This window comes from Juglans regia, chromosome 7 (assembly GCF_001411555.2).
Source record: "Juglans regia cultivar Chandler chromosome 7, Walnut 2.0, whole genome shotgun sequence".
NCBI classification, from domain to species: Eukaryota; Viridiplantae; Streptophyta; class Magnoliopsida; order Fagales; family Juglandaceae; genus Juglans; species Juglans regia.
Window position 1 is genome coordinate 34,402,605 of NC_049907.1, and position 102,396 is coordinate 34,505,000.

Below are 102,396 nucleotides of genomic sequence, written 5' to 3' on the forward strand. Positions count from 1 at the left end.
ATATATGTTGGTAATCTGAATTTTTGGTTGGATTAGTTTGATATGGTGTTGGTTACATTTTTGATGGATTATTGTATTGAAAGAGGTTCAATACAGGCCTATTTGTGGGATAACTGTAGAAAGAGTTGATTTTTGGTTGGATTGTTTGTGGGATTGATTGGTAGAAAACCAATTTTTTTCCTAGTAGCAGACACTGGTGACAACAAACTTTTTAAGAATAGTTGTTTGGTCACAAAACAGTTTTTTTCCATAATCGTATTTCCCATGACTAATGTTCCTGGAAATCAATATTTTTCGACATATGGTTTTGATGGAAACTATTTAATCAAACTGAGAGATAAAGTAATTTCCACAGACAACTGTAATGACAAAACCTCTTTTGCCATGAATTAATCCCCGTGGGAAAAAGTAAAGATCATTTTTGCTACAAATGAGCTTCACCGGTAATAACTATTTACAATCATTACAGTTTCATAGAAAATGCTCTTTTTCTACCAATTGATTTTGGTGGAAATTGTAATTTCCACCAGAAGTCATCATCTGGAATAATTTTTTGCGATAAACGAATTGGTGGGTAAAACTTATAAGACACTATTTTTATCACGAAGGAAATACACGGATATAGAAGATTTTTTCTTCCATGGATAACGACATTATTACTGACCACGAGGTCATGTTAGTGAGGGTATTTGTCATAAAATTAAAATGTTTTATCTGCCATTCATGTCGTGGCAAAAAGATGATTTTTCCCATGAACTCAAAATTTGGAGGAAAAATGATTTTTAAACCACCAATTATATGCCACAAGTCTCCCACGACACAAATTTGTGGAAAAATATCGTTTTCCACTAAGTTTACACTTTTTCCAGCCACAGTCCATCCCAAAAAAAAGGTGATTTGTTGTAGTGATTATTTATTTAGGTTTGTGTCAGTTGAGCCTAAATTAGATAATATATTATTTATTTCTTTAAATTTTAAAATATTATGAAAAATGTTTTATTTTAACATATATTACTATTATGAATTTTATCAAATTCTATTAGTAGCATCTGTAATTGTCATTGAGGTTATTATTATTATTATTGTTGTTGTTGTTGTTGTTGTTTATCAATTATCCATTAATAGAATGAACTTAGTGGAATAAACCCGCCTCACATTCTTCTTCATGAATAATGGATATGCACGTTATGAGTTGATATGCATACAAGCCATTTTATATTTCTTCGCAACAAACCACCTCTGCTGGCATCAAAGCAAGCCCCCACATTGAAGTTGATATGCATTGCACCCACAAGTAGCACCGTCGACCTCGTTAGGCCAAAATAAAATAAAAAATAAAAAAATCACTGTCACATATACCGCCACCAGACAACCACCGCGAGATGTTGAACACCAACGATGCCCATGTTTTCTCTTCGTCAAAATAGAGCACCGTTGCAGTCAAGAGAAACTGACGAGTCTCCACCACGCCGCAAGTAGCTACAGACAGCCGAGAAACTGCCATTGGTCACTGCTGAAATACACCCAGAATACGTCGACGCCCTGGACAGCCACCGTAAGCCAATCTCTCCTCCGCTTTATCTTCTATGTTTCTCTCTCCCTTTAACTACACCGAAATCATCTTTTACGCTAGGAGCTTCGCCACCATGCACAAAAGTTGCTCACGTTGTCCCTTCTTTCTTCTATGGTGCCCTTTATCTCCTTTGGTAAGGTTCGTCACAGATCAATTTATTCATAAGTGGAAGTCGGCTGCTCTCAAAGTTAAGGATGCTTTTAAGTTTTCAGATTTTCAAAAAAATGCCTGCAATTACATATTATTACAAAATTTCCCTTTAATCCATTTCTATGTAGCTCCTAGTCCTCACGTAAAGCATATTTAAGACTTGTTTTTCTTAAAATGCTTTTACGTTTCTGCCCCTTGGTATGTAAGCATGACAAAATGTTTTTTTTTTTTTTTAACTAGTGTGTTTACAATGGGCATGATGACTCTTTTTATTGGGCTTGATATAATTATTAGGAAAATTTTTATTAAGTTGGATTTGCTTTATTTTGTTTAGCCCAACAATCCTATTTTTACAAAAATCTTATTTTTCCATATAGAAAATAATTAAGGACTTTAAACTATATTAGTTATTATTAATTTTACAATTTAATTTCAGTAATAAATAGTAAATGTTTAATCTTTAATTTTAAATACTTAAAATTTATTTTTTGAAATGAATCTTTAATGTTATTATTATAGATTTGGATATATTTATGCTATTAAAGTTTTAAATTTAAAATAAAGAAGTATGCTAAGAATATTTAAATAATATTAGTATTTATTAGATTTCTTTTAAAAAATTAATAATTATGTTAATTATAGGAAATAATAGCAATTTTAAGAATTGAAGTTTTCACGACTTATTTTATTAGAATTTAAAATAATGCAAGTATTTTACTAAATTATAGGGGTGTAACGGGTCCGATTTAGTCTGGTTTTAGATAAAATTTGAGACCGAACCAGTATGCACTGATTTTGCATTTTCAAGATCCGATTCCGCACCGGTTATCCCCTTAAACCGGTACTTCCGGTTTTACCGATTCTGGTCCGATTTGGTCCGATTTTTCGGTTTCAATATACTATATACTATATTATATAATAGTATATTATAGTATATAATACTATAGTGATATAATATTTGTATAACTATTAATACGCACTATATAGTATTAGTATAACTATTAATAAAATAGACTATAGTGATATAAGATTTTAAAATTTAATATTATAGTAATTAGTAATTTATCATATAATACAAAACTATTTTATATATAATTATATATTATATATAAAAATTATATACAATATAAAAAATTATAATATATATGAACCGATCCGATTCGGTCCAGTCCAATTTTAGAAAAAGAAAAACCAGAACCAGACCGATTTTGACCGGTTTTAAGAAAAATAAAACCGGCACCGGACCAAACCAAACTCGCTACCGCACCAAACCTACCGATTCGGTCTGGTCTGGTCCAGTCCGTTCCACTAGTTCTTTTTTTACACCCCTACTAAATTATACTATGTTATTGGTAATTAAGTAATTTAAAATATCAGGATTCATTGATTATTGTGTTAAACAGAATATTTATTTGACTATTTTCTAATTTATGAATTTAATTAAGTAGGATATTAGGACACATGTTTTCCTAGACAGATTTAGTGACGTTTACTACTTCATATAGGTGACAAGCTACGAAATGAGATTAAGGAAGTAGTATTGCGAAGTAAGTAGTTTGATCACAAATTAGGATCATCACGTGTTAGTTTAGATAAATTATTATTAAAGTCAATTCTTGATAGCCTCTTTTACGTACCATATATGTCATGATTATGCAAACATGATATCTAGTATAGCATACGATCATGTCATTCCACATCATGTTCAGATTCAAAAATTATAATTAGGTATATAGTATGTCATCATTGTCATGCATCTCACGTCGCATAAGACACATAAGATATCTTAACTTCAAGTGCAAGATAAGATCAAATCAGTTTAATCAGTTGGTCATTCAGATGCATGGTACCAATGCAGTTTATGGGCAGATGTGCAAGACACGGACTCAAGCGTGGTCCACCATAGTATGCTAGAATACTATCAGCGGCTCCCCTTGCGGCCGCGGGATGTGGGGCCGATGCATAACCTCGCACACAGGGTTAAGTGTGTTGGCCAGTCAGAACAGTCAATTAAATCAAATTAGTCAGTTAATTCATATAAATTAGTCATGCATAACATAAGCATCAGCATGAACAGTCATAATTAGTTGTCAGCATGAAGATTCTTATGAAAAATCTTATATTTATTATGGTTACGTTGTGATGGATTTTTTACTGAATTTTCGACTCATTTTAGTTTTATTTTATGTTTTTAACCACCTAGGTGAGGATGATGACCACGAACAGACGGGTCAAACTTAGATGGAGCAGTTGAATTTAATGTCAGGCATTAATGATTTAGTTAGTTTATTTATTAGATTATAAAATCTCTTGTCAGATAATATTTTATGAAAATTACATGACACTCATAACTCTTGGGAAGAGGGTGTTGCATGCGATGTGTCATGTTACACGGAAATTAACAAACAAGATTAATTGAGGTGAATAAGTTTCATCCATTTAAAGAAATAATTAATATATATAAAGAAATTACTAGACGTGTTCTATTAGGTATCCAACCTAACGGAACAAATTAAGGCCCCGTTTGGAACTTGTACTAAACTGAGATCAACTCAATTCAATCTAATTTTAAGTTGAATCTAACATTCAAACGCCTAACTCTTAAATCACTAAACTCATCTTAACTCAAACAATTTTACATGTAGGACCCATAACCTTTTTCAACTCAACATCTCTTTATATGTAAGACCCGTAACTTTTTTTTAACTTTCCATAAACACATCTAAACTCATCTTAGGTGGGTCAATAAAACTCACTTCAGCATCTCAACTTAGCCTCATTTGGTTACGCAGTTCAGATAACATATTTTGCTAAAAGTTGAATAAAATATTATTATAATATTATATTGTAATAGTATTTTTGTTTTTAGATTTAAAAAAGTTGAATTGTTTATTATACTTTGTATGAGAGTTTGAAAATGTTGTAATGATTATATGAGATGAGATAGTTTGGTTTTCTAAAACCAAACCAGCCCATACTACTATTCATAAAGAACTCAATTCATCTCAACTCAGCTCAACATCTAAACGGGGCTCTCCATTGTCATATTACAACCTATCATATTATTAAAATTATTTACATGATTGCGCGCACCAATTTTAAATTATTTAACACTACTCTAGAATAAAATGAGAGTATCATGCTCCCCTTATTTTTTTCGTTTTTCTCTGACATATCAAACAAAAGAAAAATAAAATATGCTTCTGCAAACAAATTGAGACATGTTGACTGTCATAATCATGTGATGCAATTGTGAATATGTTATAAGAAATGTCAACCATTGAGATCCTTACACATGTCAAATGGAGAAAAAAACTACAGCCAAGTGATCCTTGAGTTGCTGAGGTGATGGGCTGAAGCTATTCTGTTATGCATTTGAGAAACTATATAAGGCTTGATGTAGTTCATTTATATTGATCGTTGTGATACAAATTACATTGTGACTTGGTAAAAGATTAGGGAGAAACAGAGAGAGAACCCGAGAGAGACACTTAGAGAGAGAGTGAGGAAGAGGGTGATATCTTGTAATCTCAATACTGTAAATTTCATCTTGATCAATGAAAACAGAAGGCTCTTAGATGTTCCTGCCGTGGATGTAGATCATTAGGATCTAACCATATAAATCATTGGCATTCTTTATTGCTTTCTCATTTGTTTTCAATATTCTGTGAGCTTTCTTGGCAATCTTGGAGGCATAGTTTAATCTAAAATTCAAACACAGATTAGATTTAAGTTAAAAAATTGGCATCAAGAGCCAGGTTCGATGTGGACAACCAAATTTGATGTTGAGAAATTCATTGGAAAAATTGATTTTGGTCTATAGAGCAAGATGAAAGCATTACTGGTACAACAAGGGTTTCAAGATGCACTTCTTGGTGAAAAGAACTTGAGTTCTTTATCAGAAAATGAGAAAACAGAAGTCTTGCATAAGGCTCATAGTACCATAATCCTTTCTCTTGGTGACAAAGTCTTGAGGGAAGTTGCCAAAGAAGATACTGTAGCTGGAATTTGGTTAAAACTCGAGAATCTATATATGACAAAGTCTTTGGCAAACAGACTCCACAAGAAGACCAGGCTTTACACCTTCAAAATGACTCCAGGTATGGCTATGGAAGAACACCTTGATGAGTTTAATAAGATCATCTTGGATCTTGCAAACATAGACATAACAATAAAGGATGAGGATCAAGCAATTCTGCTATTGAGTTCCTTAGATTCCTCCTATGCAAACCTTAAAGAAACTATGATGTATGGTAGAGAAAATCTGTCACTTGAAGAAGTTCAATCTGCCTTGCATTCAAGAGAGTTACAAACCAAAAGTGATAACAAAACATAAACTAGAGAAGGGTTTTAACTGTAAGGGTTAGGCTAGATAAAAGAAATCAAAAAGGGAAGAACATTGAAACAAGATCAAAATCGAGAGGAAAATAATTGAAATGTTTTGCCTACCACAATCAATGACATTTTAAAAGAGATTGTCCAGAAAAGAAGCAAAGTGTGGGAAAAAAAGTATGAGGAGGAGGGAAATGTAGCTGTTTTCCTGGATGGATATGAAAGTGCTGAAGTTCTAAATGTTTCAAAAGTAGATTCAAGAAATGAATGGATTTTGTGTTCATTCCATATGTGTCCCTCTAGATCATGGTTTGAAGCCTTCACTGAACTCGATGAAGGACTTGTGATTCTTGGAAACAACAAATCCTGCAAGATTATGGGAATTATGTTAGTAATGTTGAAGATGTATGATGGTATGGAAATGTTACTCAAAGAAGTAAGATACATACCTGAGTTGAAGAGAAATTTAATTTCTCTAAAAATGCTAGATAAATCTAGTTGTACTTTTAAATCAGAATCTGGAATCTTAAACGTTGCAAATGGGTCACTTACTGTCATGAAGGGAGTAATAAAAAATGGTCTCTACACATTGGTTGGCAAGACAATTATTGGTGAGGCATCTCCAGTCCAAAAGGGGACAGAAGACAAGGTTCTTTTATGGCATAGAAGGCTGGGACATGTCAGTCAATAGGGTCTTCAAGAGCTTAAGAAACAAGGTTTATTGAAAGATGAGAATCTTGGAGAGTTACCCTTCTGTGAGGATTGCATACTTGGGAAATCAACAAGAGTCAGCTTCAAAACAACTACTCATCAAACCAAGTAGACCTTGGATTACATTCACTCAGACCTATGGGAACCTACAAAGGTAAATTCATATGGGGGTGCAAGATATTTTCTGACTATTATTGATGACTACTCAAAGAAGGTATGGTTATACATTCTGAAAAATAAAAGTGATACATTTGCTAAGTTCAAAGAATGGAAAACACTAGTAGAAAATTAGGTTGGCAAAAACGTTAAAGGGTTAAGGATAGATAATTGCTTAGAGTGTCTGTCCAATGAGTTTAATGAATTCTGTAAGAGGGAGGAGTTGGCTAGGCATAAAATTGTAAGGGAAACACCCCCAACAAAATGGTTTAGCTGATAGAATGAATAGAACCATTTTAGAAAGGGTGAGGTGCATGTTAGCCACATCAGGTTTATCAAAAACCTTTTGGGTTGAGGCTGATGTTACTGTTGTGCACTTAATTAACAGATGTTCATCCTCAGCCTTGAACTTCAAAACTCCACAAGAAATCTGGTTAGGAAAACCTTCAAGATATAACCACTTAAGAATTTTTGGATGTGTAGCCTATGCACACTAAAAAACAGGTAAGTTGGAACTACGTGCACTTAAGTGCATTTTTGGAGGAAGGATATCCAGAAGGAGTAAAAGGATACAAATTGTGGATAAATGAACTTGGAAAATAGAAGTGTATTATTAGTAGGGATGTAACTTTCAATGAGAGGCAAATGGCATTAAGAAAGAAAATTCAGAATGTCATGAAGAATTACCTGCCACTGTTGATATGCAACTTGAGGTGGAGCAGTCAATAGATTCACTTTGTAATCATGAAACTCAAGTTAGAAAAACTGAGGACTCAAGTTCAGAGGTTAGAAAGCAAGGTGGAGAGAATACTTACCAACTAGCTTGAAACTGGGAAAGAAGAGTAATAAAACCTCCACAGAGGTATGGGCAGGCTGAGCTTATTGCTTTTGCTCTTACTGTTGCTAAGGAAGTAATTGAAATGGAACCTAGAACCTTTAAGGTAGCCATGGTCAGTAAAGAGGCAGATAAATGGATGCTTGCAATGCAAGAGGAACTAGAATCTTTAAACAAAAATAAAACACGGGAAATGGGTTCCGAACCAGAAAATTATAAACTAATTAGTTCTAAGTGGATCTACAAAAGAAAAGAGGGCATATTAGGAGTTGAACTACCTAGGTACAAAGCTAGGTTAGTTGCTAAGGGATTTACACATAAAGAATGAGTGGATTATAATGAAATCTTCTCTCTTGTGGTTAAACACAACTCTATAAGACTTTTACTCTCTTATGTGGCTTATCAAGACATGTATTTGGAACAATTGGATGTTAAGACAACATTCGTGCATGGTAAACTTGAAAAAGTCATATACATGCAACCACTTGAAGGCTTCTCTACTGAAACCACGAGGAATCAAGTGTGCTTATTAAAGAAATCACTATATGGACTTAAACAGTCCCCAAGAAAGTGGTATAAAATATTTGATTACCACATGATTCACAATGGTTTCAATAGAAGCAATTATGACAGTTGTGTATACTACAAGCAAGTCGACAGAAATCCCATATACCTATTGTTATATGTGGATGACATGCTTGTTGCTTGTAAGGACAGAATTCAAATTAACTAAATCAAGTGCATGCTTAAGTCAAAATTTTAGATGAAGGAATTGAGTCCAGCTAAGAGAATTCTGGGAATGGAGATCATAAGGGAAATGAATAAAAAGCTTCTCTACTTATCTCAAAAACCATATATTTCCAAAGTACTCAACAGATTTGGTATGGATCAAGTAAAAACAGTTAGTACTCCTATTGGGTAGCATTCAAAATTGTCAGTCACCAAAAACTTATGAGGATAAAGAATTCATGAAGAATATTCCATATGCCAGCATTGTTGGGAGCATCATGTATGCTATGGTCTGCTTTATACCATATTTGACCTATTCTACAGTATTGTAAGCATATTCATAAGCAATCCAGGAAAATCACACTGGCATACTCTTAAGTGTGTATTCTAATACTTATCTAGTACAAAGTGTTTAGGACTAAATTTTGGTGAAAATAAGCAGTTAGGATCTGATCTACAAGGCTTTGTTGACTCAGATTATACTGAAATTTAGACACAAGGAAATCACTAACTGGTTTTGTGTTTACCATTTTTGGAGGAGCTGTCAGTTGGAAGGCAAACCTACAGTCAGTGGTAGCCTTATCAACAGCTGAGGTAGAATATATTGCAATGATGACAAAAATCCTTTGAACTTAGCAAATAGATTTTTAGTATTTCATGTGTACTCATATAGAGGGAGATTAAAAGAAATTACATACTTTTATATTTATGTTGGTTCGTCCCCAACAAAAAATTCTTGATTATGCTCCTGATTGCAATCGATAATGCATTTTTATTGTTTTGTTTATTAAAAAAATAACAAAAATGTACTATTTCATCGGTACAACCCATCAGTGCCTTTAGTATTTTCCTTTTTGGATAATGGTATAGATGTTATCATTTTATTTTTGGAAATAATTAGTCCCCAACAATTTATAGCTGAGGTAGTAGTAAGAGGAAAATAAAATTAATAAATAGAAAGATGTGACTCCGAGCTTGGGCTGTTATGATTAAGCCCATTAATGTTTGGGTCGACCCAAGTAATTCCTCGGAAATTAGGTTTCACGTCCCAGTTCTTTAAAAACCTCCTTTCAAGTTTCCTCCCTCCCAAAGTTTCTACTCGCCGCCGTTGTCTTCCAGCTCGTGTGATCCTTCTTCTTTACTGGTTTTTTCTCAATCCTGTCTCTATTTTTCTTATATGTATCGGTATTTGAAGGCAGTTGTTTCCCTTTGTAAATTTCTGTCTTGGGAATTAGGGTTTTGTTACTTTTAATCTGAGAATTAGGGTTTTGTTTCTCTTGACAAACTGGCTGAATTCTTTGTTTTATGTGCTCTTTAAAAACATGTTTTATTGCTGTGAAAAACTGAAGATGTATCTCTCAAAGATTATTAAATTTTGTATTAATATGAATCGGCTAAGAGTTCTTTTTTTGTGAATGAATGAATACTTTGAGATTCAAAGACTGTTTTTTCTTAGCAACCCTCTCTCTGTTTTTTTCCCAGTGTTAGTGCTCATTTGTTCTTGTTTTCATTCATATGGATGACCCTGATATTTCTATTATGCTATTCATCTGTTGCCCCTAGTTTTTTTCCCTTTAATTTTTCCTTTTTCTTAGTCCATTAAAAGTTTGGATACTTGGTCTTGTTTGTTCAGATTGGTAAGGGTTTGAAGAAGTAGTTTACACAGAAGCCAAGATGCAGAACGAAGAGGGGGTTATTACCGAGCTTTACATTCCCAGGAAATGGTATTTAATATGTTTCCATTTTTCATTATCATTGTTTTCAGTTTTTGTGTTTCTCGAATGCGTCTTGATTTTTTTTTGGCTAAATGCTTGTGAATCAGCTCGGCCACAAACAGGTTGATTACTTCGAAGGACCACGCTTCCGTTCAGATCAATGTTGGGCATTTGGATGAGAATGGCGTGTACAACGGCCATTTCTCCACCTTTGCTCTCTGTGGATTTGTTCGTTCTCAGGTTTTTGTTCTCTCCCCATTTCAGTTTTCTACTTCCACAGTTTTATTTGCATGAGTTGCTTGAGTTTTAGATTATGGTACTTGAAGTTTACTCTCAGTGAAGGACTGTTGAAATTGCTTTGCGTGTTTAATTTGAAGATTAGTGGTAGGCAATTACTTTTGGGGAGTAAATGGAATGTGTATTTAGATCTTATAGAAACGTAAGTGCCTTAGAAACTGATGTTTTGTCTTTTTTATGGGAAACGTTTGATATTAACATGCAAAGTATAGTCTTATCTTTTCAAGATTTTTTTTGGTTGAATGAACTGTCTGTGCCACGTGGTGTCGAACACTGACTGAAACTTGAAGCATTTACTTTTCCTTGTAGGAATTGTGTTCTGTATGTGTTAATCGTTTCTGCCATTGATTGTGGAAGTCTGTGAAAGTCTTTCTTTCTTTCTATCGTTTCTGCCTTTGATTGTGTTAATCGTTCTTGCCTTTGGTGGGTGCATTGCCATGTATTTTGTAGATGTATGAGACATTCCACATGGTCTGTGTTTTTACACTTCATTCTTGTTTATTTCGGTGCTTCTATTGCAATCTTTCATGAACAGATTTTCTTGTATAAAAGAAAAATCTTTCATGAACAGTTTTTGTTTAATTCATACAATTTACTCACATCTTGGTTAGACTTTTATTTTTGATTGTGTAGTTTTTTCTGATTTCTTTTACATTCTATACCAGGGAGATGCTGACAGTGCGCTTGATCGCCTTTGGCAGAAAAAGAAAGTGGAAGTTCGTCAACAGTAGAGTAAGGGAGAGAGAGAGAATCTAGTTCACTATCGTGTTTGAAATTCTGTTCTCGGGTCGATGCAATGTGGTCTAAGGATTTTGACTCCATTCATTAGTTTTTATGAAATATTGAAACTACTTCTTGATCTTTCACGTGTGGCTGTTTGAATTGTGGATATGACATAAAATCTCATGTACCTTTTACATATATGCTGACTGCTCTGCATAACATTTGCTTTTCACATATCTGAATAGCTAATTATCTTGACCATCACAGTTCAAGCAAGGTACGGGTGTATGCCAATGGGATCGGTGGCCGAAAGGAAAACAAAATAAAAGGATGCCTAGTTTTATGAAATTTGCTTTGAGGAAATAGTGGTATCGCAAGGGAAAAAAAATGTTTTAAACAATGTTTTTGCCTGAGTTTATCTTGAACCCATGACCTCCATTTATTCTGGGCTTTTCCCTTGAATGGTAATGAATGTTGTTGCAGTTGGTAGTGGGTACCGTCAAGTTTATATAGATATTTGGTTGCTTGAATTCTCAGTAAGTTTTACCTTGCTTATTAGCACCCGTGTTACCAGGTGTCCTCAAAGCTGATTTTCCTCGTATGTCTTCGAAGTCAAAGAGGACAGAATTTTTTTTTTTTTTTTTCTCTGGATTATGATTTTTTTTTAATATTTAAAAGTGTTCGCAATATTATTAAATAATATTTTCTTAATTATTTGTGAAAAAAAAAATTAAAAAATAAAAAAAGAATTGGAGCGGAATAAATGATCGGGATCCCCGACTAACACAATGTTATAATCGAAACTACTAATCGAGCAAGTGTGGTAACTGATTTGAGACGTGGCGGTTCGTGATCTAATTAAGATAATTTTCTGCAATTTCAGTATACTTAAAACGATGTTGGGATTTTTAAAAGGTAAGCTTTGAGATTTAACTAATTATGGTATTTGTTAAATACAATTTATTTAGTTAAAATACTTAACAGAAACGAGAATAAAGAACAAGTCGATCTATGTTCGAATCCAAGATCGCTTGCTATAATAAAAATAAATAATTGTCCCAAAAAACTCAAAATAATATAAAGTAAATTCAATTATTTTATTCTTCAAAATTTATTAAAAAAAAATAACACCTTCTAATGACATGAACTTCAAATGATGTGGTTATTTTTATTACGAGTTTTGTTACATACAGTCATTTTTACGTACTTCTTATACACTTTATTGATTTGATTGGTCACAATAATTATTTTATATTAAAAAAATGATACAACTAATCATGTTAGCGGAGTGTACAACCAAAATGACTGTACATAAAATTATCACATTGAATCTGCAGTCAGAATTTTGTCCTTGAGACATTAGCAGGGATAGATAATTAAAGACAAAATAAATGGCCCTACAATCTCACAGTCACAGCAACCTACCATTTTAAATCAATATAATCCTACTTGTTTCTCTTCTCCTATCTTTTTAGCTTCTTGGCCTCTTGAGTCTCTTGACAATGGAGCTGCATGCTGTTGACAATATACCCTGTTTGTTCTCTTTGTGCTTTTTGTTTCCGTCGTTTTCACAAGATTTCTTCACCATCAAAGTAGGTGCTTGATTGGGAATCTTTCTTTTCTTTTTTATTTTTTGGACATTGACCAAATAATTGTAATTTGAACTTCTTTTTTTTTTTTTTAATGATAAAAGTGCTCTTTCATATACTACTTCCCTAGACAATTTTATAGGTTTAATAGTTAAATCTATAATACATACACCAAAGAACAAACAAAATGGCCGTAAGGTTCGCTTTTGACCCGAGCCTCGGAATGTCAAATAGTGTGGATCTTTGGGGTTGACCATAGTGACGACAAATGGGAATCAAACTATCCTATTCAAAATTTCAAATAGCATGAACAGGAATACCATCTCTTCTGAGTATTCTATTTATTTTAATCTTTTTTATTTTTTTTTTCTTAATAAGTATGTGGTATAGAGATTATGAGTAAAAAATTTTAATTAATTTAAGGAATAAAAAAAATTAAAATATGTATGACGTGCGATGTAGGTAGCTGGACAATAAAGCTCATTCTATATATATCATATCAAAAGTAAAGAATATATAGTCCACATGTTGACTACTACATAAGGGATTAGAGCACTCTCAATGACTTTTATATTATACAAAAAATGTAAATTATTTGAAAAATTGTTCTAAAAAGGAGTTCCATCTGATTATATAAAAGGAATTGTAAAATACAATTACCTACAGTAACCCGTTACATGTAGCAGGTACTGTTCATCTCATAATTTTTTTTTTATTGATATTTCATTTATTCTCTCATTTTCTTTTATTTTGATTTTTATCATATAAGCAAATTCTTTCTATTTTTCATCATTTAAAACACATATATTTCATTTTCTTCTAAAAAATATCTTGGAAATATTTTTAAACTAATTTTTTTATATTTTGATTTTATTTTTAATTTTTATTTTGCTTATGTATATTTGTTTTACATGTATAGGACTGAATTATTTTACATTGTATATAAAAAATAAATTGCAAATATAAAAAAATATATAGATATTGTAAATTTATTGGTAGAAATGAAATATTTAAAAATAATAAAAAATCATATTTAAATGATAGTGAAAAAAAATAGATAAACTAATGAATGATATATTATAAAAGTCAATAAATAAAATAATAAAAAAAAGAATTTTAATGATGTATTTTAAATGATTGGACAAAAAATCCATTGTAGTGCTTTAACTATATTATACTCAGCTCTACGAAGGTACTGTTTTTAAAGCTTATATTCGCCTTTTGTAAACAAGAGAAACAAAACGATGATAGATAGAGAGCTCGTGCCACTGCAACTGCAACTGTACAGTCTGTACCATGCACTCATTTGTTTTAAGCTGCTAGAAGCTTGGACTAAAGTCTAATGGTAGGAAAGCCTACTCGTTTGCCACTATGAACCTTATAAATCGAATGTGTATGGTTCAATTACATCCTCGAAATGTGGCCAAATCCACCCAACAAATGGGTGGTTCAATCGTCACCATCTAGCCAACACCACCCCAAAAAGGATGGCTGACAAACCACTTTTGTGGGATTGCTCTAGCTTGCACCACCCACGCCGGGTGATCTAGCCATCCTAAAAGGGTGATTGGCCAGCCATCCTATAACATTATGAACGGCTCCAACAACTGCCTTTACAACAAATCTCTTTATGGACTTAATATTTTTATTTATTTAGAGTAATGTTATATAAAGTCGTAAAATTTACAAGTGCCGTTTAATCGTTTTGAAAAAAAATAGAGTCTACTATTAAGAAATTGTCATTATTTTTTTGTGAATCTCGTATTTACTTACTTTTTTCAAAAAGATTGCGCGACGTTTGCGTATTTTACAATTGTAAATATCATTTCTCATTTATTTTTCTTTGACATTTTGCCATATATATGTCTATTGCATTCTATCTACCCGTCCTTTTATACATCTTTGACCTTATTAATATGTCTTTTGCTTATAAAATAGAAATACTAGGAGCAAACAAGAATAATTACCTTATAGGTTTCAGCTTTCAATTCACAACCAACTTAGCCCAAACAAGTCACAATACTTAAGTCCCTAGAGCTGAATTCCATAAAAATTACATACCCATTTGAGCCCAAAATACAATTCTCCCCTGACAAACATTCTAACCAACTTTGCATATAGCAATATGAGTTCCAAAATGGTTGCTTTTGTTACCAATTCTATTTATCTGAACGCAAAGTCAAAGGACTATTCCAACACTACCCACCACCGTTCGATCCCACAACAAAGTCGATCACATGATGGAACACCCATTGGCGTTTTCATCACTGAAAATCCCAAACGAATCCAACGGTGCTGCTTGCACTGCATAAATCTCGTGGTTGGCACCTGCGTACGTGTACGGTACTGATGGAACACAATAAGAGGGACCGAAACTTTGGGCAGGATGTATCATGTTGTAACTTGCAATATACTCCGGCTGAGGGTAATTTGCTTGTAGGTACTGGCATGATTGTTGACGTGTAGGGCTGGGATTTAGCGGGGGCACACCACCATCATTCATACCCGGATCATGAATTTTAGATTTCGTGCCTGCAGGCGTACCGAAGAATAGTGCACCCTGACCACTGCTCTCATTATTACTTTCATGCCCTTTTTTCTTCTTCTTTTTACCACAACCTTTTGCAGCAAGCACAGCAGCGCCATCACTTTCACTGCCCTTGTGACCCGCAACGGGCGACTCCTCACCGGCTGTATGATTTACCTGCGACTTCTCTCCACTTTTGCTTCCACTTTTTTTAGCAGAGCTATGCTTCTCTTCAACTTTCTCGCATGGATTCTCAACTTTTTGAACATTGTAATTTATGCCACTTTGTGGGTCACCATCTTTGTACTTGTTCGTTGCTCTCCCGGACTTCTTCTCTTTCCCGACCTTATTTTCTGACCAAATCTCGGCGCGTTTTCCTGTTTTAACCAACTTCTTAATCAGGGTCTCAACTCTGACGTTTCCTGTCACCGTAACTTTGTACTGCTGTGAATCAAAGGTTGTGGAAAAAACACCTGCAAAATATTAAAGAAGGTACAATAAAGGCTGTGTAACAAAAGAGAATCCCGAAAATGAGTGTATAGAGATGTATCTCCCAGATTATATGTTGGTAATACTGTTTGGATGAGTATAAAATCGAACGAAAGAACAATAAAACTTAAAGGTAATGTTTTCTGTTCTGGGCTTCACAAAAGAGAAAAACATGCCTGCATTAAGTCGGACAGTTCTGTGTAGCTCAGTTATGCTATATGTTTTCGTTTCCGCAGGTTACTCAAAAAAAAGAAAAGGTGTGGGATTTAAACGTTTCGAGTGATATATTTTTCTATTACTTCATTTTCTCAACAGCGAAATGATAAAAGGGTTTTCATATTTCTCTGTTCAATACCATCAATGCTCTGCAGAACTTTCTTGACTTTCCTCTTACAACCTTCACAGTGGAGAGAAACCTTCAAGACCCATGTCTGAAAAAACAAAGCAAGCAAGCATTGAAATGCTAAAACATGTAGCGAGGAAAGAAAAATATAAGAAAGAATACGAAGGGGGTTTGTCTTCAAGGATATACCTGATACTTCAGTGCTTCTGATGGTTCTAGAGTAGAATTTGTAGCCATTAGAGGGAGGAAGGTAAAGGTTTGAGATTGAATGGAGAAGGTAAAAAAAGAGTACCCGGGAGTATGGGAGTTTTGAAGGAGTTCAGGAAGAGACAGGAATGAATGTGAGAGAAATTCAGGTCAAAGCTGTACTCGTGTGCTTTGAACTTTGAGTTTGAAGGACTTCAATTTATGCACTCAAATTCGGGGGGAGAGTGCAAAGATAACTTATTAACTATCAAAGTATACTTTGAAAATGACAAAGGAAAACTTACGGAAATTAACTATTGGAGTGGTACAGTACTCGAAGAAAATGACTGATTTGGATATAGAAATTATCTTATTTAATTTTTTTTTATTATTATAATTTTTTTTTAATTTTATATAAAATATAATAAATAATTTTATTTTTTTTAAATTTCAAATTTTAAATAATATTTTAATAATATTTTATTCAACTCATCTAAAAATATCTCATCTCATCACACTATACAAACAAGTCTAAAAATAAATAAAGTTACAAAATTTATTAAATGAATTTAAGAAAAATGTGTAGTCCTCTAAAACAAATTATGAAAAATTATTTTATAAATTAATGTCACTTATTGTATGTTAAATTATAATTTTTTTTTAAAACTATCACAATCAAGGCATATCTATTTATAAGTTTTATTTAGATAAATGATTTAATCACAAATAGATTTTATAAAAATAAATTTACAAATTTAATTATATGTCTTAATATGATACGTTAAATTATAAAATTATTTTTATTATAAAATAGATTTAACGTATTAATTTTTGAATTTCTTTTATAAAATTTCTTTATAATTATAACACTTCTGTTTTATAAATGTCTTTTATCATAATCACTGCTATTTTTGTTGTAGATTTTACAAATTTATGGTACTCACTAAATTTAATTGTAATCGGGAGGCTAGTTGAGTGACACATGGATATATTTTATTTTGCAAGAGAAACGATAGAAATGACTTCTATATAACAACTAATTGTTTATATCTACGTAATAAAATGATATTATTTTAAATTTTATTTTTATTTTTACTTTTAATTTGATGGGTTTAAATTAAATAAAAAAATATTATTATATTTAAAATTATATATAAATTGTCAATAGATTGTAATTTTGCAATACTCGTCAGCTGCATCTTAAACCCTATTCAAGTTTTCAGGTATCGAAACCTCAATTGGTCGGTCGAGCAATCAATATGGCTTTCAACATTTGCACACGCAAGTTTCTATTTTCGCGATGCCAATTAAAATTGTAAAAAATCTTCATAATCTTCTAATATTTCTCACTCCACATTTTTTTTTAATTTTTATTATTTTTTCTTTTATCAAATATTATTATATGAATAATAAATAAATAATTTTAAATAATTTTAAAAAAATAAACTTAAAAAAAAATTTAAAAAAATTTTAAAAATTTTAAAAATTAAAAAAAATATATAAAATATAAAGTGTGGTAGAAATTATGTGTAGCAAAACTCTTAAAATTAACGCTGTGCTCAGAAAATGGTGCAAAAAGTAAGAGATTGATAAGACGAGACTGGACGGACATCACATTAATCTTTCATCTTCCAGGCAATAAATAATCATCAATGGTAGATATGGGTAGATATATGGATTAAAAATAGGGCTGCAATTACCCACCAACAATAAATTAAATCACTGCCATACGATTAGTTGGCCCCAACCAATAAAAGAAGATCCTTATAGATTTTTTATTGGTACAATTTTTATAGAAAATAAAAATACTATGAAATTTAATTTAAGTTTTCTTTTAGAAAATAAAGTCCTAAATGACTCTGATTTTAGAAATTCTATTTTTAATTTTTTAGATACAATTATGAATTGTGCAAACACTGCAAATTCAAAAAGAGTAATGTTTCCTATTAAAAACTTATTTTTTTTAAAAAAAAAGTATGTTTGCTCACTATGTAAAATATTATTTATTTAAAAAAAATTAAATTAGTCTAAAAATATTTAATTTTTTGAATAATATTATATATAATCTTAAAAATTGTAATTTCCATGAACTCCCTTCGAAAAGAAGTAGGAGACGCATTAAAAAAATAAAATTTTCATACGAGTCATAAATTTATATACTAACACTACATAACTGCAAATATCATTTCCCTATTTAAATTTCTCTATAAACAACATTGGTACAGATTCACGGAATAATGCCCATCTCCTTTTGGTGCAAAACCCAAAAAAAGGCATGCACACTCGCGAATTAAGCCATCTAGCTTTCACTTTCTTTATCATTATCGTCTTCCTCCTTGGGCAAAATACGTCCTTCCTTGTCACTTCCCTCAACCCTGCAATCTTGAGCCTGAGCATTTTTAGCATCCGTTGTGACATCCTGCAGCTGCGTCAGTCCAGGTACTGGTGATTAGTTCTGAAAACATATAATTGTACCAGAAATCTATTTAACAGATAAGCCAAAAGGCATAGGAAAAATTAGTCTAGTGATAGCTTACCCCCAAGTTTCTTAGGCTAGAAGTAACATCCTCTTGTTGCTGCTGCTGGAGAGTGGTCCTCAGTTCTTGAAATTCCTAGTTCCAATTTGATTGAGAAAAAAATTATATACATATATCTGGAAAATAGAGCTTGGAAGGCTAAATCTGGAGCCACCCACCACTTACTGATCGAAGTTGCTCTACTTCAACATTTAGTGATTTCTTGAGATCTGAAAGCTCCTGTATGAAGTAAAAAACAATTGCATAAAAAGTTATTAGTTTAGAACAAAGGAATCTCTATGAAAACTAGAAAGCAGTGAGTTCTGGTATGCCAATTAGACATTCAACTTCTGCAGGTTGATGTATTTCTAATACTGAACTCCATTAGGCTGTACCAATCACCATGGATGATGATGTTACATTCAATCCATTTGAATTAAATCATGCATATCACAAATTCATATATGTCAACCATGTTAGATATGATGTATTAATGATCAATACCTATCCACTTTGAATATAGACCATCATTCTTTAAACATGGGCAATAACAATCGGAAGAGGAATTATTAAGCCACTTCCATCTTTCATCCCTGACAATATTCAAATTGGAAATCCCAATGTCAATTTATCACATGCAAGCATCATCGATTCAAAATATGTCGACGTTGTCTGCTAATATCCTTATATATCTATTTACAAGCATAGTTGTCTACTTAATTTCAAATGATTTGTTTTATTTACATAAAGCCTACCATTTTATCAAACATATGATGTTTCTATTGACAATCCCCAACCAGATGTGTGGGCAAACCCAGCATAAGATCCAAATATCAATTCCAACACTTGTTCAAAACAGCTCTGGGTGAGAATTAATCCAGTCATAAATAAGATCCAAGTATCAAACACAGGAATATAATTTCATAGCATGTCCCCAAAGAACAAGCACCCATGTGAGCGAGCAAGATACTTTATTCGAGCAAAAATGACTATATATAAAAAATTTAGAAGACAAAAATACACCCAGAATTTTCACATCTAGAAAACAGAACAAAATAAATATGCAACCACGTGTTGTGATACCCAGCAAACACTTACATCGCGATAGATCATAACTTGAGTGTCTAACTTTGATCTCCAATTTTGCAAATCCTAATTAGCTCAAAAAAAAAAAAAAATAAATAAATAAAAAGTGGTACGCAGTCAGAACTGAAATGTATGAAACCAAGTTGAAGAAATTAACAACCATTGTTCCCACTGAGAAAGCATTGCTTAAAGTCACCTGTTTCAAACCTTGAATTCTATTAAGCAGGTCAGCCCTTGATTCATTTAGTTCCTGAGAACCAAAAAACAACTTATATTAGCAAGCTACAGCTGTTTGAAGTCCCTGTTTGGCTGCAGAGAATATCGGGAACACAGATAATAGAAATGCCCCACCCCCAATTCTCTCTTTGTTACTGTTCAACAAAAATCTAAACCTCAATCAAGCAGCGTACTAAAAAACCCATTAAAAGCAAACAAACGAAACACTGGTTATGATGGACAGATATAGAAAAAAAGGTAGGTGCGGAGTTGAAATTACCGCGATCTTTGAGCCAAACGGAGTAATATTCTCCTTCTTCTGCAAATAAAAATCACAGATCATCAAATTCATAAACAAAATAATATATCAATACAAAAACGTGGAGAGAGAGAGAGAGAGAGAGAGAGAGTACGGAGGAGAGTGGATTGGCACGAGGGAGATGAGGAGATGCATCAGAATTGGCCATGGAATTGAGGACGCCGATGAGATTTATCTGGTTTGTTTGGGGAGGGTTCTGAATTCAGATTTGTGGTCGGAGGCCTTAAACAAAGTTATCTTCAATCCGGAGAGTTTCCACCATCTGCAAGAGGTTATATATACAAGGACCCAGACGGTGGAACAGTGTGACAGAACAAAACAGTACTTCGGATTTTGAAATTTGAGTTTAAGGATGTGTTTGGGCGGGCAGTTCATACAAGTTAATGGCAGCTGCACGTTAATCTGCAGATCTAATCACTCGACCCTCTGAATGTCACAAACTCAGTATTATTCGGGACAACTGACACTAAGCTGCGTTGTTTGAAAGTCAGAAATTTGAGTTAAGTTGAGCTGATAAAATATTATTAAAATATTATTTTTTAATATTATTATTTTTTAAAATTTAAAAAAATTGAATTATTAATTATATTTTGTATTAAAATTTAAAAAAAATATAATGATGAGTTAAGAAGAGTTGAAGATCCAAACGTACTCTTAGGATGTGTTTAAATATACAAAACATCTCATCTCATTTTATTATTACAATTTTTTTAAATTTTCATATAAAAATATAATAAACAATTCAACTTTTTCAAATTATAAAATAAAAATAATACTAAAAAATTATATTCTAATAATATTTTATTTAACTTTCAACAAAATATTTCATATCATATGTACTCTCTATCCAAACCCACCCTTAGGAGTTGTTTATTTTCACAAATTCTTTTAATTCATTTCATTTCATCATTACAATTTTTTTAAATTTTCATATAAAATAAAATAAATAATTCAACTTTTTCAAATTTCAAAATAAAAATAATATTAAAAAAATATATTCTATCAATATTTTATTTAACTTTTAACTTAATCTCAATTCATATCATCTCATCTGTAAAAACAAACGAGGCCTAATATGTTTTATATATTTATCTACTAATATATTAGAAAAACATTTATAATTTAAATTTTTTATAAATATAAGTATTAACATAGTAAGGGATATGTTTACACGAGGAATATTATGTATCAGTCATTATTCACTCTCACACTTCACATTTATAATTTTTTCATAGAGTGTAGGGATATTTTTTACAAAATGTGAGATGTAGAGTGATGAATAATGACTGAGAAGAAGAATTTTTCATGTTTACATATCTATATTTAAATAGTAGAACCTCTAGGAATATTTTTAACAAGATTTTAGAGAACTTTTTTTTAAGGTTCATGGAAATGGGTGATGTTTATGAAGAAATATATGTTGTTTGAGAATAGATATATTTTTATTAGAATTTGAAAAGGCATTTTGTAAACAAAGTTCACGACCCTATGAAATCCAAGGTTAGATCGCGACTTTAGATTTGAAATGTGTTAGATTTATACAAAAATATTATAAAAACAAATTTATAAAATAATATAATTATTTTTTATACATTTGGAGGGAGTGAGTTTCAAATTTAAGACTTTCATTTTAAAAATTGAGGATTATGTCAATCAGATCATAAATTTTTAACATAAAATAATATAATTTGATATAATACGTTAGATCTATTTTATAATATAAGTTAATGAGAATACTCATCTATCTTAACGTAATGGTTTGAATAGCTTTGCAAGTGATTTACCTACCACTTTTTCAGATCCACTTGATTTTCTAAAATGTTTTAATTATGTGTATATGTCTCTCATTCCTTGTAATTGGCAAATATAGAGTACTAAACATTCAATCATTAGCTTACTACTTTATTCTCTTTAACTTTAATCCTACCTTTAAATAGATGATTAAGGAAATGGACGAATAATTAACATTCACCTTGTTACCCACTACCAAAATCCTCATGATCATATCATAACTCATGCGTTGCATCCTCATTATTTCTATCTCTAATAATAAGGAAAAAAAAAAAAAAAACAGAGCTTTACTTGAATCTACGTTTCTTTTTTTTTTCTTTTTTTTATAATTTTCTAATCTATTTTTTTTTTTTATAACTTGAATATAGAGACCTCTCTATATTAAATATTATTCTTAAGTAGTATCAACCCTAATATTAAAAAAAAATATACTCATCATCTCCATACACCACATATAATTTTTTTTTTTACTAAATATGTGTAGTAAATGGATGATGAGTAGAAGAATTCAATTAATTTATAAAGAATAAAACAAAAAAAAAATAAAATTAATGTAGTATGTGGTGTGTGGGATGATGAGTAGCAAAACCCAATATTTAATACAACAAAACTCACATATTATATTTGAGAAATGATAGTTGCAGTCGTGAGTGCACAAGCGTCACGTAATTGTTTTGAAAAAAATAAAAAAAATACGAGATCTATATGAAAAAATAATAATTTTTTAATTGTGAAACCGATTCCATTTTAAAGCGACTGTACAACGTTTGTGTACTTTACGATTGTATGTAGTATTACTTATTATATTCATATCTCTCCAAATAATATTAAAGTTATAAAAGTTTTAATTCACTCTACTTACCTATCAAGGGTAGAAATAACAGGTTAAAGAAAATGACCCATGAAAGTGGATCCATCATTCATAGGAAGCATACCTACTTTGAAGATTTGACTCAAGATAAATTTGTACCAACAAACAAAACACGAATTAATTTAAAAAAAGAAAAAAGATTACTAAAAGGAAATCAACGGCATGAAGAATTTTTTTTTTATTTTCCAAAGTTTGGGAATAATGTGATTAGGCATGAAGGAGACATCAAACCACATTCACGCCTGCTTTTGACTTATGTTTAGTTTATTATTTTCATCAATTAATGAACAACTCATGTCAATGGACCCAATCAATGAATGCATGTTTCTCCAAACCTAATCAATGGTATTGGTTAGGTTACCTCAACTCGATGTATACATACATTGTGCTGAACACAAAACAAAACATGTATTGACTCTCTAGAATGTTATAAGATCGATAAAACGAAACAATTCCATTGATTATGTTTTTTTTTTTTTTTTTTTTATTTGACACCTTTTACGACAAGAACATAGTCACTTTTTTAAGACATGGTCACACAAGAACTTGTTATAGATATAAAGAAGTACCGAGGTGATCTGAAACTGTTGAACAACTTTTCCTGCATAGATGCTGTGTAGAGAATCATATTGGCCAATCAACTCCTGGGCGGGGAGGCTTGCAGCTTGCTCCATATCCAATCGATTATCGAATGTTGGATTCGGATTGTTCTTAACTCTAACTCGTAAAGAACAAAAGGGTCCACAACCAAGATATCCCAAACACTGTGACCAATTAAAGAGAATTACAGAAACCGTAAGGAAGCCTAGAAACCTCTCAAACGAAGTGGATGACATCCAGATGCAACGGAGATAGATCTTACAGACTTGAAACCAACAGAAGAGTAATGTTACGTATAGTAGAGTGCATAAATATTGTATAATTATTTTAAAAAAAATAATTTTTTTTTTTATTTGAGTCTCATATTTATTTATATTTTTTTAAAAAAATTGCACGAAAGTTATACTGTCTACTACAACTACAAATATCATTTTTATTTATCACACAAAGCGAGAAAATGATGAAATAATGAAAGAGTAGAAAATAGTTGTATTTATTTATGAATATCATCACTCCACTTCTAGAAGATGTTAGGTAATGAAAGGCCATCTAAGTCGATCATAAATGCTAATTTTACTGAGTACAACCTTACTGTTTACAGGTTATATCACTAAAAAGAAATAATATTTACAGTCGTGATTGTGTAAGTACCGTATAGTTATTTTAAAAAAAATAAATAAATACGAGATTTATATGAAAAAAAAATTTATTTTTTTAATAATAAATCTCTTTCTTTTTTAAAATGACTATACGATACTTACATATTCTACAATTATATATAATATTGCTCTTGACTAGATGCATTCCTTCTACGTCCCCACACAGATTCTGTAGGACTTGAATTTGGTCTCTTATTTCAATAGTTTGGTTTTTGTATTGCTGCTCCTATTTGCTCATTTAAAATAAAAAAAAGAAAAAGTAAAGAAACAGGCCAAAATATCCCAGAAATTGTGAACGTAGAAAAGAATCGGAACGAGCTCTGAACTCGCTCTCTCTCTCTCTCTCTCTCTCGATCACGTCTTGCTCCATCTCTATCCTGCTTCGGAGCTAAATCATTGCATAGAGAGAGAAAACAATGAGTCAGGAATCGTTCATATACACCTTTGTGGCCCGAGGCACCGTGGTCTTGGCCGAGTACACCGAGTTTACCGGCAACTTCCCAGCGATTGCGGCTCAGTGCCTGCAGAAACTCCCTTCCTCCAACAACAAGTTCACCTACACCTGCGACCACCACACCTTCAATTTTCTCGTCGAAGATGGTTATGGTAAAATTTCCCTTTTCATTTTACTCTTTTTCTTTGAGGTGGAAGTTGAATTGCGAGAGGAAGTACTTGGATCTGGCCCCAAACACTCGCATGTATATTTTGATTTCTGGGTTCTAACTGAGGAAAATACTAAATAGTTGAAAATCTAACTTTTTGCATTCGGGGTTCCCATGTCGTTTTGTTTTCCAAGGAATTAAAGAGTCTCTTAACGTGAGCAAAGTAGTTATATTCCGGAAAACTCAATGAGCGGTACTTGTTTCTAGCCCCAGAGAGTGAATTAGTTGAGTTATTTCTGTTTGTTTTTCTATAAAAAAAAAAGTTGTTCTTTTGTAGCAGAGTTTGACGCTCTTTGAAGAGTTCAAATATTCATAATTTCTGAATACTTAATGGAAATTTAGCTTGATTCAGATGCCCGTTGTAACGTAGCACGAGTTCAACTTTTTCCCAAGAAATCGTGCTATCAAATTGCCAGCGAACACGTTTAGATGGACTGAGATTGATCGGTATTAATCTGTAGGAATTCCTTTCTTATAATAGAAGTATTAGTCTGTAGGGCTGACCTTTGTTTGATTGATTGATGGATATATCATATATGCTGTTGGGCGTGGAATGTGCTATTCGTGGGTATGAAATGAAGAAAATCAGAATAAATATTTAGGCCTCCTTTCGTTACACATATGAGATGTGAGATGAAATGAAATGAAATAAAAGTTAAAAGTGGAATAAAATATTATTAGAATATAATTTTTTAATATTATTTTTGTTTTTAGATTTGAAAAAGGTGAGTAGTTTATCATCTTGATAACCAAACCAGGCCTTAAAGTTAGCAGGAGGAGGATAATCAGGATGTGCAGTAAATCCAGGCATGCGTACACGAGTCCACGACACAAGTTTTTACCTTTTTTAATGCTCCAGTTGAACTTATAATCTCCGACCTCATGACTAAAATATTAATGCTGAAGCTTTGCTTCACTGTGGGGAAATATCCTTGTATGAGGCATCTTCTATTTTTGATTTTCCGATGAGGTTTACCATTAAGGATGCCTGTGAGGTAAGGAATTCCGTTAATATGGAACTTGTGAATGGGCTCTGTCCTGTTATGCCATTGAAGCTGAAATATAGTGGTTTTAATTATTTTACCAGTTTATGGAATAGAGAATCACATGCATGACATGAGGGAGGATTTTGTTTTTTTGGGGGGAGCGGCTGGATTGATATAAAAGCCGGATTTGTATCAAAACATTTTTCTATGTTATGAAAGTGCACTGGTTTGGTTGTCCCGCAGAGTGTCGAACCCTTTCTCATGGTATATATCCTAGGCCACGTGGCTCCCATTCTTCAACATCAGAGCATTTTTTGTTTCAGATACTGGATACATATCAGACAATGTATACCCCCCCCCCCCTTTGTATACGACACTAGATGGACCCTTACCATAGCTATATGCCTGTTTCGTAATGTCTTGTTGTCATAATTTATTTCTAAGAATCTTTTGAGTCTAAAGGTTTTCGAATCTATGTGAAGTGGCCAAAATAGTTGTGGTGGAATATCACATGCTTTTTTGTTCAGTACTTGAAGTGGTTCACCAGATCTGATGCTTGGATATTGATATGATGAATAAGGAATCTACTATTTTCTCTCGATCACATAATTGCACAGAGTGACTTAAATTAACTGGAGATGTTTTAGTTACTTAGATAAAATAGTTGAGAATTTAACCATTGAGTCTAGTTCTTAATAGGTTGACTGCCTTATTGTGGATCTTTGTGATTTGCAGCTTACTGTGTTGTGGCCAATGAATCTGTTGGCAAGCAGATATCTATTGCATTCTTGGAACGGATGAAGGCAGACTTTAGGAAAAGATATGGGGGTGGTAAAGCAGATACAGCTATGGCCAAAAGTCTTAACAAGGAATTCGGGTATGTAAGTTTGACTCTTGAATATGATGTATTAAATATCTATGCATTTGAACAGAAAATCTTGCTAGGAGGTGAAAAATAAAGCAAATTTAAGTTTACAGACCAATCATGAAAGAGCACATGAAGTATATTATTGACCATGCTGAAGAGATTGAGGAGTTGTTGAAAGTGAAGGCTCAAGTTTCAGAAGTTAAAAGTATCATGTTGGAGAATATTGACAAGGTAATAGTTTATTTTTGAATTAAAATTTGTTCTTTTTACCACATTACTGTGTATCCCTGCCTTGGTGAGGTTTCATGTCATAAAATAATACTGTACATTTGCTCAAATTTGTTTTTGGGGATTCTTTATATGATGCTTTAACCATATGCATCTATGGTTCTCTTTATGCTGGCACTAATATAGAATTCAAAACTTTTATGTGCAGTCACTTTTACGTACTCTTTGCACATTCTACTGATGTGATTGGTTGCGTCACTTGTTTTAATATAAAATAACTACTTTGGCCAACCACATCAATGGAGTACATAGAGTACGCAAAAGTGATTATATGTAGCAAAATTCAAAACAGGATCTATCTCTCTCTCTCTCTCTCTCTCTCCATGAATTTGCAAAGTTTATCAATTAAATCATCCCGTTCATACTCTGTTAAATAAACTAACGGCAGCTTTGTTGCCTCCAAGCCACTCTCCTCTAGAGTGCCAAAGACCCACCCTCGCAGGGTGGCTAGCAAATATCTCTAACATTAACTTTGCTTGCTTAAGTTGCACCATTTCTTACATTATAAGAAAACCATGCAACAGAAGCTGCATGTTACACGATTTGATTTTATATATGCGTTTCAGGCTCTTGATAGGGGGGAACACCTAACGAGTATTGCTGACAAGACTGAAGACTTGCGTAAGCAGGTAATTGGCAGAACAAGAGCAACTTTTGGCTTTATCTCTCTTCTTCATACTGAACAAGTTTCTTCTTTGGAATTTTCAGGCCCAATTATACAAAGAAAAAGGAACACAAATTAGACGGAAGATGTGGTATCAAAACATGAAAATAAAGCTGGTGGTTCTTGGAATCTTGTTCCTTCTGGTCCTGATAATCTGGCTTTCTATTTGCCATGGATTTGACTGCACCAACTAGTAGAAATTCTTCAGTACACACAGCAATGGGAACAAAATTACATAGATTCAACAATTTGTGCGCATGAACCTTGTTCTGTAATTTGGGATGTATCTTCAAAATCACAAGTGAAGTTGTGCTCAACAGTAAAGTCCAGGAATTCTTTGCAAGTCAGTGTAGGAGTTTTGTTTTGTTTTGTTTTTTTTCAGTGTTGAGAGAGAGAGAAAGAGAGAGAGCTGGGTCATGGTAGATCTTGTCAAATAATTACATCAAGATGTTATTTTGAATCCAGTATAGCAATAGTTTGTGATATTCAAAGTCCAGTTGCAGTTCCGGATAATTTATAGTTATTTGTTACATTAAATCAACCTAACATCTTGCATGCTCAACACTCAACAGCAATTGTCTTTTATCACTCGTCCTTTGTTTAGGTCCAATTAATCAATTGCTCACTCAGATTGTTTTCATACAACGAGGGACTTAGCCGAATGTATACTTCTGTTCTATTTTAACAGGTTCTGCTCCTTTTTTTTTTGGCAAGGAGATTAAGTATACATGGAATGGCAAAGATTTTAAAATAGATTCACCCAAATGGGTCAATGTGCATATGCCTCATAAGTTGATATTCACTGCAACACCAAGTTGTTTTTATAATGGGGTCCATCATTGAGCCCAAGACTAGCTAAGCCTTTAAACTCTTCTAAAATGGGCGGACATGTCCTTACTAAATACATGTTGCTTAGACATTGCAAGTGTTAGTAGTTAGTACTTCTCCCTATCATTGTTGGTCCGACAATCTGACCAATAGGGGTCCCAGTGCTCCCCATACTTTGGAGATTGTCACATTTGAAGGCAAAGGCTATAAGCTAAACCTCAATGTAAACTAAATTATGAGTAGCATCGTTCAGTGCTTTTTCATAATATTGGTGTATGCTCATGGAAAACTCTTCAGAAGTTCTTTCTAAATACGCAGATCATGTATATCCAGTGAATAGTTCTCAACACCAGATAAATGAAGAAGAAACTCAGAAAAAATTGACAAGTTTGTCACTGTTTAAGGTTATCTCATGGAAACATTTTCAGATCGAGTTTTTGTTATTCCGGCCATGGTTGAACTCATCATCGTTTGTTTTTACTGTTTATCTCAACTCATCTAATCTAATCATTACAACTTTTCTAAATTCTCACACAAAATAAAATAAAGAATTCAACTTTTTCAAATCTCAAAACAAAAATAATTTTAAAAAATATATATTTTAATAATATTTTATTCAACTCTTTAACTTTAATCTCAACTTATCTCATCTGCGAAAACAAACTAAAGAGGAAATAAAGGGTCCTTGTAATGTTCCTTGCTATACATCTTCAAATATTTATAACTAATAATATATATATATATATATATTATATAGTAAAAGTTTATAACTTTAGAGTCATCACATGCAAGTCATTGCTTGCCCACCGGCACTCTAGCTAGTTTTTAGGGTGTCTAAATGGGATGAACTTAAGGTAGGCGCCGGCCGGGAAAGCATATATACTAATGTTGTGATGGAATTGGCCTTGTTCCACTACGCGTGCAGTTTGAAAATTAGGAAAAATGTAAAACATTGATTATAAATCACAGAAATTCAAACTCTCAAGGAATATGATTCAATAATGTTCATATAGTATTTGAGGGCGGTGCTTAGAGTCTTAGACTAAACTACTAAAATATGATAGTTTCTTTTAAAAGTGACAACCTCCAAGAGGCATCCTGTCATGCATCGCATCACTTGTTTGGATTCGAAACTCACCTCAATTCATTTTATCTCATCATTATAACATTTATAAATTTTTACATAAAATATTATAAACAATTCAATTTTTCTAAATTTCAAAATAATAATAATATTAAAAATAATATTCTAACAATATTTTATTCAATTCATCTAAAACCATCTCAACTCATCTCTGAATCCAAACGATGGGGGGTACCGGGTACGTAACCTATGGAAGCATATATAATTGCATGACAAATGATTCTTCAAGCAATATTTGTCGTTAAGGCGTAAATATAAATAATAAAATCCATCGTCAAAGGTCTGTAACCTGATTGACATAAATCTCCAGCCTTCAAAATGGAGGTCTTGGGTTTGAAACTTTCTTCCTCGAATATATAAAAATGATAATAATAAAATCTATATATTCTCATCAATTTAAACTTTTAAAATAAATGATAATTTTACATGATATAATCAAAGCATTAAATGATCATAAAACTTATTATTTTTGTCATGTTAATTAAATATTGAAACCTAATGCCATTTTTTTCCACCATTTAACGTCAATGTTTCCAATCATGTGTTGGATTTAGAGTTATCTATGTTTACACGTAAAGTTGAGTGTTAAAAAAATTAATGTGTAGTGATTATACTCAGTACTAGCTAGCTAGCTAGCTCTTTCCTACCTAATTGATACCACTTTCTGTTCCTTTTAATTTCGTCAAAGAAGCATCATCTCGATCGGTATTCATTTTACATATACCATTGCCACGTACACTTGTCTTAGATCATGTGCTTGATAGAATTTCCATAAAACAATGATGCATTGGTGTACGTCATGCACCATATGGCGCACAAAAAAAGAAAAAGAAAAAGAAAGAAAGAGGAGCATAAAATCTACGTACAGATAACTCGATCTCAAAGATTGAAAGTTTTGACAAACAGTTTTTACAAAATATTGCCCAAATCCTTTACTTCTGGAGACTTCATCACAAGGCAATGTAAGTATTCAAAAAAAGGGTTTACCATGCATGCAAGAAGATTAATGTCGACGGAAAATCAAATTAGCTAGTTAAAAACTTTTAACGTACTAATGAAAAAATGAAAAATATTGAGCTGCAATGATTGAGACCTAGCTGCATGCATTCATTGGATCATGATAAGACAAGCTCTGATATTGATCATCTGTTGGTTTAAATCAAACTCATGAGAAGACAAAGAAAGATCTCTCTGACCCATCCTTTCTGGATAGGGTACTACTAGTGCTAGTACTGAAAGCTGAAAGATCAAGAGTATTACTGCAACCTGATCTGCGACTTTTTGGATGGGCCCCGTGAGTTATCATTCAGTAGTAGTAATAGATAATGAAGAACAAGCTAGCTAGCTAGCTAGCGATGACTACTGATCAATGAGATCAAGGGCATTGTAGCCCATTCAGATCAGGAATGGGTTGGGAGTAGCTTTGAATGAGAAAAGACGACTCTACAGCTGATATTTCGTGACACCTTCGATCTTAATTTGGCTTTCTTCTACAGTATTTGGACACGTGTTAATAAGTCTCTTGTATATCCACACTAGAAAGTACGTATGAATTAATTCCGGCATGCGATCTTTGTCATGAAGTGTAGATCATCAGGATCGAATATTAATGGATCATATATATATATATATATACACATCTTTCTCGCCGGCCAACCTTTCAAGCACTTCATGTTGTTTGGAAGCATTCATGCATGGACGTTTTGCTAAAAGTTTGGATTCATGCATCGTTGATTCGTTGCTGCTTCAATATAATAATCATGTGATTATTATTTTTCTGTAGTACTCCTTTTGTCCAGCATTGAACTTATTTCATTAACCAAAAGAAAAAAAAAAAAAAAAAGGTTTTCGGTTATGACTTAAAAGATACAATTAATTAATATTAAAGTATATATACTAATTTGATTAAACTTGTCGATGTAATTGGCCTGAATTAACTGATCGCTCATGTTATGATCAGTATTATAAACGCAACAAAACCGATATATAATTTCTTGCATAATTAATTAACCTGGTGGCATAGGTTGGGCAGGGGCATTATAATATTATTCCGGACAATGCTAGAGGATCGAGAATGATGTACCTGTATTGTATCGATAAGTGTAAATCTTTTTTTTTTTTAATTTTATTTTTAACAATTTTTTATATATACCTCTTTAAACCTTTTTTTTTTAAAAAAAATCAATTTATTAATATATAGTCACTTATTTGACCATTAAATAAAAAAATAAAAAAAATACAATCCTTATAGTCTACAGACAATCATCGGTTCAAGAAGCATTTTCCTATTAATGTCCCAGTTATTTTGTGGTCTCAATATTAGGACTTTCAAATTATCAATTTTGTCGCTTTACCTTTCTGAATACATTAATTATTCTTTATTTATTTTAGCTTATCTACTTTTTAAATATATTACCATTAATTAACTATATTAACTAGTACTGTTAGATCTTCAATTATAACATAATATTCATATTTAGAAGCTATATATATATCACTACAAGAAAATTATTTATTTATGACCAGTTATTTTTAATAAAATGATTATTTTTAGTTAAAATAAATATGTTTAATCATAAATAATTTTTTTTGTCATAATAAAATGATGATAAATATCTATTTTTTTTATAATGTATAACTGATAATTTGTTTTTAGTTCAGTAAGTACAAATTAAATAGTTATAATTTTCTTAACAATATCTGTGCAAGGGCCAATTAATAACGTGACAGACCTGGCCCTTTGATTAGATCATCCATACTTACTTCCCATTCGTGGAAAGTGCAACTATTCCCAAATAAAGCACATTAAGGGTACGTTTGGGTGTTGAAAAGTGTTGAGAAGTGTTGAGAATGTTTGTGAATAGTTATGAGTAGAGATTGGAGTGAGTTTGTGGATCCCATTGAGAGTATTTTACGTTGTTTGAATGTGTGAAGTATGTTGAGTTGTTGACTTTTGAGTAAGTAGTTGATAAATGTGTGGGTCCCATAAATATTATAGTGATTTTATTTTTAGTAATAAATATTATAATGATTTTATTATAGTGATTTTTTAATATTAATAAATATTATAGTGATTTTTTTTTACTTTTATATATAATAATGATAAATACTATAATGATTTTATTTTTAATTTATATATAATTGTGATAAATATTATAATGATTTTATTTATATATATAATAGTTATAAATATTATAGTAATGTTATTTTTTATTTATATATTATAGTGATTTTATTTTTAATTTATATATAATAGTGATAAATATTATAGTAGTTTATTTTTTATTTATATATAATAGTGATTTTATTTTTTATTTATATATTATAATGATGTGATTTTATTTATTATTTATATATTATAGTGATTTTATTTTTTATTTATATATTATAGCGATTTTATTTTTTATTTATATATAATAGTGATAAATATTTTTTATTTATATATTATAGTGATTTTTATTTATTTATATATTATAATGATTTTTTTTTATATTTAATAGTGATAAATATTATAGTGATTTTATTTATTATTTATATATTATAGTGATTTTATTTATTATTTATATATTATAATGATTTTATTTTTTTATTTATATTTAATAGTGATAAATATTATAGTGATTTTATTTTTTATTTATATATTATAGTGATTTTAAATATTTTTTATTTATATATTATAGTGATTTTATTTTTTATTTATATATTATAGTGATTTTATTTTTTATTTATATATTATAGTGATTTTAATTTTAATTTATATATTATAGTGATTTTAATTTTAATTTATATAATATAGTGATTTTATTTTTTATTTATATATAATAGTGATAAATATTTTTTATTTATATATTATAGTGATTTTTTATTATTTATATATTATAATGATTTTTTTTATTTATATTTAAAAGTGATAAATATTATAGTGATTTTATTTTTTATTTGTATATTATAGTGATAAATATTTTTTATTTATATATTATAGTGATTTTATTTTTTATATTATAGTGATTTTATTTTTTATTTATATATTATAGTGATTTTTTATTATTTATATATTATAATGATTTTTTTATTTATATTTAATAGTGATAAATATTATAGTGATTTTATTTTTTATTTATATATAATAGTGATAAATATTTTTTATTTATATATTATATTGATTTTATTATTTATTTATATATTATAGTGATTTTATTTTTTATTTATATATTATAGAGATTTTATGTTTTATTTATATATAATAGTGATAAATATTTTTTTGTTTATATATTATAGTGATTTTTTATTATTTATATATTATAATGATTTTTTTATTTATATTTAATAGTGATAAATATTATAGTGATTTTATTTTTTATTTATATATAATAGTGATAAATATTTTTTATTTATATATTATAGTGTTTTTATTTTTTATTTATATATTATAGTGATTTTATTTATTTATATATTATAACGATTTTTTTTATTTATATTTAATAGTTATAAATATTATAGTGATTTTATTTTTTATTTATATATAATAGTGATAAGTATTATAGAATGTTTGTGAATAGTTATGAGTAGAGATTGAAGTGAGTTTGTGAGTCCCATTAAGAGTATTTTAAGTTGTTTGGTATGTGAAGTATTTTCAAAAGTACGAGAATACTTAAAAAGTGTTGAGGACACTTAGTCACCCAAACACAGCCTAATTGCCATGTCCACGAGATAAAATTAGGGATTTCAAATTGAGTTAACGGGTCATGTTTGTGTCGTGTCAAAATATATATATATATATATATTATACTATATAGGTTAACTCTAATATGATCTATTAAGTTTATCGTGTCAAAATCTTAAATCCTAGCACGACCCATTAACATAATGGGTCTTGTCGTGTCAATCCGTTTTGACCTATTTATGTCAATGAGTTGAACAGACCTAAAATTAACCCGTTTAATCTAGTTAAGTTTAGCAGAATTTTATATAAATGTTAAAATTATAATATCTATAAAAAAAAATATAAAACTAACTACAAGTCTAAAATTACAATCTAAATAATAAAAATATCGAAATTAAAATCTCAACAATTTTATTTTTTAGGTATAAGGGTATAATTATAATTTTAACTTTCTTAACGGGTCAAAACGGATTGACCGGTTATCAATCCGTTAAGCTATCGTGTCCTAACGGGTCAATCCGTTTTGACCTGAACTTATTAAGGCTAAACACTAATCTATTTTATCGTGTTCTATTCGTATTAGGTTAACGGATTGTGTCACATATTGACATCACTAAATAAAATCTAATTGCTAGCTCGCTCGATCTACTTCACGACAAGTAAAAATAACGCAACTTTTCTAGTTTTACGTCATCATCCATATTCCAGTTTGGAGATCTCAGGTCATGCTCTTATAATTCAAAGAATTAGAGAGATCAGAATATGCGAATTACTAGTCTTCCTCTCTTCTCCATTAGATCAAGATAGCTAGATATATATATAGATCACTTGTCGGCCACTTGAGTATCAACACGTACGTCGCAGAACAACCCTTTTGAAGCAATGGCTCCACGAAAAGTGACCCCATACTCTTCTTGCCTCCCACATTCTTTTATGGACAATGCTAGAGTGACCGCTTGAGCTCCAGCTGGGAAGCTCTTCTAACGTGTGTTTTTTATATGTTTTTTTTAAGTTATATTTTACATAAAAATTTTAATATTTTTTAATATTTAAAAAAAATAAAATAAATTTAGAATATCATTAAAAAACTTTCTTAATTAGAAAGTAAAAAAAAAAAATCATTAAAAAATACTTCCTTAATCACATGATTTTTTTATTTCATGATTAGGAAGTATATTTTAATGATGTTGTGAATTTTTTTTTTTAAATATTTAAATTATTAAAAAGATTTATATAAAAAAACATATACTGGAGCCTAGCAGAAGTCCCCAGCGGTGGCTATATCATTATTCTTCTTTTATTTTATATGCCAACAACTACAATGAAACCTCTGATTTAATGCTATGAGTGTATGAGCCAAAGAAAATTCTCTTAATTCATGCCCCCACCCAACTCATGCTATATAGATATTGTACATGCATGCATTTGATCAATATTCCACAACTTTTGTTCTTTATTAATTTGAGTTTTCTTTAACAAGCATTCCAATGAATATTTAGAACTACACGTTCATATTATATATTAAGCAAAGAAGTCAACACGATTAATTGCCATATGTCTTCTCAGAAAAAAAATGGGGACGAAAGAAAAACAACCAAATTTCCAATATTCCATGCACAAAGAGATTAGTACTAAAAGAGTTTACAGATCCTTAACGGGCAATATTGCTCACCAAGCAGATGACCGGCCGGCCTTAAACTACATATGGATAGCTTCCCTGTTTGAGTGCAAACTCGACCTAAATGATCGATCATTTAGGGACAAAAAAACACCATATATGTAAAACATAGACCAAATAAACTAGACCGACGTATATAATCCAAGAAATTAGCTGTTACATATGATATGAGTACGTAGACATCAGAGGCAATCAAGAAATTGCATTCAAACAGGAGCAAACCAAACCACGAAGCTAGCGCAGGGGACAATAAGTACTGCTACTACTACTACATATCCCTTACTTCAAACATGTTGCGGTTTTTGACGACGATGTCGTACATGTGCATGGACTTGAACCTGTTGAAATCCTTGGGGAGAGAGATGAGGTGGACTGTAGCTCGTCTGTGGAACTGAAAGATGTCCGCGTCCTCGTAGTACGGTTCCCACCCAAGCGACAACAACTTGCGCTCAAGGACTGCATAGGAGGTGATGACTTCCTCGCTAGGAGTGTGAACCAGCACCTTGCGCCGAGCATTTGAACCTTGCCGGCTTCCGTCCAACGATTCGGCCGAAGGGTTCTCAACCAGGCGAACAACCCCGCTCTTGAAAACCCAAACACCAGACATTTCTTTTTTCTATAGAGAGAGAGAGAGAGAGTGGGGGAAACGACCAGTGAGAATATTTATGATCAGCTTGTTAGCTTGGAGATGGAGCAGTCGAGTAGGGTATTTATATAGGTGTGAAATCAGTGTGACATATATATATATATATAATATTATAATGTATGTTATTTGGATTTTTTAATGTATGGGTATATATGTTTTGGTGAAGGTACAGTAGCTAGGTCATATGTAGGGTCCAATTAGCTAGGGAGAGGTTCCAGAGGATACATTCGGGGTCAGGTCACTTTTTGATCGATCACATTACAATATTTACTAGGGCTGTGCAAAAAGTTGGATGGGCTGATTAACCCGTCCGACAAGATTGGATCCGACCCGATAAAGTCGGGTTGAAACCAATAATCGGTTTCGATGTTGTCGGATCTGATGAATGTCGGGCCATAATTTGCAACCCGTCGATTTAACTTCTCTTTTACTTCTACACGAACCCTAGCCCCTGCGTCTTCTCCTTACCTGTTCATGCTCTGTTCCCCATTCGCATGAGTTGGTTTTGGATCTACGAAGCAAGCCAGCGAGATGTCATCACAACCTTCCTTGAATATTATTGTCTTCTTCTTTGTCATCCTTTGGTCTCCGTTTTAGACAAATCCATTTCTTCGTTTTAGTCTATTCCAAAAATCTCTAATCTCTGTTTGTGGGTTTGGTCTTGGCCATGAGAAACAGTGGGGTTTGGGGGGATTGAAATTGAAACCCTTTTCTACTGAGGCAATGTGAGAGATTTGGGGTGAGAGTGAGAGGAAAAACACTTTACAAAATAGCCCTATAATGGTGGAAGCCATTTCTGAAGCAGCTGCTTCCACTAACCCCAAAACCATTTCCCAACAAGAAGAAGAACAACAAACCCATCTGCAAAGACCCCCTCTGCTATCAACGGTTTTATATTTTGGTTTCAACCCGTTTGAAAATCATACTTATCTTTCAGTTCTCCAACTCTAGCCACCCAAAGTCCCAAGTCATATACAGATTTTAGAAACTAGAAAGGGTCGCTGATTGCGAAGGGTTTTTCTAAAGTCATTCTACAACCATCATTCTAGTGCATCGATTGCCCACTAGGGGTATTAAACGAAGTATTTGCTCTGGTTGGAATAAACAGAGCCACTGCAGAGTGAAGGAGCGACGGAACCTGGCGTTGGGAACAGAGCAGAGAGACGCGGCGCGCGATGGTGCTACGTAGAAGTCATCAGTGTAAGACGTAACTTGCGGCTATGTTTTCGTGGGATAAGGTGGTGGCCAGCGTCAGCAATCATAGAGGAAGAGTGGGCAATAGAGAGAGAGGAAAAACAATATGTGGTTGTTTTCGTTTTGCAAGTATTTTTTGGATCTTTCTTGAATTTGAAGATGATGGTAGATCTGAGATTCAGATCAGGGAGAGATTTCGTATGGAAGAGAGATTTTGTATATCGACTTGTAGAAGTATTTTTTTTTTTTTTCTTTTCAAGTCGTACGGGTTCGACCCAACTTTATTTTTCGGGTTGGATCAAGTTAGTTTGGCTCTTTAACTGGTCGGGTCGGGTCGGGTCGGGTCGGGTCGGGTCGGGTCGGGTCGGGCACAAACTCGATTATATAATATCGGATTGCAGCCCCAATATTTACTATATATATATATATATATATATATGCATCTGCATGCGTGGGCATGCATGCATATATAATCGGCCTGTCGGTATTCGTATAATTAATGAATGGAGAGTTGATCTTTTGCGTGCAGTATGGATCAGAGGCCAACAACAATGTTAGCTAGGCTTTCGTAGCTGAGGTTTTTGGCCTAACTATTACCTTTTCTGACTTATTTATCTATGTTTTAGTTTAAACGGCATGTGGTTTTTGCCCCAACTTATACGTACGTAGCTGGCCTACCCTTCCTCGATGGTCGCCACACGGTACGGCCTCCTGCATGCAAATTAACTTCACCCGACCAAACCCGGCATTGCCAATTATATTCTCATGACAATGATATTTTATATATATATATATCATTGTCCCGCGCGCTTAATTGCCAGCTACTACTTATAATACGTACTATATATATAATTTCACTCTAATTCTAGCTAGCTATTTCGTTAATAAAGGATCGACAACGTCGTTAAAATTCCCTCTTGGTTTCTTAATTAATTTTCATTAATCTCTACGTACAGTACCTGCATGCAATTTCCTAACAAATGTTGTAGAAATCTCGATCAGTCCGGTAGTGTTGAAGCAGGTGCTTATAATAAATTCATGCACGAAGCAGCTGCAACTAGATCGAGCTGCATGCATTGCATGGAATTAACTATATATCTAATTAATTAAAGATCAAGCTGCATATATATTTATATATATATATGCGCGCATGGGTCATTTTCAAGAACAAATTGAAGAAATAAGCTACTAGATCTGTAATTAAAGTAACTATTATAACTTGCGTAGATATGCATGCATGCATGGTGATCGTACCTGAGTACCTATAATCACCTAGCTAATTCTCTCCGGCCTTTCAAACTAGAAAAATTCATGTCAGAGATCATTATAACTTGCCGATATTGTTAGTTGGATCCGTTATAATCATGGAACAAGTGGCCGTTAATTAAAATACCTCGAGATCGATCATGACGTAAATAGTGAGGTGGCGCCAGCATGCAAATGTACGTTTTCCACGTCAGAATTGATAATTCTAAAAGTATTCAAATTCTACTACCACGCAGTACTTGATCTCCACATCAACTATATATATATATAAAATAGCGCCTTTTGTTTATGTTACTAGTATAATCAATTTCCTGACTAATTTATATAAGTTATTCATTCAGGGAGAACTTGATCAATTAATATATATATATATATATATATATATATATATATATAGCTCCAATCCGACCATGTAGTACGTACGTACCAGCTTTCTTGACAAGCTAGCAGCCAGATATATGCGCGCAGTTTAATCCTATAGTACCATATCACAGGGAGCATCGACACGACGAATGGAAAGCTAGCTCTCACGTACAATCGTCACAAACAAGCAGCCATGCCATATACCGCGTGTTATTGACGTCGCTCAGAAATTAATATAAAAGTTTTATTCAAGCTCTATGTCCCACGTATCTATATTTTGATGGGTTTAGAATAGCTCAATACTTATCACTTAATTGATGAGTCATAAGGGATAATTAAATTAACCAATGAGATAAAATTAACTCTATATTTAATCACAATAAGATACAAAGTCTATAAATTTCTTGATGACCAGAAGTTTATAAATAGTACTAAGGGCTTAAAGATTCTCACCTACAATATCATTGTGTCTCTAGCTATCGGGAGACATTCGGAAGTAAAGTTGTTAGAATGATCATTTTCTCATAGTCAGATCAGATTCTTTATCAAACTGTAACGGAAGAAGATACATTTTCTACCTGTTATTATTTTATTATCGTGGATTATAGAAAATCGAAGATCTAATTATTAATATTCATATTAAGATATTTAACAATTAATACCAAAATCCGAGTCCTGGCCGCTATATTTTAGTAGTGAGATCATATACGTACGTACTTCGCATCATCTTTTCTAAATGATATTATATATATATATGCCTTTCCATATATATGCATATATATATATATATATATATATATATATATATATAGAACCTCTTCTTTTCCATAAACTACCGGTCTTCCTGGCCGCCGGGGGGCCCCATCGATCTGTTTATTTGAACATATTCTACATTATATACATATAATAGTAATAGAATAATATATATGATCAGAATCATTGGGATTATCAAAGTTATAGTGCTTGATCTTAATGGTGTTTATGCAGAGATTATGATTGCGAACTTAATTGTCTGCCATATATATATATGCACGGTGAATCAGAGAACGTATTTGATCATATTAAATGGATAGCAAAGCTTATGCTTAACTTTGATTCTTACAGAAAAAAGGAGCATGCATGCATGTAACAAGGCTAGGCCAGCTATTAATTACGACGTCGTTGATTATTATGATCAGAAAAAGAGCGAGTACTAAACATTTGGAATGTAGGATCGATTCCCTCGATCGTGAAAAGGCCGGGGCCGGGAATTTAGTCGTCGTATCTCGTAATAATTTGTTGAAAACGACATGACCGACCATTAATATTATTGCATGCATACATTCATAAGGAACCGCAAGTTTTGGATCAAGTAGCTGTCTAGCAACTCTATACAATTAAAATTACTCAGTCATGACGTATTGTTTATTAGAGAAGTTGAACTCACAAAGCGCATCTAGTGTAGTGGTATCATAGTACCCTCCCACGGTACTGACCGGGGTTCGATTCCCCGGATGCGCATTTCCTTCTAGTTTTTATTTGTCCACTGCAGTGTGCATATAGGCAGGTCAGCAATAAAGAGAAAAATCTAAGCCAGCAACCATTTCATGTTGCTTGTGCCACGCCAATTCATATTTTTTGAACTTCAAAGTTCCTCCTCGAACAAGGGTGTTTATTCTTTTGCACAGTATAATTTGATATGGTATTTGAATGGATTTGTCAAGAGTATGTTAATAGCAATGGTTCAATAAATCCTCGGACGTCAAAAGTTCGAAATGTTGGGAAATTTTTATGCCAGAAGGTGATATGATAGAGGTCCATGGACCATCTCCATATCTGCAAATGCAATACAGACCACTGCGTAGTCTGATTGAATTTGCTTCAGCTTTTAGAGGCAGCCCTGGTTAGTGTTTGATGACTTTAATACTATTGGCCAAACTGGATGGACTCTCATGATGAGTGCATCATTGAAGCTGATCTTGATGACTTCAAATTTTGGTTCACTTCGTCTAATAGGAAAGGAGGGCCCCATTTCGAGAAAACTCCATAGGGTTATTGTGAATTTTTACCCTTTAAAAAAAAATTATACTACATACAATCACTTTTACATACTTCTTACACACTACTGATATGATTGATCAAAATATTTATTTTATATTTAAAAAAATTGGTGCAATCAATCACATTAATAGAATACGCAAATGAGTATTTTGACGGGCATGTTGTGCTCCAGTACAACTGCACCAATACAATTCCTGAGCAATTACTAGAACACGTAATGGCCATTTTATTGAAAGCAGAAGTTCATGTAATCTATCCTACTTAAGTCATAGAATTATTGTTAACAAAAAGGATAGAAACTACGCAACCGGGAGAGGGGGAAGTTCGAACCCATTCGGCCAGTGGCCCACAGGCGAAGCTATAATTGCCTTGCTAAAAGGAAATCAGTCACAATCTATTAAGAGAACATGCACAGATCTGACTCTTCATTTCAAGTTCTATATCCCCCCAAGCCGAGCGAAACGGGATATAAAGCCCTTCCCTATCATGGCAGTTAAGTCTTAACAGTCGGCTTATAAATTCTCTGTAAAGCATGTCAAGAAGACCGATCAACGATCTGTATGTCAACATCATTTATAAGAATCATTTGTCAACCAGTCTGATATACATGAGTCCGATACATGATTCATAAAACTAGATAGAAGGCACCTATGTGTACAATACAATCTTATGGCGAAAAAGAAAAAGAATCAGGGAAAAGAAAAAAAGATGAGACAAGCAAATATAACAGCCGTCTAAAATACAAAGCCTTGTATGGCAATCCTCTACCGTACACACCTCTTGAATTCAAAGTGATGAAGCACAAACTCCTATTAGGAACAGGATTCGACATTCTACATCAACAATCAATTATGCTGCATGCCGAACAACAAATATTTTTATCTCAAACATGAACACCAAAATTCCATTAGAAGCAGAAATAAATTCTGCAATCTTACCATATATTGCAGAACAAGACCCTAGGTAGAGATATGATCCCCACTCTTGTACAGTACCGCCACTATTGTGAGTTTGAAAAGTGCAGACTTCCACATATAGGGTATGAAAGTTCCCATATTATCTCATTGCATACAGTCAGTAGTACTGTGGGTTTTATGTCAAGTTCCACTTCTGTTACCTTCCATAGCACTATCCACTACAATAGATTGCATTCCAAGTTGAGGGTTGAGCAACCAAATGGGATGCCAAATGTCAGGAGTCACAAACATTTTACACTCTTTCATTTGTATTATTGTTGTGTTTGCAATAATAGGAAGTGGAAGCCTCCGTGCCAAATGATGTGAAAAAGGAGGACTAAACAAGGTGCACACAGAAACTGAAGTAAACAAAAGAAAATCACTGCAAAAGCTTTTAAAATTAAGAGATAAGAACACACAAATTAGAACACGTCTTTTTACTTGGAAAAAAATAAGAACACACAAATTAGCAATGAACACATCCCATGTTTCCCGTGTACAAAAGATAAAATCAAGCGAGTATAGCCCGATTAGAATCGTACACTAATGAATCAATGAGATTGAATCAAACACCGGCAGTAAATGAATACATGAGCAACAGAAACAGGAGAAATAATGAATCATGAAAATAAGTGTTATGGAGATCACATGAGACCAAGCTTGAAAAGGATGCAAAACTCTGACATCCAAGATCTCATTGTTAGATCTCTACTGCTCTATTTAAAAAATGTTAGATCTCTACCACTTTGTTTTTTTGATAAGTTGTTAGATCTCTACCACTTTATTTGAATTTTTTTAAGTAGGATTCTATAGAGCCGTGCACCCAAGGCAAAGATTAGACTAGGTCATGCTGGGGTCCTAATGGATGCTTAAACCTGAACTAGCAAAATAAGATTTCCAACCCCCACAAGGGCGTCCAGAATCAAGTTAGAATATTTATATATGAGAAGTGCTACAACTAAAAAAAGATTTCTTAAAGGTAAACTCACCAACTAACGTGGTTTTATGTAATACATTAGATCTACTTCACAATAAAAGTAATTTTATAATCTGACATACCACATCAAATCATATCAATTTGTAGGTTTACTTTTGTGAGTTTCCTTTGTGGCTAAAACATTTCTTTTTATACATTGATATATGCAAAAAGTTGCTAAGATGAAACACAAAAACTGAACATAGCTCACATAAGTTGGGATGTGGAGTCCAGATGTAGCTCAGATAATTATTAGAGCACAAAACTGGGCAACGATGGACACCTTAAGGAGATACTTATCAGGTAAATGAGAAGCCCATCTATCAGATTTCTCTCTCCATATTTTGTTTTCCAGGCATGTAACAGTCTCTACCATAATGGAAACGATAGAAACTTGACTATGTCTGGATGACTGATACAGTAGTAATTACCAATGCAAATACTGCACGCGACAAAGAGAAACATACGTGCTTAGGTAGGGACATCTATATGTATTTGCAGTAGATGCATTGGGAAGCCCTTCGTGTTTTTATCCTTACTGTCACAATCAGGGCTCAAAGACACCACCTTCGATTAGTATGGAATGATTCATGTCTAAATGGCTTAGTATGGATGCACATATTGTCATTGATTCACAAAAGACATATCTTATTATCAATCACTGTTTAAGTAGTCTAGGTACATTAATTGGGATGTGTAGAGTCCAGATGTAGCTCGAATAATAATTAGAGAATATAACCGGGCAACGATGGACACCTTCGAGAGATATTAATCACGAAAATGGGAAGCCCATCCATCTGATTTTTCTCTCCATGTTTTCTTTTCCAGACATGTAACAGTCCCTACCATATGGCCACAATAGAAACTTGACTATGTCTGGATGTTCGATCAAGTAAAAGACACTAATATAAATAAAGTAGATACCTTAAAGTGTGATACATCAGTCGGTGTGGCTGAAGATGATAAAATTTATCATAAAGAAAAATAAACTACAATAAAATTGAGAAAAAGACTCATTTTTTGGGGTAAGTAGTCTAGGTACATTAATTGGGATGTGTAGAGTCCAGATGTAGCTCGAATAATAATTAGAGAATATAACCGGGCAACGATGGACACCTTCAGGAGATATCAATCACGAAAATGGGAAGCCCATCCATCTGATTTTTCTCTCCATATTTTCTTTTCCAGACATGTAACAGTCCCTACCATAATGGCCACAATAGAAACTTGACTATGTCTGGATGTTCAATCAGGTAAAAGACACTAATATAAATAAAGTAGATACCTTACAGTGTGATACATCAGTCGGTGTGGCTGAAGATGATAAAATTTATTATAAAGAAAAATAAACTAAAATAAAATTGAGAAAAAGACTCATTTTTTGGGGTAAGTAGTCTAGGTACATTAACTGGGATGTGTAGAGTCCAGATGTAGCTCGAATAATAATTAGAGAATATAACCGGGCAACGATGGACACCTTCAGGAGATATTAATCACGAAAATGGGAAGCCCATCCATCGGATTTTTCTCTCCATATTTTCTTTTCCAGACATGTAACAGTCCCTACCATAATGGCCACAATAGAAACTTGACTATGTCTGGATGTTCGATCAGGTAAAAGACACTAATATAAATAATGCACATGGGAGAGATATACGAATTCCCCAAGAGACTTGGCCAAAGATAAGCCTTTTTCAGTTCCTGAATTTGGAAGCCATTAATGCTGTTTCATAGTTCCCTCTCATTTTGGGCTCAAAGACATCCCATCACCTTGAAATAGAATCGAAGAGTCCATTCTAGATGGCTTAGTACGTACTTATACAGCATAGATGATCTAGTAGCAATATGCATCAATTATGTATTAATATTACAACAACTCAATCTTAAGCCTAGCCAAACAAAGAAAACCTAATCCATAAATCACAGTTTGAAACAAAACTTACATTACCGGGTTAACATAGAATGCATAAAGAAAAGAAGATGCATATATAAGTTGAAATTTCGTCACATTTACACCATTAAGAAGCACAAACAGAGACATTCAGCCTCCCGAAATCAACTATAAACTACTAGCATATTCAAAAGCCTAAGCGAACTTTTAAGTAAGTTTTGATCGACTTATAAAAAAAAGTTAGTCTTGATCAAAACCTGCCACAAGTGTGATTCAGCCACATTTATAACGCAAGCAACACACCATATGCCAGGGCGTACAACATGATAATCAAAACTCCACATAACTCGACCTCGTATTAACCAAAATCAGTTAAGATCCACTTACATGAGCCCTTAGATATCACAACATACCACCGATCCATTCGCCAAAACCTCCCAAAAACCCCAAATCAGCTGCAAGTCCTCCCCCAAAAACTCAAAGCTCATCCTCCATCCTCAAATACTCCCCAATATCCGCCTGGTGCAGCACCACAATCCCATTTGGGTCCAGCTTTCTACAATCTTGGGTACTCTTGGCGGCAATCCCAAAACCCAGAGGCACATCCGACATGGAGAACACCACGACGCCGTCACCGGTCGCAATATTCTCGGTAATCCTCCCCAACCCACCTTTCAAAACGTGGTTCCCGTACAGGAACGACATCTCAGAGGTGGGTTTGAGCCAGACTTTGTGCTTGGCATTTGGAGCGAGGATACTCAAAGACTGAACGGTGAGGTGGAAGCTGCCGCCATGGGTGAATTTGCCGATGCAAGTGCCGAGGGAAACGAGTTGAGTGCGAGCGACGTTAGTGGCGCGCTTGACGAGGGAGTCGCTGACATAGTAGACCTTGTTCTTGTGGAGGCGGAAGCAGTAGCGGCCGGGGTTGGATTCGGGGCCCTCGTGAGAGGGATTCTCGACGATGCTCTTGAGGTTGTTGCCGGTAAACTTGAAGAGCTTCTCGAAGACTGAGGTCGTCTCCTTCTCGTCCAGAGGTCTCATCTCGATCTGGAAACAATGAGGTTTTGAAGGAGCTTGTTTCTCCCCGCTGCTTCAACTAGTGCCTAGCGGCTTCCCTTCCTCCTTCTAGGGTTTTGCTTTTATCTCTATTTATATATCTTCGGATGGGTTCTAGTTTTCTGGACGCCGTGTGTTCAGAAGAAAACAAAGAAAGAAAGCTTGCTGATCTATTTGAGAGGCCCGGCCCACGAAAAAGAGCCCAATTATTTTCTTTAAGTAAATAACCTTTTTAAAATAAATCTTGTATTTAAATTAAAAAATTCTTTAACCATAAAATAAACTGATCGTAATTTAATATATTTTATTAAATTTTAAAGTTAATTTTATTATAAAATAAATTTAATAAATTATATAAAATCATATTGAGATAATTTTTATATAATCTCTTTATAGTGATAGTCGTTTTCATTTAACTTTCTCAAAAAATGTAAAAGAGAGAGAGAATATATGAAACTTATTACATATCAAGTTTTAAGTTCTAACCGCATTGCTTGCAATAGAAAAGTACTGCATAAAACTTGGTAGTTTGGAGGAAATGCAAATAAGAATTAGGAGACCGAGACACAAGACTGCATTCAAGTTGCTCTAACATGCTTATCAACGAAAAAACAAGGTTCGGTTCGACACATTCCTAGACCTTCTACAACTTCATGTTTGTGGAAACTTGTATGGTGGCAGGCCTCGAGGAAATGTCATTCCACCAAGCAATCACATGGGCACGAGAAGTTATGGCATTGGCTTTGGGAGTTGTCATGAAGTAAACAAGTGTAGGGATGTGGTGAAGGTCAACCAAGCTATAGCTTTCTCCTGCTAGGTATTTAGATTTCGACAACCTCTCCTCATACACGTCCAGCACTTTTCCTAGCTTCCCCATTTCAGTCTCGATCTTTTGCTCCTCACTAGCCATCCCATACATGGGATTGACTAATATTTGGATGAGGATTTCTGAAATTGGACCATTAAATCGATGTGCTTCCACTTCCATCCATGTGTCCACAAGCGCCGCCTCCGATAGGCTATTTGATCGGAGAAGATCGGTCCCGGCATCCTTGTGCTTGTGTGCTAAGTACCGGTTGATTGCCCTCGATTCTAGTATTATGAGCACAACATTAGTTATAAGACCTATAGAATACTCAATCAAGGTTTGCTGCATGCATGCCAATAATAGTACAACATTACATAACAAGAATCATGATGAAATGGCTGCAATCTTACCAAAAAGACTGACTTCACCATCTTCTAAAGCAGGTATTTGGCCAAATGGCTGCAAGTCATGATGATCAAATTAGAGGGTAATTTTTGAAAATTATATATATAATTGATGTAAAGAACCCATATATGCATGCAATTAAAGACAAAAAGAAAAAGAGGGCCGGGGAAATTAATTAGGATATGGAGCTCGATCGTGATCATCGTACGTACATTTAGGGAAAGATAAGGTGGTTGTTTGTGAGCCCCGGCAGCCAAGTCAACCGGAAGGAGCTCGTAAGCAAGACCTTTCTCGTGGAGACAAAGCAAAACTCGAGCTGTGCAAGCGGACATTGGAATCCCATGAACCCTATAAATCGCCATTCCTGGCTAGCTGTTAATATTCTTGCAAATATTCTCAAATTCCAATTTCTGAAGAAGTTGAGGTTCTTGCTGAAATATATAAAGAGGGAGTGAACGTGATGAGGACGAGGTACTACTAATCTCGAGCTAGCTAGCTTATTTTTTTACTATATTTAGTTTATTGTGAAAGTTTCTCTATTTTGGACATTAATATAGATGAAGTGATGATGAACAAGAAATAATGATATGATCTATTATTCGATGTTGCCGCCTGCCGGCAACATTTTTGTTGTTTTGCTGGCAAACATTTTTGTTGTCACTCGCAAGTTGCAATTAGAGAAAATATAATTGGGATAAAGTAACTTCAATCAATCATTGTACTTAATTCTTTTTAAAATAATAAGTAGTACTACTCTGCTTGCAATGATCTAAATATGCCGAATATTTCCCATATCAAATTAATAATTGTACAGAGAGTTTAAGCTATTGAAATCAGGTCCGATCTATTTAAGCATAGTTTGTTTTTATAAGTGATATAAGATGAGGCGAGATGAATTGAGATTAAAATTAAAAAAATAGATAAAATATTATTAAAATATATTTTTTAATATTATTTTTATTTTAGAATTTAAAAAAATTAAATTATTTATTTTATTTTGTATTAGAAATTAAAAAATTTGTAATGATTAGATGAGATGAGATGTTTTCTGAAAACAAACGAGGCCTTAATTAATTTGGTTTATATTTGGACCAAACTTCTTCTTAATTTAGGCCAAAAAATTAATAGAATATTAGCATCTCGTTTGGATTATGAGATAAGATGAGATGATCTATAAATAGTACTGAAATTATTTGTGAATAGTAATGAAATATTTGAGTTAATATGTTTTATGAAATTTTGAAAAATAAGAGAGAAAAAGTTAAATAAAAATATTATAAAGTTAAAATATAATTAGAATATAATTTTTGTTTTAGAATTTGAAAAAATTGAATTATTTTTAGTATTTTGTTTGAAATTTTGGATAAGTTCTAATAATTAGGTAATAATTACATGAAAAGTTAAAATTTTGAAATTGAAATATTTGTATTTGTGGTATTTAGATGTTGAGATGAGATGAAGTAAGATACAAATATTTCTCTATCCAAACCAGACTTATAAAAAGGTTAAAAATTTAAAATTGAAAAGTGTTTGGCGAGACTTCAATATTAAAGGAGATTTCAATATAAATGACCGACGACTATCTCTGTCCCCTCTCATGGCTAGCCTGTGGGTGCCCGTGCCTATGGGTGATACCCGCCCCCTACGGGGTGGGGCCATCCCTCCCCCGCCCCCCACCCCAACATATGCGGGGGTGGAGAATTTTTCCCCGGACCCCGCCCCCCGTCCGTTGGCCGGGGTGCAGGGGTGGACCCCCACCCGTCCACACCCCCGCATCCTCTACTGGGCCTTCGGTACAGTACATTTTTCTAGGCCCTAAATGGCCCATAACTCGTTTTTGGGCCACTTTGAGCCCATTATTTAAATTAAAAAATATATAAATTTTAAAACAGAAAACAAATAATATATATATATATAATCATAGATTGAACTATTAAGTAGATATTAAGTTTAAACTATTAACTAATTAAGTAATAATTATCACTAAGGCAGTAAGACACTGTGCTAAAATAAATAGTTTATAATTATACAAATTAAGAGAACTAATAAACTATTACACTATTACAAACTCCTCTAAAAAAAATAAATATTACAAAATACAAATTGTACAATTAACTATTGTAACAACATTTCAATTTGATTTTGGGGTGGAGTCGTAGCGGTGAATTCACTGAGTTGTGTCGATTGCTGTGAGCCTGATAATTAAGATCATAAAAGTTAATAAGTTATAAAACCTGAAATATTAATAAGTTAAAAATAAAACAAATTAGAATTAAAAAGAAATTTTAAATGCAAAAAATAATTAGGGGAGAAATTATGCAAACCATGGCAATGGTGGGTCCAATACAAAGTCATACTGCATCGGAGGTAGCCGTAGATATCGTCTCATGTATCACTATAAGTATTAAATTTGAAATCAAATTAATGAATACCAATTAAATGAAAATAAATAAATTAAAATAAGAAATTAGAAAATGAAATTAAAATAAATACTAGATCCAGACTGATCATCACCCTCTTCCTCGACGTCGGCCTTCTTATACTCAAGAACATTCGGAATATGAATTGGAGTTCCCTTGATCCAATTCTGGGTGCAAATCAAAGCATCCACAGTGGTAGGAGCTAATGAACCCCGAAATGAATATAATACACACCCTCCTGTACTAAAGGCCAACTCTGAGGCTACTGTGCTAACAGGGATGGCCAAAAGTGTACGGGCTATCTCTCCAAGGATGGGATACTTCACGACATTCACCTTCCACCAACTTAATATATCGAAATCTCATAAAAATGGTAGAATCTCTACTGCTAAGTATCTGTCTATTTCTGATTGAGCCTCTACAGAACTCTGGAGGAAGGGGGTCTGCTCATACCTCTCACCCCACTCCAATCTACGCCTTTTCCCAACCTCGACTTCAGGAAATTGTGAGCCTGAGACTGAGAGGGTAGGTGTAACTGCCGCAATATTACCACCCCGCATGGTGGAAAACTCATCAAATAATCTAGTAAAGGTTTTCCAATCCTTTGCTACAATAAGCTCCGCCCATACTTGCCCATTCGCAAGGCCCAATCCAAATATCATGCCATCCAACTTATACCTCGGGTCAAAGACGACAGCTACATATAACAAAATATTAGCCCTAGTTAAATCTCCCCAATACTTGTTGTACTTTGTCCTCATAATCAATGACATCTCCCGCAGCCTAATGTGACCACCCGCAACCATGTCATCTAATTCTTCTTTTACCCTACATATTTGCTGACATACAACATTGGATGTAGGGTACAAAGTTCCATATAGTCTCGTGGTGATATCGTAAAAAAGTCTCAAAAACTCTACAAAAATAGTTACAATTTCCCAATCATCATCTACGGGTTTCCCCAATCCCCCGTGATCATCAAAATATTTAACATATTGAATGTCTTCGTCACCCAATAATGCAAATGCCAGCCTATATTCTTGGGCCACCTCCAACATCAGAAATGTTGAGTTCTATCGTGTAGGCATATCAGTACAAAAGCCCTTCTTAGATGTTAGACCCGCAGATCTCGCAGCAACTTTGAATTTCTCCAACCTCGAATGAGAAGATCTCACTTATCTCACAACAGTCCTAACCCGAGCAATCGAGTCAAGAAGATCCCTCAAACCATCAGTGACAATCAGATTCAGAATATGTGCCTCACATCTCACATGCAGACACTCACCACCCATGAGTGTCTTATTTGCCTCTCTAAGATAGGTTTTCAGATGTCACAATGCAACATCGTTAGACGAAGCATTATCGACTATGACTGTAACAACTCGGATCAAACCTCACTCCTTTATTGTGGCCTCCAAGGCCTTTCCAATTGTCTCACCCTTATAATCGATGATTTTAGAAAATTTATAATTTTCTTTTGCAATGTCAAATGACAATCAATAGAATGCACAGTCAAAGACATATAATTAAAATTTTGGATCGATGTTCAAGTGTCAGTGGTAAGACAAATAAATTAATCTGCCAATTGACCCCTCAACTTCTCCTTTTCAATGTAAAATTTTTTTTTTACATCTTTTGCCACACCGTGTGGCGAGAGAGAATATTAAATCTTGGTTCCAAGTAGCGAGAATACGCTTGGAACCATTTCCCGTCAACAATTTGAAAATGTAGCTTGTCCATTATGACCATAAGAGCTAGGTGTCTTCTACACTCATCGGGGCTATACTTAGTATACCCTTGCAAAGTTGCACCCCACTAGTCTGATCCGCCATTTTTTGAAGTCCAATTTCTAGCCTAAATTGACTTTTCTCTTGTAATGATATTAATATTGAACTTTTTTTGCATTGCTCTTCTAAGTGCACCTTTAATTGTGAGGTGCCATGTTTCCTATAGTGACATCCATAAATTTTTCCACAATAGTTACACTTGGCTAGGGGGTTACTTGAGTCATCATCCTCTAGTTTGGTGAAATGACTCCAAACTATTGAAGCATGTTTCTTGCTGGACTTGGAGGCGGGGCAAGGTGCCCTATGGCTAAGGGTAGGGGTATGAGTAGGAGGGGTAGGTGTAGGTGTAAGGGTATGGGTATGGGTGCCCTCGGCCTGAAAAGGAGAGCTCGCACTAGAATCTGCTGGCATATCCATAAGTTCAAGCAAACAAGAAATCTGAAATTATAGAAAACATAACAACTATATGATGAACATAAAAAAAATAGAATAAAAAAAAGTATCACTTGACATTTATATATATATTGAGTACTTTGGTTATAAATGTAATAAAGTATATTAATAATATAGTTTCTTAGACTTGAAAGACTATATAAGCATAACAACTATATAATGAACATAAAAAAAAGTTGGATTAAACATTTACAAATATTCACGTGGAAGATATGTATATGTGTGTGTATATATATATAAACATTTACAAACATTCAGATTGGAAGATATTTATACAAACATTTACAAACATTAATTTATGGAGCTGTTTCTTAGAGCTGAATATTTCACTTTAGGCTTTAGCTCGCTCGATCTCTCTCTCTGTGAATACTTCAACTACAATGCTAAACCTTATTTTAATTGTTGTTTTAATAAAATATTCGATTACTTATCAAATCTCTTTAATACTAAAAAATCTTTTTTTTTTAATACACGTACATAATACACACTTACATTTATTCTATAAATATCAGCTTATATATACGTATATTATATATATATATATATATATATATATATAATATATAGTTACCCTCGAATCACTACACCAAAACATACCAATATCAAAATATTTCATTCTAATCTTAAATTGAAATAATCATCAAAACGAGATTTAAATCATTGATTAAGAGCATAAAAAATTTATCATGTCAACATTTATTTAAACACTATTATGACTATTCATTTAATTCATTGTACCATTTAAATTATCGAAATATTAACCTTTATGGGTTGTCGGCTGCACAAAGAAGCCTTATTAAATGCTCTCTCTCTCTGATCACAACAAAATCCCCAAGTTTTCATGATACCATTCATGTCGTCTTATCAAAATGGTAATTTAAAGCCATCCCAATGGATGCACATGATGATCAGAGTCCAAGTATTTCTTCATATCCAATGAGAAAAATGTTTGTAATGTGCATGAGTGGTACGTAACGACTAAGGGCCAAAAAAAGAAAAAATATGCTAGAATTTCTTACCTTCATTTATATATATATATATATATATATATACACACACACACACACACACACACACATACACACACATTTATATAAAAATATATATATATATATATATATTTAGAGTTTCGAAATACCCTAAATTAATTTAGGGGTTTCAATCTTTGCAACTCCTAAATTACTTTAGAGTTTCGGATTGGAGCCCAAAATTAATTTAGGGGTTCCAATCCGAATTAACTAGAGTCTTAGACACAAATAATATGGCACTCTTTAAAGTATAAATCAAACAAAAAAAAATAATTACAGAAAATAAAAACAATTCACATGCACGGACTCATTCAAAGTTCAAACCACATGCACAATCTAAGCTCCACAGCACACAATTCAAAAAATCTCATCCTCCATTTCCGATAAACCTCATCCTTCCTTCAATCTCCATTAAAAATATAAATCACAAAAAAAATAAAATGGGATAAAGTTTCTTACCTTCGGATCTTCGGTGACGGAGATGCAGAGAAAGGGACCGGATGCGAGTCGTGCGACGATGACGTTGAAGGGGACGGCGATGCAGAGAGACGGACTGGGTGGCTGGGTGCCGCTCTGGGAACTCAGAGAGAGGGAGAGATAAGAGTTGCAGCAGGGGTGGGAGGAAGTGAGCACTGAGCGAGGGAGGGAATCGAGGGGGGTAAGATTTTGTTATTAAACCAGGCATGAAACGGCGTTGTTTCATGCATTTTTTTAAAATATAAATATATAAAATATATATAATATATATGCGGGGCGGGGGTTACCCCCATCCCGCCCCCGCCCCCGCATCGGGCGGAAGGGGTGATCCGCCCCGCCACACGGGGCCTGGGCGAAAGTGGATCGAGGCAGCGAGGGCGGGGCCCTGCTGCCCACCCCTACCCGTGCCGCCGATTGTGAGCGTGAAACGAGAATGGCAAGGAACTGTAGGCAAGCTTGGTTCTTACCCGCTGCCCACAGTTCTTACTCGCCGTTCTCTGCCTCTATGCAAGCCCATCGGCAGAATAAATGACTGCTGACTGTTTTTGTCACTTCTCATGGTGGGCTCGTGGGTGCCCATGTTGCCTATTGTGAGCGTGAAACCAGAACGATGAGGAACCGTGGGCAAGCTTGGTTCTTTCCTGCCTTTCTCCTACTCTGTGCAAACCCACTAGTGGAATAAATGACAGCCAGTAGTCTGTCACCTCTCATGGTGAGCTTGCGGGTGTCCATCTATTGGATATAAAGTAGGGGTGCTCCCCCGCCCCCTACGGGGCGGGGGGCCCATTTTGTAATCCGCCCACTGCCCCCGCAATGCGGGGGTGGGGGATCCCGTCCCGGATAACGAGGTGCGGGTGGAGGGGTTCCTCCATCCGCCCCCCGCACCCTATTGGGCCAAAGGCCCAGTAGTGGTTTCCATTTTATTTTATTTTTTTGAAAAAAAAAAGAGTTTAAAAAAAAAAGTTACATAAATAAAAATAATAGATACATACACAATTTTATATAATTAAGACTAATGAAACTACTATAGACTACAAGTCTACTACCTAATAAACTAATAAATAATAATAATAACTAAGTTATTATAAAAATAAAATAGAAAGTCTAAACAATTACAAAATTACAAAGAAAAAAGTATCTAAGGGACATTGTATCAACATTACAAAATTACAAATCAAATACATAATACATATATCTGATTCAAAATTCAATATTCTAAGAAATTAATAATCTAAAAAAAGAGGCGAGTTGTTTGGGTCTTTGACTGTGACATTTGGGGCGGCTGGATGGGTAGTCTTTGACTCTTTTGAGGCTCGAACACATATTCATATTGCAGTGGAGGTAGACATAAGCTGAGTCGTCTTATGTGTTGCTACTACAATCAATACTAAAATTAATACTGATGAAATTGAAATGAATATAAATAAATCAAAATAATAAAATAAAAACAATAATTACCAGATAGTCCAGATTCAGACTGATCACCACCCTTTTCGTCGGTGTCTTTAAAATCTAAAACATTCGGAACATAAATATCATTTCCCATCGTCAAACTCTGTGTGCATATCAATGCTTCTACAGTTGTAGGAGACAATAAATTACGGAAATGATCTAATATGCGCCCTCCGGTACTAAAGACAGACTCCGAGGCAACAGTGCTGATAGGAATGACCAATATATAACGGACAATCTCAGAAAGGATGAGATATTTCTTTGATGCTGCCTTCCACCATCCTAATATGTCAAAATCATCATCATCTTGAATGAGATCCGTTGACAAATAATTATCTAACTCTAAAACCACCTCTATAGATTGATGGACTAGTGTGGGATTATGTGCGAGGGTCTTAGTCCATGCCAATCTACGCTTCTTTGTTGCATCGATGTTTGGAGGAGGTGTTGGGGTAATTGTAGGTGTAGTAGATTCAGTACAAACCTTAATTGTATTAAACTCATCATAAAATCTATAAAAGGTATCTCGGGCCATCTCACCAATAAGATCAGTCCATATCTAATCATATGCAAGTCTCAAACCATATAACATGCCTGAAATTTTTAAACAGGGATCAAGAATAGTAGCCACATATAACAAAATATTTAGTTTAATCAAATCTCCTCAATACTTGTCATATTTGACCCTCATGGTCAATGTCATCTCTATCATCCTTAGATTGGAACCCATACACATGTCGTCTAATTCTTCTTTCATCCTACATATTTGTTGACAAAATTTGTGGGATGTAGAGTGCAAAGAAGCAGATAACTTCAACGTGACATCGTAAAAAAGTTCGAGAAAATCAACAAATGTAGCAACTACCTTCCAATCATCATCATTAGGCAATCCTAAACCCCCATGCTCATCAAAGTATTTGACATATTGAATGTCTTCATCACCCAATAATTGAAAGACTTTTTTTTTATTCTTGGGCTGCCTCCAACATCAAGAAGGTTGAGTTCCATTTGGTAGGAACATCAGTGCAAAGACCATTCTTTGATGTTATGCCCACTGTCTTTGAAACAATCTTGAATTTCTCCAATCTAGAAGAAGAAAACCTCACAAATTTCACTGCCAGTCTAACTCGTGCAACTGAGTTATCAACAACTTTTAACCCCCTCAGTCACAATTAGATTCAAGATATGTACAGAACATCTAACATGCAAATATTCACTACCCAAGAATGTCTTATTTGCCTCTCTAAGATAAGTCTTCAGATATACCAGGCGACATCATTAGACGATGCATTGTCAACTGAAACTGTCAAAACTTGTGTCAACTCCCACTCCTTTATTGAGGTCTCTAAAGTCTTCCCAATTGTTTCACCCTTGTGATCAGTTATTTGACAAAACTTAATAATCTTTTTATGAAGAATCCAATCAGAATAAATGAAATGGAAAATCAAAGACATATAATTATAATTTTGGATAGAAGTCCAAGTATCAGTAGTGAGGCAAACTACCAAACCCGCCAATTGGCCCCTCAAAACATCTTTATATTTCCAATATATCTTTTTAATATATTTTGCCACAATGTGGCGAGAAGGAAGCGTAAATCTAGATTCCAATTCTTGAATAAATTCTTGGAACCCTCTCTCATCCACAAATTGAAAAGGTAGCTCGTCTATGATAACCATACGAGCTAACTTCCTTCTACACTCATCAACATTATATTTTGTAAACCCCTTCAACGTTGGACCCCCATTACTCCCATCCGTCATTTTGTTCAGTCCAATTTCTAGTCATGATTGACTATTCTCCAGTAAGGATCTTAATATTAGACTCTTCTCGCATTGTTCCTCTAAATGGACCTTTAATTGGGATGTACCTTGTTTCCTATAGTGACATCTATATATTTTTTCACAATAATTACATTTAGCTTGGGGGTTATTGGGGTCACCACCCTCTAGTTTGGTAAAATGAGACCAACTACGGAAACAGTTTTCTTATTTTGTGTGGGCTTGGGGGCAGGGCAAGGTGTATTCTCACTCCCAAGGATTGGAGTAAGGTTAGGTTCTGGGGCAGGGGTACTGGTAGGGGTAGGACAACTATCAGTGAAATCCCTCTGAGGAGACATTCATGATTCCACAATACAATAAAAAATTATAAAATTAATCAACACACGACATAAGAAAATCATAATAATACACCACACAAGGCAAAGTGGAACATAAAGTGTATGGTATGGTATTATGGGATGATGAGTAGCGTCAATGTTATTAAATACCGTGTGTCATAGGTTGGGAACCCAGGAACACGTGGTCTGCTTAATATGTTATAAGTCTCAAAGTTATAAGTTATATTTTTCACTGCCTTCCAAACATGCACTTAATCACAATATAAGTTATCTATTTTTTTTTTTTTAAAAGAGGGGTTTCAATTGAAACCCCCTAACTCAATTTAGGGTTTCAGATTGAACCCCTAAATCAATTTAGGGGTTTAATCCAAAAACCTAAAATTTTAGGAGTTTCAATTGAAAATTAAGGGGTTTCAATTGAAACCCCTAACTCAATTTAGAGTTTCAGATTGAACCCCTAAATCAATTTAGGGTTCAAATCTACAAAAAAAAAAAAACAAACAATCAAACACAAGAATCAAACATATGCACAAATTTCTCCACAGTACACAAATTTATAATTATTTTCATCCTCCATCTCCGATTCAAGCCAACATTCCTCCAATCTCCAATCCAAAACTAAAAAAAAAAAAAGAATGGGTTTCCGATTTCTTACCTTTGAGTGGCAGCAAATTCGAAGTGAAAATTAACTTTAAGTTCGCACAAGTGATTGGAAAGTGGAAACCCAGTGGGCGATGGTGCTGCTCGTGCAGTCGTGGACTCGTCCGAGACAGAGAGAGAGAGAATAGTTCGAATGAGAGAGACTACGAGATTGAGAATTGAGACTGAGAGAGCGCGAGAGACTTAGAGAGAGTGAGATAGGAGAGTTTGAGAAGGTCTGGGAAGTGGGAAGGGAAACAGACGCGGGGAGGGGGGGGAACCTTAACTAAAAGTGAAACGGCGCCGTTTCACTTTTAGTTGAGGCTTACCAAGTCTAAAATGAAACGACACTGTTTTGTCCATGACAAAACGGCGCCGTTTCACTTTACTTATGGGTTATATATATATATATATATAATTTTAATTATATATATATTAAGCGGGGCGGGGGAAAAGCGGAGCGGGGTTTCACCCCCTCCGTCCCCCACACCCCGCTTGAGTGGTCGAAACTCCCGCCTCGCATGGGCGGGGGCGGGGGTGCGGCAAACGAGGCGGGTCAGCGGGGTGCGGGGCCCCATTGCCCAACCTTAATATAAACTCAACAACTAATAACCAAACCTAGAGATAATGCACGTAAAAGGAAAGAATCTTATAAGACAAGAATAACTTAACCACTCTAAGGAAGTAAAGAGATCTCTATAAAAGAAAAAATCTCCTTAGATTTAGAGGACTTCATTACGCATACTATGTGTCGCATAGAGCCCCAAAAAATCTTCTCTCTGGAGCAAGATAGCATCTTCTTCAACTTCCAGGAATTTTAAATTTTTCTATTACATTGAGAGATAGGTAACGAGTAACTATAAAATCAAACAATTTATAAAGATGTAGACTTTTATATCGAATTATATAAATCTATATATTATATAAATCTATATATTTCTCGTTTTATTTATATTTTATGTATTTATTTATTGTTTATTTCCATGGATGAATGCTCAAGCACGTGAAGGAATACACCGATTGAATTTCTCAACGTATGTATTCTTAAATGCTTTCTTCACTTAACTAAAGAATGCACTGGTTCAAACACGTCCATAACATTTCCTTTATAATTTTGTCATTTATAGTCATATTATATAACATTTTAAATAACTATCATTAATTAAGTGGTTAACACGTAAAATTATTTAAAATATACTCATTAAATAATGTAATTGAAGATCACAAAATTTAAGATGAAAAATAACATTATTTAAAAGAGATATTATTAACAAAATGGTTTATTTGCATATTAAACATCGCGAGTTTGTTGCATCAAATAATATAAAAAGTAGTTGCAATTTAATTTCTTTATGATTATAATAAATTCTATGAAATGTTATGCATTTATAAAGTGACACTTACAAGTAATAAAACTTTTTTTTCATCACACAACTAACTAACAAGAGAAGTAAAAACTTTCAAAAATAAAATAAGAGAAGTAAAAGGAAAAAGAAAAAAACATAAAAACCCACCAAAATCTCCAAATCCTGCGTCACAATTAGCTCCATCAGACACTAAAATCTCCAATCAACAGCCCTCCAAGCATTCCTCCCAGCAATCCGGCTCCCAACCCCATCCCAAACTTGTTTTTCTTCGATCGGCACCGGTTGTTGCACCGGTGGGTACCCATAACCCGGTGGAGGTGGATACCCATATCCCGGTGGAGGTGGCGGGTACCCATAACCATATGGCTGGTATGGAGGTGCTGGGGGAGCATATAAATATCCTTCCGGAGGAGGAGGAGGAGGAGGAGGAGCACTCTCAGGATATAGCACATCATATGGTGGTGCACTAGGCTCTGCCACCGATGCAGCAGGATATGCAGCAACGGGCTCAGGGGCCATAGCCTTCGGCTTTAGGGGCTCACCGGCAGCCACTTTCCCGCTAAACTTGTACGAAAAGTTTAGTACACCTTTGGGCTTTCCCGATGGTCTGGTCACCTGATAACTCACAAACTGTATGTTGGACTTACTGTCCCCTGTAGAGTTGAGAAGCTCTATGATGGGCACGTAAACTTCACCGATGTCTTTGTCGCCCCCTAGGCTACGACCACGGCGGAGTTTGAACTCGAGAGTCAGGAGGTTTCTTGAGGCTGCAGAATCGTCGATGATGAATTTCATCGGGAAGTTCCACGAGGGGCTGGTGTCACCATCTCGGTCAACGTTGGTTTTGATTTTTTGCTTGCTTCCGGAGAGCGAGACAACGACGTATACATCCATCTTGGAGAAGAGGTACTTGACATCTTTGATGTCCCTGGCAGAGATAACATTGAGTTCTAAGGTACTGTACTCCATGTTTAGACTAGCTTTGAGCACAAGATCAGAGGTGCAAACACGGAGAGACCGCCCGGGGTTTGTCAACTGAAGCAACCTCAAGGCTCTCGGCTTTTCAACGCTCATAACCCATGACTCACGAAACGAGACTTTTTCGTTGCAGTAACCATGAGTTGGATGGTTTGAGGTGGGTATATAATATTTCGATCATATAATTAAGTTATTAACCATGGTTGTTGACTTGTACAGTTCTTTTCAACGCTCATAACCCATGACTCACGAAACGAGACTTTTTCATTGCAGTAACCATGACTTGGATGGTTTAAGGTGGGTATATATATAATATTTCGAACATATAATTAACCATGGTTGTTGACTTGCACAGTTCTTAGGTTAAATTAACATATAATTAACCATGGTTGTTCTTGGGTTAAATTAGAGTCATTATATTTTGATTATTTGTCAATTTACTTTTTTAAAATGTTTAAGTTTGTTTTGGCCGATCATCTCGTTCTAAGTTGAAAAGTCTTCCATGATATTTCGTTAGATCTATTTTAGAGCGATAGTTTAGAGTTTTCTATATATCCTGCACCATGACAGAGGTGGCCACGGTATTATAGACCATGTACTTGATTTAGAGTAGTACTGAAGTACGTGATTACGAGGTGCATAATCGAAGTTCAATTTCCGAACATAAATGGCGGTCGAGACTTGAGAAGTCTCAGAAAATGGTTAATTTACCTTGCATGCATGCCCAAGTACTTGAACTTCTCGAATTGATTAATTAATTGTCTTAACTTATGCTTACCCTCATGTCCCATCAAAACGCATAATAATCATGATATAAAGAAGCGAGCTGTATATATATAATGTGTAACGCATAGTATGTAAGGAACTACGTACAAATATTTCTAGGTCCTGCTTAATAAGAACATAGATTTTCTTGTGCGCGTTTGTAATCAAATATAATAACTAATAAGAACGTACGTACACAGATAACAGAAAGCACACAGATAATAGATTTTCTTGGTTTAATTAGTTTGATTGTAAGAAATTATCAATGCCATGCATATATAGGTGTATGACCCAAATCGATCGATCATGTGCGCGCGTTGCATGCATCTTGCTTGTGGAGTACTGAATGAGAGATATGAAGTAATGTTATATGCAGTCGTGGAGTGCGTAAGTGTCGCATATGCAGTCACTTTAAAAAATAGTAAGATCTATTATTAAAAAAATTTTTTTTTTATATGAGTTTCGTATTTATTCATTTTTTCAAAATAATTTTACGGCGTTTTAAGAAATGATAGTTGCAAATAAAGTTATTGTCGATGTCTGGATATATGAATCATAAAACAATGTAAAGCTATTGCAACTGAATTCGAGAGTTAATAAAGATAGAAAGCCGATGAATGCACACCACATAGAGATCAATGACCACCCCGGCCTAAAAGAAAATTTTCCACACGGGGAGAGCTGTACTAGTGGTTTAAAAAGCATGCTACAAGCACATTTACGTAGCTATATTGAGAAAAAAGATTTTCGAACAATATGCAACAATAACATATCCAACATCAAGAAATTACAAGCAGTTATATAATAGAATTAGTTCAGAAAACCATAGACAAACATGACAGCCCATTCACATGCTTGTCTATGTATTTGTGAGCATGACAGCCCATAGATAATACTCACATATGTATTTATAAGCACGACAGCCTATTCACCGGCCTGTGCACACAGCCTATTCACTGTCACGTTTATATTTGTAACTCATCTCAATCTTTTTCAATTCATCTCATTTCATTATTATAATTTTCTCAAATTTGTACATAAAATATAATAAATAATTCAACTTTTTCAAATTTCAAAATAACTTTTCAAAATTTCCACACAAAATATAATAAATAATTCAATTTTTATTCTACTATTCACAAACCATCTCAACCCATCTCAATTCATCTCTGAATCCAAACCACTCCTAATGTAGGCAAATATCATCTTAAAGTAAAACAAAAATATCAAAATGAAACCCTAAGACTAAATTCCAGAACTCAATAACATGAAAATGAAAAATTATTGTTCTTTTCCCGCCTAGAGATAGAAAGAAACAACACTACAAAATAAATTCGACACCATTATAAATTTGAGAGTATTTCCAAAACAAAATCTCCAAGAATATAAAAAAAGAAAAAAAAATTATTTCAATAGCTAGACACAAGAAGCCCCAAAATAGCTTACGAAATTTGTGAAAGTAGGAGGACTTGATGAGGTATACAATAACCAATAATTATTGGATGAATATAAATGAGGGTTTACAAATTAAGGCATCAGTGATCGAGAAATTTAATGAAATGGATGAGAACTTTAAATAGAGGTTGTATAACAATAGAGAACAACAAAATTAAGTCTTGAAGTCAAGGAGTAGCAGGTCTCGAAGTTAAGGAGACCTACGACCAGGGTTCGCCTTCCCTTAGAGGATATCCACGACCATCAGTGTACATCTTGTGGGTATCATCTGAAGAGAATATCCTGTAGGTATTTTCAAACCATGCACTGTGGCCTCAAAAGCATGCCACAAACTCAACCTCCATTGTAGATGAAGTAATAATTGTTTATTTCATGCTTTTCCATGAGATCGTTCCACTAGCCAATAGGAAAACATAACCTGAAGTAGATTTCCTGCTATCAAAGCAACCGGCAAAATCAGAGTCTGAGTATCCAGTTACCTCCAAACTGTCAATTCTTCTAAAGGCTAGTTAGTAATCCTTAGTTCCTTGTAGATATCGCAATATTCTCTTTACTGCTTTCCAATGAGACATCCCTGAGTTATTTTGATAGCACCCAAGCATGCCTATTGCAAAACTAATATCTGGCTTCTTTCAAATCTGTGCATATATCAACCTCTCCACAACCAAAGCATATGGAATTTTTGCCATCTTTTAACACTCGACTCTTTTACACTCTTCAGGCAATTCAGCGAGATCCCAGACTTGATTCTAATCCATAGATTTTAACTCTTCTTTCATGACATCGATCTATTTACTAGAATCACTCATCTTTATGGCTTGTGAAAACGTTAGTAGATCTTCACTTCTCCCAATGTCAAATTTAGATTCCTAGATATACACCACATAGTCTACTGAAATAGTAGGTCTCTGATCTCTCTGTGATCTGCGTAGGACTACCTGTTTTGGTGACTCTGAACGTAGTTCATCATTGGTATTATCATTCTAAGATGGGTGACTCTGAACTCGGTTTAAGATATACATTTTCATCTTAATGGATTTATCCCACAATGATTTAGGTAAGGTAGAATTGCTTATCATACTTCTGATCATATCCAATAAGGTCCGATTACGTCTTTCAGCAATACCGTTTTGTTGTGGTGTCCCTAGCATCGTGTATTGTGCAACAATACCATGCTGTTCAAGAATTTTGGCGAATGGGCTAGGGTTTTGACCGGATTCGTCATACTTTCCATGGTATTCTCCATGTCGATCCAACCTTATGATTTTCACCTTTCTATTTAACTGTCTTTCCACCTCTATGAGAAATACCTCAAGTACCAATACAACTTGAGATTTCTCATATACTATATAGATATATCCAAACTGTGAAAAATCATCTATAAAGGTGATAAAATATTTTTCTCCACAAAAACATTCAGTGGAGAATGGTCTACATATATATATATATATATATATATATATGTGTGTGTGTGTGTGTGAATTATTTCAAGAAGCTTCTTACTTCTTGTGGCACCTTTCTTAGTATATTTGGTTTGCTTTCTTTTAATGCAATCCATACATACTTCAAGATTAGTAAAATCTCAATGCAGAATTATTCATTCTTTTACTAATCTCTATAACCTTTCTTTGGAGATGTCTCCCAATCTTTTATGCCACAAGTCATAAGAATTTTCATTCATCATGTTTCTTTTAGTTCCAATACATGCTTTATGGTGATGGGTATATGTATTTTTAACAAATGTATTATCGAGGCAAAGTCAATAAAGGCCATTGGAAAAAAACCAAGAACCAATAGATAAAGTGTCTCTAAACAAATTGAAACTACCATTATGGAATGAAAAATAATAACTATCAGTGTTAAGTCTGGATAGGAAAATTAAATTACGCCTCACTGAAGGCACAAAAACTGTGTTATGAAGGTCTAAGAGCACTCTCATTGGATTAGTCAAAGTTAAAGGATATTTTTTATGGATATAAGATAAATTTGACTTTTGGCTATTCTATTCACATAAATCTCCACAGTGGAATAACTATTTTTTTTATTATATAACAACAAAATAATATAAGATGAATTTAGTTTTGATTATTCACATCAAATCTCCATATTAGATTATATATTTATTCATTATAAAGTAATGAATGACTAATAATTTCAAAAATATTTAATTTTTTTAATTATTAATTTATTTTATTTTATCATATTTTACTATTCTATCAATTATATATTAATTAATAATCATATTTTTATTAAATTAATATATCACTAACTCAAATTAATATACCAATTGTGATAAAATATGTGATAGAAAGAAAGTGAGAGAGAAATAATTAATAAAATATGTATTTGATGTATGTATAGTAACCTTCAAATTTGAAAAAACTTTTGAAAGTCACTGTAACTAAATTTTAAATATTTAGAATTTAGCTAATTCATTGTGAGTATATTATGCTCTCTAATAGCTAAATACTCAATGGATTTATCTTTTAGCTAATCCAATGAGAGTGTTCACAATGACCGGTACTCAAAACTAAATGAAAGGTTTCTATGGCTAAAACTTCAGACTTATTCTTATGTCCCATAAAAATAAATCGCTCACTAGGGTTTGGTGTATGGCTTGTAAGGTATCCCTGCATGGTAATGGAAACATGAACATTAGCACCCACATCTAGCCACCAAGAGTTAGTAGGAACATTTACAAAGTTTTATTCAAAATATACAAAGGTAAAAGGCTTACCCTTCTTTTCAAACCAAGTCTTACGTTTTGGACACTCAAATTTCATATGTCCATGTTTCCCACAAAAGTAGCATTTACTACTGTTATGTTGAATCTGATTGACTTTCGCAGGCTCCTTTCCTTTCGGTGGTCCAGTTCGTTTCATTTTGTCATAATGATACTTTTTCTTTGTAGCTTCTTAAGTCACAAAATTAGCAAAGTAATGTCCTTGTTGTTTCAGTCTTACTTTGTCCTGAACTATCATACTTGCCAACTTATTCACCTTCCATTTATCTTTAATAGAATTATAGTGCATCTGGAATGGACTGTACTAATGTGGCAATGAGTTTAGAATAAACTGTATAATAAATGATTCATTACTTTCATTCTCAGGGTTTGTAATCTGGCAGCAATATTTGTCATTTCAAGGATATACTTTTGCATTCCTTTAACTCCATCATATTTCATGGTGGTAAGTCTAGCCATTAGTGTTCCTTCTAAATATTATCTACGACTGAAACCTCTCTTTAGCATTTTGCAAAAATATTTGGGCATCCTCAATACTAGGGAGTGAATTTTTTATATTTTCGGCTATAGTCATTCTCATGAATATTAGATTCAGCCTGTTTGATCTTTCTCACTATTTAAATGATTCTCTCTCATCCCTGTTAGTACTCTCAATGATGGGTGGTTGTTTTGGACTTGTAAGGAATGAGTCCAGGTCAAGGACGCCTAAAGTGAATCTAACTTACTCGACCCACCCAGAAAAATTAAAGCCATTCAAAACAGGAATAGATGAAGTCTATGAATGTAATGATGTTGGTACGCTTACTGTAAGAAAAATTTTGTCACATAATGCTTTGAGTTAGACACTCATAAACAATAATCAGAATTCAAACAATTATAGATGAACTAGTATTGTCATCAAGACCCTTCGTTGAGAGTAGATCTTAATACACAAAGGGTTCTCACTAGTATTAAATTCTATGGATGAACTAGCTGTATAATCATAATTCTACTTTGGGAGTAAACTCTGACATACAAATTGTTTAGTCCAACCTTACTTTAATGGATGAACTAGTAGTGTCATCAAAACCCTTATTTGGGAGTAGATCTTGACGCACAAATTGTTCACTCAAACCTTAATTTGATGGATGAACTTGTAGTGTCATTGAGACCCTTCCTTGGGAGTAGATATTGACACACAAATTGTTCACTCCATCATATCCAACTTACTATGAGGTTTAATGATTCTTTTTACCAAAATTTAAGAAAATCTTGTACTTTTGAGAAACCAATATTTTCCTTAATTTTGGTGTAAATTATTTTCCCATATTGGATAAACAATTATATCTAGCATAATAACAATAATTTAAATAAGAGCAAAAAATAAATATTAAATAATTCATACATGTAATTTAACAATAAGAACATGCACATAAAAGAAAAATCAAATTTTAGTTTTTTTAATTAATAATATTAAAATAATAATAATATATTATATTATAATTTGACTTGTCCAAGTCTGGACCTGACCGATCTAGTAACCTGGACCGAAACTTGGTTCAATGGTGAGGTCGTGGGTCAGGTCATATAGTGACCCTAGGTCGGGCCTACTATACAGACCCAATTCTTTGGCCCATTTTTTTCTATTATTTGGGCGGGCTAGATTTCTAGCCTACTGTGCTGGCCCGTATCCTTATTACAGTTTTACAACTTCTTGGACTGGGCCAAAGCCCACGGCCAGGCCCACAGCCCAAATCCTCATGGTTTGAAAACCCTAGACAGCAACGCCTTATTCTTTCTTCTTCATCCAAGCAATGCCGCACCAGCCAGTTAATCCTTCAGTTTGGCGCAACCATGGAAGTCATCAGCGAGGAGAAGACGACATGGCATCCCAAGCCTCCTCCCGCCGCCGAGGTCCACCTCCATTCACTGTTTCCTTTTTTTTTTCACCAACATCACCACGGCAGCCACTAGGCTTTAAAGCCTTTTGTGCCACCGTCACAGAGGCATCGCGGAGGAGATTCTTAGCCTCCTCCCAGCGCCAAACACCTCTCCTAGTTTTGTACCAACAAAATCGAGGTTCACAATCTGGCAGCACCCATTCGGGGTTTCAAAACCCCTTACACTGCCCCTTTTATGACGCCCCTTTACGCCGCCGTTAGTGTTGAGTCACCAGCACAGTGACACCGGCCACCTTACACCATACACTACCTATAACAGATTTTTTCCTTTTAGTGGGACTGTGAGGAGCAACTAAGAAAATAAGAAAACAAGGCTTAGCCCAGAACAAATAGGCCCCTCGGCCCGACCTGCAAGTAGACTCTCCTGGACGCAACCTTCACATGGGAGCAGACTGCAGGGGATGGGACTCGCCGTAGTGGAGATCCCTCGAACAGCGTCTAGCCCTTGAGTACCTGCCCATGTGAACGAGCAGGAAGCAATGGGGACCCTCGATCCTCTGACAAGGTGACATCAACGGACCAATGAGACACCAGCAAGGTAAGGCAAACTGGGGAACCATGTCGCATTAATGACACCATTACCCGATCAACATATCACATTAATGACGTCGTCGCAGAGGCGTGCCGCATTAAATGTCTCTAATAAAAGGAACAGTAAAAATGACATGAGCTCCACGAGGGCAGGCACAATCTCCCCCCCAGCCCCCAAAACTCAAAGTATAAATAACGATCCCCAGGTACGAGAAAGTTGTCTGGTCTCTAGGCCCTCTCATTATTTGCAATCTTCTAAAATACTTTACTGACTTTGGCATCAGAGACTCTCTGGCCCCAATGCTTCCCTCTTCCAGCTTCTTTCTTCTTTGTTTTCGCAGACCCAGCTTTAAAGACCTCAATTGCTGTAACATGACCTAAAGGCATACGAAATACGATGTTAACACTACCAACACATATAGCGGCTCCTTAACTATCAACACGGTGCAAACAATGAGGGATAAAAATAAAATAAAACCCAAGAAGAACTGAAACAGATGCTTCATGGAATACTTTGTGGAATCGTGAACAATCACGTAAGAGTTTTTCTTTCTTAGAAACATATCAACATAAAATGGGAGAAGTACGTAGTATAATGATGTTAAATTAATATACGATAATATATATCAAATCTATATTTTATCGAGACCATAGAATATATGTAACCTGACGCTATGATACCACATATTAAATATTTTAATACAAGCATTAATAATTGGATCTTCGATCTTCTATAATCCATGATAATAAAACAATAACAATTAAAAGATGTACTTTTCTCCATCACAATTCGATGAAGAATCTAACATGATTATGAGATAATGATCACCCTAGCAGCTTAACCTCCAAATGTTTCCTGATGGTTAGATGTACAATAATGTTGTGGGTGAGAATCCTTAACTCCACAGTACTATTTATAGACTTTTGGCCATCAAGAAATTTAGAGACTTCGTATCTCATTGTGACTAAATATAGATGTATTCTTATCCAACTGTGACTCATTAATTAGGTGATAATATTTGAATTAGTCTAAACCCATTAATATACGAGTGTATGAGACAAAACTCTTAATTGAATCTTCGATAAACACAATATTAAGGGCTCGTTTGTTTTCAGAGATGAGATGAGATGAGATGAGATGAGATGAGTTGAGATTAAAGTTAAAAAGTTGAATAAAATATTGTTAGAATATATTTTTTAATATTATTGTTGTTTTGGGATTTGAAAAAGTTGAATTGTTTATTTTATTTTGTGTGGGGATTTGGGAAAGTTGTAATGATGAGGTGAGATGAGATGAGATGAGATGAGATGAGATGTTTTTGGAAAACAAACAAGGCCTAAATGTACATGGGTGGGTCCAGTACTCTATTTAAAAATTATATCATATTAAAATAAAATGACTTACATTTTAGATTCAGATAATTTATTTTAGTCAAATAAAATAAATAAAATTAAAATACTTATAATTTAAAATGTGATATAATTATTTCATGGCATGCAAAATCCTTACTAATTTTCCATATATAGTTGAGTACTATATATCAAGCATTTTTAATGAACAAACTAATAATTACGACCTTGCGATCAGGCCCATCATGTGAACAAACAAAAAAGCTTTGCACACTATATATATATATATATATATATATATATATAGCTTAAGCAGTTGCGCCTTATAATCGATCTCTGTTTAGTAAATAATTTCAATGGTAAACCGTTTCGGAGAAAACAGTACTTGTGAACCCTTACTGCTATCGAAGAATCAAAGTTTTTGGCATGCTTGCATGTCAACAAAAAGCTCTTTCATTCGGTGCAATATGCGTTGACTCAAGAACTCAGTCTCAGGTTGTGTTTGGGTAACAGAGATATCTCAACACTTTTCAAGTATTTTCGTACTTTTAAAAATACTTCACATGCTAAACAACTTAAAATACTCTCAATGGGACCCACAAACCCACTTCAATCTCTACTCATAACTATTCACAAACATTCTATAATACTTATCACTATTATATATACATAAAAAATAAAATCACTATAATATTTATCACTATTAAATATAAAAAAAATCACTATAATATATAAATAAACAATAAAATCACTATAATATATAAATAAAAAATAAAATCACTATAATATTTATCACTATTAAATATAAATAAAAAAATCATTATAATATATAAATAATAAAAAATCACTATAATATATAAATAAAAAATAACATCTCTATAATATATAAATAAAAAATAAAATCACTATAATATATAAATAAAAAATAAAATCATTATAATATATAAATAAACAATAAAATCACTATAATATATAAATAAAAAATATTTATCACTATTATATATAAATAAAAAATAAAATCACTATAATATATAAATAAAAAATAAAATCACTATAATATTTATCACTATTAAATATAAATAAAAAAATCATTATAATATATAAATAATAAAAAATCACTATAATATATAAATAAAAAATATTATAATCACTATTATATATAAATAAAAAATAAAATCATTATAATATATAAATAATAAAAAATCACACTATAATATATAAATAAAAAATATTTATCACTATTATATATAAATAAAAAATAAAATCACTATAATATATAAATAAAAAATAAAATCACTATAATATATAAATAAAAAATATTTATCACTATTATATATAAATAAAAATTAAAATCACTATAATATTTATCACTATTAAATATAAATAAAAAAAATCATTATAATATATAAATAATAAAAAATCACTATAATATATAAATAAAAAATATTTATCACTATCATGTATAAATAAAAAATAAAATCACTATAATATATAAATAAAAAATAAAATCAATATTATATATAAATAAAAAATATTTATCACTATTATATATAAATAAAAAATAAAATCACTATAATATATAAATAAAAAATATTTATCACTATTATATATAAATAAAAAATAAAATCACTATAATATATAAATAAAAAATAAAATCACAATAATATTTATCACTATTAAATATAAATTAAAAAATCATTATAATATATAAAAAATAAAAAATCACTATAATATATAAATAAAAAATAAAATCTCTATAATATATAAGTAAAAAATAAAATCACTATAATATATAAATAAAAAATAAAATCACTATAATATATAAATAAAAAATAAAATCACTATAATCTATAAATAAAAAATATTTATCACTATTATATATAAATAAAAAATAAAATCACTATAATATTTATCACTATTAAATATAAATAAAAAAATCATTATAATATATAAATAATAAAAAAATCACTATAATATATAAATAAAAAATATTTATCACTATTATATATAAATAAAAAATAAAATCACTATAATATATAAATAAAAAATATTTATCACTATTATATATAAATAAAAAATAAAATCACTATAATATATAAATAAAAAATATTTATAACTATTATATATAAATAAAAAATAAAATCGCTATAATATATAAATAAAAAATATTTATCACTATTATATATAAATAAAAAATAAAATCACTATAATATTTATATTTATTAAATATAAATAAAAAATAAAATCATTATAATATATAAATAAAAAATAAAATCACTATAATATATAAATAAAAAATAAAATCACTATAATATTTATCACTATTAAATATAAAAAAAATCATTATAATATATAAATAAATAAAAATCACTATAATATATAAATAAAAAATATTTATCACTATTATATATAAATAAAAAATAAAATCTCTATAATATGTAAATAAAAAATAAAATCTCTATAATATATAAATAAAAAATAAAATCACTATAATATTTATCACTATTAAATATAAATAAAAAATAAAATCACTATTATATATAAACAAAAAATAAAATACTATAATATTTATCACTATTATATATAAATTAAAAATAAAATCACTATAATTTATAAATAAAAAATAACATTACTATAATATTTATAACTATTATATATATATATAAGTAAAATCATTATAATATTTATCACAATTATATATAAATTAAAAATAAAATCATTATAATATTTATCATTATTATATATAAAGTAAAATAAAATCACTACAATATTTATTAATATTAAAAAATCACTATAATAAAATCATTATAATATTTATTACTAAAAATAAAATCACTATAATATTTATGGGACTCACACATTTTTCAACTATCTACTCAAAAGTCAACAACTCAACATACTTCATACATCCAAACAACTCAAAATACTCTCAATGGGACTCACAAACTCACTCCAATCTCTACTCATAACTATTCATAAACATTCTCAACACTTTTTAACATCCAAACGTACCTTCAACTTTTCTGTATAGGTGTGGAAGAAGATTCATTTATGCCCTTTCTAACTTGAAAAGATTTAGCATTTTCTTTTTGTCAGGGTGTTCGAGATCAATTGAGACTCTCTTCAAATTATTAATTAAATTAGAGAGTTAAAAGATAAATAAAATAGAGTAGTGTTATATGTACTTACAGTTTTACTTACAATACTTATTTTTTAATTTTTTTTAAATTCAAATTTTATAATTTTCAACATATATATCAATAACTGATACGTGGAGAAATAAGTTTTTATTGAATATATTTAACATTTTTCAATAAGATATTTATATTTGATCTGCTTTGTTAAAAAAAAATTTATATAGAATCAGCAATATATTAAATAATTCAAGCGATTTGGGTATCTATCTAGAATGAATTAATTTGTTTTAATCAAATAAATAGAAAATATTTTTAATTTAAGACGTTTTTATTTGATTAAAACAATTTATTTTATTTTTGGATGTGACTTAAGACGAAAATTACAGTAACTATTATATTCTTCTTAAAAAGGAACATAACAGATCTCTCAAAAAAACAAAAGAGAGTGAGAGAGAGAGAACATAATCGGAAAGGTCGGTCCTAAACTCCGAAACAACGAATTCTTAATTTTTTAGGAAAGCAGTCACTAGTCAGTCACAGAGACGATGGATAGATGCGTATTGGCAAGTTCCGTATTGGCAAGTCAAATTCCTCTTCGGGTACAAAGATATTTATTCCCTCTGTCTCTCTCTCTCTCTCTCTTTCCAAAGATATTTAATGGCGGCTCTTCTCTCTCTTTCCTCATTCCCTCTTTTCAGGTACGTTTCTCTCCCTCCTGCTCTTCAATCTGTTTTCTGTATTATTTTATATCTGATTTTTGTAGTCTTACCTTTACATCGTGGAAACCCTATCTCTTTTGTTTGTCTTCTTGAGAAACCTCATTTTTTTTCGTCACAATTTTCCATCTTCTTTCGCGCAATCATCATTCTCCTCTGTTCTCTAGAGATGAAATTTCTGCTATACGTGTGTGTGTACTCGTGCGTGCGTGTCTGGGTTGGAGGGAGAGTCGGGACTATGTATGTATGTATTTTCTGAGTGTCTGCTTATGAAATACATATTTAGGTTATAGACTGACCTGAAGAAGGGGGATTGTTTTGGAATGGAGGAGCCGGGGCAGCTGAAACGGGCAGCGATAGATGCTACAGCGGGGGCAATTGCCGGTGGTATATCACGGACGGTTACGTCGCCGCTTGACGTAATTAAGATCAGATTTCAGGTAATATTTTTAGTTTCGTATCACTTATAAAAAAAAAATTAGTATCATATCTTTTTTATTTTATGCGGCCAATGCATTATTGAATACAATGTTGGAAATTGAACCTTGCATTCTGCTGCATTTTGAAGTTCTCTTCCATATTGTCTTGGTTTCTACTGAATTTGCGGGCCTTTTGGGAATCTATTTTTTAGTATTATGTAAAAAAAAAAAAATTGACTGTTGTGTTCCTTATGTTATAACTATCATTGGACGATAATTGATCACGTACATTGTGTTATAATTCGTGTAACTACTCAACCTTAATTGGCTAAGATCTTGATCACAAGGCAAGCTCCACTTCGTTGATGTGTTAGGGCCTCCATTTAGGTATGACCTGTCATTTTCTTTCCAAGTTGGAAAAAGTTAGTTCAACTTTCTGGGACGACTAAGGGGAAGGATCTTTAGTCTCTCTTGCTGGAATGTGAAAAACATTTGTGCCTCAAAATACAAATGAGACGGTTGATCTGGTGATGTATATGATTATGTTCATACGACAAGTTTGTGTACATGATTGTTGGCTGATGCATATCTGCATCTTAAAGGCTGGTTGTTTAGTAGGGTAAATGTTTTTTGACATCCGTTGACAGGTCCAAATCGAGCCCACATCTTCTTGGGCCATGCTTCGGAGCAATTGGTCCGGAACATCAAAATACACTGGAATGTTCCAAGCAACAAAGGATATATTTAGGGAGGAAGGCTTAGCGGTATGATGACTCAATTCCTTTTATCCATGTTAGATGTTTTCTTCTGTCAGTTTGTGTTGGCAATCATTTGTTTCCTATTTTCTATGTTGGGTTTTGTTCTATGTAGGCTCTTTCCATTGGCAATTAAGATTTAGGTCAACAGGAAAATCCAATTTACGAATTTTAGAAAGGTTTATGCTGCAGATTTTGTTAAATTATGGGTTAGAAACATTATTGTCACAAGATGTTAGCACAGATTTTTCTGATTTAATTCCTTTAAAGTGCCAATATTCCTTGGTTTCCAGAATTCATCAAAGTAGATTATTTGCAAAAAAGTGAGCAGTATGAAGTGAAATATTATTTCTTTTACTCCTGAGTTGATAGCTTCCTGCACTTCTGTTTCTAGGTACCTGGTTTACAATGTTAAGACTTGTAATACATATGCACATAGTTGGGTAGTAAATGTAAATCAAATCTTTTCTGCAATTTATAAAGTCTCATAGTAGATGTTTGAAGACAATGCAGTGTATATACAATTCTGCTCCTGTTTTCACTGGGTGGATGGTTTAACACACTGGCACTGCTTTAGGAAATTTCTTTTGAATTTTTATTTCAAAGCCAGGGTTAGATGAAGTTAATATTTTTCCACAGCTTAGCAAGTTAATTTCTCATGACAGGGTTTTTGGCGTGGAAATGTCCCAGCTTTACTTATGGTTATGCCTTATACGGCCATACAATTTACCGTGCTACACAAATTTAAAACATTTGCTGCTGGTTCTTCCAAGACAGGTATCTGTGAGAACTCTCTCAAGTTAGATTGTAATCTTTTGTTTTATTCTTTGGCAGTGTATACATAGAATTATGAATTCTAGATTGATTGATTTCTTGATACTCTTCTTTGGTTAATTTTTATTCAATAGGAGCTCCTATATGTTAACCTGAAACAATGCAATGTTGAATTGTTTATTTTTGTAGCTTTCTATTCGGTGTGGTTGCCATTAGTTTATTTAAGTTTTTGTACCTGTCTATGTTTGTAATTATAGTACTGTTCATATAAATTTATTGAATCCCTATCCAGTTTAAGGATGCTAAAGGTTTAACTACTTAGTAGATAATTAAATCTTTAGCTTTCTGCTATTTCTAATTCTCTTATAAGTCAGAGCCTGGTTGTTGCAGAGGATCACGTCCAATTGAGTCCTTATCTGTCCTATGTCAGTGGAGCCTTAGCAGGGTGTGCAGCCACCGTTGGATCATATCCCTTTGATCTTCTACGAACCATATTAGCTTCACAGGGTGAACCGAAGGTATAAATTTTGAGTAGACACATGAAGCGATCTCATATTGTGTTTTAAACTGGATTTCCTTAAGCATATTTCATTCTGTGAACTTAGGAATCACTCTAATAGAACATTATTTCATTCGGTTTTTCATTTACTCCTGCAATTACAAAGTTATGGATATCAGTCAAGTTTTTATCTGAAAAATCTTTTGCCATGGCTTTACCACAAACAAACTGGTGCGCAGATTCTATAGAGCTTGATTATGGGAAGAAAGGAATTAGAAAAGAAATGCACTATGTTTTTTGACTTTGAACTTATTTGTTGGTTGAGATCATATATGATGTCTCTTTGTAATGAATGTGATGCTCTAAATCAACAATAATTATATTTACTCTTCTTTGTATGGATGTGCCAAATGCACAGAGTACTATCTATGACGGTCTTCTTCATATGGATGTGCCAAATGCACAGATTACTATCTATGAATGGAGACACAGTGGTTTTCCATTATATGTGGAAGTTGTTCGCTAGGATATGTGGGCAGGGCTTCTCTTGCCTTTCTGAGGTATTTTTGTTCACAGAGCTTGGCAGCTCAATGTGGGTGACTGGGTGTTTTTATTTTATCATGCGGCTCTCCGTACAAGGGACTTGTCTAAGGAAGTGAAAAATGTCTCTGTTTAAAACACAGAGCTTTCATTACAAAGAAGAATGTACTCTTTTTGGCTCTTGGAAATGCCCATGGCTTTACATGTCTCATTCAAGTGGTCACCACCTTTTAATACTTGTTTTCTGCAAAAATTCTAATTTGTGAACAGGCCATTGAGCTCATTTATTTTGATACTGGCTTGTTAATATATGCCGACATTTAGGTGTATCCAACCATGAGGTCTGCGTTTGTTGATATAGTTGCAAATCGTGGCTTCCGAGGGTTATATGCTGGATTGTCACCAACACTGGTTGAGATTATTCCTTATGCTGGCCTGCAATTTGGCACCTATGATACATTTAAGCGATGGTCTATGGTAAGATTCTAGTCCTCTTTTCCAATGAAAAGTTCTTAACTCAAAGACATAGGTTTTATGGTGTTTGCTTGTCCTGTCATGGTAATCATTGAGAATGAGGAGCATCTATCTCATACGTTTAGATAATATAATATTTCATTGCCTGCATTCAATTACAGATAAGATGGTTTAGTTTAATTTATGACTCTTTAATATGGCCAGTTTAGAGAGCCATCATGATTTCTACTCATACGAGTTGGTTTTTAACCTGGTACATTTTACTTCATCCAATGCAGGCCTGGAACAGGTATAGAGCTGCTAATTCAAGCTTAACTGATACAGAAAATGGACTTTCAAGCTTTCAGCTTTTCCTCTGTGGATTGGCTGCAGGGACTTGTGCCAAACTTGTCTGTCATCCACTTGATGTGGTCAAGAAAAGATTCCAGGTAGATCTATAGCATTCTTGAAATCTTAGCTCTAGCATTTAGTTTTAGAAACTTTGGAATTGACATACTTTTTTTTTGACACAGAGATGCAATTATAATCCTGTTTCTTTATCTCATTTTTTATCTTTTCAGGGCTAGTACTGTTGGATACAGAGATGGTTTCATCTCATCATTACAACGTTTTCAAATTTCCACACAAAATATAATAAACAATTCAACTTTTTCAAATATCAAAATAATAATAACAATATTTTATTCAACTCATCTAAAACTTTCTCATCTCATCTCACTATCCAAATGAAATTTTATAAATTAACTGCACCTACCACCAAATTGTTCCTGAATCACCTGGACGAGATTTGTTTTACTGGTACTTCAGAACCAAAAGTTTATTTATTAACCTTTGCTTCTTTTGTGCTTTTTGTTCATAGTTCTTAGTTAAACCACATTTAATTAATACTTGTCTAGTAATTTCAAAGAGGATTGGAAATTAGGAAGAAAAGAAAATACTGAAATGGTTATCTTGTTTCCCTTCTTGCCAACTTGGATGTTTACAGTCTTCCTTGGTTTGGGCTAAATGCAGATAGAAGGACTACCAAGGCACCCCAGATATGGTGCTCGAGTTGAGCATCATGCTTATAGAAATATGTGGCATGCACTTCGCCAAATCTTACTGTTGGAGGGTCGGGCTGGTCTTTATAAAGGTATAGTCCCATCAACAGTCAAAGCTGCACCAGCTGGTGCTGTAACGTTTGTTGCTTATGAATACACATCAGACTGGTTAGAGTCCATTTGGACTTGACAGTATCCCGACTTTCTTTACCCCCTTTTCATCTTTTTTATTTTTTAATTTTTTATTTTAGTCTCAATATTTTTCGTATGGAAATATTTATTTACTTTTCATAGATGTCAAGGATGGGGGAAGTATTACTTATTCGATTTAGATGCAGTCATATGGCTATAGGCCATAGAAAGAATATACATACTTGTAAGAGATGGCAAAAAGTTGTTGAGGCTAGGGCAAACCTAATTTTTGTTGGGCTGTATTTGAGATGTTGAACGGTAAATTTATTTTAAAAAAATATCATTGGTTACGGCGGGCTGTCCTTCAGAAGTCTGTTGATGCTTTTCCGTATTCTTGTTTGTTGGACGAGTTTGGTAATAGCAATGGTTCTTCGACACGATTGAGCTATATGACCTGATTTATAAAATAAATGTTGTTGCATTTGTCTGCAATGAGCAGAGAATGTCCAGATGTACTAGGATTCAATGATCCACTTGCACAACCTTATTATCCTCTGGAGGCAGTGATAGGGACTGCAAAATCCTTTCAACCTGTGCCACATCAACTCGGAATTTTTCAGCAATCTGTTGGACATTCATAGGTCCTTCATTGTCGTCAGCTTTGCCTTGGTGCAGGAGGATGATGTGGCGCAGCTGTGTCACATTCAGACTTCCCGGAGGGGCAGGCCTATCCTCATAACTTCCAGAATCCGGTTTTGTATTTCGCAGTTTTGGCATGGGTTTATTATACCTTTCCACCACAGATGCCTGCAACATTAGTAACAAAAGCATAGAACAAATTAACTATCCAGACCATTTACCAGCTCTGGAAGGCACTCACTGTCTTATACAATTCAATGGGTTGAGTCAAAGTGGACATGAACAAAGAGGATCCCAATCCGCAGACACTTGAGAATATTGTAATTGGTTGCAACTTCAAATTTTGAAAAATACACCAAACAGAACTCTTTTGTACAATCTCCCAAAACAAACAGAAAAGGCTCAGTCTATGAGTAATATGTCACTTCAATGTTTAGCCTTTAATGTGTCTACAATGCCTGAAAGTGCAAAAACCTTTTTTTATTTTTTATTTTTTATTTTTTCGATGCTCGATGCAAATGAGCAGCATGGAAGTGCACCATTAATTCACTAAATTAAAAAGAGAGATATTTGAGGGTGGGGGATTTTCGGATTTTCTCTTAGTATCTAAGAGTGAGCATTTTCATCCGATTTCTTAAATTTTTTCTTAAATTTTAGTTTAAAAGGACACTTCTTATAATTTTATCTTAAATTTTACTTATTTTTAAAAAATCTTCTACATTTCCCATTCACTATCTTTTCTCAATTCTATTAAAATAATATTATTCTTTTATTTTTTTATTACTTTTTTCTCTCACTTCCATTTACAAACTTAAATACTAAATATTTTTTCTTATATTTTGAACTATTACTATAGTAAATATTTTAAACAAAAATTTAAATTATTTTTTTACGGGTTTGATAATATTTTTAAAATTATTATTTATATATTTTAATAATTATTTAAATTATTTTTAAAATTATTATTTAAAATTATAATAAATATGAGTATAAGAGAAAATGTTATTGATTAGAAGAAGAATGTATTTTATTTTTTAGTATAAAATATTAATAAAAGATGATTTAGGGGATGCCTTATATTTTTTAGTATGTATATAATAAAAATGTAATTCCATGTCATGCCTTATATTCCTGTTATTCCTAAATTATAGGGAAGAATTTAGGAAAAAACTCAAAAACCCCTTCCATCCCATTCCCTATTTTAGGATTTTGGTTTAAGAGATAAATAGTAGTTCCCTATATATAGGAAATTACTTTTCATCCCCTAAATAATCTTTTATTAATATTTTATTCTAATAAATAAAATAAATTATTCTTCCAATCAACTACACTTTATCTTATACTCATATTTATTATAGTTTTAAATAATAATTTTAAAAATAATTTAAATAATTACTAAAATATAAAAATAATAATTTTAGAAATATTATTATATCCGTAAAAAAATAATTTAAATTTTTGTTTAAAATATTTACTATAGTAATAGTTCAAAACATAAAAAAAAATATTAAGTAGTTAAGTTTGTAAATGAAAGTGAGAGAAAAAAGTGAAAAAAGTAATAAAGAAATAATAGAAGAATATTATTTTAAAAGAATAGAGAAATGATAAGGTAGGGGTGGGCAGCGGGGGCCCCCACCCCACATGGCAGGGCGGGCAACCCCGCTCTGCCCATGCGGGGGCGGGTGGCGGGGAGGGCCCAACCCTGCCCAGCCCCCACCCTCATTTATATATATATTATATACATACATATATATATATATAAACATAAATATATATTTATATTTTACAAATTGTGTATATATAAATATATATTACAATTTGTTAGACTTATTCACAAAATATGCATTGATAAATTTAAAAATTACATAATTTAAAAATTAATACACTACAATTTACACAAAATATGAACTAGCAAATTTAAAAATTACATATTTTTTAAATTATAGTCATATTTACAAAATTTAAATTTATAATTTGGATCTAAAAATATATTTTTAATTACTTTTAAACTTATAAATAATTTTTAAATAAAAAATAGTGTTTTTTTTAAGTGAAAAGAGGCGGGGCGGATTGAGAATCCGCCTCGCACCCCGCCCACCTGGGCATGGTACCCTACCCTGCATACCGGGGGCGGGGGACGGGGGTGAAAACCTCACCCCCCGCCCCGCATGGGAAGATAGGGAATGAAATGTAGAAAGTTTTTTAAAAATTAGTAAAATTTAGTATAAAATTATAAGGAGTGTCCTTTTTAATTAAAATTTAGGGAATTGGATGAGAATGTTCAATGCTCTAATGTCCAAGAAAGTCTAATATAATCTTATTTCGTATAATTATTATAACTTTTTTAAACTTTCACACAAAATATAATAAATAATTTAATTTTTTTAAATTTTAAAATAAAAATAATATTATATTTAATTTTCAATAAAACATCAAATCGTAACAAAACGAGTCCTAAACATTTGTGGACAAATTACAGTGCGGGCTATAGTTAAAAAAACAAAAAAAACAAAAAAGGTTAAGCAAAGAACAGCAGTAACTACCTCTCCAATCTCAGGCTTCCCTCCAGGCTTTGACGTAATTCTACCAACCATTTGACTAAGCATGGCATCATACTTTGGATCTCGATCTTCAAGCACATTTTCGGCATCGATTCTTGAGGTGCCATCTAAAAATTGAATAAATAAAGTGTGTATTGAATTTAGCATCCTTGATCTTAATAATCATCTCATAGAAGTCTATGACACACTTACACTCACCTGCAATCGCACACTTCAAAAATATGAAGAAAAAACTGTTGAAACTTTTTTTTTTTTCCCAAATTCAAAGCTCAATCTGAATTCCAGAACAAAAAACAGCTTATAGTAGTTGAAATCGAATACACCACCAACCAAATCCCCCTCAAACTCCGCATTCCATAAAATGATCACAAAAAAGGCGCCCATAACCTCAAGCTCACCAGAATGATCAAGAGCGCCATGGTCGCCGGTCTTCGATATATTCAGATCGTCGGTGGGGCCCACTATTGGTGGTCGCCTGTCGACGACGCTATTAGATTTTGATGAGGTGGACGGCGTCGGATCGATACTATAAGATGTTCGGATTCTTCCAGATGCTCGACGGAAGGCCTGACCCATTCCTTTTTCATACAAGGAATTCCTTGGGTCAACAATAACGTAAACCCTAGGTTCCAATTTTGGAACGAAGAAAAAGACTGACTATGGAGGACAGACCGAGCCCACACTGCAATATCCGTACTACGTGGCTCGTTCCATTGTTTAAGAAGATTCTTCTCATTCATTGCTTTTCTACTTCTTAGATTGATTGAATCAGATACTCTTTCATCGTCTTGTGACATAAAATAATTAAAAACTATATATTTATTTATTAATTATTTGACAGTATTTTCAGCTTCTCCTCCTCCCCTATGCATGTGGTACTGTAGGGTGCAGGGAACTATTGAAAAAAGGAAAATTTTATTCATCTTTGAATCACACTATACATGATTTTTTATTTTTTTCTTATTAAATGTGTGACATATAAATAATAAATAAAAAAATTTATTTAATTTAATAAGAATAAAATAAAAATAAAAATAAAAAAAATCAAATGTGATGCAGTGAATAATAAGTAGAAGCCGTCGTTGAAAAATAAGGAGATATTTATTCCGATAGAAATTAATTTTAACTTATTGAGAATAAGGCTTCGTTTGGTTCTTTAATTACTCTCAACTCATCATTACAATTTTTTTAAATTTCAACACAAAATATAATAAATAATTCAATTTTTTCAAATCTCAAAATAATAATAATGTTAAAAAATAATATTTTAACAATATTTTATCATCTCAACTCAACTCAATTCAACTCACTTCAACATCCAAACACAATCTAAGTGCCTTACAATTATTACTATTTAGATTTGCTAATTATTTTTAGAGCATTCTCAATTCTTCATTAAAATTACGAATGTATCCATTCGTTAAATATTTCATTAAAAACCAAGTTAAATATATCCTTAATCTTCCCACGAGTCAAAATAATTTCATCATCATTAATTTAGTAACATTTGTCATATTTATATTCAGAATAATACTACATACAGTCGTGAAGTACGCAAGCGCCGTGCAGTCATTTTGAAAAAGAGTGAATCTACTATTAAAAAATTAATTTTCTTTTCATGTAAGTCTCGTATTTATTTACTTTTTTTAAAGTAATTGTGCGGCGCTTGCAGATTCACGACTGTAACTATCATTTCTCTTATATTCAAGGTCATGAAATTCTTATGAAAATTAATGTTCTCACAATTCTTAATCACGTGATTACCCACCATACCAAAATCTTGATCACGTGCTTAACAGTCACAGTTTAACAAGTCAGTCCAGTTTTCAGTATATGCTAGAAGTTAAATACATTCCAAATGTGTCGCGTACTAACTAATATGTAATAATTTTAATTATCGAATAAAATATACTCAAATCAATAGGGGACTGCATAAATTATAACACATTTTGGAGTATCATAAATGTTGACACGAAAACAGGAGGAACCACAGTGGATAACTCTTATCATGGGGAGCATAGGTGCCAGAAACATGCTCACAGAAATTCAGCAGGGAAACAATGACATGTACTCTGGTCGAGAATGGAGACAACTAATAACTAAGAATAGCCCCTGAAAGGTGAAATCAGTCTATAGAAAATGGAGCTTTAATTCTGAGACAAGTTGGAATGACAGGCACCTATTACTCTCACCTCTGTTTTCCTCATTCTCAGTGCCTCCTACCACAGGAGCTTTGTCTAATGAAAAACAGCCACATGGAAAGAAGACTAGGAGTATATTTCGTTTGTGAATTGTAACTGAGGCCCCCAAATGCTGAACCAGTTAGAAGAGTGAAAGAACTGCTTGCTCATTGGGATGACGGGTCATTATTGAAGTTGAATGAATTGGGTATACTTCAGAGCTCGTGAAAACAACAAAGAATGGCGGAAGTCATATTCTCATGTTGTTACTAGGCATCTCAGCAGCTAAACAGTCCAGAAACCAGAGGCATTGATCCCCTTTTCCCTTGAGTCAAGCCTGCAACTTTGTCATCATGTCACCATTACTATGGCACACACCATTTGCCCTTTCCTCGACTTTTAAATCCACCACACTACCACCAAAATTCTCGTTAGCTCTCACTTGACCACGAGCACGTCGAGAAGGTCTTAACATTGAGTTTTCTCGTGGAGAGGCATCTCTGCTCTTTCGCTTCTGCTTTGGGTCTAGATATCCAAAAGCAAGAGCTTCCAGTGCTTTAGTGGTTGGTGGCCGGGTCCTCGTGCTCTGTCTCCGGGAATTTATGTTAGGCTGCTGCTCAGAATTTGCCACACAGTCAGATGGTTTCGCTACATTGGGATCATTGGGTTCCTTGCTAATTTTGTCATGATCTGTTGATTCTGTCATGAAAGGTTCATCATCTTCAGCATCTGAAGCAATAGGTAAGTTCAAGTCAATCAGTGTCCGGGGTTGAGGTACTTCATGAGGATGTTCAGCAGCAAAACAGGAGCCACCTAGAATGCCTTCGCAACTGATGACTGGGCTGCATTTAGGCAAGCTGGTAGATGATTTCTTCTCCTGAGATGAATCCAATTGAGAAAGAACATTCCCACTCAAATCAGGATCTTGTGCAGAGCCACTGGGCTTATCTCGTTTTAATGTGGGACCTCGCAAGATGTTGAATTTCCTGGGGTTTGTGTCTGTGCGACCACAAGCATTTAATTTTCTGCGTCTTTTTATAACAGGAGGTAAATGGTTAGTGTTGTCTGGTCCCATTCTCTGGCTCAATTGGGACTTTGTGGCTTTCCTTGCCTGTGTGTCGTTACAAATACTGGTCTTCCGACCATTGGGGATATTCACAGAGAAATTAGCATGATATAGGCCATTACCCTGAAACCCCTCGTTGGGAGTATTACTTTCTAAGCCCATCCTGTCAGAATTGATTTCCGGGTCAATAATGCTATTGGTGGCTCTAGGCTCCTCCCTATCAAAGCCTGAGGTATTGACAGAATCAGATTTATCTGTTGGCTCCTCTGAACTATCTCCATCATCTTCAGAATCACTTCCAGAGGTAGAAGTATTCATTACTCCAGATGGCAAGCTTCTCAGTTCTCTCAACTTGATTGGTTTCCCATTAGCCAAACTTGTATCCACAACAGTAAACTTCAATACATCTGTGTCGTGATTAGGAGTTCGTGGCTTGAGATAACAGTGGCGTTGCTGATCAGGGAAATCATCTAGGTCCAGTTTTGTTTGGTCAGTCCACCCATGTTCTACTTTGCTTCTATAGTCATCTGCTCCAATTTCAAGCTCAAGAAGCCCTGGGTCTGAAGCAACTTTACTCAGGACATCACTAACAGAGTCAAAGTAGTGGTTACCCTTCACTAGTTTCTTTCTTGAAAACTTCTTAATACCAGGAATAAGAAACACCAAGGAATGCTTGGAACCAGCAGCATAGCCATTACTATTAGGCTGCTCAGAATGCCATCCTCTGGCAAGCAAACGGGGCCAAACAGCTTCCCAAAAGAGATCATTTGATCTGGCTTTGCTTAGCCGGAAGTCTCCTGTTAGAAAATTGACAATTTCCAGAGGTGTAAGTGTGGAGCACGCCTTGCCAATTGGTATCTCTGGCCGGACAGGAACAACTTGAGTGGACTTTGGAGGCTCCACAATGCCTGTAAGATCTTGCTTCCCTTTACCAACTCCAACTGCCTCTACAAGTGCATTCAACCCAACTGAATCCTTTATAGTGAATACATATTCTTCTAGTAACATTCTTCCCTCCCCAAATGCTTTTGAGACCTGCCAATTTGTTGAAGTTTATGTCATTTCATTTTTTTTTTTGGGGGGGGGGGAAGCTGTTGTTCAAGTTTTTATATAACAAATGACAAAATGTTACCGCGATGGAATGATGGAGAACAAGAAAAATGCTATTATAGCATAATATTTACAGCATCTAAAATTCTCTCTATTATCCATGCCGCAAGAATTATTGAGAAGATTTTGCAGCAGCTTGAAGTTTGAGAAAAGTCAACATTGGAGATTTTAATCTATAAAATCAGCTAATGGAAAAAAAATGAAAAACCAGCTAGTCAAACATCAAGACAGTGGGAGTTGCAAAACATTTTTACTAGAGAGACTGTACTGTGCATAAAACTGAACACGATTTGATTAAAAAAAACATCAGTTCATACATGGTAGAAGCAAAAAGGAATGCACAGAATTTCAAATAAAAATGTGTAGCATATCGATTCAGTCTTCCAATCCCATCCAGCTTGAAACAAGCAGGATACCATACCATAAGTGAACCTAGGTCACGAAAGTGAGAATTCCTAAAGGTGCAAGAAACTGTAGAGATATGTACAATAAGGTATATAATGAAAAGACTAAAGGAAAAACAACAACCTAAGGATGCCAATACACCTGTTTATAAATTGTAACAACCCAACCAGAAATTATTACTGTTTCTGAATCTTTACAATCTTAGGCTAAAGGAAAGCTGCCATGAAAAGATTCTGACACATAACGATAAAAAATTTGTAGAAACTATTCAAGAAGTCGAAATTGATTTTTTGGTATACATTTTATTTTGGTCATACTGTTGTGTATCTGAGCATATAAATCTATAAGCATTAAAATTTTTAATAGCATGTACAAGTATTGGAGAAATACCTCCATTAAAGTATTTTGGCATTCTTCTGACAGGTGGGGAAGCAAACGAGAAAACAATTCCTGTTGCCTCAATCCTGTAAAAATTCTTTGTCCATATATGCATCTCCTGCTTTTCATTTTCCGGCATTCTGCCCATCTATGGTACCTGTCCGTCCTATAAAATTTCCCATAATAGAACGACAGTATATCCCCCATCTTTTTACTCCCAATAAATTTCTTCACCAGAACAAGGTTCTTCCCAAAAATATATAAACCAAGGATCAAACTGGCCTCTTCTTTATCACTCCAGGAATTTCCCAAGGAACCAGGAACTGGGTAGTAGCCTTTGCCTGTATCCATATCATGCGTATTCTTCATTTCTTGTTGCATAGCTATATTTGCTAATTCTCCCAAGTTTATCCCATTGTCTAACGTATCATTTGTAGGCTCATCTTTAGGTTCTAAGTTGCTGCCCTCCAAAATCTTGTGGCTCTTTCCATTATATTCATATCTTAGAGGATCATCTTTAACGGATACTTCAGTTGAATCACCAATAGCTTCATGTGGTTCATATTTTACATTCTCCACTGATCCACTGATCCACATTACTGGCACAGACAATCCCACCAGAAAATCATGAGGATCGCCAGCTGTGTTTTCTGCATCAGATGGGTTCTTTGTAAACCAGAGAGAGTCACATCCTGTAATCTGTGGTGGAACTTCAACCTGGTATTCATTACCCACTCGAGGAAATACCTGTGGTTCTCCAAAGACATCATATAAATGAGTACATTCTGGATAAGCTGATTGCTCATCAAATGCACCATCCTCAACAATATCCCCGCATTCATTGACTTGAGCTGAATCCATCTGTCAAAGAAGTAAACCTATATGGTTATTTAGTTTTTCAGAACTTAAAAAAGAGGCAGGGATTTACAAGAACAATTTCAGCAAGGAACTTGAGAATTAAAGAAACCTTTTCCTAAGAGAAGCTATACATCTGCAGGTTTCAGATCTTTTCCTTATGATGTGTTCATACTAAATTATCTTTTTATAAGCAATGATTTCATTCTAAATCGTAGCGCAACAAAAGAGATGAAGCAAACAATTAATGTATCATAACTTGCAGACTTATCATTTATTTTATTTCTATTTATTTATTTTTCCATTTCTATGGCCTCATAGGAAATTAAATGCATAGCTTATCGGGTACATTTACAACTTGAAGCTTGTTTCTGAACGTTTACTCACAAATTTCGCAGCACATAACTAGCAGTTCTGTACAATATAATGAAACCAAAATTCACTTAGAAACAGGAGCCAACATTATGGTTCGACTATCTGCAATTTTGAGCTATTAATATTGTTTTCGTAATCTTATAGAACCACCTAAATGTTGTTCTGCTTCTCAGAAAGCGCAAACATAAACGTGAAAGATTTAAGCCGATAGAAAGATTCAAAATAAATCAATAGATTTCCAGAAAGCAACTTCCAAGTACCAGTTTCAATTATTCATGAGATAGAAGATTGCAATATTCCATCCCGCCAGAAACAAAAAGATTACATACCAACTTCCAGAAGAACAAATATCCCAAATTAAACAACAACATATTATTAAAAAAAAATTTCGAATAACCATAACAAATAAGATGTACAAGGAACACAAACCCCGAACAATCAACAAAGTAATCAATCCCAGATCCACTTTCCGACCCGAAACAAAATTTGAAGCATCCCCACATTCTCAAAAAAGAGAGAGAAAAAAAGAAGAAGCATTAAACCTCATAAATATATAATATATTTGCACATTTATCACAATCATTAAACCAAGCATAATCCTAGCAGTCCAACAACACTGAAATCTTCAAAACCAACAGAGGCCAGATACCCAACAAAGAAAACGAAAGAATAGAACAAGAAGCATCGAGACAGCAAAAACCACCGTTCTTAAATAGAATTCCAATATGATCCCAAAAAATAATTAGACTTGTCTACACAAGAAGCAACCGTTAAAACTCGGAGCCAAGTACAACAACTACATTAAATCGTACGAGAAGCAAAGCACATATATAAAACAAAAAAGAAAAGAATTTGTTACTACACCTACATGGATAAAGAGCAAGACGCTGAAATCCACGTGACTAAGCAAACCTGAGAAAATGGGTCTTCATGGTTATGCTCCGATTGGCAGCTCATAGATTAAAAAAATATAAACAAAACGTGAACATTCGCACAGTTATATTTTTCTTTTCTCTTTTTTTCTTTCAGAGGGAGAAAGTAAAAGCGTGAAACACATGTATATACATACGCATACATGTTACACATACTGAGAGAGACAGAGACGAGAGGTCGTACCAGGGCTAGGAGAGCTTAGCTTTCATGGCCACGAAGGCTGAATCCGAAGAGGAACAGAGCCAAAGCCCGAAGCCGTAGAGAAAGCCAAAAGAACGAGAGCGAAGTCGCTGAGAACTAGAGAGAGAGAGAGCGAGAGCGAGAATAATAACATACGAGTTTAGAAAGTATTTTAGAGAGAGAGAGTGCCGCGGGGGGGGGGCGAAGGTGATATTCTCCCACGCGGCTAACTAGAGCGTGGTTAATCGAATCACATCACGCGACGCGTGGCACTGTAAGATTCCGCTGCGATAACATCGAACAGATCTAGTACACAAGTGCCCACCCGCACGAATTATACTTCTCGAATGGTATGTCGCCACGTTATCATTAATCTATTACTCTTCCTCAAATAGGGAAGCTTTTGCTCTTAAATCCGTACGAGTGTCGCAGCGAATCGTTGCTACGTGCTGGTATAGGTGCAGGGAGGTTACAGCAAAGGGGCGGCCTCACGCACCCATAGCGCGTCAGGGTGACCGGATTTTAGTTTTAATGACCAAACTACCCCTTTGGAGTTGTGTCTGCAGACTGCATTTTATTAATTATTAATTAAAAGTAGTTAAAAACAAAAGCTGGTTTAGGCTGAACCGACTCGTTTGGCTAAACCGGGGCATTTGCGGCTGAGCATGGAGTTAGGTGAAGGCTTCATTCTGGCTTCGGTCTCATAAATGAATTCGAGTCTACCATAACGTTGGAATCTTGAACTCTTTTTTTATTTTAAATAAAAAATAATTTATATAGTTTTAACGTGTAAAACTACATTTAAAAAAAAAAAGAAAAATATGAGATATATATATATATATATGAAAAGATTTATTTTTTAATAATAAATTCTATTTTCTTTTAAAGAAATAAACTTCATTTCATTTCATTATATAAAAAAAATTATATCTGTAACTTAAATTACAAATCAAACCAATATTTATTATAAGCATTCTCATACACAAAATTACGAGAACTCTTAAAAAAGAGTAGAATTCTCTATATTAAAACAAAGAAAAAAACACTTCACATCAAAACTTCATATTTTCAATTAAGAAAAGTAAACAACATACCACCTATCCTTTCGAAAAATTCTAAACATAGGTCCCACACTCTGCACACCCACTAAAAAATATGTGATTTTACTTTTTTATCCTCATATCTCATATTGAATTCAATATGAGATATGAGGATAAAAAAGTAAAATCACATATTTTTTAGTGAATATGCAGGATGTGAGGCTTTTATGTACCACCTATCTTCCTATCACGAAAGAGGGAGGAACCCAATACTACTGTAGATAAAAATCTAATAGTCTATTTTCAGACGTGTTTTTAAGCGAGCAGATAAAAGAACATTTTTTCCCCTTGTTTGACCGACTACGAGGCCGAGTCAACTCAGTCCATTGGCATTCCAGGCGTGAATTAGTTGGCGAGCCAACTTGAACAGTTCCTGTCATGTGTTTCCTATTTGGACGATTTAGGTTGTATTTGGTATACGAAGTACTCTGTTACGTTTGGATAATGAGAATATTTATGAGTTTGGATAATGAAAATATTTATGAATAGTTATGAATAAAAATTAGAGTGAATTTATAAGTTCTATTAAGAATATTTTAAATTATTTGAATGTATGAAATATGTTGAGTTGTTAACTTTTAGATATGTAGTTGAAAAGGTATGGGTCTCATAAATATTATAATGACTTTATTTTTAATAATAAACATTATAGTGATTTTATTGTAGTAATTTTTTAATATTAATAAATATTGTAGTGATTTTATTTTATTTTTATATATAATAATGATTTTATTTTTAATTTATATATAATAGTGATAAATATTATAATAGTTTTATTTTCGTATATATAATAGTGATAAATATTATAGTAATGTTATTTTTTATTAAATATTATAGTGAAATTATTTTTTATTTATATATAATAGTGATAAATATTATAATGATTTTATTTTTTATTTATATTTAATAGTGATAAATATTATAGAATATTTGTGAATAGTTATGAGTAGAGATTAAAGTGTGTTTGTGAGTTTCATTGAAAGTATTTTAAGTTGTTTGGCATGTGAAGTATTTCCAATAGTACGAGAATACTTGAAAAGTGTTGAGGTATTCCCACTACCCAAACAAAGCCTTAGTGGTTTGGATTCAGAGATGAGTTGAGATGGTTTGTGAATAGTAAAATAAAAGTTGAATTATTTATTATATTTTATGTGAGAATTTAGAAAAGTTATTTTAAGATTTACAAAAATTAAATTATTTATTATATTTTGTGTAGAAATTTTAAAAAAAAATTATAATGATAAGATTAGATGAGTTGATGTAGATTTTAAATGCAAACGAGAGATATTATACTATTACTCACAAATAATTTATTGTTATTTACAAATAATTTATTTATTTTTATTATTATTTACATCATTTAAGACCATCTCAATATTCAAATTTAACCTTAAACTATTGTCAAATTCATAAGAAAATACATCATTGATCTGGCGATATAATTGACGTTTCGACTTATATGTATGCATGTATGCAGCATGTATGTATGTAGACACAGTAACATCATCATTATTACATGGCCCCAGCATGGTATATGTGTGATCTGTGCCAAAAATGTATGTGGTATGTGTGGGACGTATCGATATATATGGACCACTTCTATATATTATTAAAATAAATAGATGAATAAATAACGAAGAGGTCTCTATGTTAATTATTTTGTAATTTTTATTTCCTCATTGTGACAGATAAGAACAATGACCATAATCCAATCAAAATTGGAAAATTATATGGAAAGAATGTTAGAGCTTTTATTTTATACAACATACCGACATCTCACTTTCATTTCACTGTCATCGTTATAATTTTTTTAAATTTTTAAATAAAATATAATAAATAATTTAATTTTTTTAAAATTTTAAATAATAATAATATTAAAAAATAATATTTTATTTAAATTTTATTTCAACTCATTTCATCTCAAGGCATTGTATGGTTTGTGTCACTAAGAAGTAGTAACTTCAAGCATTATCCTTGGAAGTTCACCATGGCCCATGGGCTCACTCAACTCTCTAGGAAGTAACGTCCAATATCTGGAAGATTAGGATTTGTTATAATATTCTGTTCCAAACATTCTTTGTGGTTCATGCGGGGTTGTTTTTATGTAGTGTTTATTTTTTATTTTTATTTTTTTTAAAAAAATAAATATTTCAAACAAAGATATTATAAGAGTAATATTAGATATAAGCTTCAAATAGATAAATTTTATTCAAGCTTTTTGTAAAATAATGGATCTTATTAATAAATAATAATTTTTTTTACATTTTTTTAAAATAGAATTACCTTTTTACAAAAATTTATATAAAGTTTATACAAATCATCCCTCTCGTCATACTAGGACTGCTTGCCCAGTACCCATATTAGGCCCACCTGGGCCCCTCCTGTGACAGGGGTAGACCGCTTGCACCACGCTGGCTAACAGACAATTCATCTCAATTTATTTTATTTAATTATTATAATTTTTTTAATATTTTTAAATAAAATAAAATAAATAATTTAATAATTTAAAATTTTAAAATAAAAATAATTTTAAAAAAATATATTCGAATAATATTTTATTTAAATTTAAATTTTAACAACAAACTTATCCCAACGAAAACAAACGAAGCCTTATGAGCGGATGCCAAGTGGAGTATTGCGCATGTTTGGATTTCACCTGCCCTCCGACTTTAAACACAGACACACGTGTATGTATAAATGAGTCGACGTGAATGTATATACACACGTGTATATATATTAAAAAAATTAAACAAAATCATTTTTGTTTATACACGTGTTTGTCTGTGTTTAAACAAATAATTTTGTATATATATACACACACGTGTATGTTTATATATATACATATATATATATATATGTATTAAAAAAATTAAACAAAATAGTGTCGTTAGAGTGCAATGAAGCGTAAAAAATTTGTCATATTTCGTGTGAAGCCCCGTAAAAGCCTCGTGGCATATTTATCATTTGTGATGATATATATTTGCTTAAAAATGATAGATTTAGGAGATGTTTGGATTCGCAAGTCATCTCAGCTCATCTCAACTCATCTCAACTCATTTCATTACTATTCATTACTATTCAGCAACTTTAATTCACAAATCTCACTACTATTCACAACTCATCTCATTACTATTCACAATCCACCTCAACTCATCTCAGCTCATCTCAAGTCATCTTCGAATTCAAACGTCTTTGACTATTATTTTGATTTGATGTATTTAAATATCTTAAAAATATTAATTTATTAAAAATTATAAATAAAATGTAATTGAATTTTAGAGTATTGATATTGATTTTATCAAAAGTCTAATTAAATGTAAAATATGATGAATTTCATCAAAAGAGAACTGCATTGGATTAATTAAAGAGATAAATATGAAATTTTGAACTACAATAAATGTATAGGTTTCTTCAAATTTGAAGAGCTACTGTTTACTTATTAAATCTATTTTTTATTCACTTTTAATCTCTAATGATCTTTTTTATTCACGTTTAATCTCTAACTGTCTTGTAATAATAATGTAAGAATCAAATTAAATTATTAATTAGCATATGATTAGTGTAATTATAAAATATGAAAAAAAAATATTATTATTAAGAAAATAATATTATATTATTATTTTAATGAATTCGATAGCTAATTTAATGTGGAGTTATAAATAAAGAAATTTTAGATATATAAAAAATATATACTTTTTATCAAAATTTAAAGATAAATTTAATAAATTCAATGTTAATGTTCTAAGTCTAAAATTTGCTTCTAAGAAATGATTTGTCAAAATCTGTCAGGGTCTTATTCTTTCACAACAACTAGTAAAAGTCAGATCATTATTATTTCAAAAATTTTAAATTTTTTGTATATTTTATTAGTGTGATTGGTTACATTATTATTTTTAATATAAAATAATAATTTTGACCAATCATATAAGTGGAGTGAACAAAGAGTACGTAAAAATGACTGTATGTAACATAACTCTTACTATTTTAAGGTAAAAAAAATTAAAAATCTATCAATAATTTATTTATTGGAAATAGACTTATTTCATTCAATGAAACTGAAGTTATAGTTGTGACTAACAAATATAGAGAAAAATCTAAATTACAAGCAAAACTACTCATCTATTTGGAGCTTCCTAGAACACAAATTTCTTTGTGACGGACATTTTCTTAACTTCTATAAGCTCTCTAATGACAAAACCTTTTGAGATATGAGATCCTGTAAGAACAGATATTTCAATCCCGGTTTGTCTGACAGTATAACACCTAGTAAAAAATAAGATAACCAACCATATCTTGCTATGGACAACAAGTCCAACAACCTATTTCTTTTTATTTTTGTCTAACATAAGCAACAAAATAGAAAAACATAGGAAAAATAAAAAAACAGAAATACAATAAAACAAAAACTTAAAATACACTAAAAACTGAAAAAACACTGAGCAAGGAGTCTGTAATGGCGCGTGAAGGACACGTGACACATTAGGAGTATGTCGGACCGTCGATCTTGAAACTACCGAGATCACTAACCCCAAAAACGCCATGCATGGTGACAATAGAGCCCTCTGTGTGGTGGTGCATGGAGGCCATGTGCAGAATTTGACCCACGTGTGTGGTTCACGCACCGTTCCTTTTGTTGAAATCTTTGACAGTCTGAAAGATCGGCGGCTTAGGAACATAGCGCGAGGAGGGGGGGAGGGGGTGTGGGGGGATTGCTGGTCACCGGAAAACATGAAACGCTTGACCGAAAAAAAAAAAAAAAAAACTAAAACAATGATTGAAAAATTAAACACTTAGAAAAAACTACATTAGAGAAAAGGGAGGGAAGGAGGAGCCTAAACTCTCATCCCCTTCAGAGGTGGTTTTCGGATTGAAGATAGAAGATAAAGTTTCTCTCTCTAAAAATATTTATAGCGGGCTCCTTTTGACACCTAAAATCTATCAATAATCTGAAAGACTGTGACGAATCATGACATTTTAATTGGACCATGATCAGTTCTGATTTTGAAATGAAAAGATAAATCCTTTGGGACTTGAGACAATGGTCCCTTCCCACTTCCTTTTTGGGTACGAGCAAATAAAAGAATATCAAACCAAACACCATAAATGGTCCTTTAATTTCTGAAGGTACACTTTCTTTCTTTTTTGCCTTTGTTCTATTTGTACTTATGTTTTACGGCTACATACATTGTAGGAAGATACGTAGGTAATTAAAGTTGCAAGGGCCATTTAATTTATTAGATGTTATTTAATTTTTTTTTAAGAAGTGTTTTTTAATAAATTCTTTTTTTAGGAGTAGCAGGTAAAAGCCGTCAACAATTGGCTGTTATCGTTACTCGCAAGTCCTAGATCTGGGCCTTTATTTTAAAAGGGGAAATTATATTTTGTAATTTTTATGCACTTTTTTTTTTAAAAAAAAAATTGATAAATTTGAAATCTACATGAAAAATTTATTTTTTTAATAATGAATTTATTTTTTTTTAAAAAGAAGTACGCGAAACTTACACACTTTAAAACTGTATCTTACATTACTATTTTAAAATTTGGTTATTATAATATTGACCAGATTCTCTCAAAATTACTACAACCTCAAAAATGTCTCAACTTATATAAAAAAATAATAATATTTTAGAAGAGAAATACTTTAACCACAAAAAAATCTCATAAAAATAAATTCACAAATTAACATGATTTGATGCGGTAAATTAGATTGTATAACTGCTTTACAATCTACGTTAGATTGCAGATTTAACGTATTATATAAAATTACGTCAATTTATAACTTTATTTTTATAGAATCTATCTGTAACTGTAACACTTTCTTTTCGAGTAGTTTTATTTAACAAAGACCCCTTAAACCATTTAAATTACAGAGATCTCAAACTAGCAAAGAAAATATTGACAAAATAAAATTTTTGGAATTAGTTTAAGATTAAAAAGTTAAATTCATGATTATTATGAAGACATATTTAATGTTTTGTTATTATTAGTTGATCATGATCATGGAAGCTACCATGGAGGTTCCACAGAAAAAGAAGGCCACAAAAATGGTTGCATGATAATTCAATATCCAACAGTATTCCCAATGGAGAAAATAGAAGCGTTGAATGAGTTTGACGACGTCGTCTCTTTCCCCACGTTTTATTTTCTTTTTGAGTTCTTGGTCCACGGCGTGGAATAAAGAAGGAAATCCATGGTATTCTTCTCGGCGCACCCACAACTTTGACAACATTGTTTTTGTTCTAGGCATTGACAACATATGATGTCTATTTCACAACATTGTTTTCTACGAATATTATTTTCAGTGATTTTTGTCAAAATCTTTAGATTCCTTTCTTTACCATCGAAATATAAATATTGTAGAACCTACTTTATATTATATCGTATCCAATAAACTAAAAATACTTAAAGTGTATCTCTTCGTAACGAGACGAAATAGAAAAAGAAAAACTCAATTAAGTTTTTGCATATCTATAATAAATGCTTTAAATAAAAAGACGTGATTTGATGTGATACGTTGATTGAAAATTATTTTTATTATAAAATAAATTTGGCGTACGATGTAAAATCATATTACTTTATAAATCTAATTTTTTATAAAATTTTTTATATGTATAATACTTTTTTGTATAATTTCTTTCGGAGTAATGGTATATACAATGGTGAAGTATACAAGTACCGCATAATTATTTTGAAAAATAATGAGGTCTATTATTAAAAAAATTAATTTTTTTCATATGGGTTCTATATTTACTCACTTGTTTTTTTAAAAAATTATTTGACCTTTTTGTATTTTATGATTGTAAATATTATTTATCTTAAAGAGAATTGTTAGGTTTGAAATTGCATATTGCTTTAAACGCATTGTAGGCCGTGTTGGGCTGGGCATTTTATAAAGCCGGGATTGGTCGATTAAGACCAGAGTGGGCTCACTTATTGGATATCTACCAACATACGATGGGCCTCCTACATAAGAGCCCCGACTCCAAATTGAGCAATTTACATGGCGCTGCCCCTATGCTATTATGTCACCCATACCACAAAACAGACAACCAAAAAATAAAAAAAAAATAAAAAAATAATGGCTCTTTGCTTAAAGAAATCAGTAGACCATTTATTGTATGATCTATTATGTTCGTTAAAAATGTAAAAAAATCGATACTTTCTTTAGTTCTTATGTAAACGGATGTAGTAGATGATGCAAATCAAGAAGATGCTCCGTAATTAGTGGAGCTATTTTAATTGATTGTTATCTTTTCCGAATTTATTGCTTTGGTAGTTAGATTAGTATTAGTATTTCCTAGTTTTATTCTATCTGCAATTGTTATTTCCTAGTTAGAGTAGTATTTTATTTTGTTGGCTATTTAAGGATCAAGGATATGTACGATTAAAGACACTTGATTAATGAAATTGCATGTTTGATCTTGAGATGTGACTAGTCTAGTGAGACATCATAAACTTGTTAATTTATATTTTTGGAGAGATTCTAGCCTTAAAGAGAGGGATTTTGTGCTTTTATTCTTTTTTTTTTCCCCTCTTTCTGGCGTCGGCACGAGGTTGAACTAGGAAGTTGGCATCAATTTTGGCATCAAAGCAAGGTTCCTTCCTTAAAGAGCTTAGCAACCCCATGCCTGTAACCTGTCGTGGTACTTCGTACGCCATGGCCAACAACCAAAACCCGACTAACCAAAATTCAAACAACCAAAACTTGACCAACTAAAATTCGAACAACCAAAATCTGAACCACCAAGATGCGGAACAACCCAATTTGCAGCACCAAATCAATCAAATTGCCACAGTTTTGGAGCAACTCACTCACCGACTAGATGCCATGGATGAGCGTCAAGCTCGAGGGGAGTTTAGGCCTTTCAATCGGAGAGGGTGTGACCCAGTTTGTGAGGAGGTGTTGAACGAAAGTGATAGGGATGATGAAGATGATTGGAAAGATGAAGGAGACTAGGAGTTTGAGGATCTTGGGCCTCGAATTCGACGTCACATGCAAAATTTTCACTGAAGTCGTGGTGGGCGTGGCACAAATTATCAAACTCTTCATGAATTGACTAAGAGGATGATGGTTGATGTGCCGGAGTTTTATGGGAAATTAGAACCCAACGCTTTTGAAGATTGGTTAACGACTATTGAGGACTACTTCGATTGGTTTGTTGTATCGTAGGATCGAAAGGTTCGTTATGTTTAGATGAAATTGAAGGGTCATGCACGAGTATGGTGGGGAAGCGTGGAAGAACAATTACGTCGTACTCGACATCCATCAGTTTATAACTGGGAGGAAATGAAGGAATGACTTAAAGAAAAATAATTGCCCATTGATTATGAGCAAATGATGTTCGAAGAGATGTTACAACTCAGACAAGGGTCGTTGAGTGTTGATCAATTCACGGACCGCTTCCACGAGTTGACTGTCCGTAGCAAGATTGTGGAGACTAAACAACAAACTTTAGCTCGATACCGCATGAGATTATGCAGTGATCTACGCAAGGAGATGTTGACTGCACGTTTAATTAATGTGGATGATGTGTATCAATTAGCACTACGTATTGAGAAGCAAATGTGAATCTCGATTGGGAGAAAAATGATGTCAACGAATCCAAGACCGGAATGTGTGCCAACGCCTTCATTCCAAAGGCCACCATTGCTGAAAGATCAACCTAGGGACGCGGTGATTGGAGACCAGAAAGGAAAAGCAAAAGCAAAAGCTTCTAGCGAAGGGCCACAATGTTACAAATGTAAAGGCTTTGGACACTATGTTGTTGTGTGTCCTACAAGAGAAAAAAAGTTAGCCTTCATATGTGAAAAAAAAAATTATTGGTAATGGACACTATTGAAGAAACGGATGTGAAGAAGACCAATGAGGGTAGTCACCGAGAAGAACACCTGGGCGCATCAGATTTACCTAGCTGCTTGATCCATCGAGTGTTGACTAGAACTAAGAAAGAGTTCCAGGCTAATCCTGCGTGGTTGCGTACCAACATTTTCCACACGCATGGAACATGATGGTCGAGCTTTGAATGTCATTATTGATAATGGCAGCTATGATGCCCCCAATCTCCGCTTGGGATGGAACGACGACTTAGAGCATAGAGAAATGCAACACAAGGTTACATATTCCTGTACATGACAGTTAATATGCAATGTATTCTAGTATGTAGCTAATAATTGCAACGGAATTTAAAAGGTGAAGTATAACTTATGCCAGAATAACTAAAAAATCCCAATTTCATTAGTAATCATCAAGTTCAAAATATCAATGTAGCATAGACTTAGTATAACTAAGAGTTAAAGTCAAATCATTCTATTCATGCGATCAAAAGAATGAAGGAATTGGGTTATAAACATCAGGATTAAATCTAATTTCCTCTCAATATCCTGCTCCTCCTCCTCCTCAATCATGTGGATCTAGCCCTCAATCTATCCCGTCCTCATTGAGTCCTGATACAACTTCTACCATTTCGGTCTCATAAAGGGTGAGATTTACTTGAAATCTCAACAAGTTAAACAATCAACTTGCACAAATATAAATTAAACATAAAGCATGATAAATATGCAATACATGAGATACAAAAAAATCAGTATGCATGTCTCCCATCCAGATTCCTTAACATTTTAGAAAAATGGAGATACAGGTTTTCATTCAGTAAACATTTTTGCCATCATTTTCGAAATCATAACTTCATCATAAACTTTCATCATTATTAGCAATTCATAATTAACATCATAATGTATAGTTATGTTACAGTTCCCCATATGCACTTTGAGTACTTATCGGTGACCATAGTACAACTCACGTTGAAACTATGTTGTCTATAGACTTATTCTCAATGCATTGATAAATATAATATAGCATCATAAAGTGTACACCCACCAGTATTAGGTGTCGTAACATATTGAATTCACTCCGGCGTTCTTTAAAAAAAAAAAACCCATTCGAAGCCTGTCGACTGTTCTTCGTCAACTCAGGGACTACCATTCCATTCTTAAATACTCCAAAGTGAACAGAGGAGTTCCACTAGGATAATTCCCCATCCTAGCCTTTGGGGTTGTAACAACGATTATTTTCATGCTATGTTTGAAAAATATTTTTCATGACATGTGCAAATGTGGCAAACTTTCATAGAAAAATGACATTTATAAATGAAATATGCAAAAATGGTGAAAAATATCACATGTCATGTAAGTATGCACTCAATGTATCATATAACATGATATTTTATGCATAAAATGATAATTGAAATATAAATGAAACATTTATTAATAATTTATAAATAATCTATCAAGGTGTAAGTTAGAGGCCAACTTGCAAATTTCCTGACTAATTCGAAAAAAATGTCGTAGCTGCTGAAATCAAGTGCGAGCTAAGTTAGGATTAATACTTCTTGGTTGAGGGCTTCAAAAATGGATATTTACAAAAATACCCCCAGGCTTTAAAAAATTGTCCTCAAGGCCCTAAATTTTCACTAATTGTAAACGAATTCCAAATTTAACCAAAATTCATGAACTTCATATTTTTGGCATTCTAAAACCATCTATGTCCTTAGATTTTTAAAAATCAAAGTGGAACTTATCTAAACAGTCCCAACCTGTGGCATGCACTCTAGTTGATGCCTAATTGTGTTTTCAACTATTGATCCCTATGAATGCATGCATATGAGATTTTCTTTAATCACAAATGATCACTAACATCTTCAATGAAATAATGAAGGCTAATTCTTGATTAACTAACATCTTCAATGAAATAATGAAGGCTAATTCTTGGATAATCAAGTTCATCCCAACATTTAATCATGACTAAGATATCCTAATATCTAATTTACTCAAAATCGATTCATACTTGATGATCAAAATAAGATAGATTTAAAACCTATCACGCCATGCTTTTAATCACAAATAAAACCTTTCATAATAATCATTCTAAGCCAATAATAAATCATATAAAATCATGTTTAAAACATGTCATAGCTAAATTTTCACTTAAAATCATTTAATCATTCAAATCATCCTTTAATGACCCAGTTTTGAACTACGCATGATAACCTTCTCAAAACTCAACTAAGATCAGGAGTAAGAAAACTTACAAACTTCGTGGCCTTTCTCAAGAACACTCAAGAACTTACCAAAAGTTATTCTGTTTCACTCTTTTGAACTCAAAAGGGGAGAAGTGCTCTCAAGACTCAAGAGGAAGATTGAAGTTGAGGTATGAAGGAAATGAGGAAGTGAATGAGGTATTTATAGGGTTTAAGAAGGGAGGAGACGTTGGCTTAGATGCTTGGTGATTGGGTGAAGTGGGCGGTACACTAGTCCTGAAATTTTCCAGCTTGCTTTCCATGGCTTATGTCACATTGTGCAGGGGAAATAGTGGCCTGAATCAACTATGATTTCTCCTCATTATAGCTACAATGGTCTTGTAGAGGTTTTCAAGTCATGGGGCATGATTCAAATGACCATAAGTCAATAAAACCACCCTTGCAAACAGGCGGGTTTATGTGGTTTTTACTTGGCAGTTTTTGAGTTCGGTTTTGGATGGTTTTTGGGTATGAAAAACTGAGTCAAAATTCTCATGATGGTCATGAGATCTCTGGGGGACTGGGTGGTGATGGAGGTGGTGTGGGGTGGTGGCTCAACCAAGGCAGATGGTTGGTTAAATTTCAACCCAACTGGTTCCCACTCAAACTAAACTAAGGTGCAATCGGTTTGCCTTCTTAGTTTTGTGGAACCATTTTCGTCCAAGGCTAATTTTGGATTTGAAGGATCCTCATGAGGTGTCTAAGGACCATATTACCATTGAGTTCAAGCCACAAAAATATTGGGCCTAAGGGCAAAACAGTCCAAGTACTCAGAGGTGATACACAATAGCCGATTGATGCAAGTTTGAGGTTTGATATGTCATTTTCCTTAATGACATGTGGGGAGGTTTAGCTAGGGTATTATTAAGGTCTAATTATGATGAAAATAAATAATCAATCAAGAATAATTTGAATTAGAGGGTTAAGAAAAAATTAAACAAAATTAAGTTTCAAAACATGGTTTAAAGTTCACTAACCTTAAGTATGATATTTAATGGTCTTAGCCAACATTCAAAACTGAATTTGGGTACCTAGGGTATGATTTAGGCTTAAATAACCAATGATATGGTGTATTGGATTTTCAAGTTGAATAGTGAAATAAACCCAAACATAGCTTTGGGCCTTGTGGGTTTAAAAGGGCCAAGTGTGTGGGTTTATGACTTATGAGTTCTTGGACTTGAATGAGAGGGGCTTCATTTTCAGATTTTTAGGGTTGAAAAGAAACCTTAAGATCCATAAAGATGAGCTTGAAAAGGTTTGACTTGGCCTAATTGTACCATGGGTCCATTCTACACCAAGTTTTGCTCAAAAGCCTTATGCCTTCCTTAAGTTTGGGTAAGGCTAGCTACCAAGTCTTGAATTCCATATGAGCTTGGTTTTAAGGCTTCTTGGTCCATGAATGCTCTAAGGTCCTAAAAGCCTCACTAAATTCACTAATGAGTTTACTTCTCTAATCCTTAACTTAATGGTACTAAGTGCCAATATTAAGGCTAACCTTAATATCAACCTTAATGTAAGTAATAACCCAAAATTAAAAGTCTAATCTAGAATGCTCAAGGATTGATTTAATGGTTAATTAAGCGGGGTGTTATAACAGTGACATGAATGTGATTTCCGAAACTATCGTAGAACTTTTGGGGCTGAAGATTGAGAAGCATCCTACTCTTTATCGAATCAGTTGGGTTAATGAAGACAACTCAGTCCTAGTAAAGCATCGATGTTTGGTTAGATTTTCATTGGGAAAAAAATATGTG

At 33.1% G+C, this 102,396-nt stretch overlaps 11 protein-coding genes and 1 non-coding gene across 17 annotated transcripts; 4 read left to right on the forward strand and 8 right to left on the reverse strand.

Annotated features, from left to right (window-relative positions):
* Window positions 1-9,519: 9,519 nt before the first annotated feature.
* Window positions 9,520-11,482, forward strand: LOC108994966 (40S ribosomal protein S21-2-like). 2 transcript variants are annotated; one of them, XM_018970406.2, is made up of 4 exons: window positions 9,520-9,630; window positions 10,120-10,210; window positions 10,309-10,441; window positions 11,164-11,482. In XM_018970406.2, exons 2-4 carry the CDS (start codon window positions 10,161-10,163, stop codon window positions 11,227-11,229), a joined length of 249 nt encoding a protein of 82 aa, XP_018825951.1. In that variant the 5' UTR covers window positions 9,520-9,630; window positions 10,120-10,160; the 3' UTR covers window positions 11,230-11,482. The 2 variants fall into 2 exon arrangements, with proteins under 2 accessions (XP_018825951.1, XP_018825952.1); XM_018970407.2 differs by having other exon boundaries at window positions 9,556-9,610.
* A 3,339-nt stretch (window positions 11,483-14,821) lies between these two features.
* Window positions 14,822-16,517, reverse strand: LOC108995023 (heavy metal-associated isoprenylated plant protein 35-like). Its single transcript, XM_018970480.2, has 3 exons — window positions 16,359-16,517; window positions 16,182-16,257; window positions 14,822-15,810 (listed from the first exon to the last, which is right to left on the reverse strand). The coding sequence occupies exons 1-3, from the start codon at window positions 16,404-16,406 to the stop codon at window positions 15,044-15,046; spliced, it is 891 nt and encodes a 296-aa protein (XP_018826025.2). The 5' UTR covers window positions 16,407-16,517; the 3' UTR covers window positions 14,822-15,043.
* A 1,943-nt stretch (window positions 16,518-18,460) lies between these two features.
* LOC108995007 (myosin-3-like) lies at window positions 18,461-20,893 on the reverse strand. 3 transcript variants are annotated; one of them, XM_035692531.1, is made up of 7 exons: window positions 20,587-20,893; window positions 20,454-20,492; window positions 20,118-20,207; window positions 19,970-20,023; window positions 19,058-19,111; window positions 18,893-18,967; window positions 18,461-18,774 (listed from the first exon to the last, which is right to left on the reverse strand). In XM_035692531.1, exons 1-7 carry the CDS (start codon window positions 20,638-20,640, stop codon window positions 18,655-18,657), a joined length of 486 nt encoding a protein of 161 aa, XP_035548424.1. In that variant the 5' UTR covers window positions 20,641-20,893; the 3' UTR covers window positions 18,461-18,654. The 3 variants fall into 3 exon arrangements, with proteins under 3 accessions (XP_035548424.1, XP_018826009.2, XP_018826010.2); XM_018970464.2 differs by having other exon boundaries at window positions 18,461-18,780; XM_018970465.2 differs by having other exon boundaries at window positions 18,461-18,780; window positions 20,154-20,207; window positions 20,587-20,889.
* Window positions 20,894-24,649: 3,756 nt separating this feature from the next.
* On the forward strand, window positions 24,650-28,420 carry LOC108995090 (vesicle-associated membrane protein 724). Its single transcript, XM_018970594.2, has 5 exons — window positions 24,650-25,019; window positions 26,797-26,938; window positions 27,040-27,160; window positions 27,784-27,846; window positions 27,926-28,420. The coding sequence occupies exons 1-5, from the start codon at window positions 24,830-24,832 to the stop codon at window positions 28,073-28,075; spliced, it is 666 nt and encodes a 221-aa protein (XP_018826139.2). The 5' UTR covers window positions 24,650-24,829; the 3' UTR covers window positions 28,076-28,420.
* A 7,935-nt stretch (window positions 28,421-36,355) lies between these two features.
* LOC108995018 (flowering-promoting factor 1-like protein 3) lies at window positions 36,356-36,801 on the reverse strand. Its single transcript, XM_018970476.2, has one exon. The coding sequence runs from the start codon at window positions 36,799-36,801 to the stop codon at window positions 36,463-36,465; it is 339 nt and encodes a 112-aa protein (XP_018826021.1). The 3' UTR covers window positions 36,356-36,462.
* A 4,291-nt stretch (window positions 36,802-41,092) lies between these two features.
* On the forward strand, window positions 41,093-41,163 carry TRNAG-CCC. The gene has a single exon. It is a non-coding gene; the product is annotated as a tRNA-Gly (tRNA).
* Window positions 41,164-45,587: 4,424 nt separating this feature from the next.
* On the reverse strand, window positions 45,588-46,692 carry LOC108995067 (60S ribosome subunit biogenesis protein NIP7 homolog). Its single transcript, XM_018970568.2, has one exon. The coding sequence runs from the start codon at window positions 46,565-46,567 to the stop codon at window positions 46,004-46,006; it is 564 nt and encodes a 187-aa protein (XP_018826113.1). The 5' UTR covers window positions 46,568-46,692; the 3' UTR covers window positions 45,588-46,003.
* Window positions 46,693-47,054: 362 nt separating this feature from the next.
* Window positions 47,055-48,316, reverse strand: LOC108995017 (glutathione S-transferase F13-like). The gene is made up of 3 exons (XM_018970474.2): window positions 48,008-48,316; window positions 47,801-47,849; window positions 47,055-47,674 (listed from the first exon to the last, which is right to left on the reverse strand). The coding sequence occupies exons 1-3, from the start codon at window positions 48,155-48,157 to the stop codon at window positions 47,226-47,228; spliced, it is 648 nt and encodes a 215-aa protein (XP_018826019.1). The 5' UTR covers window positions 48,158-48,316; the 3' UTR covers window positions 47,055-47,225.
* Window positions 48,317-59,705: 11,389 nt separating this feature from the next.
* Window positions 59,706-60,602, reverse strand: LOC108995020 (protein SRC2-like). Its single transcript, XM_018970478.2, has one exon. The coding sequence runs from the start codon at window positions 60,504-60,506 to the stop codon at window positions 59,727-59,729; it is 780 nt and encodes a 259-aa protein (XP_018826023.2). The 5' UTR covers window positions 60,507-60,602; the 3' UTR covers window positions 59,706-59,726.
* Window positions 60,603-72,936: 12,334 nt separating this feature from the next.
* On the forward strand, window positions 72,937-78,176 carry LOC108995044 (mitochondrial thiamine diphosphate carrier 2-like). Of its 2 annotated transcripts, none has more exons than XM_018970509.2 (8): window positions 72,937-73,134; window positions 73,439-73,592; window positions 74,219-74,335; window positions 74,992-75,103; window positions 75,491-75,618; window positions 76,464-76,616; window positions 76,892-77,041; window positions 77,625-78,176. In XM_018970509.2, the coding sequence occupies exons 2-8, from the start codon at window positions 73,476-73,478 to the stop codon at window positions 77,841-77,843; spliced, it is 996 nt and encodes a 331-aa protein (XP_018826054.1). In that variant the 5' UTR covers window positions 72,937-73,134; window positions 73,439-73,475; the 3' UTR covers window positions 77,844-78,176. The 2 variants fall into 2 exon arrangements, with proteins under 2 accessions (XP_018826054.1, XP_018826053.1); XM_018970508.2 differs by having other exon boundaries at window positions 72,946-73,134; window positions 73,446-73,592.
* A 72-nt stretch (window positions 78,177-78,248) lies between these two features.
* Window positions 78,249-81,740, reverse strand: LOC108995046. Its single transcript, XM_018970510.2, has 3 exons — window positions 81,384-81,740; window positions 80,968-81,092; window positions 78,249-78,592 (listed from the first exon to the last, which is right to left on the reverse strand). Exons 1-3 carry the CDS (start codon window positions 81,559-81,561, stop codon window positions 78,308-78,310), a joined length of 588 nt encoding a protein of 195 aa, XP_018826055.1. The 5' UTR covers window positions 81,562-81,740; the 3' UTR covers window positions 78,249-78,307.
* Window positions 81,741-82,894: 1,154 nt separating this feature from the next.
* LOC108995043 lies at window positions 82,895-88,596 on the reverse strand. Of its 2 annotated transcripts, XM_018970506.2 has the most exons (4): window positions 88,471-88,596; window positions 88,223-88,266; window positions 86,137-86,985; window positions 82,895-85,266 (listed from the first exon to the last, which is right to left on the reverse strand). In XM_018970506.2, the coding sequence occupies exons 3-4, from the start codon at window positions 86,983-86,985 to the stop codon at window positions 83,497-83,499; spliced, it is 2,619 nt and encodes an 872-aa protein (XP_018826051.1). In that variant the 5' UTR covers window positions 88,223-88,266; window positions 88,471-88,596; the 3' UTR covers window positions 82,895-83,496. The 2 variants fall into 2 exon arrangements, with proteins under 2 accessions (XP_018826051.1, XP_018826052.1); XM_018970507.2 differs by lacking the exon at window positions 88,223-88,266.
* Between the last annotated feature and the right edge of the window lie 13,800 nt (window positions 88,597-102,396).

Bases quoted from the DNA above. Each gene is read 5' to 3' on its own strand.
- LOC108994966 (XM_018970406.2), top strand. From the start codon at position 10,161: ATGCAGAACGAAGAGGGGGTTATTACCGAGCTTTACATTCCCAGGAAA. The intron at 10,211-10,308 runs GTATTTAATATG...CTTGTGAATCAG, and splicing joins CTTTACATTCCCAGGAAATG to CTCGGCCACAAACAGGTTGA. The intron at 10,442-11,163 runs GTTTTTGTTCTC...ATTCTATACCAG, and splicing joins GTGGATTTGTTCGTTCTCAG to GGAGATGCTGACAGTGCGCT.
- LOC108995023 (XM_018970480.2), bottom strand. From the start codon at position 16,406: ATGGCTACAAATTCTACTCTAGAACCATCAGAAGCACTGAAGTATCAG. The intron at 16,258-16,358 runs GTATATCCTTGA...TTGTTTTTTCAG, and splicing joins CAGAAGCACTGAAGTATCAG to ACATGGGTCTTGAAGGTTTC. The intron at 15,811-16,181 runs GTATTGAACAGA...AATATTTTGCAG, and splicing joins AGTTCTGCAGAGCATTGATG to GTGTTTTTTCCACAACCTTT.
- LOC108995007 (XM_018970464.2), bottom strand. From the start codon at position 20,640: ATGGCCAATTCTGATGCATCTCCTCATCTCCCTCGTGCCAATCCACTC. The intron at 19,112-19,969 runs GTAAGTGTTTGC...TACTTCATACAG, and splicing joins AAGTTATGATCTATCGCGAT to GAGCTTTCAGATCTCAAGAA. The intron at 18,968-19,057 runs GTAAGTGGTGGG...AATTGGAACTAG, and splicing joins AAGTAGAGCAACTTCGATCA to GAATTTCAAGAACTGAGGAC.
- LOC108995090 (XM_018970594.2), top strand. From the start codon at position 24,830: ATGAGTCAGGAATCGTTCATATACACCTTTGTGGCCCGAGGCACCGTG. The intron at 25,020-26,796 runs GTAAAATTTCCC...TGTGATTTGCAG, and splicing joins TCTCGTCGAAGATGGTTATG to CTTACTGTGTTGTGGCCAAT. The intron at 26,939-27,039 runs GTATGTAAGTTT...TTAAGTTTACAG, and splicing joins AGTCTTAACAAGGAATTCGG to ACCAATCATGAAAGAGCACA.
- LOC108995018 (XM_018970476.2), bottom strand. From the start codon at position 36,801: ATGTCTGGTGTTTGGGTTTTCAAGAGCGGGGTTGTTCGCCTGGTTGAG.
- LOC108995067 (XM_018970568.2), bottom strand. From the start codon at position 46,567: ATGAGACCTCTGGACGAGAAGGAGACGACCTCAGTCTTCGAGAAGCTC.
- LOC108995017 (XM_018970474.2), bottom strand. From the start codon at position 48,157: ATGGCGATTTATAGGGTTCATGGGATTCCAATGTCCGCTTGCACAGCT. The intron at 47,850-48,007 runs GTACGTACGATG...CATGACTTGCAG, and splicing joins CACCTTATCTTTCCCTAAAT to CCATTTGGCCAAATACCTGC. The intron at 47,675-47,800 runs GTAAGATTGCAG...TCATAATACTAG, and splicing joins TGGTGAAGTCAGTCTTTTTG to AATCGAGGGCAATCAACCGG.
- LOC108995020 (XM_018970478.2), bottom strand. From the start codon at position 60,506: ATGGAGTACAGTACCTTAGAACTCAATGTTATCTCTGCCAGGGACATC.
- LOC108995044 (XM_018970508.2), top strand. From the start codon at position 72,982: ATGGATAGATGCGTATTGGCAAGTTCCGTATTGGCAAGTCAAATTCCT. The intron at 73,593-74,218 runs GTAATATTTTTA...ATCCGTTGACAG, and splicing joins TAATTAAGATCAGATTTCAG to GTCCAAATCGAGCCCACATC. The intron at 76,617-76,891 runs GTAAGATTCTAG...CATCCAATGCAG, and splicing joins CATTTAAGCGATGGTCTATG to GCCTGGAACAGGTATAGAGC.
- LOC108995046 (XM_018970510.2), bottom strand. From the start codon at position 81,561: ATGGGTCAGGCCTTCCGTCGAGCATCTGGAAGAATCCGAACATCTTAT. The intron at 81,093-81,383 runs GTGAGCTTGAGG...TTCAATTTTTAG, and splicing joins TGGCGCTCTTGATCATTCTG to ATGGCACCTCAAGAATCGAT. The intron at 78,593-80,967 runs GTAGTTACTGCT...CTAATGTTGCAG, and splicing joins GGAAGCCTGAGATTGGAGAG to GCATCTGTGGTGGAAAGGTA.
- LOC108995043 (XM_018970507.2), bottom strand. From the start codon at position 86,985: ATGGATTCAGCTCAAGTCAATGAATGCGGGGATATTGTTGAGGATGGT. The intron at 85,267-86,136 runs GTATTTCTCCAA...ACAAATTGGCAG, and splicing joins GCCAAAATACTTTAATGGAG to GTCTCAAAAGCATTTGGGGA.